Here is a 144,179-nt window from a genome sequence, read left to right as displayed (position 1 = left end):
AGAGGCAGAGCTTCCGTTTTGTTCTGATTGACCTTATACCCTGACAACCTTCCAAATTGTAGTAACAAGGAATGCAAATTCGGGAGGGTGATATGTGGTTGGGACAAGATCAATAGGACATCATCCGCATATTGAGATAGCTTAAACTCCTTATCTCGTACCATTACTCCATGTATATTAGGGTCATTGCGAATAGCAGCAGCCAATGGTTCAATACACATGACAAAGAGAAGGGGGGACAAAGGGCATCCCTGACGAGTGCCGTTGTGTATTTGAAATGGTTGAGATGTGGCATAAGGAAGCTTGACCGAAGCTGAGGGGCATGAATATAGACTTTTCAGGGCAGTAATAAATGGACCTGAAATTCCAAATTGATGCAATGTTTCGAACATGAATGGCCACCCCAGACGGTCAAACGCCTTCTCCGCATCCAAACTAAGAAGGAGTGCTTCACTCTCTGTCTTATTAACAACCTCTACTAAGTCAATGATCTTCCTAGTATTGTCCCCTCCCTGTCTACATGGGACAAAACCCACCTGGTCTTTATGTATTAGGTGAGGAAGTAGAACTGAAAGGCGTAGAGCTAGTAGTTTAGTGAAGATTTTCAAATCAGCATTAACCCCTTCATCCCCGGCCACTAAAACACCCTAATGACCGGGCCATTTTTTGCAATTCTGACCAGTGTCACTTTGACAGGTTATAACTCTGGAACGCTTCAACGGATCCTGGCGATTCTGAGATTGTTTTTTCGTGACATATTGTACTTCATGTCAGTTGTAAATTTAGGCCGATATTTTTTGCGTTTATTTGTGAAAATTTAGGAAATTTGGCGAAAATTTTGAAAATTTCGCAATTTTCAAACTTTGAAAATTTATGCCCATAAATCTGAGAGATATGTCACACAAAATAGTTACTAAATAACATTTCCCACTTGTGTACTTTACATCAGCGCAATTTTCGAAACAAATTTTTTTTCCGTTAGGAAGTTAGAAGGGGTCAAAGGTCATCAGCAAATTCTCATTTTTCCAACAAAATTTACAAAATAATTTTTTTTAGGGACCACATTACATTTGAGGTGACTTTGAGAGGCCTAGGTGACAGAAAATACCCAAAAGTGACCCCATTCTAAAAACTGCACCCCTCACACTGCTCAAAACCACATCCAATAAGTTTATTAACCCTTTAGGTGCTTCACAGGAACCAAAGCAATGTGGAAGGAAAAAATGAAAATTTTACTTTTTAACACAAAAATGTTACTTTAGCCATAAAATTTTCATTTTTACAAGGGAGAAAAGAGAAAGTACACAATACAATGTATTGTGTATGTTCTCCTGAGTACGCTGATACCCCATATGTGGTAAAAATCAATTGTTTGGGCGCACGGCAGAGCTCGGAAGGGAAGGAGCGCCATTTGAATTTTTGAACGCAAAATTAGCTGCACTCATTAGCGGACGCCATGTCGGGTTTGAAGACCCCCTGAGGTGCCTAAACAATGGAGCTCCCCCACAAGTGACCCCATTTTGGAAACTAGAGCCTTCAAATAATTGTTCTAGATGTTTGGTGAGCACTTTGAACACCTGGGGGCTTCACAGAAGTTTATAGCGTTGAGCCGTGAAAAGAAAAAAAATTTTTTTTACCACAAAACGGTTGCTTCAACTAGGTAGCTTTTTTTTTCACAAGGCTATCAGGAAAAAATGCACCATAAAATGTATTGTGCATTTTCTCCTGAGTACGCAGATACCTCATATGTGGTGGAAAGTAATTGTTTGGGCGCATGGCGGGGTTCAGAAGAGAAGGAGCGCCATTTGACAGCAAAATTGGTTGGAATCATTAGCGGACGCCATGTCACGTTTGGAGACCCCCTATGGTGCCTAAACAGTGGAGCTCCCCCACAAGTGACACCATTTTGGAAACTAGAGCCCTCAAATAATTTTTCTAGATGTTTGGTGAGCACTTTGAACACCTGGGGGCTTCACAGAAGTTTATAGCGTTGAGCCGTGAAAAGAATTTTTTTTTTTTTTACCACAAAACGGTTGCTTCAACTAGGTAGCTTTTTTTTCACAAGGGTAACAGGAAAAAATGCACCATAAAACGTATTGTGCAATTTCTCCTGAGTACGCAGATACCTCATATGTGGTGGAAAGTAATTGTTTGAGCACATGGCGGGGCTCAGAAGAGAAGGAGCGCCATTTGACTTTTCAAACGCACAGACGCAGTGCACTGATCGGCCGCTGCAGGACGCACGGTCGGATGCGATAAAAAAAAGCGTCGGGGATACGTAAAAAAAAAAGTCACGCCAAAAATTGACCATGGATGCAGATACGTTATGTGCATCCCTGATCAGCGCTTGGCGGGATGCACGGACGGATGCGATACAAAAAGCGTCGCAAATACGGAAAAAAGTCACGCCAAAAATTGAGCAGGGATGCCGATCAGTTATCTGCATCCCTAATCAGCGCTCGGCGGGACGCACGGACGGATGTGATACAAAAAGCGTCGTGAATACGGAAAAAAGTCACGCCAAAAATTGACCATGGATGCCGATCCGTTATGTGCATCCCTGATCAGCGCTTGGCGGGACGCACGGACGGATGCGATACAAAAAGCGTCGGGGATACGGAAAAAAGTCACGCCAAAAATTGAGCAGGGATGCCGATCCGTTATCTGCATTCCTGATCAGCGCTTGGCGGGACGCACGGACGGATGAGGTGTAAAAATGGACAGGGGATACGGAAAAAAAAAAAAGTTATACTCACAGTACCCAGAGGACTAGCAGGAGGAACACTGACCAGAAGAGCTGCAGAGGAACAGATGGCAGAGAGATGGACAGCTTTACAGGAGCAGCAGGCAGATCAGCAGAATGCCCAGGAAGGACCCAGCGATGGACGTAGATGTGATCAGGCCGGTGAAGACAGGTAAGAGGACGTCGGGGGAGAGCAGAGGGGGACAGGGGGGGGTGAGAGCAGAGGGGGGGCTGAGAGCAGAGGGGGGGCTGAGAGCAGAGGGGGGGCTGAGAGCAGAGGGGGAGACCGGAGAGGGAGCTGCAGAAGCAGAACAGAGATAATGGGGGAGGCAGTCAGAAAGCGGGGGGAGCAGATCGGGATGTCGGGGGCGGGGGGGGGGTTGGGGGGAGCAGATCGCGGGGGGGGCACGGCAGGGGCTATCACGGCAGCGTGCAGGGGCACCACGGGAGCGCGCACGGGCTGCAAAGTGAGCACAGTACTCACGTGCAGCAGCGGCGGCGGCGGCGGCGGCAGCAGCGGCGGTGGCGTGGTACCACAAGTACCAGCCACTGCACGCTGCCGACATGTTGGGGGAGGGCTCGCAGGCCAGCACAGGCCTGGGGAGGGCGGCCACCGGCAGATCAGACCGCCCCACTGCACACTGATTGGAGCGATTGCGCGTCATAGCACGATCGCTCCAATCAGTGCTGCAGGGGCTGGGGGCGGCATGTTTGAGGTCCACCTATGATATGCTGCAGCAGCTGCGGCATGTCATAGCTGGATCTCACAGGATCGCACTAATTCGGGCATTATTTTTGCCGAAATTAGTGCGATCGATGTGGTTGGCGGTTCAGATTTGAACAGCCAATCACATCGATCGTCGATAGGAGGTGGCGATGCCGCCCCCCCTGGGGTCAAGCAAAGGTCCCCTGCTGTAAGAAACAGCAGGGGACATCATTTGAAAGCCGTTGCTATGGCGACGGCAATCAAATGAAGTTTAGGCCGTAAAATTACGTCCCTGGTCGTTAAGTCACGTTAAAATAGGACGTAATTTTACGGCCTGCGGTCGTGAAGGGGTTAAGGAGTGCTATGGGCCTATAGTTGGCACATTCCATAGCATCCTTCCCAGGTTTGGGTATAAGCGTAATATATGAATGTAACATACTTGTGGGTATAGGGGAGCCCGTGAGGAAGCTATTAAATAATTTAACTAAATAGGGGGTAAGTCGATCCGCAAATGCCTTGTAGTAGAAGTATGTCAGGCCGTCTGGACCCGGTGATTTTCCATTAGGAAGTAATTTAAGCACCTCTCCTACCTCTTCACACGTGTTTTCTTTATTCAGTGTGTTTACAGCGTTCTTAGTAAGGGTAGGCAGCTTACACTGCTCAAGAAAGGAGTGGATTAGCTCCCTCTGTTTTCTTGGGTCTGTAGGAAGGGTGCTGGGCAAAGAATACAATCTTGACAAATAATCCTGAAAAATCTTTGCAACTTTAGTGGGGTCATATAACGTATTCCCTCCCGAATCTCTCAAGGCATAAACGGATGAGTTCCCCCTCTCCTCCCTAAGTTGGCGGGCTAAAAGAGAGTGAGATTTATTTCCTTTGTCATAGTATTTATGCCTGCTATAGAGTAGTAATTTTTCTGTTATATTGACCTCTAGGTCCTTCAGTTGGGCACGAGTCTTTACTATACCTCTAAGGGTACGTATTGATGGGTTAAGGGTCATCCTATTTTCTAAGTCTCTGAGACTTTTAAGGAGCTGATCTCTCTGATATAGTCTATCTTTTTTGATGCGGGAGCTTAAAGCTATGCATTGCCCTCTAAAGACGGCCTTATGGGCTTCCCAGATAGTAGAAAAATTGGGCACTGACCCCTCATTGTTCTCAAAGTATTCCATCAATCCTGCTTCCAGTTTGTCTCTGTAGGAAGTTCTCTTGAGGAGGGACTCATTGAGCCTCCAGTGGCAGACTCTTGTTCGTTGGGTTGTCTGATCTAGGGTGAGAGTCATTGGCGCGTGGTCTGACCACGTTATTGCACCAATATCCACTTTGCTCGTCCATCTAAGGGCCTGAATGTTGCCAAAGAAGAAATTGATCCTGGTGTGTGTACCATGAGGGGGAGAGTAGAAAGTAAATGTTCTTTCTGAGGGATGCTTAACTCGCCACAAATCAAATAAGGCAAACCTGCGGATCAGTCTTCGAAAGGCAGCTGTCAATTTACGTTGAGACGGGCTCGACAATTGATTGTTAATGGTCAACCTGTCTAAAGAGTCAGAGAAAATAGTGTTAAAATCTCCACCCACTATCCACACTGAGGGGGGAAGGCGTGTTAATTTGAGGAATACCCAGTTCAAAAAAAGGATCTGGGAGGTGTTAGGGGCATAAATGTTACACAAAAGGATTGGAACTTCCTTATATGTCCCTTGTAGGATAAGGTATCTACCCTGTGGGTCTGCCAGGGAGGTAGTAACTTGAATGGGACATGTCCTTGATATCAAGATCGCCACACCAGCTTTTTTCCTTTCCTGAGAGGCTAAAAAAATCGTAGGGTAAAGGTGTTTGGCGAAATTGCAGTTCCCGTTGAGATTCAAGTGCGTTTCCTGCAAGAAAACCACATCAGCTCGCTGGGTCCGCATCTCACCTAGTGCCATTCGCCTCTTAATGTTTGAGTTTAAACCCTTAACATTTAGTGTTAAAATTTTAACCATATTTTAAGTTATAGTGGTATAAAGCAAAATTAGCATTACATACAAAGGCTAACCGGGTATTGCCCATCTCAAACTTGCCTGACGGCCCATGATGGATGGCTCTCAATGGGGTACAAAAGATTCCCTCACCACAATCAGGGTAAACACATAAGGAATGGTAAAAGACAATGACAAAACACATAACATATAAAGCATAACATTTACATGTCATAAATGTTACCGGTGAGGAGTGAAGCCACAGGCAAAAGCCTTCACCTCCGCTTCCGTCCTCCCCGGTCAGGGTCAAAGAAGAAAAAATTGGCATAATTTAAAAAACTTTACCAATATCTAAACCCTAACCTCCTATACCAACTCTTCCGTAGGAGGAACCAGGGTAACTCTAACCCTTAAAGGGAGTTTGTGGCTATGGACACACTGCTATCACAGTCAGTGTCTAAAGCTAGATTCTAAACATCTAAGAGAGGGGAGCATTCGGTTCCCACCACCCTAGAAGCAAACCAATGCAAATGATATGAGGAATCGTAACCAGATATATCAATATCAGAAAAGAAAAAAGAAAGTGAACAACTAGTTATGAAAGAAAAGACCAACCAAAGTCCTTATAATAAATCGGGGAGGGCATGAAGCCACCCCCCAAGGGGGGGACTACAGCCTGAAACCAGAGACTCAAACTCAAGGCTCCTGTTCCTAGAAGAAAGAAAAAATAAAATTGTCGTCTCAGGTCGGAGCCGGTCGTGCCTTAGGCCGTGATGAGGGAGAACCCCCCTTAGAGTCCACTTGTTGCCAGATCGGACGGGGTGGATTGGATGGCATCTCTAATTCCCAGTCTACCAGGGAGGGCGAAGGGATTCCCAGGTCAGTGCAGAAGGCTGGGAGGTCCTGAGTAGAGCGTAGCACAGCCGTACGACCATCTTTTGAGGCTATGAGGGCAAACGGGAACCCCCAGCAGTATCGGATGCCCTTATCTTTTAGAGATGCAAGTAGTGGCTGCAGATGTCTCCTTTTCTGTAAGGTGATCCAAGATAGATCAGGGAATAACTGGATCCGAGTCCCTTTATATTCAATTCCCTCCGAAGTGCGGGCTTTGGCCATGATAGACTCTTTTAGTTGGAAGTCATGGACACAGCAAATAATGTCACGAGAGTAATTTTGAGGCCCCCTGGGGCGTAATGCTCTATGTGCTCTGTCCAATTTTATCCTTTGAGTTGTAGGGCGCTCCAGTACAGTGTTGAATATGGTTTCAAGTATGGCATGGACGTCTTCATTACCTGTAGCCTCAGGGACGCCTCTCACTCGGATATTATTACGGCGCCCTCTGTTGTCTAGGTCCTCCAGATGTTTGTTAGTTTCACTCAGAGCCCGAGCATAAGAGGTCACGTTCTTTTGTAATTTGATAATGTACTGTCTAGTGGTATCGTGATCCCTTTCCACCGAGTCCACTCTATCTGCTAGCAGCCCAACATCTTGGCGGATTGAGTTAATCTCTGACTTACAGGTTTCTTTTACTTCCGAGATCAGGGATCTGAAGTCTTCCTTGTTAGGAAGGAGATCCAGATACTTTTTTAATTTTCTGTGGTCAAAATGGTGTTCCATATCTCCCGGCTCAGATTCTGATAGGGAGTCGCGTGACCCTCCTCCGTCTTCCTGTTGAGACACCAAAGCAGACAGCGAAGGCGTAGAGTCTAGGTCCATATCCACGGAACCCGACCGCGTAGTTTTATTTTTCGCTTGATTGCTTTTATGGGTTGATTGTTGTTGTGACTTTGGTGGCATGGGATCACTCACAGCACAGTCTCTTTTAGTAAGAAACTTGTCTAGAGGGGTCACAAACGACTGCCCCCCTTTCAATCTATATGACCAGCTTGGACCTCTTCTCCTCCTCACCCCAGCCAGATCGTCACCTGGTCTGTACAATATATTATGTCGCCTTTCAATATTGTTTATAGATGTAAGACCGTTAAAGTTATAGTTGTTCACTTATGTCCTCTATCTGGGCGGTAAGACAAGCCCCCCTCTACTCAGACATTATACAGGGGTGTACATCTCTTTCATGGCTCCGTTCAGTGAAAATCTCTTTGCAGCAAGCTATTATTCCAATGTCCACAAGATGGCAGCAGAGTACAGTGCAGAAAGTGAGGGATTTTTCTATATAGAGAAAAGGCAGGCTCTGAAAAGACAATTCTGCAGCACTGCCCCGAATTTTCTTCCTTCTCCCTTCTTTACTTATATCATGGAGGAGGGAACCGTAGTACCCCTCTCCCTGTACTGCCACAGGATCAGACTTGAGTCAAGGGTTAACTCTTCAGATGTTATAAGGGCACTGGATGTTATCAGATCTCAGGGCTTACTTTCTTCTCTGGAGCTCTTAGCTTTCCCTCTTCTCCCTCCCCTCTAGGGAAACCAGCCTCAGACTCCTCCACACCAGTGTGCAGCCCCTGTGCTTCTTATCAGAGCAATGCGACTCATGCTGCGGGGGTGAGGGTTAATTTACAGCCCTAGTGGGTAATGGTGCTCTAGTGCGTGGCACTGGCTTTAGAGCCAGGGGGTGTATGCGTCCTAGGACCAGCCAGTTACCCGGCTGGTTGTCGCCCCTATGCACAGGGGATTTCCACTCACCAGCCTCCTCTCTCTTGCCGTTCGCCTGTCACTTCACTGCCTGCCTCCAGCCGGCTCTCTCTCAGGCCCGACAGTCACCAGGCGGCTCCCCCTCACTGTGTCCGGCTCGTGCTCCACTCCGCTCCAGCGTCTCTCCCTCCTCCAGGCCGGGTAAGTGTATGCTTCTCCTCCGCTTTGGGACTTCTGGGTATCCCTTCCTCCCTTGTGTTCTTCCCGGATTTTCAAGCCTCTGCTCCCTCTTCACCCGTCGACTCTCCTTCCTCTGGGCGGTTTTCACTGCGCTCCTGGTCTCAGCGTCTGCAGCATGGTCCCAGGCCTCCCTTGAGAATGATGTCTGCTGGGATTCAGGTAGGGTCCTGTCCCACAATACTCGTCTCCTGGGGTCCGCTGGCTCTCAGGGACGGTATATGGAGGCTTCAGATGGATCTAAGTCGGGCAGGGGCTCAGATGTCTCTGGATGTCTCAGAGCTCTGTCAGATACATCCTCCTGCATCGGCGGCCATTTTGGACTCCCCCGCAAATAAGCTTAATAGAGATTCCTCACCATATAATTTTAAGAAAAAAGAGATTCCACAAAATGTTTTATACAAAAAGGTATAACGATAACCTAAACCAACATAAAAATTCAAAAAACCAAGTGCTGTAGACACATCACACTTGTGGGGAAACAGATTCCTGGAATCACAAAATTGATTCCAAGCCAACCAAGCAGCCGAGTATGCCTTCCAAGTCCCTGGTGCAATAGAATTTTTAATGGAAGCTGCTACTAATCCAAAATTGCCTCCCATAGCTGGGACGGGCATGCAGTCAAAAGGGGGTCCATCTTTCCTGAACTCTTCCTGAATTCCTCTAACCGCTGAGAAGAGAGGTAAAAAACGGAAGCATTATTGCACTCAGGAGCAAAACGAGCCTTCAACCAAATATTCCACCTCAAACACAAAAGGACCAATTTTCGCAATATACCACCTAGAAACCTACACTTCACCACGAAGGTGTTTAAAGCAAAAACCAAACCTTGACAATGTGATATGAATATAATCCTCCTATTCGCTAGTTCCTTACCCCAAATATGCACTGAAACAAAAACCGGAAAAAGCTCCAATAACACCTGTTTCTCCAGCAAACCTTCTGACAACCAAGATGAAGGCCATGAAGAAAAGCACCAGTGTGTACGAAAAATCGTACCGAACCCAACTTCCTTAGACACCCCTGTAAACCAAAGTAGATCCTGAGACAACATAAAATCCTGCTGAACGCAGCTAATCCCGTTAAAACTTTCTAAAAATTCATACCAAATTCTTAAATCCTTCCTCATCTCCCACGAAATTCTAATGTGTGAACCTGAACACCTAACACCCTTAGTTGCATCATACAAACGTCTTGAAAACACTCTCCCCATTGGCAAAATTCTTAATGCAAAGTTCAAACCACCCAGCAGAGATTGGAGCTCTCGCAGGGCACACTTTTTCTTCACTAAAAAACTCGCAATACAGCCTTTTAACTTCATAATCTTCTGGCCAGGGAGTCTCAATTCCATTTTTTGTGAATCCAAAACAATCCCTAAAAACTCAAGCTCTGTACAAGGGAAAACTGTTTTATCATGAGCTAACGGAACCCCAAAAAACTTCATCAAACCCAAAAATGTATTTAGTAATTGCAAACAACGTCCTGACCTACCAACAAATAAGAAATCGTCCAAATAATGTAACATACCCCCCTCTGAAAACCCCTCTTGAACTGCCCAATGCAAAAACGTGGAAAATGACTCAAAATAATAACATGATAAAGAAAAACCCATAGGGAGGCACCTGTCAAAATAAAAAGAACCCTGAAAACAAAAACCCAAAGAATTAAAACCCAAGGGGTTAATTGGCAGAAGCCGGAAGGCAGACTTAATATCAGATTTCGCCAGGAAACAATCCGGGCCAAACTTCCGTAACAAATCCACAGCCTCATCAAAGGATGTGTAACTCACCGAAGATGCATTAGGATCAATAGCATCATTCAGTGAGCTACCTGTTGGATAAGACAGGTGATGTATGATCCTAAAAGAATTAACCTCCTTCTTGGGGACAACCCCCAAAGGTGATATCCTAAAATTTGTAAACGGAGGAAATTCAAAAGGACCAGACACCCTGCCTAACAACAGCTCTTTTTCAATATGTGACCTGACTACCTTCTTATGGCTATCGACCGATTGTAAATTCTTAGTTACATTACAACCTATACCTTCAAAAGAAGGTACAGGAAAACCTGCCTGAAACCCACTACGAACCAGAGCTGCCTTCGGCCTGTCTGGAAAACGGTCTAGCCACGGGAGCATTCCTTCCAGGCTCACTGGAGTCTGAGCCTTTGAAAAACTGCTCCCTAACACCAGATGGCTGTACCGTGGACTGACCATGCTTTTTAAAACATTTAAACAAGGGGTGAGCCCCGCCACAAAACGAGCACTCATGGCGAAAGCGACAGGTACCCTGCCACTTGCATGAGGACTCATCGAATGCAAAGCACACCCCCCTTTTTGAATTGACATTCACCTGCTGTCTGTGAGGGATCTGTCACTGAGGCAGCATTAAATTCAGCCATAACCCGACATCTTTAACACCCCACTTGACAGCAGGGTGAACCGCCAATTTCTGTCTGAAAGACTCATCGTAATTCAGCCAGGCTAAGCCACCGAAATTACGATAAGCCTCCAGAATACAATCTTGGTGTTGAAACAAACCACTACATAATTTAGGAAACTTCTCCCCAAGAACTGCAGCATAAATGGAGAAAGCCTGTAACCATGAATAAAATGATTTAAAATTTTTCTTTCGTTCTGACTCAACCTCTTGTTTTCCATCAGGTTTCTCCACTTTATGCTGCAGTTCCCTAGAAACCGGTAAAAGAGAAAAGATATCTACATATTCTTGTCTCCAAATCTTTTCTTTAATGGAAGCACTGAGATGAAAACCCAAAGGGGAAACATCACATGTCAGTGCTTCCTTTAAATGAGACTCTGCCACCCCAGGGAACCTGTCCTGAATAGAAACTTCAGCAACAGGTGCCTAGGGAAGCACTACATGGCCCCCAAGCAACTCGGACAAAGTCCTAATGACCATATCCTTAACACAATTAATATTGCGTGCTCCAGCAAGGGGGCTCTCACCATGTCCTCCGCTCCCGGGTCCATCCAACGCGCTGTACAGGGGTTGACGACCTCCACTTGCTGCGACGTCCTCTTCGGATTCTTCGGTCGAGCTCCAGACCTGCGTCGCCGCCGCCAAAGCCCCAGCCGAGCTCTTTTGCAATGGGGCCGGCGGCGCGTACAGGCCCGTCAGCGACCCAGGATCTCCGCTATAACCGGCCACAACAGCCGGAGTGGAACTCCCGGCGGCGACTTCCGAGATAATCGCCCGCCGGGCATTCTGGGAGTCGCGCCCTGATGACGCGGCCAAATCTCCTCGGCTTCTTGGGCGGTCTCGCGATGCTCCGGACCCTCCTCTCGCCGGAACTCCCGCCTCTCGCGATATCTCCGACGCCTTCCTCTCAGCGCCGCGCCGACCGCGAGCAGATGCCGACCTCTTCCTCCCTCCGCCGGACCGCTGGGAACAGGATGCAGGCGGTGAGTAGACGTCGCTCTTCTTCCTCTTCTTCCGCAGGGATCTCCGGACGTCTTCTCCATCTCCGGGCCGCAGAAGCTCTTCCCTCTGCGCAGGAACACCGGCGGGATCCGGAGCTGGATCCAGGACCACTTCGGCGGCTTCGTTCACCGGCGCCAGACACCTCTTCAGCCACTCTTCGCCGTCCGCTGCGCCGACCCGAGCCATCATCTTCTCCAGGAGGGACTCCATCTGGATTCTTCTTTCTTCACAGCTGGAAAGTGACACAGCTGGCTCACAGCTGGCTCCTTATAAAGGCAAGTCTCCTGCCTATTTACCTCTGTCCACCAATGACAGACTTTATCACACAGCCTGCTCGAGTTACTCACAGGGGGCAGATTAACCCTATAAATTCCCACCATAACTACTTCCATTACAACCACGCAGCAGGCTGACCAATCACAGCAGCCTGCTCGTGTTACCACATGAAGGGTATTAACCCTTCATTCCCCATACTGAATTTGGCACCGCTGAATGCCACAACCTAAACCTGTAACACCTATAAACATAACGTCAAGGGGGGGGCCCATGCCACCATGTAATCACCAGGCTATACGCTGCTGGTGATTATACATTATTGCGGAGTGAGTACGATTGTGCCGTGCGGCACCCCCTGCGCGCTGGCCCCGCGACCCTGCACCTCACCTATCCATCAACAACCAGCTACCTCCATCACCATGTCTTAGCATGACTGTGTGTCAATTTATTCAACACTACATAGTGAATACACCAACATCCCCGGTCCAAGACCAGACGCGAACGCAGCCATCCTGACAAACGTACTAAGTGACATCACTCTGGTGGGAGAAAGCCCAAATCAGGCCTGAAAGCCTTTTTATTCACTTTTTTTCTTGCCTATTGCGAAAAACTAAACTTATTAACAAAACTTTTTTAAATCAAATACGAAAAATAATAATTGATTCAGCGGTGTTGGAATGCCACAAACTTTTTGAGCATCACTCCATGCTGCTTCACGGCTGCTGCAAGTGTGCGCTGTGCTGCCATTATTCTTCTTTGTGAGGCCAAAAGGTCTTCTAATGTTGTGATTTCTATGGAGGGAATGGTACAACTTTACAAAGCAAATTATGTATATACATACAATTTATATGTAAATGGTTGTTATTTCAAACTTACGGTTTTGGTTTTCCTCCTCATCTGGTATTGAGGGGCTGAGGTTCCACCCGAATCCTAGGGTGAGAAAAAAAACACTTTTTAGTACATGCTAGCTCTATCCTTTACAAGTTATAATAAGCCCCTTGTTTTTTCTTAAGAAAATACCGTTGTCAGGGTCTGGAGATGGCTCCTGCTGGGGCTCTGCTTCTGGAGATGGCTCCTGCTGGGGCTCTAGTTCTGGAGATGGCTCCTGCTGGGGCTCTAGTTCTGGAGATGGCTCCTGCTGTGGCTCTGGTTCTGGAGGTGGCTCCTGCTGGGGCTCTAGTTCTGGAGATGGCTACTGCTGTGGCTCTGGTTCTGGAGGTGGCTCCTGCTGGTGCTCCGGCTCTGGATAAAATAAATGTTATAATATTTTGACGCGTAGGTAACTGTGAAGTACTACTGTGACGCCCTGGACAAGCCAGGGGTCACAGAGAACAACACCCCACACCCCCAGTTAGGCACACCAGCCACACACAAACACTTGTTACCTCCCTCCAGGGGCTGATGTTCAGACCAGGTGGGAGGCGGCGCCAGGCGGTTGGCCCCGCCCACCAAGGAGTACACAGTCCTGGAGGCAGGAAACAGTAGTCAGTCTAGTTGGAGAGTTGAAAGTGAACGGAGCTACTGCAGGTGTCCGGGTTGGAGCCCGGGCACGGAGAACAAGGTTGGCAGACGGTGGTAGCCGTCTGCAGGAGTGGTGGACCCAAGTTACAACGGAGGACCGGGGTTGGGCGGTGGCACACCGGTTCCGAACGTGCAGCAGAGGAAAGCCAGCACCATCAAGCAGGGTTACGGACCCCAGCCAGGCTTGGAGTCGCTGTAGAAGGCTAAATCCGTCAGTGACCGGGACCCTAAGGGTTCCCTAACATTAAAAGCCCCGCTATAAAAGGCAACCGTCCAACCGTTCGGGTGGAGAGCTACCGCCAAGAGCTGAAGACCCAAGGGCCAGCGCTTGCGGGCAAACGGGCTCCTCCAGCATCCCAAAAGCTGTGGAGCGGGCTACCGGTGAGAAATCATTAGAGCCATCACAAAACACAGGTGCAGGAAGAGGACCGCTACCCGACTGGGGGAGAAGAACTGTGACCGGCTGCGGGTTACCGTCCACAAAGCCGTTTGGTTTAACATCATTGACTGGTTCATTGGCAGTGAGTACTACCATGCCGTCGGGCACAGCCCCGCGCAGCCCCCGCAGCCCTGCACCTCACCGGCCCTGCCCATCCGTCCACACACCACCGTGCCCCAGGACCACCGACCCCTACCCACGGAGGGGGAAAAACATCCAAGCTGCTCCCTAACACCGTTCCCGGGATCCCCGACATCAGCAGCGGTGGTGCCCAACCTTCACCACACACCGTGGGTGGCGTCACGGACACTATCCCCAACAATCAAATTCCCCCTTTTCACTGTCTGGCGAGGAGCGCCGCTCGAGTCCCCGGATCCGGCCCACCGCTCGAGCCACCGAGCAGCCGCAGCGCCGGACCCGAGCCGCCATATTCAGCTTTTACCGACGAGCCGCTACATACTGTGTTAACCACTGAGCCGCCATATACTGCTTTTACCGACGAGCCGCTACATACTGTGTTAACCACTGAGCCGCCATATACTGCTTTTACCGCAGAGCCGCTACATACTGTGTTAACCACTGAGCCGCCATATACTGCTTTTACCGACGAGCCGCTACATACTGTGTTAACCACTGAGCCGCCATATACTGCTTTTACCGCAGATCCGCTACATACTGTGTTAACCACTGAGCCGCCATATACTGCTTTTACCGCAGAGCCGCTACATACTGTGTTAACCACTGAGCCGCCATATACTGCTTTTACCGCAGAGCCGCTACATACTGTGTTAACCACTGAGCCGCCATATACTGCTTTTACCGACGAGCCGCTACATACTGTGTTAACCACTGAGCCACCATATACTGCTTTTACCGCAGAGCCGCTACATACTGTGTTAACCACTGAGCCGCCATATACTGCTTTTACTGCAGAGCCGCTACATACTGTGTTAACCACTGAGCCGCCATATACTGCTTTTACCGACGAGCCGCTACATACTGTGTTAACCACTGAGCCGCCATATACTGCTTTTACCGCAGAGCCGCTACATACTGTGTTAACCACTGAGCCGCCATATACTGTGTAAAGCAACGTTAACAACACTCACCAGGATGGTGCTGGATCTGTGAGCAGATGCTGGCAATAAGGTTGCTTGACCTGTACCTTAGATCTGCCAGTTTTTTTCTGATTTGGGTACTAGACCGCTGCACCTCAAATTTTCGGCACAGGCCCCGACTGATCCTCCTCAGCACTGCCTGCTTGTGGCGGACTGGATGATCCTGGTGTTCTGCACAGTAATAATCCTGGCTGTCCACCATTCTAATCAAGTATCTCACTTCGGCCTCCCCCCACGATGTTGATCTGCTTCTGGACGCCATAGCAGGACTAGGACGCAGCAACAACATTGAACCCGCCCGCCACAAATGAGACAGCCAATAGAATTGGATCGGTGACGTAAGTGACTTTCGTGACGCAAATGCGACCTGTTACACCTCGTGGCTCTCCTGTGGCAAGGAATGAGACAGTCTCCTTGCCTGCCACGAGCGCTCCTGCTCAGCAGCGCCGAAGGTCTGCCAGACTGCAGGAGAAACCTCCTCAGAGAGGCAGCACGAGAGTGACACCTAGTGGTACTCCTGTTGCAAGAGATGAGGTGGTCTCCCATTCCTTGCCTGCCGCAGCTCCTCCTGCTCAGCAGCCTCGAAGGTCTGTGAGGTTGCGCAATGTGCAGAGGTTTGCTGTTCAGGGAAGCAGTGAGACTCCCGTTATCTCTACACATTATGAGACCGAGGATCCCGCCTCTATTTCCCAGAGGCAGGAGGGTGAGCATGTGCTATGCTTGGTGGATCCTGATTCGCCCACTGACGTCACACGGCTTGATGACAAGGCTGGTGACGTGGTGAATCCTGACTGGCCAGGCTGGGATGTCGTGGATCCTGATTGGGTCAAGTCCGTCATCTCCGCCTCGCGCCCGCCCTTGGCTGGAGCTACACCTCCTTAAAAGCTCCTCCTGCCATCATGGCGGCGCGCAACCGTCCTTCTATGTTTGGATGTCTGGCAGCGTGCTGCCACGCCACTGCTCAGGCATTATCGTCTTCTGTGGGCTTGGCCCTTGCTGCTTAGGCAGCACCTGGTTTGCAGGCCGTGTCCCTGCCTTGCTGCTCCGGCAGTAGCTCCTTTGACAGGCCATGTTCCTGTTCCAGGTGAGCTCCTCGAGTCTCCACCGGACTCACCTGGTTATTGAAAGCACACGTGCGTGGGCACCTCTGTGCTACCCTCGTGCCATATTCTCGTGACTTCCACTGGCACACGTGCGTGGGCACCTCTGTGCTTCCCCGTGCAACAGGTACACCGAGCCGTGTGATCCCTGCCATACAACCCTCACGGGTTAGGGCAGACCGGTGTACATAGATCGTCTGTGACATTCCAGACGATCGCTAGCAGCAACCCGCTCACTCTTCACCCACCATAGCAGCGGTCCCTTACACCGCACAGTGGACCTTGACCGGCGGAAGCTGTCCATTCCCCATCTTGGCACGCTTCCCCGGGTCCCCCTCGTAACATTACGGTCGCGCCAAAGGTCTGGCTATGGCTGAAGAGCAGCAGCAGTTGCTGCGTTATGTGCAGCAGTTGGAATCACGATTGGCAGCAGTGGAGCAGTCTTCCTCCAACAAGACTACTCTGACGACAGTCGCCACCCAGGCGGCTACCCAGGCTGTGATATTGGGCGGAAGGTCTCCTCGCCTTGCGCTTCCAGAGCGCTTTAGCGGGGACAGCTCCGAGTGCCGTGGCTTTATAAACCAGGTCACCACCTACTTAGAGCTGTCCACGACTCTTTACGCTACTGAGAAGGCGAAGGTAGCCTTCGTCCAGTCCCTGCTCACAGGCAGAGCGCTGAAGTGGTCCACGCCGTTGTGGGAGCGCGGAGATCGGGTGGTGAATAACTTAGCAGCCTATCTTGGGGCCATGAGAATGGTGTTCCTCGGGCCTCAAGTCACCCACGACTCCGCGCTGCGCCTCCTACGACTTCGGCAAGGGTCCGCTTCAGTCGGGGACTTTGCCGTACACTTTAGGACACTTGCCGCAGAGCTGGACTGGCCGGATAAGGTCCTTGTCCCTGTGTTCTGGGAGGGCCTGGTGGGGTTCGTCAAAGACGCACTGGCCACGCGTGAGGTGCCTGCTACTTTAGAGTCCTTGATTGTGGTTGCCTCTCGCATAGACATCCGCCAGGCGGAGCGGAGGCTCGAGGTCTCTTCAGTACCCACGTCCTCAAGGCCTAAAAAGTGTCTGGCTTCCGTTTTTCACCAGACAGGTCTCCCAGCCAGCTCTGTAGGCGACTCCGTGGAGTCAATGGAGGTGTCCAAAGCGGTCTCCTCTACCCCAGGTTCTCGGTCTGGTGTCATCTGCTTTTCCTGTGGGCAGAGGGGACACATAGCTACCCGATGTCCCAAACCGTCGGGAAAAGACAGCGTCTAGTTTCTATCAGAGGGGGGACTCTAGACGCTACCTCTCCCTCTAGGTTGACTATCAGCGCCCAGTTGCAGTTCGGCACTACTCTCTTCTCTGCCCTGGCTTGCTTGGACTCAGGCGCTGAAGGCAATTTTATCTCGACCTCCCTGGCAACCCGATACTCAGTTCCCCTGGTTCTGTTGCCCAAGCCACTCAGGGTCCGGGTAGTCGACGGGTCCATACTACTCGATCCTATCACCCAGATCACTATCCCTCTCAGGATGGATGTACCACCGGGACACCATGAGCAGGTGTCCTTCCTGGTGCTTCCAGGGGGGACGGATGAGATCCTACTGGGCCTTCCCTGGTTGAGACAGCATGCTCCTATACTCAACTGGGCAACAGGGGAGATCTCATCCTGGGCAGGATCCTGTAGAGAGCACCTCGTGACTACCGAACCACCCGCTACCATTAGGTCGGTTGGGTCCTCAGAGAATACAGGGGGGCCGGGTTTACCGACACCTTATGAGGCCTATAGGGATGTCTTTTCAAAAAGGGCCGCAGATACTCTTCCTCCCCACCGGCCATATGATTGCCGAATAGACCTGAAGCCAGGCTCCGAGCCCCCTAGGGGCAGAGTGTATCCACTCTCTGCTCCAGAGACGGAGGCTATGTCCAAATATATTCAGGACAGCCTGGCGAAGGGGTTCATTCGCAAGTCTATTTCACCGGCTGGTGCAGGGTTCTTTTTTGTGCAGAAGAAGGAAGGGGATCTGCACCCCTGTATCGATTACAGGGGATTAAATGCAATCACAATCAAGAACAAATACCCTTTGCCCCTCATTACTGAGCTATTTGATCGATTCCGCGGGGCAAAGGTCTTCACAAAGCTGGATCTACGCGGGGCGTATAATCTAGTGCGAGTCCGAAAGGGCGATGAGTGGAAGACCGCCTTTAACACCAGGGACGGTCACTACGAGTATCTAGTAATGCCCTTCGGACTCTGCAATGCCCCCGCCGTATTTCAAGACTTTGTGAATGACATTTTCCGGGATTTGTATCTTTCCGTGGTTGCATACCTGGATGACATTCTTATCTTCTCACCCGATCTTACCACCCATCGGAGGGATGTCATCCGAGTACTTAAGAGGCTCCGCACCCATTCGCTATATGCTAAGCTGGAAAAGTGCGTTTTTGAACGGGAATCCTTGCCGTTCCTGGGGTACATCGTGTCCAGTCAGGGGTTAGCAATGGATCCTGGGAAGTTGGAGACAGTGATGAACTGGCCTGAGCCCCGCTCGCTGAAGGCGATCCAGCGATTCTTGGGGTTTATCAATTATTATCGACAGTTCATTCCCAACTTCTCGACGGTGGCAGCACCCATCATTGCCCTTACCCGCAAGGGCGCTAATCCCAAAGCATGGACACGAGAAACGGTAGAGGCATTTCACACTCTCAAAACTCACTTCTCCAGAGCTCCCATCCTTCATCGTCCAGACATCTCCAAACCCTTCCTACTGGAGGTAGACGCCTCTTCGGTCGGTGCAGGTGCAGTCCTGTACCAGAAAAACGAACGAGGAAGGAAGCATCCTTGTTTCTTTTTCTCCAAGACCTTTTCTCCGGCCGAGAGGAACTACTCCATAGGGGATAGGGAGTTACTGGCGATGAAACTAGCATTCCAGGAATGGCGGCATCTCCTGGAGGGTGCGAAGCATCCATTTGAGGTATATTCTGACCACAAAAACCTCACATACCTCCAGACAGCACAACGCCTGAACCCAAGGCAGGCCCGTTGGTCTTTATTCTTCTCCCGGTTCCGCTTTATTATCCGCCACCTGGCCGGTGAGAAGAACGTACGGGCCGATGCCTTGTCACGTTGTATGGTTGTGTTGGAGGAGGACGAGGAGGAGCCTCGTCTTATACTACCCCCGGACAGCTTGAGGATGGTCACTCCCACTTCTTTGGACCAGGTGCCACCTGGCAAAACCCTCGTTCGCCCTGAACTACGGAACGAGGTGCTATCGTGGGCCCATGCCTCCAAGGTCGGGGGTCACTTTGGGGTCAAAAGGACCAGAGACCTGGTGACCAGGCATTATTGGTGGCCAAGACTACCCCAGGACGTACAGGAGTATGTGGGAGCCTGTATGTCGTGTGCTCGGAATAAGCCGTCCCGGCAGAGACCGGCAGGTCTTCTTCACCCACTGCCAGTGCCGGATCGTCCCTGGGAAGTGGTAGGGATGGACTTCCTGGGAGATCTGCCCAAGTCAGCAGGGCACAAGGTCGTATGGGTCATCACGGACCACTTCTCTAAAATGGTCCACTTGGTGCCTCTCCCACGACTCCCGACGTCACGTGCTCTCGCCACCTTGTTCATTCGGCATGTATTTAGGTTGCATGGCATGCCTGACAAGGTGGTGAGCGACCGGGGTCCCCAGTTCGCGTCTCGCTTCTGGAGAGAGCTCTGTAAGCTCCTGCAGATAGAGCTGAACATCTCCTCCGCATACCATCCCGAGACCAATGGACTAGTGGAGAGGACTAATCAAACCTTGGTAACTTACCTCCGCCATTTTATCTCCGCGCATCACGACAACTGGGCTAACCTCCTTCCTTGGGCCGAATTTGCCATTAACAATTCGGTCCATGAATCCTCTGGCCAGACTCCGTTCCTACTCAATAACGGACCACATCCCAGAATCCCGGTTCCGATGCCCATTACGTCACCCGATACTAGAGTGGAGGATTGGGCGACCAAGGCCCGGGAGATCTGGGATGACACCCAAGAGGCTCTTAAGAGGGCTAAAGACCGGATGGTGACAACGGCTGATGTCCGCCGTCGCCCTGCACCATCCTTCGCCCCTGGTGACCTAGTATGGCTGTCCTCTAAGAATGTTAACCTACGGGTACAGGCAGCCAAATTCGCCCCTAGGTATCTGGGTCCGTTTAAGGTACTACAGCAGGTAAACCCGGTGGCATACCGACTCCAGCTCCCTCCACGCTGGGCTATAGCCAACACCTTTCACGTGTCCCTCCTGAAACCCGTACGACTTAATAAATTCTCGGGGTCCCTGCCGGCTCAAACAGACTCCCCGTCCGACGACCCTGAGGTGGCAAAAATTGTGGAGACAAAAGTCATACAGGGCAAGAGGTACTACCTCGTGGAGTGGGCCGGTCGTGGTCCGGAGCATAGATCCTGGGAGTTGGAGGATCATATCCGCGCCCCGGGGTTGATAGCGGCCTTCGAGCACGGGCAGGGGGGGGGCCTAGACGGGGGGGTAATGTTACACCTCGTGGCTCTCCTGTGGCAAGGAATGAGACAGTCTCCTTGCCTGCCACGAGCGCTCCTGCTCAGCAGCGCCGAAGGTCTGCCAGACTGCAGGAGAAACCTCCTCAGAGAGGCAGCACGAGAGTGACACCTAGAGGTACTCCTGTTGCAAGAGATGAGGCGGTCTCCCATTCCTTGCCTGCCGCAGCTCCTCCTGCTCAGCAGCCTCGAAGGTCTGTGAGGTTGCGCAATGTGCAGAGGTTTGCTGTTCAGGGAAGCAGTGAGACTCCCGTTATCTCTACACATTATGAGACCGAGGATCCCGCCTCTATTTCCCAGAGGCAGGAGGGTGAGCATGTGCTATGCTTGGTGGATCCTGATTCGCCCACTGACGTCACACGGCTTGATGACAAGGCTGGTGACGTGGTGAATCCTGACTGGCCAGGCTGGGATGTCGTGGATCCTGATTGGGTCAAGTCCGTCATCTCCGCCTCGCGCCCGCCCTTGGCTGGAGCTACACCTCCTTAAAAGCTCCTCCTGCCATCATGGCGGCGTGCGACCGTCCTTCTATGTTTGGATGTCTGGCAGCGTGCTGCCACGCCACTGCTCAGGCATTATCGTCTTCTGTGGGCTTGGCCCTTGCTGCTTAGGCAGCACCTGGTTTGCAGGCCGTGTCCCTGCCTTGCTGCTCCGGCAGTAGCTTCTTTGACAGGCCGTGTTCCTGTTCCAGGTGAGCTCCTCGAGTCTCCACCGGACTCACCTGGTTATTGAAAGCACACGTGCGTGGGCACCTCTGTGCTACCCTCGTGCCATATTCTCGTGACTTCCACTGGCACACGTGCGTGGGCACCTCTGTGCTTCCCCGTGTAACAGGTACACCGAGCCGTGTGATCCCTGCCATACAACCCTCACGGGTTAGGGCAGACCGGTGTACATAGATCGTCTGTGACATCCCAGACGATCGCTAGTAGCAACCCGCTCACTCTTCACCCACCATAGCAGCGGTCCCTTACACCGCACAGTGGACCTTGACCGGCGGAAGCTGTCCATTTCCCATCTTGGCACGCTTCCCCGGGTCCCCCTCGTAACAGCGACCCCCCCCCCCCCCAACCGCAGTAGCGGAGACGCATCTGCGTTGCCGTTCTCTGATATGTGGTCACTGATGCGCTGTGAATGAACGACCTGGTCACAACATAAAGGAAACAAAGTAATAATGCTGCCAAAGCTGCATGCAGCTCTGGATTTTTTTCAGCGTCCCCATTAAAGTCACAACTGCGTTCTTTGTTGATCTATACCATGCACATTAATAAGCACACTACATGGCAGCACATTATTTAAAACAATACATGACAGCACACTAGTTTGTACACTACACGGCAGCACATTAGCTAGCACAATCAATGGCTGCACAGTTGTTATCACACTTCATGGCGGCACTTTGCTTTGCACAAGTTGTAGATGCCACCAGCTTATTGCCCCGACTAAAGCCTGCTTCACGCTTCAATACATCTTCCAATCCGTCGTCTGGGTCAAGTTGGAATATGTGACGCACATCCGGCATCGTTAGTGACGTATTTGCGTGTGACACCTACGTGCGATCAAGATTGAATGCAAATACGTTGATCGCATACACGATCCTCTTACGCTAGGTGCATGAGAAAGGGGACTGTCACACTGTCTAGTGCTGCAGCCAGCTGTGGGACGCCCGTTCTACATCTTCTTTGGTTTACCAGAGACTCAGAGTGACTTAATCAGGAGTACCAAAGCACCGCACAACACTGCAGCACGGCGACCACCACCATCTCTCCCCGCAAGTGTGCCCCGGGACACAACGCCCCTAGCCACGGAGGGGTTAACACCAAAGCTGCGCCCCAACCACGCTCCCGTAAGCACGCCACCTTCAACACAGTGGTGGTGCCCACCTTCACCCCACACCGTGGGTGGCGTCACGGACATTATCCCCAACAACTATCCCCTTTTCACTGTCTGTCAAGGAGCGCCGCTCGAGTCCCCGGATCCGGCCCACCTTTCCAGCCAGTGGGGCGGTACATAAAGCGGGCTTTCGTTGGCCTGATAATAACTCTCTGCTGAATTTGTAAAGTCAAGATGCAAGTTTAAATTAATAACAAATTTTATTAACATTCATAAAAATGTATTCTAACAATTATAATAACAATAAAGATTCTAACTTAAAAGGGTCATCTTTAAAACAAGGGGCAGATCATGGCCTGGAGGGAGAATAGAGTTGGGACATAAAAGCTGGAGCATTCATGGGATACTGGGGGGGGGGCGTTTGGTGCTGGAAAGGCATATTGTGGAAAGGTGTAGTCACATGCCTCATCTGAAGTGTACTGTACAGTGCCTGTGGGATTTCCATCCGAGTAGAGACAGCAGATGTATCGTTTAGTTCCCCGGCTGCTGCCTTACTCAGGGCCTCAAAAATCACCCTCTCGCAGTGGACCCTTTGTGCGGCATCCACCTTGCTGAGTCTGTCTGCTGCAAAGGTTGCAAATGTGTCCGTGACAGCGGTCTTTTGCACAGCTAACATTTCCTTTGCCAAAGTCAACAGATCCGCAGATGTTGTTGTGGTTGCCTTTCTTTTAGAAGCTTTACGTTGCCTTGGTTCTGCTGAGTCCTCAATTGCCTCCTCCCTCGCATCAGCAGTAGTGGGTCTGTCCTCACTTGTCGTAAAATCAGGCTGCGGGTGCTGCAGGAACAGAAAATCAATGTTAAAGTTGAAATAATTCATATTATAATATGAAATGTCATAAATGGGGGTAAAATATTATAGGAGTGTACTTATCTGTACTGGAAGGGATCATTTATGTAAACTGCAGAATAAATTTGGTGCAAAAATAGTTAATATTCGTTATTCGACTATGGCATGTACATATAAAGTTGTAATGCTATTTACTGAGAAGCAAACAAGGTACTTACATCTACAACAGGGGAATCACTCCGGTGCTCTGTCTCTGGATCCAGGTTGGGCTGCAATGAGCATTGCGCTTGTCGAGGTAGCTCCTGGTCCCTGGTAAATTCCATTAGTTCAAAGTACCATAGTGACGGCACATAGACATCTTCTGTTCCTGCCCCAGACTTCGTGGACTTCTCCACCTTGTTCAGCTCCTTTCTGTACACAGTCCGGAGCCCCTGGATTTTTTTCTTGACTATGGCCTCTGTAACCACCTGGCCTTCGCTGTGCTGTTGGAAGAAGGCTACTAATTGAGCATAGGCCTCCCTTTTTTTAATTTTGTTGCTGTATTCGGCAGATTTGATTCTCCACAGGCATGGGAGCGAACGATATAAAGCGATCAATTCTCGAATGAATTCCTCGCTATTATAATTCGGCATCTGAAATAAATACAAGCAAAAAGTTAGCATATATGTTAAATATCGTTAAAGTAAAAAATACCGTTTGAACACCAGTAGTGCTTGTTGGACAAAGCAGAAACCATAACATGGCCGCTCGCTCCCATGAAATTGCAGCTCCCATAAAATGGCCACCCGCATGAAATGTTCGCCCACATGAAATGGCCGCCAGTATATAGGACATATAGAAGAACGCCACAATACGTGTTTGCACATGCAAGTATGAGGACAGATAGAAGAAAGGCACTATAAATGATACTATAGGTCTTGGCACATGAAACCCACATAAAATGGCCGCTCCCCTAAAATGGCCGCCCACATGAAATGATCGCCCACATGAAATGACCGCCCACATGACACGCCCGCTTAAAAATCCAAGTTCACCTATTTTATCTGTGGCAGTAGCAGAGATAAAAAATGGCCACTGATGCATGTATGAGGTCATATCATCTTTATACTATCAGAAGAAAGGCACTATTAATGATACTATAGATCTTGGCACATGAAACCCACATAAAATGTCCGCTCCCCTAAAATGTCCGCCCACAGGAAATGTCCGCCCACATGACACCCCCGCTTAAAAGTCCAAGTTCACCTATTTTATCAGTGTCAGTAGCAGAGATACAAAATGGCCACTGATGCATGTATGAGGACATATAGAAGAACGCCACTATAACACATGCAAGTATGAACACGTATAGTATAGCGCCCCTGTTAATGATACTTTAGGTGTCAAAAAAAGGTTGAAATACTGTAATAAAATAATTAAAAATAAATCCTTGCCCTATAAATTAAAATGGGAGTATGTTAGAGACCTCCAAAAGAAGCTTACCGTGTCCAAGGAATACAGCTGCCTGAAGAATAAACTCCGGGTGGAGTCGCTACTGCGATCCCAAAAACACCACGCAACCAAGACCAGACGAACCGGGGACGGATGAATCCGGTGAGATCGCAACTGCGATCCAAAACTCGCCACGGAGAAGAAACGAACCAGGCAGGGACGAAAGAATCCGGGTGGAGTCGCAGCTACGATGCTGAAAGCAAGATGCCAGCAGGAACAAAGGATGACTGAAGTTCTGTTTGTCGCCTTTATTGAATCGGGTGGAGTCACAACTACGATCCGAAAGGTAAACAAACACGTCCAATCGACACGCAGTAGCGGCAACCAATCGCAACAGAGGGGGCGCGGAAAAGGGATGATGAAGTTGTCACCGTTATTGAATCCGGGTGGAGTCTCAACTACGATCCAAATCACAACGCATTACCGGCCCCTAATCTGAACTACAGGGTTTGGAAAAGGTGACGCACAATGCACGCCTACAAAACATGACAGCACATCAGTTAGCACACTACATGGCGGCACATTGCTTTTCAAAAGACATGACAGCACATCAGTTAGCACACTACATGGCGGCACATTGCTTTTCAAAAGACATGACAGCACATCAGTTAGCACACTGTATGGCGGCACACTGCTTTTTAAAAAAACATGGCAGCACATGTTAGCACACTACATGACAGCACATCAGTTAGCACACTACATGGCGGCACATTGCTTTTCAAAAGACATGACACCACATCAGTTTGCACACTACATGACAGCACATCAGTTAGCACACTACATGGCAGCACATTGCTTTTCAAAAGACATGACAGCACATCAGTTTGCACACTACATGAAAGCACATCAGTTAGCACACTACATGGCGGCACATTGCTTTTCAAAAGACATGACAGCACATCAGTTTGCACACTACATGACAGCACAACAGTTAGCACACTGTATGGCGGCACACTGCTTTTTAAAAAAACATGGCAGCACATCAGTTAGCACACTACATGGCGGCACATTGCTTTTTAAAAAAAACATGGCAGCACATCAGTTTGCACACTACATGACAGCACATCAGTTTGCATACTACATGGCGGCACATTGCTTTGCAAAAAACATGGCAGCACATTATTTGGGACACTATATGGCAGCACATTACTTAGCTAAAAACATGGCAGCACATTAGCATAGTACATGGTACCACTTTTTACGTAAGCACAATACATATCACCAATATTGAATCTGGGTGGAGTCACAACTACGATCCGGGTGGAGTCACAACTACGATCCCAACCACAACGCAGTAGCGGCCACCAATTGGAATTGAAGGGTGTGAAAAAGGTGTCTACATCTTGTAACACTACACCCCTATTCAAGGTGTGAATCGTTTAGAATACCTGCCGTGTGACAGGGTCCCAACGACCGCTGGGATCGTTATACAGGTCGCTACTGCGACCTGTATCGTTGGTAAGGTCTGACTGTGACATCTCACCTGCGACCTCCCAGTGACTTACCAGCGATCCTTATCAGGTCGTATCGTTTTCGGGATCGCTGGTAAGTCGTTGTGTGTGACTGGGCCTTTAACATCTGACATGTTGTCTGTTTTAGAAAAGGGTTTGAATTTCTGTATACCTGAAATGGTTGACATGACCGACTTTCAGATTGATTTATTTAAAGGCTGTAGGAAATTACAACTAAAAAAATTCTACAAAAATTAGAAAAAAAGTCAACCTGTTTCTGAAAGAGTAGAATCACAGTGTGAAGTGGGTCCGCTAGGCTTCTTTGGAATTAGTAGCAACTCCGCCCCCTTGAGTAAAGATGCTTCTTTGCTACTAAGTCTGACGGACCCTATTTACACTGAGCCTTGCTCTACAGATACCGCTACCACTCATTTGAATTCTATGTCTAGCTCTTTCTTTAATAAAGGGATAAAATCCACTTTCTGCCCTCCCTTTACTCCTGGGAATAGTATCGACTTGTTCCAAGAATTAGTGATTAAAGATATACAAGCCTTAAAATATCCCCATGCCTACTCAAAATCTTACAGATAGGGAAGCCACGGCGCTTAAATTTCTTCAATCTCAGAAAGACATCATCATCCGAAGGGCGGACAAGGGGGGCGCCACCGTTCTTCAGGGGCATGTCAGTGTTTTACTGAATGCACCCTGACTGCTGTGCCCGGGTAGTAAGGGGTTAAGTCCCCCTCTCATGTCCGATTCTCCCTCCTCCCCTTCCAAGGGGTTTATCCAATGGGAATGTTCCCATAATCCCTTTCTTTCCCCTATAAATATTCCCTCTTTTCCTGGATCCGGTCTCTCCTCACCTTGTGAGATCCGGACGGTGCTGTCAGTAGCCTTCCCGGTGAGAGATGACCGAAATGCTGAACCAGGCTGTCAGGGACAGAATCAGGAGGGAGGGAGACGCGTGGCTTGCTGCTATATTGGGTGAGCAGCGTTCCCCTCCCCCTGAGGCTCAACCGCAGGCTCCGGTCGGCAGGCGGCCTGCTCGCACAATCCGCCCTCCGGAGCGTCTCAGTCCTGCATGTAACTCCCCACTGCGCATGCGCGCGGGGCGCGCGCGCGCCCGGCGAGCACGCGACCCTCGTGCACAACGGGAGCGCGCAAATCGCCCTGTAACGTCCCCACGCCCGCCCCCAACAGTGAACGCGGCGGCTGCAAGCCTATCATGCCCCTCAGGCAAAGCGGCGCCGCTTGATTCATTAAACGACGTCCCTGCGCGCCAAAATCAACGTGCACCACCAGCCCTGCTGCACCAGCTTACCCCTCCTCTCTTCTTAGCGCCCGCACCATATCTAATGGGAGGTAATCAGAGCCGCAGCTCCTCATCGGCTGAGGAGCCTGCTGACAGTCTGCAGCCCCCACCATCTAATATGTTACCTTCCCTGTCACACTGCATTACTTCAGAAGTGTGCAGGGCGGGGGCTGCTGCTCCCTCCAACATTTCCATACCTCCCCAAATGTCTCAACAGTCCATGAACCCGGGGGGGGGAATGGCTTTGCCACCTGCCGCAGCTGCAGTGATGGCCTTACCTCCTGTGGCTGCCGCGGTGATGGCTTTGCCTCCTGCGGCGGCTGTAGTGACGGCTGTGCCTCCTGCAGCCCCTGGAGTGATGGCCTTGCCTTTTGCAGCTCAGGTGGGTATGGCTTGCCTCCTGTGGCTCCGCAGGTGCTGCCGTTCCAAACGGCTGCGCCTCCGGCGATGGCATTGCCAGCCGCAGTACAACCGGCGATGGCTGTGCCCCCTGAGCTGCAGAACCTACCACGGGTCCTCCCTGTTCAGGATGCAGGGGGTGCTGGAAGCACGGCCCACGGTAGGCGACGCCGCGGGCGCGGAAACCGCTCCGCTGCCTCCGACTCCTCCTCACGTTCTCGCAGCCCATATAGGCGCAGGCGATACAGTAGGGACCGCAGTCGCCGCTCAGCTTATTCTGAGCGGCGGTCACGTTCATCGCGGAGAAGCCGTAGGTCTCGCTCATCAAGATGGCGTTCGCCATCAACCACGGCTGAGTCATCCGGCGACTCCATGACGTCCAGCAGGCACTCTCGTCGCACATCACGCCGCCGGAGAGATGCCGAACCCTATTTGGTTCAACCACAGGCTGCCGACTTGGTAGCGGCTCCACACGTATCGGTGAATCCCACAGATGCTCCAGCGGTCGGTGAGTACAACTATTCTGGGGCTTGGGGAGGTGCTGATAATACAGCTATGTCTTTAAAAGCTCTGCTAGCTCATTTAAATACCCCGGGTAATAAAATACTGGTTAACCCCCTATTACTTGGAAATCAGCCCGAGAAGAGATTTCAGCCTCCTCCTCGGGCTGATATACATAAGGACACGTTCTTTTGTGGTATGTCCCCTTTGGGCTCTCACCTTGACCCAGAGACGGTTACCAAAATATGGGCTAATGATTACATAGACATTTGGTCGCTGGTTTCCACTGACCAATTTACGGTTGACAAAGAGAGGCGTTCCGCTGAACGCCCTTTTGACAAAAAACCCAGGGTCGCAAAAACTATCAATAACTGGCTGCAAGCCTTTTTTGTATTGGGAGGTGTTATGGGTCAGAAACACCCCGAACGCTGTTCGGAACTTTTTATATATGTTGATTCCATTTATAACGCATTAACGCATACAAAGCGCACGGCAGATCTGCGTGGTGGCGTTATGATGAGGATTTCAGGCGTCGTTTGGCCCTACAACCTCACTTAGGGTCGGGGGTTAAAGCTACTGATTCCTGGTTGCGTCTCATGATGACTCCTAAAGCCCCCTTTCATGCCGCGGCCCCTGGCAACTCCGCCGGTTCCAGTTCAGTGGCCGTCCGTAGACCCATCACATGTTGGCAATTCAACGAAGGGCACTGCCGATTCTTTGGTCTCTGCAGGTATAAACATGAATGGTCTGCTTGCGGAGGCTCCCACGCAGCGGCAAAATGCCCCCGGCGAAATTGCCAACAAAAGCCGTCAAATCCACCTGAGAATCGGGACGCCGGTGAGCGTAGCCGAGATGGGGCCGTGGCTCGACCGGTACCCCAATAAGGACGCGACGGCGCAGCTGCGCTTCGGATTCTCTTTTGGTTTCTTTATACCTTTTAAACTTAACAGACACCCCCTTTTTGCCCGTAACATAAAGTCTGCGACGGAGCTTCACGAGGTTTTACTTGATAAAATAAAATGTGAGTTAGAAAAAGGCAGATTAAAGGGACCCTTTGATTCGATTCCTTTTTACAACTTACGGGTGTCTGGGGGTCGTTCCGAAGAAGGAGCCTGGGAAATTTCGTTTAATTCATCACCTTTCCCATCCGAAAGGTTTGTCCGTCAATGATGGTATACCCGAATCGGATGCGTCAGTCACGTATGTCTCTTTTGACAAAGCTGTTGCGTTAGTTAGGCAAGCAGGACCTGGGGCTTTGATGGCCAAGTCAGATATTGAGTCGGCTTTCCGCCTCCTTCCGGTCCACCCGGATTGCTACCATCTGTTGGGATGTTTCGTAGATGGTTTTTATTATTACGATACATGCCTTCCCATGGGTTGCTCAATCTCTTGCTCCTATTTTGAGCTATTCAGTTCTTTCTTAGAATGGGTCGTGAAGGTTGAATCTGGTTCCCAATCTATTATTCATTATCTTGATGACTTCCTTTTTGTTGGCCCTCAAGATTCCACCCATTGCCAGCTTCTATTGGATACGTTTTGCAGTTTGATGTCCAGATTTGGTGTTCCTTTGTCGAAGGACAAAACAGTCGGCCCCTCCCAGGTTCTTTCCTTCCTCGGTATTGAGATAGATTCCAATGCGATGCTCTTCCGCCTCCCGGATGACAAGGTAGTAAAGCTGCGCTCGCTGATTATGGGTTTTTGTTCGGTCCGTAGTGTGACCCTTCGTCAGATGCAATCTTTGCTGGGCCTTCTCGTATTCGCCTGTCGTGTCATGCCAATGGGCCGAGTTTTTTCCCGGAGGTTATCACTTGCCACTAAAGGTATTCGCCTCCCTCATCATCGCATCAGGATTACCCCCTGCTTAAAAGCTGATTTGTTTATCTGGAATGATTTTCTATCCAGGTATAATGGTCAAACTTGTTTCCAGGATAACGTTCTTTCCAATGAAGAACTATCACTTTTTTCCGATGCATCGGGATCGTTGGGTTTTGGCGTTATTTTTGGCGAGCAATGGTGTGCTGAGCAATGGCCCCAATCTTGGCACGCCAGAGGTTTCGTGTCCAACCTGACCCTCCTTGAATTGTTTCCCATTGTAACAGCTGTCGTGATCTGGGGCCCAGCCTTCAGAAATAAACGGATTTTATTCTGGACTGATAATATGTCCGTGGTGCACGCGATAAACCATCTGACTTCATCCTCTTTGCCAGTCCTAAAGTTACTTAGATTTTTTGTGCTGCGTTGCCTCGAGCTCAATATGTGGTTCAGGGCTCGCCATGTGCCTGGCAGGTGCAACGCTATCGCTGACTCACTTTCCCGTTTTCAATTTCAGAAATTTCGGCAGCTGTGTCCTCGGACACAACCAGAGGGAATGTCGTGTCCACCCAGCATATGGGACCTGCTGGAATGCAGCTGATGCCTTTGGTGACATCTTCACTGGCCCCGAGGACTTGGCTGGCTTACGGTAAGGCATGGGAGGAATGGCTATTTGTTGCGGCTAATTATCCGGTTTCTACCTCTGATTCTGCCAGACTGGACGTTACCTGCCGGTATCTGTATCATCTGTATAATAAAGGTGCTTCCTGCGCGGTAGCGCGGAACCGATTGTCTGGACTTGCTTTTCATTTCAAGCTTCGAGGTTGGTCGGACGTTACTAAGTTTTTTATAGTTCAGCAAGCAGTTAAGGGGTGGGGTAGGGGGCAGCCCATAAGGGAGTGTAGAAGGCCGGTTTCCTTTAGCCTTCTTTCTCGTATCATCGGACATATCTCCGCTGTTTGTCCTCCTCCTTTTGAGTCTGCCCTTTTCTCCGCCTCTTTTGCTATTGCCTTTTTTGGCGCATTGCGCATTAGCAAGTTGGTTTCTCCTGCCAGAGGCACTCATGGGGGCCTTCGGCACGACGACATCGCATTGTGTAATGGGGGTTTAAGGATTAGAATTCGGAAATCTAAGACCGATTAAACCGGAAATGGCTGCTGGATATCTTTGTTTGCTATTCATGGCCCAGTATGCCCTGTTACATTGACCCTTAACTATATCGCTTTGCGCCATGGTAGTTCTTCCTTCCTAGTCCATGAAGATGGTTCCCCTCTGACGAGATTCCAATTTTTAGCCGTTTTTCGAAAATATTTAAGGTTCCTGGGCTTTCCCGCCGGCGAATTTGGTACTCACTCCTTCCGGATTGGGGCGGCAACTGAGGCCGCTCGGGCGGGATTGCCTAATGAAGTCATTCAACGCATAGGCCGGTGGCGTTCCGCGTGTTTTGCGAGATATATTAGACCAGAATTACTGCTTCTTTAATCCATTTTCTTTTGCACAGGTTTGCCTTCTTGTACATGTGTCACTGACAGTTTTCTTCTTCTAGGAGCTGCCAAGCCTGTCATTTGGTTATTGGGACACTCCTATATTTTCTGGGCAGGACAGCGGGCTGAGAATCGACCTGGAGGACGTGCCCTTGGCTTTCGTGGCTTCGAAGTCAATTGGAGAGGCGTCAGGGGTCTCATATGGCCTCAAGTTATACCGGAGGTTGTGGAAATTGCGAGGTCTGCTTTATCTCCAGTGGTCCTCGTCATTCACGCTGGGGGAAATGACCTCGGTGCCCGCCGTTTGGCGGAGCTTATCACCACAATGAGGTCTGACGTGGACAAGTTTCATGCCTTTTTCCCTGAGCTTGTCCTTGTTTGGTCCGAGGTCGTTTCCCGGCCTGTTTGGCGAGGGGCTCAAGGAGCTGCAGCTCTGGAGCGTTCGAGGCGGACACTGAACTCACGTATTTCGCGTTTTGTCCGCTATAAGGCAGGGATCGTCGTTAGACACTGGCAATTGGAAGGGGACAATTCCTCCCTGATGTTGAACGATGGCGTTCATTTGAATAACATTGGCCTAGACATATTTTTATCAGGCCTGCAAGACGGTATCGAGCAGGCCTTGTTCATTATGGGTGGGGGTCGGAGCACAGTCTAGGGCCTCTGCTCCTCCATGGCGGTTTCAAGGAACACAGTTCAATTACGAAAGCTAAAGTGCGCCGGAAGTCCGGCCTGGCACAAAGTTTCATTTTGAAAGTGGTTATTTATAATGGTTAATTGTGCTGTGACCGACCTCCATCCACAACAAAAGATGAGAGATGTTTACCAATTTTATAAAGCTCTCCTAATAAAGTTTGTATTTTGGTTAACTTGTCTCGGAGTGGTTAATCGGACATGGGAGGGTTTTTGGTTGAGGGTAATCTGGTCTCAGCAGTCTTCTAACAAAAGAGGTATATATACATGAGGCTAATAGGCAGCTTCAGGACAAAAAAAAGTTTATCAAAAATTGTCTAGTGACTCCTATGTTCAGAAACTTAGAAGTCTTTTGCACAAATATGTATGTCTAGGTACCATCTCTAAAAAAACTGCCGAAAAATTGCTTCCTTTATATCCAAAAAAACCTCACTGATATTATTTACCAAAAATCCATAAGAACGGTGCCTCCCCCGCTGGCCGCCCTATCATTGCTGGAATAGGCTCAGTGACAGAACCTCGGTCACACTATCTAGAATGGCTCCTCAAACCACTACTCGTCTTAATCCCCTCATTCTTGAAAGATACAGGGGATTTCATTAATATGCTGGATGATTTTCAGTGGCAGGAAGGCTTTCACCTTGCAGCTCTGGACATTGAGAGTCTGTACACCAGCATCCCCCAGGATTTGGGTGTGCAGACTATCAAGAGAGTACTATTGAACTTCAATCAGGACCCGTCTCTGATAAACTTTATCACAGAAGCCCTCAGCTTTGTTCTGTACCATAATGCGTTTAAGTTCGACGATCAGTGGTACCTGCAGTGCTGGGGTACCGCTATGGGTACCCCCGCAGCATGTATTTTTGCGAACCTTTTTTTGGCTGCATTTGAAGAGGATTATATTTACAGTATTGATAACCCATACCTGAAACACAAAAAAATATGCAAGGTATGTGGACGATGCCTTCTTTGTATGGGACGGATCTGCGCAGGATTTCAGTGACTTTGTAGTTCATCTTAATAATACCAACTCCTACAGTATGTTTTTCACACACACCTTCGGTGGCCAGAAATTAGATTTTCTGGATGTCACACTTTCTGTGACTGATGGCAACATAATTAGACAAATTTACAGGAAACCAATTGCAGTAAATACACTGTTCCATTACAGTAGCGCGCATCCATCCCATACAAAGAGGGCACTTCCTTACAGCCAATTCTTATGCCTGAGGAGAGTGCATAACAATCCTGAGTCCTTTACACAACACGCATTAGATCTTAAAGTACGCCTGTCAGAGAGGGGTTATCCCATGTCTGTTATCAATGCAGCCTATGAAAAAACTTTAAATTACGACCCTAAATATAGGAAAGACACCAAGAGGAGTAGAAATGAAAATAAAAACAAAAGTAGAAATAAAGTTGATAATGCCAATGTAATAGCAAATGAAACCGTAGACAGATGCGTCTTTAATTTCAAGTTTAATTCAATGTATGACGCAATAAAGTCCAGCATTAGAAAACACTGGCATCTATATATATAATTGCCTTATTCTGTCTGTCTGTCTTGCTCCAAAATTCTGTCGTTACCGTGACAAGCGTCTCATTGGCCGCTCGCCTCGGCTCCGCCCCCCTGCACGGATTGGCCTCTCGCCCCGGCCCCCTGCACGCATTGGCAACTCAGCCACGCCCCGCCCCCCTCACGTATTGCACGCTCGCTCTGGCCCTGCCCCCCGCACGCATTCCCCGAACCGACACGGAACCCCGACTCCCAGGTGAGTGCTGTACCCCCGGGAGCCCACACCAGCATACGCCGGCAACCCAGCCGACACATACCCTCGCATTGCTGGGGTTGCCGGCGTACGCTGGTGTGGGCTCCCGTGGGGGCAGGGGGCGGTGTACGCTGGTAACCATGGTACACATCGGGTAATATTGTGTAGCATGGTTACCAGCGTATGGCTCCCTGCCCATTCAGATCTACTCCTCCTATTATACTCCTCACCTCCAGGACTACTCCTCCTATAATACTCCTCTCCCCCAGGACTCCTCCTCTTATTATCCTCCTCTCCCCCCAGGACTACTCCACCTATTATCCTCCCCTCCCCCCAGGACTCCTCCTCTTATTATCCTCCTCTCCCCCCAGGACTACTCCACCTATTATCCTGCTCTCCCCACAGGACTACTCCTCCTATTAGACTCCTCTCCCCTTAGGACAACTCTTCTTATTATACTCCTCACCCCCAGGACTACTCCTCCTATTATCCTCCTCTCCCCCCAGGACTACTCCTCCTATAATCCTCCTCTCCCCCCAGGACTATTCCTCCTATTATCCTGCTCTCCCCCCAGGACTACTCCTCCTATTATACTCCTCTCCCCCCAGGACTACTTCTATTATACTCCTCTCACCCCAGGACTACTCCTTCTATTATCCTCCTTTCTCCCCAGGACTACTCCTCCTATTATCCTGCTCTCCCCACAGGACCACTCCTCCTATTAGACTCCTCTCCCCCCAGGACTACTCCTCTTATTATACTCCTCACCCCCAGGACTACTCCTCCTATTAGACTCCTCTCCCCCCAGGACTACTCATCCTATTATCCTCCTCTCCTCCCAGGACTATTCCTCCTATTATACTCCTCTCCCCCCAGGACTACTCCTCCTATTATCCTCCTCTCCCCCCAGGACTACTCCTCCTATTAGACTCCTCACCCCCAGGACTACTCCTCCTATTATACTCCTCTCCCCCCAGGACTACTCCTCCTATTATCCTCCTCTACCCCCAGGACTACTCCTCCTATTATCCTCCTCTACCCCCAGGACTCCTCCTCCTATTATACTCCTCACCTCCAGGATTACTCCTCCTATTATACTCCTCTCCCCCGGGACTACTCCTCCTATTATACTCCTCACCTCCAGGACTACTCCTCCTATTATACTCCTCACCTCCAGGACTACTCCTCCTATTATACTCCTCACCTCCAGGACTACTCCTCCTATTATCCTCCTCTACCCCCAGGACTACTCCTCCTATTATCCTCCTCTACCCCCAGGACTCCTCCTCCTATTATACTCCTCTCCCCCAGGACTACTCCTCCTATTATCCTCCTCTCACCCCAGGACTCCTCCTCCTATTATACTCCTCACCTCCAGGATTACTCCTCCTATTATACTCCTCTCCCCCAGGACTACTCCTCCTATTATACTCCTCACCTCCAGGACTACTCCTCCTATTATCCTCCTCTACCCCCAGGACTACTCCTCCTATTATACTCCTCACCTCCAGGATTACTCCTCCTATTATACTCCTCTCCCCCCAGGACTACTCCTCCTATTATCCTCCTCTACCCCCAGGACTACTCCTCCTATTATCCTCCTCTACCCCCAGGACTACTCCTCCTATTATACTCCTCACCTCCAGGACTACTCCTCCTATTATCCTCCTCTACCCCCAGGACTACTCCTCCTATTATCCTCCTCTACCCCCAGGACTCCTCCTTCTATTATACTCCTCTCCCCCGGACTACTCCTCCTATTATCCTCCTCTCACCCCAGGACTCCTCCTCCTATTATACTCCTCACCTCCAGGATTACTCCTCCTATTATACTCCTCTCCCCCAGGACTACTCCTCCTATTATACTCCTCACCTCCAGGACTACTCCTCCTATTATCCTCCTCTACCCCCAGGACTACTCCTCCTATTATACTTCTCACCTCCAGGACTACTCCTCCTATTATACTCCTCACCTCCAGGACTACTCCTCCTATTATCCTCCTCTACCCCCAGGACTACTCCTCCTATTATACTCCTCACCTCCAGGACTACTCCTCCTATTATCCTCCTCTACCCCCAGGACTACTCCTCCTATTATACTCCTCACCTCCAGGATTACTCCTCCTATTATACTCCTCTCCCCCAGGACTACTCCTCCTATTATACTCCTCACCTCCAGGACTACTCCTCCTATTATCCTCCTCTACCCCCAGGACTCCTCCTCCTATTATACTCCTCTCCCCCAGGACTACTCCTCCTATTATACTCCTCACCTCCAGGACTACTCCTCCTATTATCCTCCTCTACCCCCAGGACTACTCCTCCTATTATACTCCTCACCTCCAGGATTACTCCTCCTATTATACTCCTCTCCCCCCAGGACTACTCCTCCTATTATCCTCCTCTCCCCCAGGACTACTCCTCCTATTATACTCCTCACCTCCAGGACTACTCCTATTATCCTCCTCTCCCCCCAGGACTATTCCTCCTATTATACTCCTCTCCCCCCAGGACTACTCCTCCTATTAGACTCCTCACCCCCAGGACTACTCCTCCTATTATCCTCCTCTACCCCCAGGACTACTCCTCCTATTATCCTCCTCTCTCCCCAGGACTACTCCTCCTATTAGACTCCTCACCCCCAGGAATACTCCTATTATACTCCTCACCTCCAGGATTACTCCTTCTATTATACTCCTCTCCCCCAGGACTACTCCTCCTATTATACTCCTCTCCCCCCAGGACTACTACTCCTATTATACTCCTCACCTCCAGGACTACTCCTCCTATTATCCTCCTCTCCCCCCAGGACTATTCCTCCTACTATCCTCCTCTCCCCCCGGGACTACTCCTCCTATTAGACTCCTCACCCCCAGGACTACTCCTCCTATTATCCTCCTCTACCCCCAGGACTACTCCTCCTATTATACTCCTCACCTCCAGGATTACTCCTCCCATTATACTCCTCTCCCCAGGACTACTCCTCCTATTATACTCCTCTCCGCCCAGGACTACTCCTCCTATTATACTCCTCATCCCCCAGGACTCCTCCTCCTACTCCTCTCCCCCCAGGACCCCTCCTCCTATTATCCTGCTCTCCCCACAGGACTACTCCTCCTATTATCCTGCTCTCCCCCCAGGACTACTCCTCGTATTATAATCCTCTCCCCCAGGACTACTCCTCCTATTATCTTCCTCTCTCCCTAGGACTACTCCTCCTATTATACTCCTCTCCCCCCAGGACTACTCCTCCTATTATACTCCTCTCCCCCCAGGACTACTCCCCCTATTATACTCCTCTCCCCCCAAGACTACTCCCCCTATTATACTCCTCACCTCCAGGACTATTCCTACTATTATCCTCCTTTCCCCCCAGGACTACTCCTCCTATTATACTCCTCTCCCCCCAGGACTACTCCCCCTATTATACTCCTCTCCCCCCAAGACTACTCCCCCTATTATACTCCTCACCTCCAGGACTACTCCCCCTATTATACTCCTCTCCCCCCAAGACTACTCCCCCTATTATACTCCTCACCTCCAGGACTATTCCTACTATTATACTCCTCTCCCTCCAAGACTACTCCTCCAACACACACACACACACTGCACAAAACATACCTCCCCCCAAAACACACACACACCCACACAAACCGCGCAACACACACAGCACCAAACACACACAACGCTTCAGACACACAGCGATCCACAAACAACACAACACACACAACGCAACACACAGCACCACACACACAACGCTGCAGACACACAGCGCTCTACAAACAACGCAACACACAAACAACACCGCTCTCACACACCCCCACCCAGACAACACCCAGGACATTTACAGCGCACTACACAAATACTTGGCAACTACAGACAACATCTATATATATATATATATATAACAAAAATCATACAGTAACTACACAATAAATTCTAGAATACCCGATGCGTTAGAATCTGGCCACCTTCTAGTTTAATTAATAATGACAAAAATCTTAGTGAGATAGCTACTGAAGGCCAATTGATTTCATACAGGAGATACAAGAACTTAGGGGATATCCTTGTTAACAATCGTTTGGTCACTCAAAAAGAAGGTACATGGCCAGACCGCAATAAAATTAAAGGGAATTTTAAATGCGGCCGATGCCCTTTTTGTGAGTATCATTGTACAGGGAATACTTTGAAATTTGGTAGTATTTTAAAATCAGTGACCTCATTACCTGTAAATCTAATTACTTTGTATATGTAATATTCTGCCCCTGTCAAAGATACTACATAGGCAAAACAATCCGGCCCCTGTACGTTAGATTCAAGGAGCATTTCAAGTCCATAACCTCTGGAGTGGGTTCACCACGCTTAATTACACACATGCAAGAGTGTCATAGTGGTAATCCACGACTCTTGAAGTTTGCTGGTATAATAAAAATTAATCCCTGTCCTACGGGGGGCGATACCCACCGCTCCTTACTTAAAAAGGAATCCAGACTAATTATGGATTTGAATGCTCTTGGCCCTCTCGGCCTGAATGATAGAAACGACCTATCAGTCTTTCTTTAATGCTGGTCTTTTTCTTTATTAATCTAGCTTTTCCTTCTCTATAGCTGTTAAAGGCTTTGTGTATATATTTTTACTTTTCTGTTCTTGCTGGGCTCATGATGTAATAATGATATTTAAGGTAACTTTCTGTATATATATATATATATATATATATATATATATACACAAATTATCGTTCTATGTCTGCTTGATAAATTTACAGCTGGTAAAATTGTTTTTAAATTGTATGTTATTCACGCAGTGACGTTGCACCTGCATCACCTTGTATTTAAGGGCGGATACAACGTTCTTGCATTCACTGGACCCGTAGAAGCAAATTACTTGCAAAACGGCCCAACGTCGTCCGGCGTTGCATGCCCTCACCCTCCCCCACCACCTGTATCCTTGATGTGAACTTGGAATAAAGATTCACCTTTACTGAGATCCTTGTGGAGTGCGACCCTTCATGCCTGCTTCTTGATTTTGTATCGTCTTCACTCTGGGATATGCACCCGGATCTTCCCCTCAGTGGGACTGCGGCTTCCAGCCATACGTGGATTAGCAGTGCCCGGTATTTCTCACCCCAGCACAAATGTGTATTAGGTTGTAGTTGTAGTCAGAAACACACTGTGCCATACTAGCCGGCAAAATTAATATTTTTCTAGCACGCCAAGTCAAAAATTGCAGCCGTCTCCATAGCTGCTCAAAACAGCTAAATCTACTACAGTTGTGCATTCTCTAGCAGAAGAGAATCTAGTGTGGAAGAACACGCTATTAGTTGTACAGCTGGGCCCGGTATCGAAGAAAGTCGTAGTGTTACCAAATCTGTGCCTGAAACTACTAGTAATGATAGAAACTGGAATGAAATAATACATAATAGGGCCTTATCCAGTTTTAACATTAAAAGGAGGGTTTAGGATAGACTCACGTCATGTGGTTGTGAGAGTCACATCCACTACAGAAGAATAAAACGGCTGCAGCAGAGACCCATGTGGAGGACAATCTATGGTGAAGAGAAAAGGGTTCAAAATGTTTGGTATGTGATTAAATATATCGGACAGATATTCTGGAATATGATAATCTTATTAAAAGGGCGGTTGCCTCTAATGTCCTCAGTAAGTCTAAAAATAAATGTCTCACAATCAAAAATCTGGCGATGGCTTTTTTTTTCATTTGCGAAAGATCCACAAGGATCTTCAAAACCCTATAGGATGACCTATAATTTCAGGTGTAGGGTCCCTTACATCTAATTTGGCCGCTTATATAGATAATCTAATGATTCTACATATTGGCAATTTAAGACGTTATTTAAGGCATTCCACTCAACTTCTAGGGTTGGTGAAAGTTATGGGTGAAGGAAGAATGATCCAGCTTCGAGCTTACAATAAAATCCAGCTTTTAAAGAAAAATTTGTAAAACCACAGTTCATATTATCCAAACTTTTGTATAATAACCCAAGGTCTAAGGAAAAAAATATTCACGGTCAAAACCGCACACTAGATGCGTTTCGAGGTGAAAGATATACCCTGGAAAAACTCATTTATTTTTAATTCCTATGGATGTATACTCCTTGTATTCGATAATTCCTCTCGATTTTGGTCTAATATGCTTTGACATTTTTCTTGAAATTTATGTTAGGATCCCATATTTACAAAACTAGTCTAAATTACTGGGTATGTCTCAGGTTACATAATTTTTTTTTTCACTTTTATGGACAAGACATTGCAGGTATTTGGCACTGTGATGGGCTCAAAGGTGGCCTCCACTTATGCAAACCATTGATTGAAATTATTAGTAGGAAAGCTATGAGAAGACCACAAATTGAAGACACTTTTTTTCACTAAGAAATACGCATCATTGTTTAATGAATTTTCTGCTATCGGATCAAGTAAGAGTAGTGTAGCAGCAAAGAGAAAGTACACAACAGTACCAAAGAGGGGACAAATAGCTTCTGCCACTGAAATAACATCTGTGCCTAGTAGTATTGTAGGAGGCTGACCGGTGCCGTGCAAATCCCTAAAGACATCATGGTTAATGCATATACATTTATGTGAAATATTATGTGTGTGTTTTCGGGTGCAATGTTTGGCATCTGTGCCGCCCCCGTGTTAGCAGCCGGGATGCTCGGATCCGGATCCGCGGTGGCTCAAAGGGCGTCCGGACCCAGGGGTCGTGCGGCCCTCCAAATGAAGGGGGTTATTTACAATGGGAGTTGTAGAGTTTGTGACGCCACCCGTGGTGTGTGGTAATGTGCAGTACTACCGCTGCAGTTGGGAGTCCCCGGGGGTGATGGAGTGGGGCAGTCGGATGTTAGAACCCTTCACGGGGAGGGGGGTGCCCTGGAACTTGGTGATGGTGATTGGGGGGTGCCGTGGGGAGCGAAGAGGGACACTTTCGTACTCACATAGTCCATAAAGCTGACACTGACAACTGGGTAAACCAAAGTTCTGGACACCGCTGCCATTGAAGGGAGCTAGTTTGGGTCACATCCCCGATGGTGTTGCCTAATGATCTGTGACCCTCTTCCTGGCACTTAGTTTACTTCTTGGTTGGCCCTGGTAGCATAAAACTAGTCGGTTCCCGCTCCCCAGTGTGGCTAACTGTGGGAGGTTGCTTTTAGGGTTCATGCTTGAGATTTTCTGGACCGTTTTGGTGGAAAGTTCTATCCTTCTCGTTGCGCTTGTACCCCGATTTTTGAGCGAGTGGAGAAAGGATCTTGAAGGCTCCGTTCTCGTCGGGTCAATTGTCCGGTTCCCTGAAGCTACTCCCTGACCTAGGGTCCATGTACCCCCGTCGTGCCCTGGTCCCAGCCTGGTGTTGGTACAAGGCCGACGGCTGTCCTCCTCGACAGTTCCGTGCCTTTTGTCACGATCCCCTGCGACCGGGGGTCCAGCTCCTACTAGGCCCAGACCACCATCTGCCACCTAGTTGCTTCCAAGGAGCCCGACTCCTGACCTCCTCTGTCCTTTACCTCCTACTCTCCACTCTCAAAACTGACTGACACTCCTGACCTCCCGTTAACCAACCCCCCAAGTGGGCGACCCTATTCCACTCAGGTCATCTACTGGTGTCTGTGGTGGGTGTGTTGCAGAGTGTACCTAGGACTTTAATTGGTTGTTGTAGGCAACACCGTGTAGTTGGGGACCTATAACCAGGGAGGAGGTGGATATTGCACAGAAGGGCAGATTGCACAATACCCTGTACCAACCTGATAGTCCAGGGCATTACATTCGCCCTTGGTTAAACGTAGCTCGTCTTCGAGCTACAGGACATCAGAGGTTTATTTTTTTTTTTTTTTACTGTAAAGATAGAAAAAAGAACATTTTTATTTACGATATACTTCCCAAATTAGGGAGGCTGGACACTTGAACCTTATCAAACTTTAGAGTTCATCATTCCAACGATGGAAGCTACCGGTTTCAGTGGTAGCGGAGGCTCAACCTGCTCCGTTGCAGCCTCTTCCTGCGACAGCCCAGTCCCAATGTCCCGGATCACATTAACCCGCCACCCAAACAACCTGACCCCCTGCAAACCTATGGTGGGTCCGTGACCAGGTTAAGGTCCCAGGTGTTGTAATAGACGACAGGTGGGCACAGGAGGTGCAACTATTTACAAGAACACAAGTCTGTGTTGGTTACAACCAGTCCTGCAACAATGGTCCATGTTTACTATATATATATATATTGATGCATAATTAAACGAAGTCCATGCACCAGGGTACACATTATAACAAATCTTCTCGTCAGTCAGATAACTTCTCTCTTTTCATTTAACACTAGAACTACTGAGGTAGTCATTTTGACTACTTTGCACCATGTATTTCTATATAGGTGTCACGAGTCCAGTAGTTCTAGTGTTAAACCTTGTTGATTAAAACTCTTCTTTTTATGACATTACTCTATATGGAAAATAATAAACTTTGAAAAATAACAAACGAAAATACAGATACCTATACTGTAATAACATTTACATCTTACTGGTACCATTAGCATTCTTCCCTGTACCTTCGTAGGGGCTGACCGAAATTAGCCCGGGTCGACCTTCTCAGTTCCTGACCCTCTTCCCCCTCTGGTGACATAACTAAATCGTCTACAGGTTCCTCACCCTCAATACTAGGTGTAGCTGGTAGGACTCTACGTGTGCATGGCAAGGGGACTGTTGCTACTCTAGGTGTTGAAGTGGGTGCAGTGTCAGTAAGCCCTCCCTGTTCTGGTTCTTCCACGGGTTGTGGGATTGTTAACACAGGGACTATGACTGCTCCATTCTGCATAGGACAATCTTCCGGAAAGTCACCCAGCATAATATGGATCATTCTCTTGCCTCCTTCCACCCCTCGAGGTTGGGGTTGAGGCTTATCCGTTACTCGCAAGGAATCTGGACATCTTTTTAAGTAATCTCGGGAAACAGTAACCGTGGTCCTTCCCTGGTCCTTGCTGATGAGGCAGGTCTTCTCGTTGTCAAAGCCGGATGGCTGCACCACATAAGGCTCCTTTTCCCATTGATCATCCAATTTGTGCAGCTTTCTCTTTCTTTTTAGCACAATCTCGCCTGGCGAGAAGGGGGTTGCTTTTACTTGCTTGTTAAAGCTTCTCTCTTCCCGTTCCCTGGTTAGATTCAAACTCTCTTCAACGCACTTCTGAATCTGTTTGTACTGGATCTGGCGACGTAAGTCCCAATCCGCTCCAGGCAAGTAGGTTTCAGGCAGCTCAACCTCCATCTCTAAGTCCACGGGAAGTCTTCCAGGTCTGGCTCTCATCAGGTAAGCCAGGGTACACTTGGTTGTTGTTATAGATGTCCACAAGGTCTGGTAGCTTTTCAGGCCACTGGTTCCGCTCCTCAAGGGGAAGAGTCTTCAGCAGATTGATCGCTAGGTGGTTCATCTTCTCACACATCCCATTCGTCTGCGCATGATAAAGTGTGGTGTGGAGCCATGCGTGTAATATGCGGGGGCGGAGCCGCATGTGGAAGCTGCGGTGACGTTCGAACTGCGCCTGCGCAACTGACAGTGGTGCGGTGTATGCTGGAATAACGTTACAGAAACTGGACAATATGTATGTGCGCACACTGCGGATTTACCCGCGGAGTTGCGGCGGAATTGCTGCAGAAAATGTGTCTAAAATTTCTGCACTCATTCCCTGGCAAATCTGCGGTAAAATCTGTGGTAAATCCGCATGCGGATTTTGCGTGCGGATTTCTGCCGCGGGTGCAGAAATCTTGCAGAGATCATGAATTTTCTTTAAAAAATTCCATTTTCTAGTGCGCACATAGCCTAGAACTGTTTTTATTGCAGGTAGATAGGCTGTTAGATATAATTTTTACAGGCTAGGTTTTATTTTCACATGGTGTGTTTTTGAATACAGATCCCCCGATGTCATGGGAGCCACCAGCTGCTGTGCGCAGGTATGTACATTGCCTACCAGTGCGTGTCTTACATTTGCTAATATGCATAGATTTTTTTAGTCACTTCTGGGTGTCTTTCAATGGGTAAACTACCTTGCCCAATGCAATATGAAGAGTCTCGTGACAGTGATTCTGTATCTACACAACTCTATATGGGTTAGGCTATGTGCGCACTTTGCGTTCTATTCCGCAGCGTGTAAGTCACTGCATGTGCGTCTCAGAACGCAGCAGAAAAGCTGCATTCTGAGACGCAGTTACTGCAAAATTCCTGCAGAATTCATGCGTTTTGGATGCTTGGAAAAGCATCCAGAACGCACACTTTTGACAGTGCGGTCTCACTCGGCTCTGCTGCATCCCCATAGACGTGTAGCAGAACCGAGTGGGACCGCACTGTCAAAAAGAGCATGGCTGGCTGCGAGACAGAGCCGTGCGATCAGAATGAACTCGGATGAACTTCACCCGACTTCATTGTGATCATGCGGCTCTGTCTGTATGCCGCGGCTTGATTTGCGATCACAGGTGAAGGACTCACCGGTGACCGCAAATCTCCTGAGTAACTAAAGTGAGCCACGCGATCAGCGGTGCTGTCACTCAGGATACGCACGGCCAGCTCGAGTCCTCCACCCGAGACCTGTGGCCGCGGGTAGCCTGAGTGACGTCTCCGCTGACAGAGCAACTCATTTCAATTTCTGCGTGGAGCTGACAGGAGCGGCGGTGTTCTACAGCTGCTCCTGACAGCTTCATGTAGCAGAGCTGGATGTGTCGTAGGACCTCATGAGGATTACGCCGGACCTGGAGGGGTGTTTGGGGATTTTAATAAGGTGGTGAAAAAGGGTGTTTTTTTGTCTTTTATTTCAAATAAAAGATTTTTTGGGTGTATGTGTTTATTTAGTTTCACTTACAGGTTCATCATTGGGGGTGTCTCATAGACGCCTGCAATGATTAACGTAGGACTTAGTGGCAGCTATGTGCTCCCATTAACTCCTTATTACCCAGATTGCCACCACACCAGGGCACTTCTGGATGAGCCGGGTAGAGTCCCGGGACTGTCGCATCTAATCGATGCAGTAATTCCGGGCGGCTGCTGGCTGATATTTTTAGGCAGGGGGGCTCCCCATAACGTGGGGCTCCCCATCCTGAGAATACCAGCCTTCAGCTGTGTGGCTTTATCTTGGCTGGTATCAAAATTGAGGGGGACCGCATGCCGTTTTTCAATTATTTATTTATTTTACTGCACTACATAGACCTGTCCACTCTCAACTGTGATTGGTTGCAGTGAGACAGCTCACTCAGCATGGGGGCGCGTCTGAATGCAACCAATCATAGGCACCGGTGGGCGGGGGAAGCAGTGAATACGAGATGGAATAAGGCCCCTTTCACATTGCATTTTTCTCTACGTCCACAGGACCCGTCGGGGCATCCATCCGGACCGCCCCTCCCCCACTCTGCAAAACGTGCTCCGGACGCATGCGCCCGACAGGGCCATTCACTGTTATGGAGCGCACTGCGTTAGCGTGTGATCTGTTTTGTGCAATTTTGTGCATATATACGTTTCTGCAGACGGACACCCAAACGTAGGTGGTCTACGTTCGGGTGTCCGTCTGCAGAAACGTATATGTGCACAAAATTGCACAAAACAGAGCACACGCTAACGCAGTGTGCTCCATAACAGTGAATGGCCCTGTCGGGCGCACGCGTCCGAAGCACGTTTTGCAGAGTGGGGGAGGGGCGGTCCGGACGGATGCCCCGACGGGACCTGTGGACGTAGAGAAAAACGCAATGAGAAAGGGGCCTAATGAGCAGCCGGCATTTTCAAAAGCTGGCGAAGCCGCTGCAATGTGACAGCCGTGCAGCGCCGCGCAGGTGATCGGTCAGTGATCGGTGAGTATGAGACAGGGGCGGAGAGGGATAGACCGACAGAGAGAGAGAGAGACAGACCAACAAGGAGAGAGAGAGACCGACATTGCAACCAAAACGCACTAAAGAAGTGACATGTTGCTTTTTAGAACGCAGCGTCTTGGCAGCAGCCGAAACGCTAAGTTCTAAAACACAATGAGCAGATGGAATTTGCACAATCTTCATAGATTGTGCTGGGGACGCAGGACGCATGCTTTTACGCTGCAGAACAGAACGCAACGTAAAAGCATGATAACACGCAGCGTTTGCACATAGCCTTACATTGTGGTGTGAAGGGTACTATTTTGGCATGTCTGCAACTTTTTGAGCGCTTTATGACTGTATACGCTGTATTCCCTTTGACAATAGTTGCACTGGGCATCACAAGTCTTATACCTGTATACGCTGTATTTTTAAAGATCCAAAGAGGATGCACTTGACCTGCCCAGTCTGCTATATGGTAACTGATCGACTAGACAAACATCTTGAGCGACAGTGCATGAAGCACAATTTTGCCGAGGAGAGGACAGCTACTCTGGCTCATGCAAGGGACACTCTTCGCAACATTGCATCCAAAGGGACAACCATAGAATATGAGGAGATTATGGCACGTAAAACTCTAGAGGACATGATCTCTTTCCTGGAGGATAGAGGGTACCTTATACTCTACAAGCCAACTGTGGCCAGGTAGGCTCCACTTTTGTCTAGCAAAGTTTTTGATATATCACATGATTTTGTAGATGTTTAACTCCTTCACCCCCGGCCGATCTTCTGTTTTTTGTTTTGCTCCCCTTCTTCAGAGAGCCGTAACTATTTTATTTTTCTGTCAATCTTGCCATATGAGGGCATGTTTCTTGCGGGACGAGTTTTACTTTTGAATTAAACATAAGTTTTACAATATAGTGTACTGAAAAACTGCCCAAAAAATTCCCAGTGCGGAAGAATTGCAAAAAAAAGTGCTATTGCATGATTGTTTGAGATTTTATTCACCGTGTTCACTATATGGTAACACTGATGTGTCTCTGTGATGCCTCAAGTCAGTACAAGTTTGTAGACAAACATGTATAGGTTTACTCTTACCTAAGGGGTTAAAAAAATTTGGAAAAAAAAAGTGACGCACATTTTGCGCCATTTTCCGCAACCTGTAGCGTTCTCATCTTTCGGGATCAGTGATTAATAGTTTGCATTTCATGCTGAAGTTTTTTAATGGTACCATTTTTGTGCAGAGGCTACGTTTTGATCGCCTGTTATTGCATTTTGCGCAAAATTTGTGGCGACCAATAAACTTAATTTTGATGTTTGGATTTTCTTGGGACACTACGCCATTTACTGATCAGATTAATTGATGTTCTATTTTTAAAAGATCAGGCATTTCTGAATGCAGCGATACCAAATATGTGTGAAACACTCACCTCTTCTCACTGACAGCAGTCGCCCGGGTGAAAGAGAAAGTGAATAGCTACAGGAGTTATCACATGACCCTGTGCTACCATGACAACCATTGGTTCACAGTGATCATGTTACTGCGATGCTGTTGGAGGCCAGTGAGTGAGTACAGATCTAAATGGCCCTGTCACATTTTCACAGCACTGTTTAAGGGGTTAACAAGCACTGGCGAAACGCAATTCCGTTTGTGCCTCTCAGACACACATGTCAGCTGTACAAATCAGCTGTTATGTGCGCCGATCCCCTCCAGCTGCCGGCAGCAGCTGGCGGGGATTAAAACGATCACTGCTAGGATGTAATATTACTGCCCGCAGAAATTAAGGGGTTAATATTAGAGTTGAACGATCTGATCAACTTGAGGATGGATCCGACGCTTTTGTTTGCAGATAGGGTTTAGGGTTAGGGCCGATCCCTGATTTTCGGTCAGATGGGGGAGGGGTGGGTTGATGCTTCACCCCATCACTATTTGATATGCATGTCCTGTAATCAGGTGAATTTTTATAATTTACAGTACTGTCCAAGATAAGGAGCAGCAGGCTGCATCTGCAGGGGAATGTGAAGAGGAGACTGAAGTTGTCCAAGAAAAGGAGAGGTGAGTGAGTGTGTGTGAGCGAGAGTGTGAGTGTGTGTGTGTGAGTGAGAGAGTGTGAGAGTGTGTGTGTGAGCTAAAGCGTGTCACGCATACAAATAATGCTTTCTCTCCTCACAGTGCTAGTGCCATGCATCCCTGTGTGCATTCAAATGAAACAGCTCCTGATAGAGACGACTCCCAGAGATTGCCTGTAAAGTGAGTTTATGCTTAATCTTTTCATTTTTTTTTTAAACATTAAATTTTTATTAGAACATAAAATCATATTACAACATATATATTTGAACAATGATAATAATAGCGAGTTACTGGAGAAATCTTGAATGTCTGGCCGAAATTACAGCACTGGTAAATGACAGCTGTCTGTCCGAGAAAATAATCTTTTTATTATAATATGCTCGCATGTAACTATAGATTCACAGGTAACATTGGCCTTTTTAGGACTGAGAAAGAGGGTGCATCCACATCCGGGCTGATGCAGCAACAGGACTCAACAGTATGTAAAGTCAACAAATTTGAAAAGGTGATTGTGGGTAGTCCAGTCCTCATGGTTCCGGCGAGAATGGAAGACCAGAGTAATGAAGAGGATAAAGAGTCATCCAGTGAGGAATCCGTTGTCTCCTCCGATGAGCAAGAATCCGCTGTCCCCTCCGTAGTGCAAGAATCTGGTGTCTCCTCCGTACAGCAAGAAACCGCTGTCCCCTCCGTAGATAAACAATCGCTGTCCCCTCCGCAGAGCAAGAATCCGCTGTCCCCTCCGTAGTGCAAGAATCTGCTGTCCCCTCCGTAGAGCAAGAATCCGCTGTCTCCTCTGATGAGCATCTGACCAGGTCAGGAAATATGCACCGTCTTTGTTTTTTTCACAATCTGTAAAATGTAACAAGTCTTAACTGTTCTTTCATCCAACATTATAGAGTTTTAAATACAAAATGGACAGGACTAAAACTGAACATGAAGCAAGCTGGAATGTATAAACGTTTTAAAGAAGGAAATCCAATTCTAACTGGCTTTGGAAATTATTTGAAAAAAACCCTCTCAATAAAGAAGGGAAAGCAAGAGGTTGCAGATGTCTCCAGATTTTTATATTACATGAACAACAAATGCGTGAGTTTGGAGTTCGTGAAGGACATTCAGAAGGCACAGTCCTTCTTTGTAAAGTTGCGTTAAGTCGGGCTCTCAAGCCAGACTGCATGCAACTATTTAAAACAGCTAAAGAGGTTTGTGAGATATCAACTACGAGGCACCAACTTGGCACACGAAAACCCACAGCTCTATAAAGCTTTCAAAATATTCAAAGGCCTGACCAAGGACATCCAGACCATGCTAAAAAAAAGGTGTCTCACAGGAGGTGGTCAGCAACAGGCAAGTTATGAGCTTATATGAATTTGTGTATATTTTGTTACAATCACTCTTTTGTCCCCAAGGTTTTCACATGGCCATATGTAACCATATGTTTTATCCATATTAGATTTGAAGCGTTAACATCCTCACATGTGGCACCGGCACAATACCTGAAAATACTGGATGAAGCCATCCTTTTTGAAATCACTGAACTATATCAAATCTGGCAACAAAAAAATGAACATCAGCTAAATGTCCTTAATTCCCTGGAGACCCTTCTGGTATTAAAACATGGACAACGGCCGGGTGTAATAATGAATTTTACACTAAGTAACCACCTCCTCTGTCATTTCTTAAATGACACCTGTCACTTAACCTTTCTCATCTGTATTCACTCTCATGTGTTAGAGTTGACCAGGAGATTGCCTTACAGGTATCAGGGGCAAGACTTCATTGTCAATGGGGTCAAAGCGCACAAGACCTCTGCCCAACAAGTGGCCTGCTTTGTGCTTACTCAAACAGAGGAAGAAGTAAGATTTCTCAAAGTATCCTTTCCTCATGGAGATGGTCTCTGGGATTTTTCGTCTTACCATGTTTGTATTTGTTTTTGCTTTTACAGTGGTTAAAGGTGTACTTCGAGAAATTACGACCCAATCTGGTCAAGGCAAATACACCAAATACCTTCTTCCTCTCCACCTCAGGGAACGCGATTCACAATGTCTCCAATGACCTTATGTGTTACCATAAAAAGTAAGATTTAGAAAGTCTAAAATCTTTCTAAAAGTCTATGTGCAGAGCTATATGTTTGATTATCTACGTTCTATTCTAGGTTTAGGCTTCCCCTTGTCACCAGCCAAATAATAAGGAACGTAATAAATAGAATCATGGACCATCTCCAAATTGAAGAACCAAGAAAAACACCTCTTTGCCAGATATCTAGGCCATTCCAATGAGACAGCGGAAAGAAACTACAGAGAAAATACTCTGGAAAACATCTGCCATTTCCACTCACTAGTCCTACGGTCATGGAATGAAGAACTGCAGGAAGCAGAAGCCAGCACATCAAGGTATTTAATTGTAAAATACAAAATCAGACCTGCTTTCTAATAAACTTGACAAACACTAATATTTCATTTGTTTTCTAACACTTCTAATGGGCTGCAGAATAGGGTACTAGAGAATCTCTGATTTGACAGTATACCTTTAATTCTATACTATGATGCCAAGCTAATGGGTGCCCTCATTGAGAGCTCTAATACTCATGTTTTTATTTCAGGGCAGGTTTAGGCTTTCCACCTCGCAATACAACACGTTCAAAGGCAGCACAGTTGCTGAAACGGAGCTCCTCACGGTAATTATGGATGCTTATATACATTAAATTTCTGTACTTTCAGGCAACTTGTGTCAATGTGGTAGCCAGGACACGGGTTTCTGAAAACTGTAAAGTATAAAGACACTTTACATCATTTAAGGAAACTATTATTGCACTTTGAGTGAGGGTAAACTTAGACACCACTTATCAGTTGAATCGTCTGGACTGGCAAATTGGCCGATAGTGTGTTGCCACATGTAAACACGGCAAATAGCAGTGTCATCCATACGCAGCACAGTGGTTGTGCAAGTCTGATTCACGTACCTGCAGCATCTGCCCGACAGACTTAGCACTCACTCAGAGCTTGGTCTGTTGGGCCACTCAAACGACCCAACACTGCAGCTACCAACGACAGGTATCGCAGATATCTGCAAACAGTTGCTGCGTGTAAGGGTACGCTTAGTGATGGTATGCTTTACGTTTAAGTATTTTAACATCAGTATTTCTTTTCCTTTACAGCACTAAAGAACCAAGGACCTTTCGTCCTAGGATGGACCCGGTGGTCCTGCTGAGATGTTTACCGAATTTATAAGGACAAGCATTATTAATAATTTTATGTGTGTGTTTTTTTGAGTTTATATTTTCTTTCTGGTAATGTAAATTAAATAAGAATGCTCTGGTATGGCGCTATTGTATTTTCTTTTAAATAATTAAAAATTATAATTATGGCAAATTTTGGACCTAACACGTGTTTATGCCTGCTTGTCCTCTTCCGCTGCTGGATGCACTGGGCATGGCATTTTACTGTACCTTTACACACAAACTTGTGAACAATAACCATTCCTGTAGTTGTTTCTGTGAACGAGGCTAAAGAATTAAAGGGGTTTGATCACTATGACATGGTATCACCTTATCAATGTAAAGAGAGGGCTGTCAGCATCCACCCAGGCGCACAGGAAGGGCTGCCAACAGCCACTCAGGCGCACAGGGAGTGCTGCCAGCAGCCACCCATGCACAGGGAGTGCTTCCAGCAGCCACAGGGAGCGCTACCAGCAGCCACCCAGGCAGAGAGAGAAGGCTGCCAGCAGCCACCCAGGCAGAGAGAGAAGGCTGCCAGCAGCCACCCAGGAAAAGAGGGGAGCGCTGCCAGCAGCCACCCAGGCAGAGTGAGGTTACCAGCAGCCACCAAGGCAGAGAGGGGTGCGCTGCCAGCAGCCACCCAGGAAGAGAGGGGAGCGCTGCCAGCAGCCACCCAGGAAGAGAGGGGAGCGCTGCCAGCAGCCACCCAGGAAGAGAGGGGAGCGCTGCCAGCAGCCACCCAGGAAGAGAGGGGAGCGCTGCCAGCAGCCACCCAGGAAGAGAGGGGAGCGCTGCCACCAGCCACCCAGGAAGAGAGGGGAGCGCTGCCACCAGCCACCCAGGAAGAGAGGGGAGCGCTGACAGCAGCCACCCAGGAAGAGAGGGGAGCGCTGCCAGCAGCCACCGAGGAAGAGAGGGGAGCGCTGCCAGCAGCCACCCAGGAAGAGATGGGAGCGCTACCAGCAGCCACCCAGGAAGAGAGGGGAGCGCTGCCAGCAGCCACCCAGGAAGAGAGGGGAGCGCTGCCACCAGCCACCCAGGAAGAGAGGGGAACGCTGCCACCAGCCACCCAGGAAGAGAGGGGAGCGCTGACAGCAGCCACCCAGGAAGAGAGGGAAGCGCTGCCAGCAGCCACCCAGGAAGAGAGGGGAGCGCTGCCAGCAGCCACCCAGGAAGAGAGGGGAGCGCTGCCACCAGCCACCCAGGAAGAGATGGGAGCACTGCTAGCAGCCACGGGGAGCGCTGTCAGCAGCGACAGGGTCTTTAAGTACCAGGGCACCATGATGGATATATCCGTGAAATGTCGTGAAGGGGTTAAAAGTCACCCTTCCTTCAGGACAGACTGAAGATAAGGTAGGAGATGAAACCAAAAGTAATTTTATTTCAGTGAAGGGCAGAGCACGTGACCAGAGTGCATGTACCACTCATCTTTTTAGATCTATCATCTTTTAATCCCAAAGATGACTTCTAAAAGGCAATTCAGACTTTTTGTAAGGTTTGTGAGACTTTACAGAATAATCTGTTTATGCATCTGCGGAAGTCCTGTATGAAAACATGGACTGAACAGGAAGGCAGTACTGTTTTGGAGCAAGCAAAGAAGAAACAAAGCAACATCATTGAATACTTAACTGCAGTTCTATATGACACCCTGGATTTAAAAAAAAGCAAGTTTGAAGATCCCAATGAATATTTGGCTGATTTTTTGGAGAGACGTGGATGCACGATCTTAAGCCTTCTAACAGGTAAATATATGGCTCCTAGGATTACAAATGCCTGGTTTTTTCAATGATGTAAATCTGAGTCCATGCTGAAGTGAATAAGATGCAGTTTTGCATTCTTCAGCACAGATTCTAAGGAACTAAAAACCATAATTCAGTTTAAAAAAAATGAAGGCAAGTGTTTACGGTATTGAATTTGTTGTTAAGGTACGTTCACATTCTGTTTTCTGGACTCAGAATCTGTGGCAGGGAACATGCAAAAGCTGCATGCTATTTGAATACACATGGATTTGTGTAATGGGGAAAAAAAAATAAAAAAAAAAAAAAAACAAAAGCACCCAAACCAAAAACACAGGTTAAATTTAATTTTTTACTAGTTAGAACTCTGCATCCCCATTCCAGCGAATGTGATGCAGTTCAGCCCAATCTCTTCTGCCCCTGCAATGAGATGCTTAAGGCTACATGTGCACGCTGCGTTTTTTGGTGCAGTTTTGATGTCAGAACTTTCTGACATTTGACTTCCCAGCAAAGTCTATGAGAAGTCAGATTTGCTATGCGCATGTTGCAGTTTTTGTCAGCGTTTTTATTTATTATTTGTCAAATGTTTGTGACAAAAAAAATGCAACATGTTCATTCTTTCTGCGTTTTTGGCAACATTTGTCACAAAAACGCACCTACAATTACAAGCATTTTTTGTGACATTTCCAGGCTCTCTCTAACAAGGGGCAGTTTTGGCTGCAGTTTGTAAACACAAAAAGATGCAGCGTGCGCATGTAGCCTAAAATGGTCCAATCAGAGCGATCGCTGACTTGACACCACTCAAGAGATCCTAGGCCAGATACAGTCATATGAAAAAGCTTGGGCACCCCTATTAATGTTAACCTTTTTTCTTTATAATAATTTGGGTTTTTGCAACAGCTATTTCAGTTTCATATATCTAATAACTGATGGACTGAGTAATATTTCTGGATTGAAATGAGGTTTATTGTACTAACAGAAAATGTGCAATCCGCATTTAAACAAAATTTGATCAGTGTAAAAGTATGGGCACCTCAACAAAAGTGACAATAATATTTTGTAAATCCGCCTTTTGCAAAAATAACAGCCTCTAGTCTCTTCCTGTAGCTTTTAATGAGTACCTGGATCCTGGATGAAGGTATATTTGACCATTCCTGTTTACAAAACAATTCCAGTTCAGTTAAGTTTGATGGTCGCCGAGCATGGACAGCCGCTTCACATCATCCCACAGATTTTCAATGATATTCAGGTCTGGGGACTGGGATGGCCATTCCAGAACATTGTAATTTTTCCTCTGCATGAATGCCTGAGTAGATTTGGAGCGGTGTTTTGGATCATTGTCTTGCTGAAATATCCATCCACTGCGTAACTTCAACTTCGTCACTGATTCTTGCACATTATTGTCAAGAATCTGCTGATACTGAGTTGAATCCATTGCGACCCTCAACTTTAACAAGATTCCTGGTGCCGGCATTGGCCGCACAGCCCCAAAGCATGATGGAACCTCCACCAAATTTTACTGTGGGTAGCAAGTGCTTTTCTTGGAATGCCGTGTTTTTTTGCCTCCATGCATAACGCCTTTTTGTATGACCAAACAACTCAATCTTTGTTTCATCAGTCCACAGGACCGTCTTCCAAAATGTAACTGGCTTTTCCAAATGTGCTTTTGCATACCTCAGGCGACTCTGTTTGTGGCGTGCTTGCAGAAACGGCTTCTTTCGCATCACTCTCCCATACAGCTTCTCCTTGTGCAACGTGCGCTGTATTGTTGACTGATGCACATTGACACCATCTGCAGCAAGATGATGCTGCAGGTCTTTGGAGGTGATCTGTGGATTGTCCTTGACTGTTCTCACCATTCTTCTTCTCTGCCTTTCTAATATTTTTCTTGGCCTGCCACTTCTGGGCTTAACAAGAACTGTACCTGTGTTCTTCCATTTCCTTACTATGTTCCTCACAGTGGAAACTGACAGTTTAAATCTCTGAGACAACTTTTTGTATCCTTCCCCTGAACAACTACTTTGAATAATCTTTGTTTTCAGATCATTTGAGAGTTGTTTTGAGGAGCCCATGATGCCACTCTTCATAGGAGATTCAAATAGGAGAACAACTTGCAAGTGGCCACCTTAAATACCTTTTCTCATGATTGGATACATCTGCCTATGAAGTTCAAAGCTCAATGAGGTTACAAAACCAATTTAGTGCTTTAGTAAGTCAGTAAAAAGTAGTTAGGAGTGTTCAAATCAAGAAATTAATAAGGGTGCCCACACTTTTGCACCGGTCAAATTTTGTTTAAATGCGGATTGCACATATTCTGTTAGTACAATAAACCTAATTTCAATCCAGAAATATTACTTAGTCCATCAGTTATTAGATATATGAAACAGAAATAGCTGTTGCAAAAACCCAAATTGTTATAAAGAAAAAAGGTTAACATTAATAGAGGTGCCCAAACTTTTTCATATGACTGTAGGGGTGATAACTGCTTTCATAAAATCAACTTGTCAAGAGAGAAGCTAATAACTAGGGATGGGTGAATGTATTTGCCACTATTTGGTATCCGACGGCAAATATGGTATTCGCTCCGGTTCTTTCATTTTCATTTCTGGACTTCCTGGCGCCTTTTTCCAGCCAATGAAAACATCTGATGTTGCTTGCCCTCACAGTAACGCTGCACCCATCTTTGTTGTGATGTTACTGTGATTGGCATGGCTGCACAGTGTCATAGGGGCTATATAAGCCAGCTGCCATTTTGATCAGTCGGTCTTTCCTTCTCTCTTTCATACTCACCGATCACGGGCGCTGCACAGCTGTCACACTGTGGCGGCTTCTCCAGATTTTGAAAGTGCTGGCCGCTCATTATTACATCTCGTATTCCCTGCTTCCCCTGCCCACCGGTGCCTATGATTGGGTGCAGTCAGACACGCCCCCATGCTGAGTGACAGCTGTCTCACTGCAACCAATCACAGCCGCCGGTGGGCAGGTCTATATCGTGTAGTGAAATAAATAATTTAAAACAATGACATGCAGTCCCCCCCAAATGGTACCCAGCCGAGGTAAGCACACAGCAGCGGGCCGGTATTCTCAGGCTGGGGTGGCCGAGGGCCATGGTTACGGCCCCCCTCGCAGCCGAGAATATCAGCCTTCTGCTGCCCCAAGAATGTCAAATCCATTAGATGTGATAGTCCCGGCGTGTCACCGGCCCTTCTCGATTGCTGTGATGCGGTGGCAATCGGGGTAATAAGAAGTTAATTGCAGCCCATAGGTGCCACTACGTCCAAGATTAGTAATGGTAGCGTCTATGACACGCGTTCACTAATCTGTAAGTAAAGTAAATAAACACAATACCAAAAAATCCTTTATTTGAAGTAAAACACCAAAAAGCCCCTGTCACCACTTTATTACCCCCCCCCAAATATCCAGGTCCGGCGTAATCCACACTGATCCAGCAACGTCTGTGAGCGATTGCTCAATGCAGCCTCCTTCCGTGAACGATGCTGCGGTGTAACTCCAGGCCATTCCTCACGGTCGGTGATGTCAACACATTACCGCTCGCGAGAACTTCAGTGCTGCTGTAAAGCACAACTCAGAGTGACGTCACTGACTATCCAGCAGCGACCCTGCGAGAACTGAGATCCAAGCTCCTACGGGGTCACTGCTCCATCATACATACTGTTGGGGGGGGGGGGGACACCACATACATCACAAATAAAATCTGTAATATCTATCCATTATCCATCCACCCATTATCCATCCATCTGATAGATGGATAGATAGATACTGGATTTATAGATAGAGGAATAAATAATAGAGGAATAGATAGATAATGGATAGATAGAGGGATAGTTAGGTAAGGGATAGATGGATAGATAAAAAAAGGATAGATAGATAATAGATATATAGACAGATAGATAATGGATAGAGGGATGGATAGAGGGATAGATAGATGAATAGATAGAGGGATAGATAGATAATGGATAGATAGATAAAAAAGGATAGATAGATGGATAATAGATAGATGGATAGAGGCATGGATAGATTAATAGACAGACAGGCAGACCGATGTAAAACACATATATAATGTCCCTCCTTTCTGCATATTCTAAACTGGCACCCTTTAGTGACTTTCATGTGGCACTAAAGGGTGCCTATCCTTGTATTTAGCAAAAAAAAAATAAAAAAAAAAAGCGATGTGGGGTCCCCCTATTTTTGATAGCCAGCTAGGGTAAAGCAGATAGCTGCAGCCTGTAGACCACAGCTTGCAGCTTTACCTTGGTTGGGGATCAAATCTGGAGGGGCCACAGGCTCTTTTTTATAATTAATTATAAATAAATAATTAAAAGAAAGTTGGGTTCCCCCCAAATTGGTTGACCAGCCAAGGTAAAGAAGACAGCTGTGGTCTGGTATTTTCAGGGTGGGAAGGGCCATAGTTATTGGCCCTTCCCAGCCTAAAAATAGCAGGCTGCAGCCGCCCCAGAAGCTTTGCCCCAGCTCATCCCGTTGCCCTGGTGCGGTGGCAAACAGGGTAATAAATGGGGTTGATACCAGATGTGTAATGTCACCTGACATCAAGCCCAGCAGTTTGTGATGTCATGGCATGTAGCAGATACCCGACATCACAAACTGTCAGTAACAAAAGTAGAAAAAAGACAAAAAAAAAATTATTCAAAAAAACACTCCCCAAAACATTCCCTCTTTCACCAATTTATTGTAAAGAAAAAAAAAATCCCCTATAATCCATTTTGGAAGTCCCACAACGTATCCCCCATTTTCTAGGAGTGCAGATCCTCCATGTCAGGAGTGTGGGTGAAAAGAATCTGCACCTACCCTCCTAGGGTCCACAGCTGCAGTGTCCGTGCAGCCAGCACAGCTCCACAGCTCTCACTGAACACAGGAAGCTGAGCTGACAGCCGCTCTCTGCACATGCGCCCAGCGTTTATTGTGAAGGAGGAGGGATCGCGGGGATCAACGCTGCAAACATTTACAGACACTGGTGGAACACCGGGGAACACTGGTGGGGTATGGGGGGTGATTTAGCTGGACCCGGGGAGGAGTTTTCTGTCGCATGTGTCATGGCACGTGCAACAGAAATAAGAGGAAGAGGGTGAATGCGGGTGGCGCGTTGGTGTGCGCCCTGCCATCTTAGATGAATCGGGAGGGGGCATAAATGTAGTCAGGCACCTTCTACAGGCTGTGCCTATACTGTTTCAGCCTTTTCTTATCCACTTCAGCCTTTTCTTCCGTCACCACAGCTCATCGACAGGTCCAACATTAAATTATCCGGGTTTCCCTTAGACTTACATTGCGGATCGAATATTCGCGAATACTCAAATAGCGGCGAGGTATTTGCCGAAAATATTCGGTGAAGCGAATAATAGGGTATTCGATCATCCCTACTAATAACGTAACAGTACTCCATGATGGGTAACCTGTCTTACAGCACTAAGAAGTTAACGTAAAGCTGGGTGGCATATACAGATGTGAGATGCTGGGTGGAAAGCTAAGTGGCAAATATGAGTGTCTTTACAAAGTATTAATGCAGATTTAAATTTATCTTCTTAGGATACCAGACTGTGAGATTTCCAGCAGTAGCGGTGAAACATTTCAGTAAGTTCTATTTTCCATTAGGCCCAAGTACTTTATTTATAACAGATGAAATATTATAAGTAGGTATGTGCAGATATATCTTTGTGTATATCAGTTATTTAATCAGATAACTGGGTACGTGGACACTGTTTGGATCATCTCTGCATCCGGTGGATATATACATGCCTACTCATGATGTATGTTGCATGCATTATTAGGCGATCACAGCCCACCCGCACTAGTCACTGCGAGCAGGTATTCTGGGTTGTCACGGGTGCTGGCCATGTGTCCTCTTCTCATCCTGGTTGAGTCGTGTGACATATACATGCAATGTGTGCTATACATCATGCAGGCGACTCTTCTGGGTCTCCACGCATTGTGTGCATACAGGTTGACTCAACCAGAAAATAAAACTTAAAAATAAAATAAAGGCATGAGGTCGGTCCCTGGGACCTCAAAAACTTGGTGATGTTGCGGGGGTGGTGCGTCCAAACAAGGTGGATGCCTTCATTGGGTGGCAAGTCCTCACCTTGTCACTGGTGATGTGGCAGGCTTGTCCTTGCGTATGGATAGTGTTGTCAAATAGGATCTTGATACAATAGAAATCTATATGGAGAGGGTACTCTATATGGTATCTGACATTAATTATGAGCAAAAAATCCTCTACTATTATTATTATTTAATATTATAGCGCCATCAATTCCATGGCGCTTTACATGTGAAAGGGGTGTACATAATAAGGACAAGTACAATAATCATAAACAATACAAGACACAGACAGGTACAGGAGGATAGAGGTCCCTGCTCACGAGGGCTCACAGTCTACAAGGGATAGGTGAGGATACAGTAAGTTACGGTAGAGCTGATTGTGCGCCGATGTATCAGACTGAGGGTTACAGCAGGTTGTAGGTTTGTCGGAAGTGGGACTTCAGGTTCCTTTTGAAGCATGTCAAGGTAGGCGAGAGTCTGATGTGTTGAGGCAGAGCATTCCAGAGTATGGGGGAGGCATGGGAGAAATCTTGGATGTGATGATGGGAAGAGGAGATGAGAGGGAGTAGAGGAGATCTTGTGAAGATCGAAGGTTATGTGCAGGTAAGTACCGGGAGACTAGGTCAGAGATGTAGGAAGGAGACAGGTTGTGGATGGCTTTGTAGGTCATGGTTGGGGTTTTGAACTGGAGTCGTTTGGCAATGGGAATCCAGTGAAGGGGTTGGCAGAGAGGAGAGGTCGGGGAGTAGCGGTGGGACAGGTGGATTAGCCGGGCAGCATAGTTTAGAATAGATTGTAGGGGTGCGCGACTGTTAGAAGGGAAGCCACAGAGCTGGAGGTTGCAATAATCCAGGCGGGAGATAATAAGGGCATGTACTAGGGTTTTTGCAACTTCTTGGGAAAGGAACGTACGGATCCGGGAAATATTTTTGAGTTGGAGGCGGCAGGAGGTGAAGAGGGCTTGGATGGGTGGCTTGAAAGAGATCAGAGTCTAGGATTACTCCCAGGCAGGGAGCACATGGCACTGGGGAAAGTGAGCAGCCATTGACATTGATGGATATGTCAGGTGGGGGAGTTGAGTGATGAGGAGGAAAGACAATGAATTCTGTTTTGTCCATGTTCAATTTTAAGAATCGAACAGAGAAAAAGGATAAAATAGCAGACAGACTTTGTGGGATTCTGGTTAGTAGGAAGGTGATGTCAGGTCCAGAGAGGTAGATCTGCGTATCATCAGCGTAGAGATGATACTGAAAGCCGTGGGACTCTATGAGCTTCCCAGGCCAAAGGTGTAAATGGAGAACAGCAGGGGTCCAAGAACTGAACCTTGGGGGACACCGACAGAGGGCGAGATGAGGAAGTGGTGTGAGAATGGGAGACGCTGAAAGTTTGGTTGGTTAAGTATTAGGAGATCCAAGATAGCGCCAAGTCTGTGATGCCCAGAGACGAGAGAATTTGTAGTAGAAGGGAGTGGTCTACTGTGTCAAAGGCAAAGGACAGGTCTAGGAGGACATAGTAGTGTCGCTTGGATTTTGCGGTTAGTAGGTCGTTAGTGACTTTGGATATTGCAGTTTTCTTTCCAAGGGGGCAGTTCATGCAGCGTCACAGCGATGTCACACGGCATCCGTCCAATATAAGCGGAGGGGCGGAGATGAGCAGGACGTAATATCCCGCCCACCTCCTTCCTTCTGCATTGCCGGTGGACGCAGGTAAGGAGATGTTTGTCGTTCCTGCGGTGTCACACATAGCGATGTGTGGTGCCGCAGGAATGACGAACAACATCGTACCTGCAGCAGGAACGATATTAAGGAAAGGAGTGACGTGTCGACGATCACCAATTTTGGTCGTTTTTGCAATCGTTGATCGTCGCTCCTTGGTGTAATACGCTGTGATGTCGCTACTGGCGCCGGATATGCGTCACTAAAGACGTGACCCTGACGATATATCGGCAGTGATGTCGCAGCGTGTAAAGCACCCTTTAAGGTTTTGCAGTCCTTGTTGAGCAGGCTTAACTTTGCTTTGAGGATTATGCTCATGGCCAGAGTTTTTTGCAGACGTTTATATGATTTTATTGCTGGGTTATCCTCCCCGTTTAGTCATGTGAAAACTTCTAGTAGTATGAAGGCAGACTTGTCAGTTTGGTTACAATTTTTTCAGTCGTTTAACAGGATTTGTTGTATCCAATCACCGTTTGTGTTGGCAGCGGAATTTGATTTATCGGTGTTGTCGATTTGGAAGGATGGTTTTGTGGTGTCTTTTAGTTCTCAGTGGGTTCTGGGAACCTGGCCAGAAGGAGTATCGTTCATGTTTGATCGGATACTCTAAAGTTTTCACGGTTGTGGTAGCTTTTTCTGTTTGGGGATCTGACTTTCAGAATAGACGGGTGAAGATTCAGTATGATGATAAAGGGGTGGTATTAGCTTTAAATACGTTATCGTCCAAATTGCGGAGTTCGTGGAGGTGGCATTCAGCCATCTAGATTTTCTTTTTCACCAGGATTGGACGGCTCTCAGTGGAATTTCCCTTCATCGATCGGGAAGGCATGCCATGCCCATTGGAGCTATGGGATTTGCTCCGGAATTATTGTCGGATTATATTCGGACGTCGGTGTCTGCAGTTACATGGGCCGGTTATTCGGCCGCGTGGCATGAGTGGCACATGTTTTGTGCTTCATTACAAGTGGATGTATGGTCAGTAGATCCTTCGCTGACATTACAATTTTTACATGGTTTGGTGGATAATAGTTATTCCCAGATGTATATGTCCATAGCGGTCATTTCTTTTTTCTTAAAAATAGCTGGTAAAGCTTCTCTTTTGAGTTTATTTCCGGTGAAGCAATTTCTAAAGGGCTTTAAACGAAAGCACTCCCATCCAGATGGTAGGAGACCTGTTTCGCCTGCACTTTTGTCCCAATTACTGAATGTTTTATAGGATGTTTATTTCAATAAATACAAGTGTTTGTTATTTAGAGCTGGTTTCACATTGGCTTTTTGGGGGGTATTTAGAGTGGGTGAGCTTGTTGCTAAGAATAAGATGGGATTGTCGGGTTTAGGTTTGAGTGATGTCAGCATCTCACAGACGGGGATCTCAATATTTTTACGAAAATCTAAAACAGACCAAGCAGGTTCCGGGAAGTGGGTTAAGTTGCAAACTATTCCTGCATCTGATTTATGTCCAAATAAGCATTTATCGGCATTTTTAAGGGTTAGATCGGGCCTTCATGGTCCATTACTAATGCACGATGATGGTTCTTCCTTGACAGTATAACAATTTTGTGGTGTTTCGGAATTGTTTGGGAAAACTGGGTTTAGGGGGTTACCGTTTTTCATCCCATTCTTTCTGTATAGGGGCTGCTACGGAAGCAGCAAGGCGTGGTTTACCGGAAGAACATATTAATATGATTGGGGGATGGCGTTCGAATAGGGTGAAGTTATATATATGTCCTTATTTTTGAATTTGTTCATTTCTTTTGTTCTCTTTCTTTTTTAGGACCTTTGCATATCTGGATTGTCGGCCATTCTTATGTTTATTGGGCTCGAAAAAAGGGCGGCCGAACGACGCAAATTTTAAAATTTATCTTTAAACAATAGGAGGGTGGTGGTATGGTGGTTTGGAAAAAGAGGTATGCGATGGGAGTCGTTATGTTTTAAGTTAGTACAGCTTTCTTCTCAATTCCCCCACCCTGATTTTATTATTGTTCATTTAGCGGGGAACGATATCGGAAGGCTTAGGACATTAGAGCTTTTATGGAAAATGAGGAATGACCTTAAGGCAATTCTATCGATGTTTCCTTCATGTGTCTTGGTCTTTTCCGAGATTGTTCCCCGCCTGATCTGCGACTGTCCGAATCTTAGAGTCCATAAGAAAGCCTGTAAACAGAGATATGGAAAGTTTTTTGCTGGTGGTAGGAGGTTTTTCAATTCAGCACACAGAGTTGGAAAGGTTTATTCCAGGGTTATATAGAGCGGATGGTGTCCATTTGACTCTGGTAACATTGGATATATAGAATGCTAGTATTGAAAATGCTATGGAAAGATGAATGCAAGGCGTTTTGTGGGGGCCTCTCTTTGAGAGGCCATTTGGGTAAAGGTTACATAGTCTTGGACACTTAGTAGGTAGTTTAGCCAAGTTTTCGGCTAAACTAGATATATATTTATTAGTTATTTTATTTTATGAATAAAGAAATAACATTTTACAGAGTTTATTGGTAAGCCTAAATAAACGCCTCACAGCCAGCTTTTGCCATATGGAGCTTTGTGATTTATTACGTCGGAGTTTAGGTAATTTAAAAATGGGTTCTATAATTCCATGATAGCCATAGAATCAAATAGAGCAGATGGCGGCATTGGATAGTGGACCCTATTATCGATTATTCTAAGAAGTTTGTTAATATTATTGTTTTTTTCTGTTTGACTGTTTAAGTGCATAGTGATCATGAGGTATTCTCATGAGGCGATTCTGGTTTTATCCAGACGTATGGTAACAGAAGCAAAGTAAAGCTGTGATTGGCCTGTCTGTGATACGGGCGACTTGGATTGGCCACAATAGTGCTGGAATTTAGAATATATTTATCTTCACAGTGTCTTTGGACAGCATTTAGCTGGTTAGCTACCAGAGAAGAAGTACCCACCCGCCCAGCCCAGTGTTTTAATCATATCTGGTGTTTATTTTATTATTTTAGGGTGAAGGTTACATAGTCCTGGTCAGTTGGTAGGCAGTTTAGCCAAGTTTTTGGCTAAACTATATATATATATATATATATATATATATATATATATATATATATATATATATATATATATATATATATGTTATTTTATTTTATGAATAAAGAAGTATGGAGGTTTGTGATTTATTACAACGTCGGAGTTTAGGTAATTTAGAAATGGGTTCTACAATCCCATGTAGATTTTATAATTTATTACATTTTAGCCCAAATCCTATCTAAACAATTTCCATATAGTAAGCCTCTGTAATGAGTGAAAATAATGTCAAGGCCTCTAGTTCACCTGATACAGTCAGTACTGGGTGAACTGACATTCCAAGCATATAATCTAATATATAAAGCTGAGTAGTATATGTGTGTATGTCCATTAAAAGAATCTGCACTGTCGCATTTACAATCATTAAATTTTGTACAGACACCTCATGTGACTCAGTAGACATCATAGACTATGTTTTGAGGGGAAATTTTAACCCCACATGTTATTCAACAAACGCTTACTTACAGCTTGGATGTATGATGTAATATATATTGGCTGTTTTGACAGTTATGGTTCGGTTCCACTTGCGATTTTTATGGATTGCACTCGCAGTGTTACCGTATCTTTCGGACTATAAGGCACACATAAAATCCTATGATTTTCTCAAAAAACGAAAGTGCGCCTTATAATCCGATGCGACTTATATATGAATAAATTTTACTTGTGTTTTTACAGTATCGGTCACCCACAAATGGATTGAGCATTACGGCCACCGTAGTCAGGAGTCTCACTGACTGCGGTGATACGTACAGCTCTGTGCGCAGGAGCCCTGCAGAGTATCTGTGCTTCAGCATAAATGTGCGTGCATTCAATATTTTTTTATACCCTCAGCATGCTGTGTTTTGCTGCGTATCTTGCCAATGTAATTCAATGGTTGCGATTTTTATGCGCACGTGATAGCATACGCATGTCACATTTCGGCATACGATTTTAAAGCACAATATGTGTTTAGTAATCAAGTTAAAAACAAAACAGGAAGTTGTCATTGTGACCTGTGTCAGGAAACTGATGTAATTGCAGTCATAAAAGCAAAGAAGCCTCTTTCACACCTCCACGGAGTTTGGCATCATGTCACGCGCTCTTAAAGTGGAGTTGCTGATTGTCCTTGTTCATGAGAGGCCCGAACTTTGGGACACCCGGGACCCATGATATTCAGACAGGGCAAAGAAAGATGCTTCATGGCTCACTGTATGACGGCACCTGAAAGGGGCCCTAAAGCGGATTAGCTTGGGGGAACACATGGTCACATATGCTGGACATATTAAATTTGAAATAAGTGTGAAATATGTTTTATTAAATGGTATTAATGTAATTGGCAAATTAAATATTTACTACTTAGATCTCTTTACTTTTTCTTTCTCCCCCCCTTTTCCTTCTTTAGTATCCCTCTCTTTTAATGTTTGATTCTTCTGGTCCCCCTATTATAATTTATACTTACTGCTGCTGGGCTGATTTTCTGTGGTATGGTGATTTGTCTTCTATTTGAGCGAGAAGACGCTGTTTAATTTGATTGGAAGACAAGGATTATAGCGGCAGGAATCTGCAGATAAAGGTCCTGTTTCAGGCGATTTTCTGCAGTTGAAGAAAAACAGAATAAAGCAGCAGCATGGAAGATCTAATGAGGCAGCTGTTTCTGAGAGCAGAGTCTGCCAGGGGCAAAGAATGGCTGAAGAGGTGCCTGGAAAAATCAGCCACCAGGATGACATCTCCGCCGCTGGCTAAATATGATCAGTGGCAGAAAGAAGAAATGGCCTTGGAGGAGGTGGTATCGGAAGAGGCGATGCAGGGAGTAGACCTAAGCTTTAGAATCATGGTAAAGAGGAGGAGGAGGAGTCGAATAGCCTACTCTCCTCCCCCTCTAAGCACCCACAAGAGGACGTCAGCAAGAGAAACCACATGACAGGTCACAAAAATATCCATGTAAACTGTTACATGACAACAAGCAGAGGGGCGGGACTGCAGCTACAGGAAGAAGATCTGCATCTCCTGAGTCCCTGCAGCAACTCAGAGCATCGGTGGTCCAGTGCCCAGGAATAGGAGCACAACTACAGTAATTCCATCCGATCGGCACCAGTGGCAGTTCTAGGGTGCAGGCTGTCTCTCTGGGTAAACTGCCGCACCAGCACTCCCCTCCTACTGAGGGGGGCAGTGCTGAATACAGAAGCCATGGACCTGGATTATATGGAGCAGCGCCGAGGAGTGAGACATTCTGTGTGCCCCAGTCCTTGTCCATTGCTAATACTCAGCCAGGTGATTCTGATTTGTTCCCTGCATTTTTAGAAAGTGATGTCAGATTTCATGGCTAGAGTAAAACAAAATAATACAGCAGCTGGGATGTGCCTTTATTTAATAGAGGTACTGGTGTAGCTGAAGTTTGTGTTAAGGAAGCCATTACATGTGAATTACACCACTGGGCTTCCATCTGTCACCAGCCATTAAAACCAAAATTTGGAATAACGAATTTTTAGAAATGTTATCCCTTTTGCCTGCTTCAAAGGATTGTAGCCATGGTAATAAAAAAAAGAGGAAAAAAATGAAATGGAGGATAAAAAGCGACTGCCGACTAGGTCATTTAATAACTGGTTGCAGTGTTTTTGTATTTATGCTGCTGTGTTAGTGGAAAAGAATCCTGAAAATGTTCTGGATTATTTCAGCATATAGGTATTGTACTTTAAGCATACTGCAATTTTGGCGGTATGGCTATTACGGGAGGGACTAGGATAAGGTGGTATATTCCCAATCGCCAGTCAGGGTCCACCGTGCTCCCAGATGGAAGAGGAGCTGCTGGCAACCTGAAGGTTAGGCGGAGAATACAGAACCACGAGGTACAGGGGTGTAGGGTATACCACTAACCGTGAGGCACCCCTGTTAACTGCACAGGAGATCTGGGAAACAGTCAGACTGGACGACAACCCAGTTAGAATTTCGATATGCCTGTGGCGCTACACCGACCACGTGTGCAGGGAACATGTCAGGCTGGGTGGTGCCCTGGTAGAGTTGACCGGAAGACCGCCGTGAAGCGCCCTGTCGACCATGTGTGTAGGACACGTCAGACCAAGCGGTCCCCCAATTAGCATTTCTGGACACCGGGGCTCTCAAGTGGCCACGTGTGTACAGGACACCTCAGGCCAGGTGGTCACACCGGTAGCGTTGACTGGGGAGCCGATACAAGGAGGACAGGTGGCGCCGCAGCCCAGTTAACTCCACTGGGCTGCACTAGCACGACTAGACAGTAGGAAGGAAGCGCGGCGCCTGACTCTATTGTGCCCAGCCATAGGTGTCTTGACGAAGCTGGCACCGGACGCCTATACCTACCTTACTGCTTCCAATCTAACAGGCTATAGCCGCAATGGGCTCTATACATGGAGGTGTTCTCACAACAAGCATATGAGAAGACTGCGCCCCTCCATGTTGTGTCCAGCCCTTTTTATAACCTGGATTCGCCTAAACCCAGGGTGGACCACAATGGCACCTCCAGGAGCCAATAGCACAGTGCTATGTCACCAGTGACATCACCAGCAGCCTATCCGAAACCACCACGTCACTGATGACCTCATGGCAGCCTCACCAGTCATCGTCTGACGACCAATGATGAGGTGCCAAGTCATAGGGGCGGGCTTCTGCGAGCCAGTCCGGAGTGGCCACATCATCAGGACATCTGATGCGTACCGGCCTATCAGGGCCTGCCACCTCACAGACATGCCCAGTGAGGTCCTTCCCGGACCTAGCCTCTAATGCACTAAGTGCCTGAGCATGCTCAGTAGGCACAACACAGGACTTAGACACGGCATGATGTCCAAGTACCTGTGCAAAGAGACTTTTCGCACTAAATGTAGGAGCATGCTCAGTGGCCTGAACCGAGAACTTAGCCTCAGAAATGGCACTATCAGGCTAAGCATGTTCACTAGGCGAAACACTGGACTTAGACTTTGGCTGGGGTAAATCAGTGCACGCATGCACACTAGCCGCCTCTCGACACTTGGATGTGGAGGAGCGAGCAGCCAGCTGGACCACCCGAGGCACGGCCAAAATCGGCAGCCGGCGCCTGGGCGCAACTGGAACTGCAGCATGGTTGCTTGCGGCTATGGCGGCACCGATTCGTAACAATGGCTTGGTATAATTAAGATGAAATGTTTAGGTCAAAGCTCTTGGTCCATCCTTCTTTAAAATGGGATGTTAAGGACGTGGGCTTATGGTTAAATTTAATGTTGCCTCAAAGATCATTGTATGCCAGATAGCAGCCCTCATTGCAGAACAACCTGAAGATGGGGCTGTTGTTTTGCATTTAACGAGTCGGCCTGTAAATGGCAAAACAGTTGCCGACAAAGCATGAGTGCTCCATTTGTGGGGGCACTCATCCCTTATTCAAATGCTTCAAATAATCAAATCAGTCCGCTGAACAGCAGCCCGGTATCAGAGATTTTCACAAAGCTCTGACTCTGGTGAAGCTATCAGAAATGCTCCCGTGACTCGCAATTTACTCAAACCAGGAGAAAGCTAATTTCAACATTCAAGAGTATAGGCTGCTTTTGGTTGGATAACTTAAAATCAGTTATAATGTTAAAGATGTGGTTAGGAAAAAATAGAGAAAAGCATTGGAACTTGGAAGGATTCCAGGTCCTCTTGATGATCCTCCTTTTTCCAATTTTTGAATTTCACCTTTGGGCATAATGTCAAAAATAGAGGCTGGTGATTATAGATTCATACAGCACCTTTCTTTTCCGCCAGGAGCGTCCCTGAATGATGAAATTGATAAGTCGTTAGCGTTGGTAGAGTATGCGTTTTTTTATCAGGCTGTAGCGTTATTACGAGTGTTTGGTGAAGGTGCTCGGTTAGCAAAAGCCGATGTAAAAGTAGCTTTTAAACTATGACCTGTTAATCCTTGCAGCTTTAATTCATCAGGTTTTGAGTTTGAAAACAAGTATTATTTTGATAAATGTCTCCCCATGGAGTTTTCTTTATCTTGTTTTTATTTTGAGGCATTTTCTAGTTTTTTACATTGGGTTTTGCAGAAAGAATCCACAGGTGTTGATATGCTTCATTATTTGGATGATTTTTTTAATTGTAGGTTATGCTGATTCAAATATGTGCAGTGATTTGTTGTGTAGATTTGAATACTTAGCGGAATTATTTGGAGTTCCCCTTGCATTGGAAAATATGGTCTCTCCTTGTTGCTGCTTGGAATTTCTTGGCATAATTATTGACTCGGATAAAATGGAATTTAAATTGCTAGAGGAGAAGTTAAAAAACAAAAAGTATGTTAACAGATATGATAGGTAAAAGTAAAACGATACTTAGAGATATGCAGTCATTACTAGGTTCTCTTAATTTTGCGTTAAGAATTATCCCGATGGGTAGAGTTTTTTTCAAAAAGGCTTTATATCTCTATCAGGGGTCTGAAATCACCCCGATCACATATCAGATTGACTAAGGTTTTGAAGGATGATATTTTAACATGGTATGAATTTTTTATCAAATTATAATGGTCGGTCTTGTTGGCAACATGATTTTTAAACGGCAGACTCTTTGCTATTATTTATGGATGCGAATGAGGACTTAGGTTATGGTACTTTTCTTAATGGCAAATGGTCTGCGGAATTGTGGCCAGAATCTTGGGTGAAAAGTAAGGTAACTAATAACAATGTGGCACTGAAATTCTTCTCTGTCTTTGTTGCTTTATTGGTTTGGGGTAATGAGCTTAACCCCTTCACCCCCGGCCACTAAAACACCCTAATGACCGGGACATTTCTTGCAATTCTGACCAGTGTCACTTTGACAGGTTATAACTCTGGAACGCTTCAACGGATCCTGGCAATTCTGACATTGTTTTTCCGTGACATATTGTACTTCATGTCAGTGGTAAATTTAGGCCGATACTTTTTGCGTTTATTTGTGAAAATTTAGGAAATTGTGCGAAAATTTGGAAAATTTCGCAATTTTCAAACTTTGAAAATTTATGCCCATAAATCTGAGAAATATGTCACACAAAATAGTTACTAAATAACATTTCCCACTTGTCTGCTTTACACCAGCGCAATTTTCGAAAGAAATTTTTTTTCGTTAGGAAGTTAGAAGGGGTCAAAGTTCATCAGCAATTTCTAATTTTTCCAACAAAATTTACAAAATATTTTTTTAGGGACCACATCACATTTGAAGTGACTTTGAGAGGGCTAGGTGACAGAAAATACCCAAAAGTGACCCCATTCTAAAAACTGCACCCCTCACACTGCTCAAAACCACATCCAAGAAGTTTATTAACCCTTTAGGTGCGTCACAGGAACCAAAGCAATGTGGAAGGAAAAAATGAAAATTTTACTTTTTAACACAAAAATGTTACTTTAGCCATAAAATTTTCATTTTTACAAGGGAGAAAAGAGAAAGTACACAATACAATTTATTGTGCATTTTCTCCTGAGTACACTGATACCCCATATGGGGTAAAAATCAATTGTTTGGGTGCACAGCAGAGGTCGAAAGGCAAGGAGCGCCATTTGAATTTTTGAACACAAAATTAGCTGCACTCATTAGCGGACGCCATGTCGGGTTTGAAGATCCCCTGAGGTGCCTAAACAATGGAGCTCCCCCACAAGTGACCCCATTTTGGAAACTAGATCCCTCAAATATTTTTTCTAGATGTTTGATGAGCACTTTGAACACCTGGGGGCTTCACAGAAGTTTATAACGTTGAGCCGTGAAAAGAAAAAAATTTTTTTTACCACAAAACTGTTGCTTCAACTAGGTAGCTTTTTTTTTCACAAGGGTATCGGGAAAAAATGCAACATAAAATGTATTGTCCATTTTCTCCTGAGTACGCAGATACCTCATATGTGGTGGAAATCAAATGTTTGGATACACGGCAGTGCTCGGAAGGCAAGGAGCGCCATTTGAATGCAAAATTAGCTGCACTCATTAGCGGACGCCATGTCAGGTTTGAAGACCCCCTGAGGTGCCTAAACAATGGACCTCCCCCACAAGTGACCCCATTTTGGAAACTAGAGCCCTCAAATATTTTTTCTAGATGTTTGATGAGCACTTTGAACACCTGGGGGCTTCACAGAAGTTTATAACGTTGAGCCGGGAAAAGAAAAAATTTTTTTTTTTACCACAAAACTGTTGCTTCAACTAGGTAGCTTTTTTTTTCACAAGGGTATCTGGAAAAAATGCAACATAAAATGTATTGTCCATTTTCTCCTGAGTACGCAGATACCTCATATGTGGTGGAAATCAAATGTTTGGACACACGGCAGTGCTCGGAAGGCAAGGAGCGCCATTTGAATGCAAAATTAGCTGCACTCATTAGCGGACGCCATGTCAGGTTTGAAGACCCCCTGAGGTGCCTAAACAATAGAGCTCCCCCACAAGTGACCCCATTTTGGAAACTAGAGCCCTCAAATATTTTTTCTAGATGTTTGATGAGCACTTTGAACACCTGGGGGCTTCACAGAAGTTTATAACGTTGAGCCGTGAAAAGAAAAATTTTTTTTTTTACCACAAAACGGTTGCTTCAACTAGGTATTTTTTTTTTCACAAGGGTATCGGGAAAAAATGCAACATAAAATGTATTGTCCATTTTCTCCTGACTACGCAGATACCTCACATGTGGTGGAAATCAATTGTTTGGGCGCATGGCGGGGCTCAGAAGACAAGGAACGCCATTTGACTTCTCAAACGCACAGACGCAGTGCACTGATCGGCCGCTGCAGGAGGCACGGTCGGATGAGATACAAAAAGCGCTGGGGATACAGAAAAAAAAAAAAAGTCACGCCAAAAATTGAGCAGGGATGTTGATCCGCGCTCAGCGGGACGCATGGACAGATGCGATACTTTTTTTTCCGTATCCCCGACGCTTTTTGTATCGCATCTGTCCGTGCGTCCCGCCGAGCGCTGATCAGGGATGCACATAATGGATCGGCATCCCTGCTCAATTTTTGGCGTGACTTTTTTTTCCGTATCCCCGATGCTTTTTGTCACGCCAAAAATTGAGCAGGGATGCCGATCCGTTATGTGCATCACTGATCAGCGCTCGGCGGGACGCACGGACAGATGCGATACAAAAAGCGTCGGGAATACGGAAAAAAAAAAGTCCCGCTGAAAACTGACCACGGATGCAGATACGTTATCTGCATCCCTGATCAGCGCTCGGCGGGACGCACGGACGCATGAGGTGTAAAAATAGAAAGGGGATAGAGGAAAAAAAGAAAAAAAAAAAAGTTATACTCACAGTACCCAGAGGATTAGCAGGAGGAACAGCTTTACAGCAGCAGCCAGCAGGCAGGAAGTTGGACAGCTCAGCAGAAGACCCAGGAAGAAGGACCCAGCGATGGAGGCAGATGTGATCGGCCGGTGAAGACAGGTAAGAGGACGTCGGGGGGACAGCAGAGGGGGAGAGCAGAGGGGGAGGGGGAGGGGGAGAGCAGAGGGAAAGAGCAGAGGGGGAGATACCGGAGGAGCTGCAGAATAGAGATCACGGGGGAGGCCGGCAGATTGGGATGTCTGGGGGCAGACCGGGATGTCTGGGGGCAGACCGGGATGTCTGGGGGCAGATCGGGATGTCGGGGGGGGCAGATCGGGATGTCGGAGGGCAGATCGGGATGTCGGGGGGGGCAGATCGGGATGGCGGGGGGCAGATCGCAGGGGGCACGGGCAGGGGCCATTACGGGAGCGCGCAGGAGCAAATCACAAGAGCGCGCAGGGGCTGCAAGAGAGCAGGGGAGGAGGGATACCGGAGGAGCTGCAGAATAGAGATGGCGGGGGGCAGATCGGGATGTCGGGGGGGCAGATCGGGATGTCGGGGGGGCAGATCGGGATGTCGGGGGGGGCAGATCGGGATGTCGGGGGGGGGCAGATCGCAGGGGGCACGAGCAGGGGCCATTACGGAAGCGCTCAGGGGCTGCAAGGTGAGCACAATACTCACCACTCCTGCTCCTGCGACGTGACGTGACAGCAGCGGCAGCAGCAGCGGTGGCGTGGTACCACTAGTACCAGCCAGTGCTGCACGCTGCAGACATGTTGGGGGAGGGTCCCCAGACCAGCACAGGCCTGGGGAGGGCGGCCACCGGCAGATCAGACCGCCCCACTGCACACTGATTGGAGCGATTGCGCGTCATAGCACGATCGCTCCAATCAGTGCTGCAGGGGGGGGCCACGGTGTCTGCTTGCTTCCAGCCAATGATCGAAGCTGCTACAGCTCCGGTCCTAGCTGGATTTTACAAGATCACACTATTTTTGGCATTTTTTATTGCCGAAAACAGCGTGATCAATGTGATTGGCGGTTCCGATTTGAACAGCCAATCACATCGATCGCCTATGGGGGGTGGCGATGCCACCCCCCCTGGGGTCAAGCAAAGGTCCCCTGCTGTAAGAAACAGCAGGGGACATCATTTAAAAGCCGTTGCTATGGCCACGGCAATCAAATGAAGTTTAGGCCGTAAAATTACGTCCCTGGTCGTTAAGTCACGTTAAAATAGAACGTAATTTTACGGCCCGCGGTCGTGAAGGGGTTAAAGATAAGAGAATTTTGCTACTTCGGAGAATAAGGGACTACTTTTCATAATCAATACCTTATCTTCAAAATGTGATATTCCATTAAAACATTTGAGAGCAATTATTTCATGTTGCTTTAAATTTAATATATGGCTGAAGGCCAAGTGTGTTCTGGAGAGGGATAATGGAATAGCAGCTTCTCTTTGTCTCCACCAGTGGATGTTGTTTCGGAAATTGGCGCCAACTGCAGACAAGTATAGATTTCTCTGCCCCGAACATCTTTGGAATGTGATCTGGGATTAATTACTAGTAATATAAAAGCTTCTATTACTCCGAGAAGATGGGCTGATTATTCCGCCGCATGGAAGGAGTGCTGTAATTTTTATCATTTGTTTAATGCTGATTGCTTGATATGTGATATTTCATTAATGTTGTCCTTTATTTGTAGTCTGTTTAGGAAGAATTTGGCGTATACTTCAGTTTGTAAAATTTTGGCTGAAATATCATTTTTTCTAAAATTACAGTCAAATCAATCTATTTCAAATGTATTTCCAGTAAGGCCTCTTTCCCACATCGTTTTTTTACCATCAGTCGCAATCCGTCATTTTGTGAAAAAACGGATCCAGTGCTGGATCCGTTTTTTCCTCATTGAGTTGTATTAGCAACGGATGGCCTTGCGTTTCATCCGTCGAAAAGTGTTTGGCCTGCCGACGTCCACATGAACGTTTTTTGTGTCTCTCTCTCTTTCTTTCTCGGGATCGCTTCACATACATTTTCCATACCAAATGACCTTTCATACAGAAAAAAAAATACGACGGATAGTTTTTTTTTATACTAGATTTGTTGGATCAGTTTTACAACAATCTGCAATGCATCCGTCCCATCAGTAACAAAACGGATTGTGACTGATGCAAAAAAATGGAAGTGTGAAAGCAGCCTAAGACAGATGTTGAAGGGTTATAGGACAAAATTTAAGTGTATGGATACACAAAGACCCATTTCTGTAGATATTTTAATAAAATTGTGGTTGGTGTTGCCCAGAGTTTGTTCAAGGAGATTCGTATCTTGCTTATTTCAGACAGCTTTCGTATAAATGTTTTTTGCAGCACTACGCATTGGAGAATTAGTAGCTATGTGTAGGTTAGTTAGTTCCGGTTTGGATGTCAAGAACTATGTAGTAGAACAATCATCGGTTTTAATTTTTACAACCCCTGGCAAAAATTATAGAATCAGCTGGCTCTGAGGATGTTCATTCAGTTGTTTACTTTTGTTTAAAAAAAGCAAATCACAGACATGGCACAAAACTAAAGTCATTTCAAATGGCAACTTAATGGTTTTAAGAAACACCAAAAAAAATCATGAAAACAATGTGCTAGGTAGTAATGGTTACTCTTCAAGACCAAACAGGGGAAAAAATTATGAAATCACTCAATTATGAGGAAAAAATTATGGAATCCCTCTGTAAATTTTTATTCCCATAACTAACACCTGCATCAAATCAGATCTGCTCGTTAGTCTGTATCTAAAAAGGAGTGATCACATCTTGGAGAGCTGTTGTACCAAGAGGACTGACATGAATCATGGCTCCAACATGAGAAATGTCAATTAAAACAAAGGAGAGGATTATCAAACTCTTATAAGAGGGTAAATCATCACGCAATGTTAAAAAAGATGTTGGTTCTTCACAGTCAGCTGTGTCTAAAATCTGGACCAAATACAAACAACATGGGAAGGTTGTTAAAGGCAAACATACTGGTAGACCAAGGAAGACATCAAAGCATCAACACAGGAAACTTAAGCAATATGTCTCTAAAACAGGATATGCAGAACAAAACAAATGAGGATGGAATGGGAAAAAACTGGAGTCAATGTCTGTGACCGAGCTGCAAGAAACTGTCTAAAGAAAATGGGATTTACACACAGAAAAGCTGACAAATAAAAAGATGACTGCCTGAAGAGAACATGTAAATTTCCACAGTCATTGATGATATGGGGCTGCATGTCAGGTAAAGGCACTGGGGAGATGGCTGTCATTACATCTTCAATAAATGCCCAAATTTACATTGAAATTTTGGAAACTTTTCTTATCCCATCAATTGAAAGGATGTTTGGGGATGATGAAATCATTTATCAAGATGATAAGGCATCCTGCCATAGAGCAAAAACTGTGAAAACATTCCTTGAAAGAAGACACACAAGGTCAATGACATGGCCTGCAAATAGTCCGGATCTCAATACAATTGAAAATCTTTGGAGGAAGTTGAAGAAAATGGTCCATGACAAGGCTCCAACCTGCAAAGCTAATCTGGCAACAGCAATCAGAGAAAGCTGGACCCAGATTGATGAAGAGTGCTGTTTGTTACTCATTAAGTCCATGCCTCAGAGACTGCAAGCTGTTATAAAAGCCAGAGGTGATGCAACAAGATACTAGTGATATATTGGAGTGTTCTTTTGTTTGATTGTTTTTCATTATTCCATAATTTTTTCCTCATAATTGAGTGATTCCATAACTTTTTCCCCCTGTTTGGTCTTGAAAAGTAACCGTTACTGGCTAGCACATTGTGTTTTCATGATTTTTTTTTAGTGTTTCTTAAAGCCAGAAAGTTGCCATTTGAAATTACTTTAGTTTTGTGCCATGTCTGTGATCTGCTTTTTTTAAACAAACGTAAACAACTGAATGAATATCCTCAGAGCCAGGTGATTGCATAATTTTTGCCAGGGGTTGCATAAGGAGTTCAAAAGCAGATCAATTGGGTCACGGCTTCTCAGATTAAATTAATTTTCAAATTCATCGGTTTGTCCTGTGACCAATGTTATAAAATGGTTTTAAGTTTTAGATCAATTGCACCAGGAGCGTTTTTTTCTAAATGAGGATTTATCACCTTTGAAAAGCTATCAGTTTAATTCTATCCTGAAGAAATGTTTATTTCAATTAGGTTTAGCTGATCAAAAAATTTCATCTCATTCTTTCCGAATCAGTGCCGCAACAGAAGCGGCCAGATTGGGCTTGAATGAGGCAGTCATAAAAAGAGTAGGTAGATGGGATTCGGACCCTTTCAAGTTATACATAAGACCAGAATTTTTAATAGATCTATAATTTTATTTTTTCACAAGACTCCTGAAAGCCAGGGAAGGAGTCTTGCGAGGATAATTTGCATATTCCCAGTGCCTTCTGGGATAAGTGAAGAGTCACCGCGAGCTCAAGGAGAACCGGGTTTTGGCCGTTACAGCCGGAAGGAAGACTTCTGAAAACCGCGCGCCGAGCGGCGCGCAAATTTTAGCCTGTCTTCTTCATTGTGAGCGTGAGTGAGCAAAGTGTGAGCAAAAGTAAGTGTGAGTAGAATTGTTTGTATTCAGTTGTTTAATTACTTAACATTTGTTTAGTGCTATCCCCATTAGAAAATGTGCTCCACTATTGCTAATGCGATCCAGTGTACATCTTGTCTCATGTATGCAGTCCTTGAACAGCCGTTCGAGGGTGCATACTGTTGTTCGAGATGTGCGCAAGTTGCACATTTGGAAGCCCAGATACTGGATCTAAATGAGCAGCTGGCAACTCTGAGATGCATTAGCAATATGGAAAGGAGTTTGCTGCTCACTGAGCAGCAGCTTGCTGGGTCAGATGTGGGGGAGGATCGTAGTAGGGAGCGGCAGGACGGGGAGGTAGGTAGCTGGGTGACAGTTAGAAAGGGGGGTAAAGGGAAAAGTGCTAGGAAGGCTAGTCCTGAACTGACACACCCCAATAGGTTTGTAAACTTGGCAGATGAGGGGGATGTCATTACAGGGGTAGCATTGCTGCAGCAAGGCATGACCTCTGAACGCAAGAGGAGTGTCGGCTCCAGTAAGGGGGGGAATAGGAGTGCAAGGCAGGCAAGACAGGTACTGGTAGTGGGGGACTCAATTATTAGGGCGACAGATAGGGCAATCTGTCACAAAGACAGGGATCGCCGAACAGTGTGTTGTCTTCCTGGCGCTCGAGTTCGGCACATCGCTGATCGGGTTGACAGATTACTGGGAGGGGCTGGGGAGGACCCAGCGGTCATTGTACACATTGGCACAAATGACAAAGTTAGAGGTAGGTGGAAGGTCCTTAAAGATGATTTCAGGGAATTAGGTTGTAAGCTTAAAGCACGGACCTCAAAGGTGGTATTTTCGGAAATACTACCTGTGCCACGAGCCACACCAGAGAGGCAAAGAGAGATCAGGGAGGTTAACAGGTGGCTCAGGAATTGGTGTAGGAAAGAGGGTTTTGGGTTCCTGGAGAATTGGGCCGACTTTTCAGTTGGCTACAGATTCTATGCTAGGGATGGGCTGCATCTTAATGGGGAGGGTGCAGCTCTGCTGGGGCAGAAAATGGCTAGAAGGTTGGAGGAGTGTTTAAACTAGGAATGGGGGGCGAGGGTATTCACTTTATAGAAGGGGAATGTAGTGCAGATAGTGACCAGGGCACAAGTAATGAAATTGGGGGTGGTACGGGGGGAAGGGTTAGAACAGTTAATACAGTAAGCAGGAATACAGGTACAGTCATACGTAACGTGCATGTACACTAATGCCCGAAGCCTCACAAATAAGGTGGAGGAATTAGAATTAATATTGTTGGAAGAAAATTATGATATAGTGGGGATATCAGAGACATGGCTGGATGAGAGCTATGACTGGGCTGTTAATTTACAGGGTTAAATTAAATTAAATTCCTATTCAGGAATGACCGTACAAATAAGCGAGGGGGAGGTGTGTGTCTATATGTAAAATCATCCTTAAAACCCATCCTGCGTGACAACATATGTGAGGGTACTGAGAATGTAGAGTCCCTATGGGTGGAGATAAGGGGGGGGGAATGAATAATAAAATACTGATAGGGGTGTGTTATAAGACGCCGAATATTATGGAAGAGGTAGAGAATCTCCTCATAAAGCAAATTAATAAAGCAGCGAGTCTCGGAGAGGTAATTATTATGGGGGACTTAACTATCCTGATATAAATTGGGGAACAGAAACTTGCAGTTCCAGCAAAGGAAATAGATTTTTGATAACAATGAAAGATAATTACCTTTCACAAATGGTACAGGACCCCACAAGAGGGGGAGCACTACTAGACCTTGTACTAACCAATAGGCCAGACCGCATATCAAATATACAAGTTGGGGGTTACTTGGGGAATAGTGATCACAAAATAATAAGATTTCATGTATTCTTTAGTAAGATGTCTAGTAGAGGGGCTACAAGGACACTAAATTTCAGGAAAGCAAATTTTAAACGGTTGAGAGATGATCTTAGTGCAATAAACTGGGATGATGTACTAAGTAATAAAAGTACACAAAGCAAATGGGAGACTTTTATGAGCATCCTGAATAGGGCTTGTGCAGAAAATATACCCTATGGGAACAAACATGCTAGAAATAGGAGGAAACCCCTATGGCTAAATAGAGCTGTAAGGGAAGCAATAAAAGAAAAACAGAAAGCCTTAAAAGAATTAAAGAGGGTAGGTAGTGATGAGGCATTATATAATTATAGAAAATTAAATAAAATATGTAAAAAGCAAATTAAGTTAGCTAAGTTTGAGACAGAGAGACTCATTGCGAGAGAAAGTAAAAATAATCCTAAAATATTCTTTAACTACATAAACAGTAAAAAACTGAAAAGCGATAGTGTTGGCCCCCTTAAAAATAGTCTTGGTGAAATGGTGGAAGGGGATGAGGGTAAAGCCAACCTGCTGAATGACTTTTTTTCTACGGTTTTTATACAAGAAAATGCCATGGCAGATGACATGACCAGTGATACCATAAATTCACCCTTGAATATTACCTGCTTAACCCAGCAGGAAGTACGCCGCCGCCTCGAAATCACTAAGGTTAACAAATCTCCGGGCCCGGATGGCATACACCCCAGAGTACTACAGGAATTGAGTTCTGTGATAGATAGACCATTATTTTTAATCTTCTCAGATTCCTTAATAACAGGGTCGGTACCGCAGGACTGGCGCATAGCAAATGTGGTGCCAATATTTAAAAAGGGGACAAAAACTGAGCCGGGAAATTATAGGCCGGTAAGTTTAACCTCTACGGTTGGTAAAATCCTTGAGGGTTTCTTGAGAGATGCTATACTGGAGTATCTCAAGAAAAATAACCTTATGACAGAGTATCAACATGGGTTTATGAGGGATCGATCCTGTCAAACTAATTTGATCAGCTTCTATGAAGAGGTAAGTTCAAGCCTGGACCAGGGAAATGCAGTGGATGTTGTGTATATGGACTTTTCAAAAGCTTTTGATACGGTGCCACACAAAAGGTTGGTACATAAAATGAGAATAATGGGGATAGGGGAAAATATGTGTAACTGGGTTAAAAACTGGCTCAGTGATAGGAAACAAAGGGTGGTTATTAATGGTACGTACTCAGACTGGGTCTCAGTTCATAGTGGGGTACCACAGGGGTCAGTATTGGGCCCGCTTCTTTTCAACATATTTATAAATGACCTTGTTGGGGGCATGCGGAGTAGAATTTCAATATTTGCAGATGATACTAAACTCTGCAGGGTAATCAATACAGAGGAGGATAATTTTATATTACAGGGAGATTTATGTAAATTGGAGGATTGGGCTGAGAAGTGGCAATTGAAGTTTAATGTAGATAAATGTAAGGTCATGCACTTGGGTAGAGGAAATAACATTTATGATTATGTACTTAATTGTAGAACACTGGGTAAAACAGACACAGAAAAAAACTTGGGTGTATGGGTGGATGGTAAACTTCACTTTAGTGGACAGTGTCAGGCAGCTGCTGCCAGGGCTAATAAAATAATGGGATGTATTAAAAGAGGTATAAGTGTTCATGAAAAAAATATAGTTCTACCTCTGTACAAGTCACTAGTGCGACCGCACTTAGAATACTGTGTACAATTCTGGTCACCGATATATAAGAAGGACATAGCTGAACTGGAGAGGGTGCAGAGAAGAGCAACCAAGATTATTAGAGGAATGGGTGGGCTGCAATACCAAGACAGGTTATTAAACTTGGGGTTATTTAGTTTGGAAAAACGAAGGCTTAGGGGGGATCTAATCATAATGTATAAATATATGAGGGGACAGTACAGAGACCTTTCCAAAGATCTTTTTACACCTAGGCCTGCGACTGGAACACGGGGGCATCCGCTACGTCTTGAGGAAAGAAGGTTTAATCATAATCACAGACGAGGATTCTTTACTGTACGAGCAGTGACTATGGAACTCTCTGCCGCATGATGTTGTAATGAGTGATTCACTACTAACATTTAAGCAGAGCCTGGATGCCTTTCTTGAAAAATTTAATATTACCAGTTATGTATATTATATTTTATGACAGGGTATTGATCCAGGGAACTAGTCTGATTGCCGGATGTGGAGTCAGGAAGGACATTTTTTCCCCATTGGAACTTGTTTGCCACATTGGGGTTTTTTTGCCTTCCTCTGGATCAACATGTTAGGCTACGGGTTGAACTAGATGGACTTAGAGTCTCCCTTCAACCTTAAAAACTATGATATTATGATACAGGTCGTCAATTAGTAATCTGGATAGTAGGACACTTGTTTATATCTTGGGCACAGAAGAGAGCAGCAAGAAGAATATATTCTGAAAATTTGTCATTTAGTACTGATTTCCTTAATATTTTTTTGGTGGGGAGGTAGAGGTTTACAATGGAAGAGTGTTATTAGTAATTTAATGAGGTTGAGCAAGGTATGGCCTACTCCAAATGTTTTAATTGTCCATGCAGGTGGCTTTGATCTTGGCAAAGTCAAGACATTGGATTTAATATACGAGATTAAAAGAGATCTTACACTTTTTAAATCTATGTTTCCGGATGTTTCCATAATTTTTTCAGAAATAGTTCTAAAATTGGTTTGGTCTGATAAGGGAATACATTTTTTGGAAAAAAACCTGAAAGAGAATTAATTGAGCAATTTCAAAATTTTAACCAAACTTAAGGGGTTTTACTTATCGTCATATAGATTTGGAAAGTTTCACAGAAGGTTTTTACAGAACAGATGCAGTGCATTTATCTGACATAGGTATGGATATCTTTAACTTAAGTTTTCAAAATGCTTTGTAGGAATGGCTGCGTTGTTTCTTGGTGGGCGATGACTCTTGAGTCATGGCTTATGAGCATAGTCCCCCTGCTAATGCAAGGTGGACATGGTCAATTATTAATCTAAAAACTAGATTTTATGATTACATTATTTATTATATTTATGGTCTTAATATTTGTTTGAATTGGGTAAACGTTAATAAACATCGCGGCCTATTTATCCAAAATGTTGGTGTGTCTTGTGTCATTTTATTTTAAATAATTAGTATTGTTAATTGTTTATAACAGTCAGCATTGTGCTACCATGTACCCAACATATGAAAGAAGCAGCACAGAGCTCCAAAAGGCTCTTCGTAAGTGATGCCTCTTTTTCCAACCTGATTTATGTAATTTTGATCAGTCAAGAGTAATAACCTATTTTGGACACTGGTTCTTCACACACCTGCTAAACCAAGATATTTATATAATTTCAAAAACCCACCAAGTTAATATAGACACATGACATCTCCTGAATGTTTGTTCCACAGGCACATGTCACATTTCTCCCTGTCTCACATCTATTTTGTGTTGGTAGCCCTCCATATGTGTATGTATGTTTTGTATGTAACTGTCACAAATGACACAATATACCACATATATTGACCACATGAGGCCAATTTGCAAATTTATTTTTTTTGTAAAATCTTTGCTGAGACATATTTGCATGATTTTCAACATGCTATATCATCAGTGTTATGTTAAAATGTGTCCTATTTTTTGCTTTATTGTTTTTTTTTAATTTAATGTCATTAAATGTAATTGCTGTGAATGATGTGACCCAACGATGGAGGAGCTGTCGGGATCAATATACGTATGAGCGACAGCAAAATGAGGGTAGTAGTGCTTCAGCTAGCAAAAAAAAGGCCTTACATATATTTCAACAGACTTAATTTCCTGGCCCCTATTGTTGAGCTCTGCCCATAAGTTTATTTGGTGTTGGGTGATGATTAACATATCTTATTATTATACATGTTTGGTTGCTGTCATTAACAAAAAATTTATGTTGCAGGACGAGTGACATCAAGGATTGAGAGATCCCCTCCGAATCCGAGGCAGGAGAAGGCCAGGAGGATGAAGCGGCACCACCTTCTGACCAAGGCACATAACAACAAGAGGGAGACCAGGGAAAAAGCAGCAGTTCCACTCTGCCTTTGGACTCCTCACCCCAGGCATTATCCCTTACCCAAAAAGCCCGACAAAGGAGGGAGGCCCTCAGCCATCTCATAAGGCGCAAGGTTGACAGTCGAGTAATTGACTACCTTGCTTGCACCATCAATGACGAGAGATAATGAAGAACAAGAGAAAAAGGATATACCAACATGGGATCACCACAACAGAATATGGAAAATCAGTATTTTATTAGTGCAAGCAGAAAAAAACAGGAAAACACATATTTCCGCACTTAGAGTGTGGACACACAATATCACGGTTAAAAACACTTAAAAAGCCAAAGGCATGGAAACCATACACGCCAGGAATCAATTTCATGTGATAAATATAATAATCATACAGTGCAAATAAAGCGAAGGTTCTCTACAATATATTGCACAAAGCCCGGTCCCAAAACTGGTCTGTCTGTAATGGTGCCAAGTATATATGAGATGCAAGATATAAAAGACCGCTGTACAGATATAGTCAGATTACATCACCCCTACTATGTAGAATATATGAGCACATGGGTGAGTCATAGATTGTGCAGTATGTTGCCCCCATGTGCAGAAAACACAAAAGATAATAAGTCATAACAATGGAGGACCTAATAATGCACATATGCAGTATATATCATACTGAATGATTGTAGATAGAATATACGCAAAACACTATAGGTGCATATAGAAGTCTGAGTGAATCTGCACACTAGTATAATACAACACAGGTGTAACAATAGAAGGCAGCACAATGAATATCTGTATTGGGCCAGTAAATACCTCATACAGCCAGTATCTCCAGAATATAAAGGATGTCTATCATACCTATAACCCCTGTAATATGGCCAAAGGCCTCCAGGACCATGCAGACAGGCCGATGCACAAATCAGGCTAAGGGTAGCTCAGGAGCGGGACCGTACTTACTACCCCCAAAATTAGAAGGCAGCCATGCATATGGAGTAGATAGAGAGAGTAACCAACAGGGTTCCTGGCGTGGAAACCCCACGCGTATCGCCACGTGTTCAGCGGCTTCCTCAGGGGAAAGAGAAAGGCAATGTGTAGTGGTATCGTGTGTCCCATTAAAGGAACCATCATCAACACTCACCAGTGTTGCAGCTGGGAGATCCTGGACGCTAGGAGTGGAGCTCCGATGGCGGTCGCCATCTTGCCAGGTCACATGACGTGACGAACCTCCTCCCCGTCCCACACTGCGCATGCGCGAGGCAACCGACACTTCAAACCTTATCGAGATACCATTTTATACGGCACATAGATTCACTATAAGGTGGCGAAACGGCCCACAAAAACTGGTATGATCATAATTAAATATAAATCGTATTTTAATAAAGGAGCCGATCAAAGCTATGCGCATGCGTCGAACCACAAGGAGGAAAGGGCTATATTAACCCTATCATGGATGGAAAATTTAGATAGTAGAGGTTAGAGGAAATTACCGATATATAAATAATCACATATACAGTAGGGAAACAAAAAGACCCCCATATATCTGCGTCTGAAACAGATCCAGACGTACCATCAGATCAGATATTGCAAAAGTATATTATTCATAGATGCAGATTTCTCTATCACTCAGGCGTGAGACACATATATATGCTGACTGTGTCCAAATTGACCATTTTACCAATATGTTTTAACTTATATGGTCCTAAATGACACAGAATTTGTTACAGGGTGGCGAAAATGGCCCACAAGGACTGGTATTGTAGTCATGATTAAATACAGATCGTATTTTGGTAAAAGAACCAATCGGAGCTATGCGCATGCGTCAAACCACAGGGAAAGAAAGACTATATTAACCCTATCATAGATAGAGTGCTGAAATAATGAAAGTACTTTTATGTGGAGATTAGGGGAATTTGCAGGCATGTACATAATCACATATACAATAGGGAAACAAAGAGTCCCTCATATATCTGCGTCCGAAATAAATCCAGACATACCGTAAATGCAAATTTCGCTATTACTCAGACGTGAGACACATACATATGCTGACTATGTCCAAATACCCCACTATATTGTCTTATATGGTCCTAAATGACACACGGTGCGCCGCGAAATACATGTATTGGACAGAATGGCCAAGGACAAAATAGAAGTTAGACTTATCACCTATTGGTATAATACCAAATCACAGACTATGGGTGAATATACCCAAGGTCACCAACAAGGAACGAACAGTATGAGCATCAAATGGTCAATAGACCAGAATGGTCGGCAAAGAGGAGGGGATATCAAGGACGCTGAGAAAACCGTATCAAGGGGCCAAATACCATTAAGAACCCCTTCTGTAGCCATCTACCAGTGCTGATGTCACCATATAAGCGGAACAGTACAATTGATAATTTTGAAAAAGATATCATTAGGGGGAAAAAAAGTAAATTTCAAAGGGACAAAACTGACTACGCTGAGAATAAGGCTTATAGGTGGTCCCACAAGGGCAATAGGCGTAGACCGGCCAACAGGGAACCAGATATCACTCCAGTAGCCTCCGAACCCTCCTCGAGTGATTTTTTTGTCCACCGATACCAGCGACCAGGAAAGCGCACCAGGAGGGGTCGCCGGAAAACAAGGCACCAGGAGAAGAGCCAGGGGGGCTCACCCATGGCAGTCGCCTCCTCAAAGGGAAATGAGGAGCCGGAGACGGAAGTGGTGAAGGGTAAGGATTATGATCTGCAAATTGTGAACTTGTCCCAATATCAGCTATCCGATGCAGAAAGCAGATTACTGGCCAAAGGGCTTTCCTTTGCGCCCATGAATAAAATGGATAAGTTTACTATCACTAAAGATGTATACCTTTTTTGCAGACAGCTTACTTTTAAATATCTCTACAGTCGCCCTGAACTTATCGACACGCTCCCACCTGAGGACTGCCAAGTATTTAATGACCTCCTGGATTTATTGGAAGAAAGCGAGAGAGACACTGGTAAGAAAATACCATTTACAGGGCGGCTTTTGTCACAGACTACACCCTCCCTCAGCCTCTGCCCTGCGGTAGAAATATTTTTTAACAGGGTCTGCAAAGATATTGGAAAACTCAAACCCGATAATAATAGGGGTAATAACCTTACAGTAGGTGAAAGACAGATCTTGTCCAAACTTAATAACAACCAAGAATTTCTTATCAAGGAGGCTGACAAAGGGGGGAATGTAGTCCTATGGCCAGTGGAGATGTATGTAAGAGAGGCTAGGAGACAACTCTCCAACAGGGAATGCTATGCGATACTGCCCTCAGATCCCACTAGCACCTTTAAACAAAATCTGGATGGCTTCTTGTACACGGCCCACGAATATGGCATCATTTCCCTGAAAGAAAAGAATTTTTTAACAACAAAATACCCAGTTATACCAACTTTTTATATGCTTCCTAAAATTCACAAGGGCCGCCCGGAACCTCCGGGTAGACCTATAGTGTCAGGGATTGGTGGCCTCTTCAAAAGGCCGTGTATCTATGTGGATTTTTATCTTCAGCCCCTAGCGCAATCTTCACCGTCATATGTGAGGGATTCCACCCATCTAATCGAGCAGATGACTGAACTCAAAGTCCCGCCCAACACCCTATTGGTGACACTAGATGTGGAGGCGCTATATACTTCCATTAACCATGAGACAGGATTACGGGCAGTATCGCACTATTTGGACCACAGAACCACGGGCAATAGAAGGCATGATTCCTTCATCCTGGACCTTCTGCATCTGGTATTAGACAAGAACTACTTTGTCTTTGACAGAGTATATTACCGGCAGACATCTGGGACCGCTATGGGGGCATGCTGTGCGCCACCCTATGCCAACATCTTTTTGGGGTGGTGGGAAGAAACGCAGGTATATACCCTAGAGCACTACAAAGCCCATGTGATTCGGTGGTTCAGGTATATAGATGATATACTGTTCTTCTGGTCCGGGTCCCTGGAGGACTGTGAGGACTTTATCGCTATCCTCAACGACAACACCTTTAACATCAGGCTAACCTCCAGTATAGCCACGGAGAGGGTAGATTTCCTGGACCTCCAAGTCTCCAGGATGGGCGATAACATCATTACCACTTTGTACCGTAAACCAACGGCCACCAATAGCCTTCTGCATTACAACAGCTTCCACCCCACCCATGTTAAGAACGGTATACCCAAGGGTCAGTTCATGAGGTTCAAAAGGAATTGCAGCGAAAACTCTGACTTTGAAATCTATGCCTGTTACGAACCGGCGCCGCCATAGCCGCAAGCAGCCTGCTGCGGTTCCTGTTGCACCCAGGCGCCGGCTGCCATTCTTGGCCGTGCCTCGGGTCGTCCAGTTGGCTGTTCCTTCCACCACGTCTAAGTGTAGAGAGGCGGCTAGTGCGCATGCGTGTGCCGATTTACCCCAGCCAGAGTTTAAGCCCGGTGTTTTGCCTAGTGAGCATGCTCAGCCTGATTGTGTTATGTCTGAGACTAAGTCCTCAGTTCAGGCTACTGAGCATGCTCCCACAATTAACCCTAACAGCCTCTTTGCACAGGTACTTGGACTTCGTGCTGTGTCTAAGTTCTGGGATGTGCCTACTGAGCATGCTCAAACTGATAGTCTGCTTTCTGAGCCTGTTGCTCAGGCTACTGGGCATGCTCAGGCACTTAGTGCACCAGAGGCTAGGTCCGGTAAGGACCTCACTGAGCATGTCTATGAGGTGGCAGGCCCTGATAGGGCAGAGGGTGTCAGGTGTCCTGATGACGTGGCAACTCCGGACTGGTTCGCAGAGGCCCGCCCCTATGATCTGGCACCTCAGTATTGGTCGTCAGACGATGACTGGTGAAGTGTTTGGGGCGTGGCTGCCATGAGGTCATCAATGACGTGGCGGTTCCGGATAGGTCGCATGTGACGTCACTGATGACATGGCACTCTGCTATTGGACCTTGGTGGTTCCACCCTGGGTTTGGGGCGGACCCAGGTTATAAAAGGGACTGGAGACAACATGGAGGTGCGCAGTCTTCACTTTTGCTCAGTCAGAGCACACCTCCATGTTAGAGCCTCATTGCGGCATAAGCCTATGTGGGAAGTGGTAGGTAAGGTTAGGCGAACGGTGCCTGTCACGCCAATATTCGTGGCTCAGCACATCAGGGTCAGGCGCTGTGCTTCCCTCCTGCCGTTCCAGTCTTGCTATAGCAGCCCAGTGGCGTTAACTGGGCTGCGGCTGCTGTGCTTCCTGTCCGATTGTGCCCCCTACGCACACGGACAACGCACCTGCTGCGCCACCTGTCTGATTGTGCCCCCTACGCACACGGACAACGCACCTGCTGCGCCACCTCTCCGATTGTGTCCCCTACGCACACGGACAACGCACCTGCTGCGCCACCTGTCCGGTTGTGCCCCCTACGCGCACGGACAGCATACCCTAGGACCCCTGTGGAGTTAACAGGGTGTTCCTTATCCTCCTCGGCTTCCCGGTCAACGCTACTGGTGTACCCATCTGGCCTGACGTGTCCTACACACACGTGGCCAGTCGAAAGGTGGCCAGAAACGCCAATCGGAGGACCGCTCGGCCTGACGTGTCCTACACACGTGGCCGACAGGGCGCTTTCGTGGCGGTCTTCCGGTCAACGCTACCTGGTTACCACCCGGCCTGACGTGTTTCCTGCACACGTGGTTGGTGTAGCGCTAGGTGCACCAAAACGCTAATCGGGTTGTCGTCCGGTCTGACGTGTCCCAACACACGTGACCGGTTCCCAGAGTTCCTGGGTTATCTCAGAGCCATCCAGCTCTATAGTTTCCACCTAACCCTCAGGTGCCAGCAGCTCCTTTGTCATCTGGAGCACGGTGGGCCCCGACTGGCGATTAGGATATATACCCCCTGGTCCTAATCTGCCGGCCCCCCATAACAATGCCTCTGATCTAACCAACAGATTCCGTAAGAGAGGATATCCAAAGCAAGTGGTTTCCGGGGCTTTGCAGGCTTGCAGAACCATGACACGACAAACCCTGCTACAACTGAAAATACGGAACAAGCGTACTACAGTGAGTATCATTACTCCTTTTCACAATCAATGGCAAGATCTATACAGATTCCTCCAGGCAAATTGGGATATTCTATTGAGTGATAAAAAACTGATCCCTTTCATCAGTGAGAAACCCAATCTGGTAGCAAGAAGGGCTCAGAACCTCAGGGGTATCCTCGCTAAGAGCCACTTTCAGAGACCAACGCAGAGCTTGGGAACTGGTGTAAAACTTAAAGGCACATTCCCATGCGGGGCATGTACAATTTGTCCTTATATGCTGGCCAGTGATCACCTCTCTTTGCCAATTTTCCCTAGGCGAATCACCTGTGGATCTTACTACAATTGTCGCACAAGAAATGCCATCTATATCCTTGTTTGTGATTGTCCTAAAATCTACATTGGCGAAACCACTCAAGAGGTGAGGAGGAGGGTGCAGCAACATTTTTCAAACATAAACACAGCAGGAACGGATCTGAAGAAGGGTAAAGCCCTTACTCAGTGGCCTCCCACTTCCTTACATACCATGGAGGTCGGTACTCCACGATTAAGGTGCTTATTGTGGATTCAATCAAGCCGAGCATTAGGGGTGGAAATGCCACTAAGGAGCTGTTAAAAAAGGAATCCAGATGGATTTACACGCTTAGGAGTTTAGCCCCACATGGTCTCAATGAAGAATTGCTCTATACCGGGTTCTATAATGTCATCTGATGGATTCTGTCTCTATCCTCTAAGTTCATCCTTTCTCTCCCATCTAGATATCTTGTCCACTTAAAACGGGAGGAAGGAGAAAATTCGAAGAGGAGACGAAGAGGATATGAATGGGAAATCATAGGCCTTCTTCTAAAAATGCGTCATCTTTGAATATCAAGGGCATCACTTTGAACTCCCCATTACAACAACTATATGAAGGATCTGTGGACCCACTGCTAGAAAGGGAGCTGTTACTCTATCCCAAAGTGTGACAGTGGGATACGTTGGAGAGACTGCAATTGGACTTCCGTTAATTGTATACGGTCACCATTGACATTATCTAAGAGTTCCAACGGACAGGTGCAAATTGGTACATGGGAGTTAACAATCTCCCCTTGATGTATTATATTTTATCATGCCGATTATACACGCAAGTTGTGATGGGTATAATGTCTTTAAATATAATTAACCAACTGCAACTCCACTTGCCTGCATCACCTATCTTGACTTTTCTGGCATTGTGCCTTTACAGTCCCGGTCAGCAAATCGCTTTTGGGTATTATTATGTCTTGCACTATGGGCCCTGTATGAGCACAGTGTCTCTCAAGTATGCTTCTGCTAACCTCACTGTATCTATAAGGGGATGTTAGTTTCAGCATCTATTTATGGATATCTAATGGGCCTACCTGTCATTGCTACTTTTAGTCCCTTTGATTTGATATCTGTCTATTTATGGATATCTAATGGGCCTACCTGTCATTGCTACTTTTAGTCCCTTTGATTTGCTATCTGTACCATGAGCGCACTGTTCCGTCTACACAGTGACAGCAATACTGGCAGATGGCCATATAAGGAGCCTTCAGTGATACCTGGCTCTTCTCTTTATGACACGGACCAGGTTTGCTCCCACTGACCTCTATACTACTGTATGTTTAGGGAGATGACAGTCTCAGTGACTATATATGGATGTTTAATGGGTCTATCCTCTACAACTACCCCCGGTCCTCTTGATTTGGCATTCGTACTATGATTGTACTGTCCCGCCTATATGGCGATATTAATACTGGTAGATGGCCATATAAGGAGCCCTCAGTGATACCTGGGCCCCCCTTTTGTGATACGGGCCGGGTCTGTTTTTGCTAACCCCTCTACTACTGGATATATAAAGGGACGACAATTTCAGTATCTGCATATGTATGTCTAATAGGTCCACCTTTTACAACTATTCTTGGTCCTCTTGATTTAGTATTCATACTATGTTTGTACTGTTCCACTTATATGGTGACATCAGCACTGGTAGATGGCTACAGAAGGGGTTCTTATTGGTATTTGGCCCCTTGATACGGTTTTCTCAGCGTCCTTGATATCCCCTCCTCTTTGCCGACCATTCTGGTCTATTGACCATGGATGCTCATACTGTTCGTTCCTTGTTGGTGACCTTGGGTATATTCACCCATAGTCTGTGATTTGGTATTATACCAATAGGTGATAAGTCTAACTTCTATTTTGTCCTTGGCCATTCTGTCCAATACATGTATTTCGCGGCGCACCATGTGTCATTTAGGACCATATAAGACAATATAGTGGGGTATTTGGACATAGTCAGCATATGTATGTGTCTCACGTCTGAGTAATAGGGAAATTTGCATTTACGGTATGTCTGGATTTATTTCGGACGCAGATATATGAGGGACTTTTTGTTTCCCTATTGTATATGTGATTATGTACATGCCTGCAAATTCCCCTAATCTCCACATAAAAGTACTTTCATTATTTCAGCACTCTATATATGATAGGGTTAATATAGTCTTTCTTTCCCTGTGGTTTGACGCATGCGCATAGCTCCGATTGGTTCTTTTACCAAAATACGATCTGTATTTAATCATGACTACAATACTAGCCCTTGTGGGCCATTTTCGCCACCCTATAACAAATTCTGTGTCATTTAGGACCATATAAGTTAAAACATATTGGTAAAATGGTCAATTTGGACACAGTCAGCATATATATGTGTCTCACGCCTGAGTGATAGGGAAATCTGCATCTATGAATAATATACTTTTGCAATATCTGATCTGATGGTACGTCTGGATCTGTTTCAGACGCAGATATATGGGGGTCTTTTTGTTTCCCTACTGTATATGTGATTATTTATATATCGGTAATTTCCTCTAACCTCTACTATCTAAATTTTCCATCCATGATAGGGTTAATATAGCCCTTTCCTCCTTGTGGTTCGACGCATGCGCATAGCTTTGATCGGCTCCTTTATTAAAATACGATTTATATTTAATTATGATCATACCAGTTTTTGTGGGCCGTTTCGCCACCTTATAGTGAATCTATGTGCCATATATAATGGTATCTCAATAAGGATTGAAGTGCCGGCTGCCTCGCGCATGCGCAGTGTGGGACAGGGGAGGAGGTTCGTCACGTCATGTGACCTAGCAAGATGGCGACCGCCATCGGAGCTCCACTCCTAGCGTCCAGGATCTCCCAGCTGCAACACTGGTGAGTGTTGATGATGGTTCCTTTAATGGGACACACGATACCACTACACATTGCCTTTCTCTTTCCCCTGAGGAAACAGCTGAACACGTGGCGATACGCGTGGGGTTTCCACGCCAGGAACCCTGTTGGTTACTCTCTCTATCTACTCCATATGCATGGCTGCCTTCTAATTTTGGGGGTAGTAAGTACGGTCCCGCTCCTGAGCTACCCTTAGCCTGATTTGTGCCTCGGCCTCTCTGCATGGTCCTGGAGGCCTTTGGCCATATTACAGGGGTTATAGGTATGATAGACATCCTTTATATTCTGGAGATACTGGCTGTATGAGGTATTTACTGGCCCAATACAGATATTCATTGTGCTGCCTTCTATTGTTACACCTGTGTTGTATTATACTAGTGTGCAGATTCACTCAGACTTCTATATGCACCTATAGTGTTTTGCGTATATTCTATCTACAATCATTCAGTATGATATATACTGCATATGTGCATTATTAGGTCCTCCATTGTTATGACTTATTATCTTTTGTGTTTTCTGCACATGGGGGCAACATACTGCACAATCTATGACTCGCCCATGTGCTCATATATTCTACATAGTAGGGGTGATGTAATCTGACTATATCTGTATAGCGGTCTTTTATATCTTGCATCTCATATATACTTGGCACCATTACAGACAGACCAGTTTTGGGACCGGGCTTTGTGCAATATATTGTAGAGAACCTTCGCTTTATTTGCACTGTATGATTATTATATTTATCACATGAAATTAATTCCTGGCGTGTATGGTTTCCATGCCTTTGGCTTTTTAAGTGTTTTTAACCGTGATATTGTGTGTCCACACTCTAAGTGCGGAAATATGTGTTTTCCTGTTTTTTTCTGCTTGCACTAATAAAATACTGATTTTCCATATTCTGTTGTGGTGATCCCATGTTGGTATATCCTTTTTCTCTTGTTCTTCATTATCTATTGTTTGATATACCAGGAGATCCCACCAGGTGGTGCCCTTCCCTTTTGCTTGTTAATCAATGACGAGAGAGATGAGGGATTTGGCCATAGTTTAGCCCAGCATTTGAGGGTAATCCCAAAAAACTTGAAACTATGGGTGAAGGCGGCAATAATTAATGTGCTTGATTTGGTCACTCCCCCAAACAATCTGGACGGCGTCCTAAATTCCATACATGACATTAGCTGACGCCAACCAAGTATGCCTCCACCACCTTCACCTGCTGCATGGGCACCACATCCACCAGCCCAACCTCCTCCTGCAACAACAAGACAAGAGCCTTCTCCAAACATACACACCTGTATGCCCTACAGGCCAACTGTAGAGACCTGGCAACTTGATCCATACAATCCTGGTCCGGTTCCTGGAAACATGGGTCCAAACCAGTCACAACAATAGCCATCTCATCCTGACAAAGCATATGGCTCAAGTGACCAATATAGAGTAGAGCCGGGTTTACTCTATATTGGTCTGTGATTTTTTTGCCTGTGCCCCTGTGTTCACAATAGTATATTTTTCCCATGTCTTTCACGACTTTCTCGTACAAAGACGAGGATATATCAAATATCCTAGCAAAAGTACCAAACACTAATCCTTTTCTTTCTATCTCCACTGAGGAAATCCAAACAAGGGATTATGAAAAGGAGCTTAAGAGACAAGTAGCCCTAGACCTACATCATATAACGTTGGCCGAATATCACAAGTCCCAAAGAATACCAAGGGGTCTCAGAGTTTCCTTACGGTCTACGCTATTCTCTGATGATACGACATACTGTACAAAATTCGAAAGCATACTCAATAAATGCTCAATGGACATTATTCTATTGACAATTGAATTTCTACAGAAAGAACTGTATGTGATTAATGAGAAAATCCATAGTATTAAATCGCAACTTTCTAATACCCTATCTGACACGGATGAGAAAGGAGTGAAAACACGGGCACAGGCGAACATATTGGAGTTCAAGAAAAACCTTCAAGATCGCAAAAGATCGGAATTTCTGAGGGATCAGGACGACTATAAAGGAGAGAGTTTAGAGATGGCGCTTTTCAGCGTTGGACAGACGACCTTGACGTTATTCAGAAGAAGTGAAGTCCAGCGGATCACAGGCAAGATAGATTAAAACCTTTTCTTTATTTTCATCTCATTAAAAATGGACAGACAGTATCCACAAGATACAGTTAACCAACGCGTTTCGACTTAACGTAGTGTCGTTAGTTCTTAATCATGTTCTTCATCCATGAATATGAACTAATGACACTGCGTTCTGTCGAAACGCGTTGGGTAACTATCTTTTGGATGCTGTCTGTCCATTTTTAATGAGATGAAAATAAAGAAAAGGTTTTAATCTATCTTGCCTGTGATCCGCTGGACTTCACTTCTTCTGAATTTGTACTTGGTTCCCTGTGCCTGGGATTTCCGTGCAGGATCAGGTGGTCTACTCCTCAGACTTACACATCATAGCGGTGAGCTGGAAAACGTTTCTTTTGGACCTTGACGTTATGGCCCGTCTTTCTCATCCATAAGTTCAGACAATGGACAAAGCCCACAATGTCCTGCTCCTTCTTTTTTAGGCAGACGCCAACCACGGCAAAAATGAGGAGGGGGAGGAGGAGAAAATCCCAATACGTCACACCAAATCCAGACACGATCACAGGTAGGCCACAGAACCTCGTATATAATATCTCCTCGTACAATTTATCCCCCTCAGAAACCCTGGTGCTCCAGAAAGGGCTCTCATTTTGCCCAACCCCCTCTTTTAACTCCTTTCAACTAGACCAAGAACTGAGAAGGTTCTTTAGGAACCTCAGACTCAAGGCCCATTTTCACACTATTCCAGACACCCGATCAGCTGACACGACCTCTCAAACAGATACATTTAACCTCAAGACATTAGGATTGAAGATTCCAAGTACCTTTAATCCCCCTAAGAATCAACATCCAGTTGAATCCTTTATATCTTTAGTCTCTAGAGACATTTCAGAAATCACCAGGGACATTTAGAGAGGAAACTTGCACTTTAAGCACAACCTGACACCTGAGGAGAGTCGAGCTATCCAGACCCTTAAACAAAACAAAAACCTCAAAATAAAACCAGCCGACAAAGGCGGAGCCATTGTGATTATGGATAGACAGTATTAACTATCAGAAATCTACAGCCAGCTGACTGACAATACAACATACAACATATACACCTATTTCAAGAGATCATACACCAGAAATCAGAACACTAATCAGGAATACCATTGATCATCATTTTCACTCAGGCACTATTGACAACAAGTTAGAAATACCTATACAAAACACATCCATTTACCCCTGTTTTCTATACCCTACCAAAAATTCATAAAAACCTACGGAAACCTTTTGGTCGCCTCTACTGAATCCATAACATCACCACTTTCCATCACACTTGAGAGAATCCTTACCCCCCTCATTCCCACTATTTCATCATACATCAAGGACACCTCAGACTTCCTTTCCCATCTGCATAATCTAACATCCATCCCAGCAGGTTGACGTCTAGTCACACCAGACGTTACTAGCTTATACACCAGTATCCAACATACACTGGGCATTAATGCAAAACAATGTTTTTTGGACAATTTCAGCAATTTCACTTCCCAGAAATCGTTTTGCGTAGATCTATTGAAAATTGAACTTGAGAGGAACTTCTTTTATTCGACGATCAATTTTATGCACAGTGCCGGGGCACACCGATGGGATCGAATGTAGCGCCCCCGTATGCGAATATATTTATGGCACAATTCGAGACCACTCGTGTCTACACACACCCATTATATATTCAGCATGTTCATACGTGGAGGCGCTACATTAATGACATATTCATCATTTGGAAGGGGGACCTTAAAACACTACTAGAATTTTTTGGAGACCTCAATACATACGTACCTGACCTTACCTTCACCCTTCATCATGATTCTAAACAGATTAATTTTCTTGATACATTAGTCCAGTTCTCCCCAGAAGGGAACATCACGACAGATTTGTATACCAAAGACATAGACAAAAATAGTCTTCTGCACTTCAGCAGCTCTCATCCGAAACACACCAAAAGAGCACTCCCATTATCACAGTATATGAGGGTCGAACACATAGTGTCCGACTCCTCTCAACATTCCATAAGGCACAAACAAATGGAAGATAAATTCACAGCTCGGGGCTATCCCGTAGACATTGCTACATTTGCACCTACTACCAGACAAGATAGGACACAAATGGGCCCCAGAATGGCTTTTGTTAATACTTATCACCCCTTCTCACAAAAGATTAGAGCTGTTATCCTAAAACATTGGGGAACATTGGGAACCTCATATCCCAAAATGCCCGAATTTAATTCTCCTCCTCTATTCTGTAACAAAAGATCAAACAATCTAAGGGACACTCTAATCAGAGCAGATGTCGGATCCCCCAAGAAGTTGCTAAAACAAGTCAGACTGTCCACCACACGAAAGGGCAATTAACCTTGCCTACACTGTATGCAGTGCTCGAACCTGACAAAAGGGGACACTTTTACCCATCCTCGCACAGGAAAAACTTTTAAGATCCATGAATTTTTCACGTGTGAATCCTCATTTGTCATATACTTAATTAAGTGTCTATACGATCTCGAATATATTGGCGAAACCGCACAACATATCCGAGACTGCATAAGTAAGCATAAGTCAACCATAAGTTGCAAGCAGACTCTTCTCCCCATACCAGCTCACTTTATTACCCAAAAACTTACAATTTCTCAATTGCACTTCCAAGTGCTTATACATGTTCCACCCAACAGGAGGGATGGCGATACAGTCCGTAGGCTCAGGGAGCGCGAATCATACTGGATTCACACCCTCCAGACTCTTGAGCCTCACGGTCTCAACCGTGAGTATGAAACATTCTATTGATGAATTTTCCCCTGTAGAATCATTCAGTCACAGAATAACTATACGCATTTTTTTCTACAAGTACTTGGGTTTTCTCCCATGATCACTTTCCGGATCGCCTCCCGAAATTAGTAATAATGTTCATATGTGTGTACACATCTCCACTCACAAGGTTAATAAATATTGGTATGTTCATTTATATACGTATGTATATATCTACCTACACATGTGTACATTTCACATTATGAACATGTGCAGTATATACATTATGTGAGAGTCATTTTCTTCTTCCCCCCCTTCTTTTCACATCTATATTACTGATGCATACAGCAATAACTCCTGTATACATGTCTGTATGCACGGACATACAAGCACTGGTGCAGTCACAAACATATAGTGCCCCATGTGCAACAAACCATTTTTTCTCTTTTACTCATACTTGCGATCATATCATCACATGTGCAAATCACAAATATACATGCCCATATGTCACTTACCACATCACATCCAATAACGTCATAAGTATATAATCGATAATGTCAATTTTTATTAAAGTCTCTTCCCAAGGCACGCTAAAGATATCTCCCAGGAATGCCCCACACCACTCACTCCAGTTCCAGCACCTCCCCCACACACTGGTCACTCCTTCCCCCCTGCTCCACACTTTTAGCGATCACCCACAACCTTCTTACTTCCTGGTCAGTGAATCTTCACTGCGCACGCTCCAGCGTGCGTTCCACAGCTCCATGTGCTCCACCAACCAGGAAGCATACTATTCACAGCCACTGTGTGAAATAGTAGAAAAATGAAGAGCACTCACAGATGGTTGCTGTGCAAATAGGTGGAAGTTTATTCACAAGTGCGGCATTACATGTGATGGCAGGCGGGGAGGGAGCAGGACGGGGCGGCACGTCAGACGACGGCCGTTTCACACTCTATACTGGTGCTTCGACGGGTCTGACCCGTCGAAGCACCAGTATAGAGTCTCCCTGATGAAGCGTGGTACACATTCCCTGTGAAACGTACGTTGGAGTCTTTTTGTGGGTCAACCCCCTCCTCATCTAAACTTTCCTGCCTGCCGATTTGTTCCCTACGTGACATCAGTGCTTTATGGTATGTAAACAACCTCCACTCAAAAATATTATGTATTGCAAAGTGTGCACAGTACCAACATTCCAAGCTGTACTATTGAAAAAATGAGATTTTTGGCAAAAAATTGCAATTTTTCGAGCCACCCCGCCAACGTCACGGTTTTGGCGGTTGGTGGCTGTTCACACTTGCCATCCAACCCCGTCCACTGGCTATTTATTCTAAGCAGCATGTGCTCGGGCCTGTCCCGCCCACAACCATGAATCAGTCATGGAGACGGTGACTGAAAAGCACAAGGTACGTGCTGTGCAGTCCTAATTTTGCATATGTGAGGCCACATGGCACACTTTAAATAAAAATATTTTAGTGTTAGGACTGCCCCAGGAGATTTGCCGTGACGTTGGCGGGGTGGCTCGAAAAATTGCAATTTTTTGCCAAAAATCTCATTTTTTCAATAGTACAGCTTGGAATGTTGGTACTGTGCACACTTTGCAATACATAATATTTTTGAGTGGAGGTTGTTTTTATGCTGTTTTTTCTTGTTATATAGGGTCCCAGTTGGTTCTCATCTTGCAGTGCACCTCATGTTTATTTTTCCATCTGTCCTGATTTTTGGCGGTTGGTGGCTGTTCACACTTGCCATCCAACTCCGTCCACTGGCTATTTATTCTAAGCAGCATGTGCTCGGGCCTGTCCCGCCCACAACCATGAATCAGTCATGGAGACGGTGACTGAAAAGCACAAGGTACGTGCTGTGCAGTCCTAATTTTGCATATGTGAGGCCACATGGCACACTTTAAATAAAAATATTTTAGTGTTAGGACTGCCCCAGGAGATTTGCCGTGACGTTGGCGGGGTGGCTCGAAAAATTGCAATTTTTTGCCAAAAATCTCATTTTTTCAATAGTACAGCTTGGAATGTTGGTACTGTGCACACTTTGCAATACATAATATTTTTGAGTGGAGGTTGTTTTTATGCTGTTTTTTCTTGTTATATAGGGTCCCAGTTGGTTCTCATCTTGCAGTGCACCTCATGTTTATTTTTCCATCTGTCCTGATTTTTGGCGGTTGGTGGCTGTTCACACTTGCCATCCAACCCCGTCCACTGGCTATTTATTCTAAGCAGCATGTGCTCGGGCCTGTCCCGCCCACAACCATGAATCAGTCATGGAGACGGTGACTGAAAAGCACAAGGTACGTGCTGTGCAGTCCTAATTTTGCATATGTGAGGCCACATGGCACACTTTAAATAAAAATATTTTAGTGTTAGGACTGCCCCAGGAGATTTGCCGTGACGTTGGCGGGGTGGCTCGAAAAATTGCAATTTTTTGCCAAAAATCTCATTTTTTCAATAGTACAGCTTGGAATGTTGGTACTGTGCACACTTTGCAATACATAATATTTTTGAGTGGAGGTTGTTTTTATGCTGTTTTTTCTTGTTATATAGGGTCCCAGTTGGTTCTCATCTTGCAGTGCACCTCATGTTTATTTTTCCATCTGTCCTGATTTTTGGCGGTTGGTGGCTGTTCACACTTGCCATCCAACCCCGTCCACTGGCTATTTATTCTAAGCAGCATGTGCTCGGGCCTGTCCCGCCCACAACCATGAATCAGTCATGGAGACGGTGACTGAAAAGCACAAGGTACGTGCAGTGCAGTCCTAATTTTGCATATGTGAGGCCACATAGCACACTTTAAATAAAAATATTTTAGTGTTAGGACTGCCCCAGGAGATTTGCCGTGACGTTGGCGGGGTGGCTCGAAAAATTGCAATTTTTTGCCAAAAATCTCATTTTTTCAATAGTACAGCTTGGAATGTTGGTACTGTGCACACTTTGCAATACATAATATTTTTGAGTGGAGGTTGTTTTTATGCTGTTTTTTCTTGTTATATAGGGTCCCAGTTGGTTCTCATCTTGCAGTGCACCTCATGTTTATTTTTCCATCTGTCCTGATTTTTGGCGGTTGGTGGCTGTTCACACTTGCCATCCAACCCCGTCCACTGGCTATTTATTCTAAGCAGCATGTGCTCGGGCCTGTCCCGCCCACAACCATGAATCAGTCATGGAGACGGTGACTGAAAAGCACAAGGTACGTGCTGTGCAGTCCTAATTTTGCATATGTGAGGCCACATGGCACACTTTAAATAAAAATATTTTAGTGTTAGGACTGCCCCAGGAGATTTGCCGTGACGTTGGCGGGGTGGCTCGAAAAATTGCAATTTTTTGCCAAAAATCTCATTTTTTCAATAGTACAGCTTGGAATGTTGGTACTGTGCACACTTTGCAATACATAATATTTTTGAGTGGAGGTTGTTTTTATGCTGTTTTTTCTTGTTATATAGGGTCCCAGTTGGTTCTCATCTTGCAGTGCACCTCATGTTTATTTTTCCATCTGTCCTGATTTTTGGCGGTTGGTGGCTGTTCACACTTGCCATCCAACCCCGTCCACTGGCTATTTATTCTAAGCAGCATGTGCTCGGGCCTGTCCCGCCCACAACCATGAATCAGTCATGGAGACGGTGACTGAAAAGCACAAGGTACGTGCTGTGCAGTCCTAATTTTGCATATGTGAGGCCACATGGCACACTTTAAATAAAAATATTTTAGTGTTAGGACTGCCCCAGGAGATTTGCCGTGACGTTGGCGGGGTGGCTCGAAAAATTGCAATTTTTTGCCAAAAATCTCATTTTTTCAATAGTACAGCTTGGAATGTTGGTACTGTGCACACTTTGCAATACATAATATTTTTGAGTGGAGGTTGTTTTTATGCTGTTTTTTCTTGTTATATAGGGTCCCTTTATGGTATGTAGTTGGTCCTCCACTTGCATGTACTTATTTGCTGCTGTGATGGAATCTTAGGCACATCATTGTTATAGCATACTGACGCTTGGATAGTTAGAGTGTGTGGTGACCATCCTCGCAGCATTTTTGTACTATGCAGGTGGGACCTCTGCATGACTGTCCTCATTAATTGATTATTCCAGCACTGGGATCCTTTAAATGAGGTGTGCGGATGCTCCTTTTGGGATACATGCTCACACTGCTGAATTGAGGCTGGGTGATTGCTCTGTATGCCCCCTTATAACTAATATGGCCAATAGTGTGTTGCAACTTTTGACTGGAGCACCATGCGCAATCCTCTTCTGACGCAATTTATATGCGTCTATCTCTGCATATATTGATAACCCCTGCTGGTGTAATCCTAGGTTCTGACATAGAACTTCATTATTGGGTCTCTCCTAGCGAGGTGTGCGTGGGCTCCTTTACGGCATATGCTAACACTACTCCACTGATCGACCTTTTTGTTAGACATTAGGTTACATATGGACTAGGACATTCTTAGTATGATTGATCAATGTGGGTGGCAGTGGGTGCAATGTGCTTGCTGAGCTCTCTGTACAATCCTCATTGGGGGAAATTGTTATCTTACCCTTTTTGATGTGGCGTAACAACTTCTTCACGTGGGAACGTGTGGATATTTTCATGTGAAACAATTTTATATGTATATTTGACTATGTCATTGATAAGCACCATGTATTTTGGGTTTGGCAGGATCAATTTGTGCCTTTTTTAACTAATCCCCTCTCGGCCATCCAATTGCTGTAATTATCTATTTATACATTGATATATGTGTTTTTGTATCTAACGTAAAAATATCACTAAAAATAAGTATATGAAATATAATGAATAATAAAAAATAAAAAATACATATATTTTTGAAGCAAGTTACTCGTTTCCTCCTGTTTTGTATGTAATGCATCTAGTATATGGATATCCTTATCATATTTTCCTTCTCTTTTAGAGCCTCTCTTTCATTCACCACAAAACATTTTTCAGTGTTTTTCTCTTCTTCGTTATTGTCTTTGCTAGGTAGCAATGTAAACGAAAATAATACCTGCTGTCATTATGTACACCTTTATATTGTGATTTTTTACTTTATTTGTTACAATGTACCCATGTTTTCACTTTAAACTATATAATTGTGAAAATTCTTTTACACAGATCCCTATCACCCTGATAAAGGCTACTCGCCGAAACGTTGGTGGTATAAGGGACGTTTTTCTGTTACCCCTTTTTTCACAAAATAAAGACATTAAATTTAAGCAAATTTTCCTCTATTTTTTCACGTGTGCCGAAGTTTCTTTATTCTATATGGCTCAAGTGAGGCTGGTGGCTTTGGGCCAACAGAAAATAGTCCTTTCAGCCACAGTACAAACCCTGGTACATCTGCATCTCATATGGTCAATTCTTACTCACGAGGCCTACAAAATACCACATTCAGCTCCCCTTTCCCATCCACATCCCCTGGTACATATTTCACTTTGTAGTTTATTTTCTTTCATGTAGCCTTGTTGCTTTTTTGACACTAAAACAAAAGTTGAAAAATTGGCCGGTGGTGCCTCTTGGAGTTGACTTAGTCAACTTTTTTTTTCTATATTTTGTTTGAATATTATTATATGTTCAATAAAGCAAAAAATAAAACAGTTCAATATGTGTTTTTTATTGTCTGCACACATGCTTTTTTTGTAAATTAAGTAGAATAACCAAGAAAACATAACAACCTGGAAACATGCTTCAGCTGATAGTATTACAAAATTAAATAACATAACTTGTTAACCCACGTAATACTCCCTCTAGGGAAACAAAATAGTTTTCAAATAAGGCCTCTAAGGTACTCTAATGCCTGAGGGTTCCCGGTGTCTCACATCCTGTGTCTGGGCATGCACATTTGGCATGTGTACCCCATCAGCAGGATTCCACAACAGTGGTGTATCATGTATTCTGCTGAAATTATGTAGAATCACACATGCCTGCGTTACATAATTAATAACATTTTCAGGATTTAATTGAATGGCTGAGTGTAAAACCCTCCATTTAGCTGTTAGAATCCCAAAGGTACACTCAACCACCCTTCTGACCCTGTTGAGTCTGTAATTAAATGCTCTACGCTGGTGATTGAGAGCTCAGTGGGGGAAAGGCCTCATGACTTATGTCGTTAGCAGGAATGCCTCATCACCAACCATTACATATGGAACATGTTGACCAATGGTTCCTGGCAAACTCCGTGGGGGTGGGATGGCAAGTTGGTTGTCCATAAGCCGCCGACCCATTAAGGAACAATTGAAGATCTTAGAATCTTAGAATCTTCAGTTCTTCCAAAGGCCCTAATGTCTACAATTCGAAACAAATAGTTACTATCTGCAATGGCAAAAAGAGCTAATGAAAAGTACTGTTTGAAATTGGAGAATTGGGACCCTGAGTTCGGCAGCTTCTTCACACGAATGTGTTTACCATCCACACCTCCTTTGGAAAACCAGTGATCTCATATATTCGTTGGGCTATTTCAATCCAATCATTGGCTAGGGGCACGGGCATCACCTTCAGCTGTAATTGCTCCCATATTTCTAAACGTGTGTTTCACAAGCCTTGAGATGGTTGCTTTGCCCAAAAGGAATTCCAGATGCAAAGCTGCATTTGATAATCCTATTGTCAGGAATCTGAAAAGAAGAATGTTCCTAATCAAAGTTAGAAAAATGTCCAGACCAAAGTTACAAAATTCATTATACCATAAATGCATCCATTAATCATATTTCAAGGTATTTTGTGTGACCAGGCATCTCTCATCAAGAGTGTATTTCTTTAACGGTACCAAGGTAAAGGGATGAAAGGAATTGCTTGAATACAGACAAGGGCAATCCATAGTCTAGGGCTGTGTATTTGACTAGTGCCAGGAGTACGTGTTAAAAATAAAGAAACAACAAAACCAGCTGAGCCGGATGTGGCTCATCCTTGAATGTTGGCAACTCTTGCCCATGAATGTGGCTTATTAACAGTGGCCTGTGGCTTTTGGAAACAGATTCATATATAATGGACTAGAAAGCAGCTTAAGGGTCGTTTCACACTACGGTTTTTCGCCGAATTGCTGGATTCAGAGCACTCCAGTACAGTGTGATACAGTAAAATGGCAGCGCGAAAGATCCAGTCACATGCTGTCATGTGACCGGAGCATGTGACCCGGAAATTGTCGCGCTTCCATTGTACTGTATCACACTGTACTGGAGTGCGCTGAATCCGGTGAAAAGCCAGATGTGTGAAACGGCTATAAAGCATCCATAGTCTGCACAATACAGCTATTACACAATTGTGTACACGCATACTGGCAACATGAGGATACATGTTCATAGCATTTATTTTGCAACATAAAGGGATACGCAACTTCCTAGTCCGCTTGTGTCAAATTTTGCTTTTAAAAGGGCTTAATAAAGATGACCATAAACAGCTAGTCAAGTCACGTTCCCGTCCTGATTCCTGTACCTGTATGTTCTTCCTTCATTGCTGGGAAACACACTATTTAAAATCATAGGAACCGTGTGAAAGTATGCCAACATATGCTGTCTATGCTACTTTCCTATGGATTTTTAGGATACATCTTCCCAGATGTGACCGTCTCAAACTACAAATATACCACACATTAGCAAAGATCAAAACATTTATAGTATATGTAAATGAACTGATTTGCAAAAGGGTGTTCTGCAAAGCAATACTTTTCTAACACTCAAGACAGGGTTACCAGGAGCCGCTCCTCCGCAGAGATGCTTTTTCAGAAACGGGAATTTTGGAAGGTGATCCCCGAACGCAGCTCCTCCAAAAACAAATCAAACGTGGCAATGGTCATTCTTGTGTAGTTATGGAACTTTTCTAGGTGCCTCCTTGGTTCCCCATACATCCATGAAAAGGGTCCTCTGGGTTGGCGCTTGCCTAGTAATGGGTGGACCCAAAATCGGTGACGCCTCCTCGGACTTTGTTCGTAAATTTCACCATACTGTCGTGATATTGCCCAATAATATAGAAACAAAAAAGTCCAGCTCACCCCAATATAAATGATGTAATCCTGAGACGGTGCACGGATGGAAGGCAAATCCACAGCATGTAGGTAAGTAATGAAAATCCAGCAACTGCGTCCAGTAAAATAAAAAACTTCGACTTTTATTTCAACAAGGTTAAAAGCGATAAAACCAATTCACATGAATGGAAAGGAAGACGCGTTTCGGACAGTGTATGTCCTTAGTCATCTAACATCATGAGTGAATACACAAATGTTTTATAGCCAAAAAGAAACATGTGACAACCAATCACCTGGACAGCTGATTACATTGGCTGAACATGCACCAAGCACAACACATATGTGGAATAAAGACTGATTGATCACTATGCAATATAAACAGAAAACTGGAAGGTCTGGGAAAAAAAAAAAAAAAAAAAACTATAGCGAACCACAAATGATCAATTTTGATAAATGTTATTCAGTTCGTTTCTCAAATTTAAACCAAAGGGCATCCTAGTGTCTAAGTCAAAGATCCATTTTGCCTCTTTTAAATGCAATATAGACACAGGATTTCCTCCTCTCTTAGGTAAAAAAATCTGTTCAATAGCATTGACTCTGAAGGAGTCCACATTGCCACTGTGCACATTGATAAAGTGCTGAGAGGCACCTGATGGGCTTCTGCTACTAATGTTTTTTATATCATAGAGATGTTCAGAAATCCTGCGTCTTAATGTGCGATTTGTACTACCTACATATTGTACATCACAGGAGGTGCAGGTAATCAAATAAATTACCCCACTGGATCCACAATTGATAAAAGTTTTAATATTAAATTCCTTTTTTGATGTACAAGAAAAATTTTTTTTTGTATTGTACATATGTTTGCACAAACCGCATAATTTGTGTCCACACTTGTAGGACCCAGTAGTGGAAAGCCACGTTCTTGCATTGTTTTTATTCTGGGAAATTTTGTTCAGGTGGTCACTGGGAGACAAAATCGAGCCTATGGTGCGGTTTCTTTTGGAAACAAACTTTACACCATCCCCTAGAATGTTTTTTAAGGTATTATCGATAGTCAAAATGGGCAAGAATTTTTTTACAATATTAACTATAGAAAAATAATCTTTGCTAAATTTAGTAGAAAAGACTACCGAATTGGAGGATGTTTTTTCAGAAAAGGTTTTTTTCATCAAATACTGATCTCTGTTTTTTTCATTGGTTTTGTCCATGGCTTTTTTTATAATTGAACTAGAGTAACCTCTATTTTTGAATCTGCTGGCAATTCGATCACATTCAGCCCCAAAAGCAGCCTCAGATGTACAACAACGTTTAGCTCTAATAAATTCCCCAGTGGGTATATTATTGACAACGTGTTTGGGGTGGCAGCTCCGGGCATGAAGGAGTGAATTGCCAGCAGACAATTTTCTGTAAACCGTACAATCGATTTTTTGAGTAGCAGTATTAGATGAGAAAAACACATCCAAAAAAGAAATTTTATTTGAGTCATGTGCATACGTAAACCTGAGATTATAATGGTTATTTCTGATATAGAACATGAAATTGTCCAAGCAAGGAGTGTCTCCATCCCAGATGATGATGACATCATCTATGTATCTCAAAAAAATAATGATGTTTTTAATAAAGGGATTATTGACAGAAAAAATATATTCTTCTTCCCACCAGGAAAGAAAAATATTTGCAAGTGATGGAGAAAAACGAGCACCCATTGCACAGCCTTGTAGCTGGATATAGAATTCACCCAAAAATACAAAAAAATTATTTTCCAGCAAAAACCTAGTGACCTCCAGTATAAAATACTGAAGGTCATCAGAATAGTTGCTGTATTTGTGTAAAGAATGTTTTAGGGCAAGAATAGCAAGATCATGTGGAATGGAAGTGTACAGGCTCTGAATATCACAGGTCACCCAGCTATATTGCCCAATAATATAGTACACGTTCTGTCTGACTCAAACGTGACATTTGGATATGTTCACCAGACATTTTGAAACAAACTTAGAAGGCTTGTTAGTTTTATGTGATGTTGAGAGATGGCGAAAGCCAAGAAAATAGGTATGTACACACAGCAGAAAAGGATTTATATAGGGTATCCTATCAAAAATTAGCAGTGGACAATCAAAACTCAAATATGTAGAATCTGTTCAAAAACGCATCGCACACGCAGAACACATGCAAGTCAATTGCATTAAAAACGCACACGCATTACAGTTGACTGACACTCGCATGACAAACGCATTTAAGGTTGAGAAAAAAAACTCAAAACAGTATACACAAGGCATGCAAGGAAAAAAACGCATAGCACAAACTAAGCCTATGCAGGGTGGCTGAAGGAAACCTCAAAGACACACGCAAAACAATCGCAGAACACTCGCATGACATACGGATGTTAAGCGAGGAAAAAAAACGCACACTCGCATGACATATGCAAGACCATTCGCATGACACTCGTGCCACTTTTCGGGACGAGTATTGGAGTGATATTTTGTACGCAAGTGGAACCGAACTTTTAGCAAGGATATTTATCAGGTAGCCTACAGCAGCCAATCACCTCTCTGCTTCTATTTTGCTTTCTATTTTGCTACAGGTCATTAATAGGAGCTGTGATTGGTTGCTATAGTCAACGAAGGACATTCTTAGTATAAGAAGCTTATGTATCAGTTAGTATAGCTTTTGTGGTGAGAGGGAGAATGGAAAAGAAGGAAAGTGGGAGAAAGAGGGAGAGGGAGAGACTTAGTTACTATCCCGGGGAACTACAGGTACTACAGTTAGTGTTATATATTTTCTAAACATTAAAGTGGTTCCTTACTATATGGTAAAGGTAATCTCTCATATAATTCATGCTGCTCAAACCACAATCAGCATGAATTACATTCTGGCTTGATGATGGCCTCCAGATGTCCCCGTCGGGCCTTTTCTTGCTCCACTACAGGTGATCGGTCTTTCGCTAAGCACTCACCTCACAGAGACCTGTCAATCACATGGAGCGTCACTGAAGGAGCCAGCCGGGGGCAACACTAGACCGGTCTCCTTATGTGCTCTCCGACTGACTCTTCAAACTATATTTTATCTCAAACACGATATCCTTTCATAATAAAATATACCTATCTGCAGCTAGGCTCTGTGTTACGGTTGCTGCGAGCACTGGAGACTATGTCCAGATTTCTTGCTACTGCACATGTGCGAGCGCTGGAGACTAAGTCCAGATTTCTTGCTACTGCACATGTGCGAGCGCCAGAGACTAAGTCCTATCTTGGAGCCATTGCACATGTGCGGGTGACATCATCGCTGACACGAGGTCACATGTCTCTGACACCTTCTATGCCGATTGGTCGCTGGTCATGTGCTTGTGATGCCTTGCTCAGTGATAGGCCAGCATGACGTCACTCCTGTCGTTCTGGCAGCGGATTGGCTCTGGTGTCCTCCATCTTGGATGAGGCACAGAGTCTATATAAGACCCTGACACACGCCGCATGGCGCTCAGTCCTTTTGGTTCATGCATAAGAGTAGACGCTCTGTGCGCGTTCCTCTAGGCATTCCTCTGTCTATGCTAGGTGAGCGCTACCGGCAGGGTAGCGTTCTTATACCTTACAGCTTCGGCTGCTGTCCGTATCCTTACCTCTTAGGGGAGCGGACATAGGCAGGTGCCTGAGGCACATGGTCTGGCTGGGCCTTGTGGTTCGACTCGTAGGTGGAAGTTGCCGCTAGGGTAACGTTCCTTATACTGCGTCTGGCAGTTGTTCGTATCCTCGCACACTAGGGGAGCGAACAGAGGTAGGAGCTTTGTGCGGCTTACGCTGCTGTTCGTCTCTTTTGCACCACTAGAAGAGCGGACCTAGGCAGGTGCCATATCTAGTGGTTCGTGTCCTCGCACACTAGTGGAGCGAACGCAGGTAGGAGCTTTGTGCGGCTTACGCTGCTGTTCGTCTCTTTTGCACCACTAGAAGAGCGGACCTAGGTAGGTGCCATTTCGCACACATTGCCTTTGTCTCTGTGATTATTAACAGAGATCATTCCACACACCCTCCAAGTAAGGGAGGAATTGCTTTACTTACTTATTATATCCTTCTGTGAGTTAACAGAGGTATTGCACTCTGCCATAGTCTGCAGCAGAGTCTTTGCACGGTGGACCCTGACTGTCTGATACTCCTTTAAGTTATTATCAGACAGCCCCCCGTAACACTCTGCTTCATGCTGGTCGTGTTCTTTTCACTATTACTGATGAAAATTAAAAAATATTTAGTAAAAATTTGTTTATTAACACATTTAAAATATTCAATACTGTAGAAATATAAACTAGTTTTCACTTAAAGGGGTTGTGATACGATACAATGTTATTGTTACAGACATCTTGTAATAAATATTTTTGTAATTTAAATGTATTAAAACTGATGCACAAGCGATCAGACAGTGGATCCATAAAGTCCCATAGGGGGACTAGTGAAATAAAAAGTTTTAAAAATATGAAAAAATAAAAAAACCTTTAAAAGTTCAAGTTACCCCAATTTCTTGCCCGTGTCGCACAATGCTGTAACCCCCCGTCACACGTACTTCCCTTCTGAGCGATCTTGCTGTGGGCGGCGAACATCCACTTCCTGAAGGGGAAGGGACGTTCGGCGTCACAGTGAAGTCACACAGCCGCCGGCCAATAGAAGCGGAGGGACGGAGATGAGCGGGACGTAAACATCCCGCCTACCTCCTTCATTCAGCATTGCCGGCAGCCGCAGGTAAGCTGTGTTCATCGTTCCCGGGGGGTCACACGGAGCGATGTGTGCTGCCCCGGGTACGATGAACAACAGGGCGTTTAACTTTTAGAAAATGAGCGACGTGTCAGCGATGAACGAGAAGGTGAGTATTTCTGCTCGTTCAGAGCTGTCATACGCTACGATATCACTAACGATGCCTGATGTGCGTCACTTACGTCGTGACCCCGCCGACATCTCGTTAGCTATATCGTAGCGTGTAAAGCCCGCTTTAGTCTGCAGATAGGTGACAGAATGAAAAAGCAAAAGGCTAAATCCTATATCTAACTAGACTGAAAAGATCTACATTCGGACCGGGTGAGTGAGATTGTTCCTTTTTTAGTTTGCTCTATTTATTTGTTTCACAATGTTGTTATATATGGGGACTGCTTTAAGCAGACTTGTAAGACCGCTGTGAGGCACTGCTGGTAACTGTTCCTATACACATACAGTGGAACCTCGGTTAACGAGTAACTTGGTGTGCGAGTATTTCGCTATACGAACAAAGCTTGCTGTAAATCTGTAACTCAGTTTATGAGCAATCTTTGCTGTACGAGCAAATACTGACTGCACACACTTCCGATTCTGTACTTTCACCGCGCTTTGACCCGCTCTTGCAGTCTGCACAAACACGCACGCACACACATTATGCTCACCATACCTTCCGTTCCATCGGCGGCCTACTGGTTCTTGTTGTCTGCAGGTACAAGATGTGTATCTGGTACTAACTCCCCCTCCCACTCTCTGACCACAGCCTTCTTTCATTCTTGGTCAAGAGCTGTCAACCCACTCAGGACACCCCTACTTACCTCCTATAGAGGAATATACATGCCATTAAGACTCAGATATTTCTGAAGAGGTTGCAGTCATCACTGGTCCTAATATCCTCCCTCTCATGTCCTGACTCTGCTGTAAAACATTATAATGAAACCCTACAGAGCACCATAGATGAAGCTGCTCCTGCTATACGTAGAGCAACTCGGCGCAGACGGTGCAGCCCTGGCACACATTGCAAACACGCTTTCTCCAGCGGTGTTCCAGGTGCGCTGAACGTCTGTGGAAAAAATCCAATCTAGCCGAAGATTTTATCCATTATAAGTTTATGCTCAAAACATACAATGCTGCTCTTCACCTCTCCAAACAAGCGTACTTTAACACCCTCATCACCTCTCTATCCAACAATCTTAAACGACTCTTTGATCATTTCCATTCCCTCCTCGGACCAAGAGTTCTGGCCCCAACCACCAACCTCAGCGCAGACAACCTGGCCAATTTTTTTAAAGAAAAAATTGACCGTATGCGCCAGGAGATTTCCTCACAGCCTCATAACACCACACATTGACTGCCCTCCTACACTTCATCTAGCTCACTTTCACTCTTTGATCCAGTCACAGAAGTTACTAGGCTCCTTGCATCTTCTCGTCCTACTACCTGCACCAGTGACTCTATTCCCTCACATTTCCTTAAATCTGTCACCCCAGCTGTCACCACTCACCTAACTAAAATATTCAATATCTCTCTCCTCTGGTGTCTTTCCCTCCTCCATCAAACATGCCAGCATACACCCGTTTGATCCGCTGTCAGAGAACTCTCTCCTCGACCCTCTACAATCCGGTTTCCGCTCCTTAAATTCTACTGAAACTGCTCTTATAAAGTCTCCAATGATCTACTAACAGCCAAATCTAATGGTCACTACTCCCTGCTGATCTTCCTGGATCTCTCGGCTGCATTCGATACTGTGGATCATCAGCTCCTCCTCACTATGCTCCGCTCTATTGGGCTCAAGGACACCGTTCTTTCTTGGTTCTCCTCTTACCTCTCTGACCGCTCATTCACTGTATCTTTTGCGCCTCCTCTTCCCCTTACGGTCGGAGTTCCTCAGGGTTTCGTCTTAGGCCCCCTCCTTTTCTCTCTATACACTGCCCCTATTGGACAAATGATCAGCAAATTTGGTTTCCATTACCATCTCTATGCTGATGACACCCAACTGTACACATTTTCTCCTGACATCACCCCTGCATTATTACAAAATACTACCGATTGTCTGTCTGCTGTCTCCAACATCATGTCCTCCCTCTATCTAAAACTGAACCAGTCAAAAACTGAACTTCTCCTGTTTCCTCCCTCTCCTAACCTTCCGAAACCCAATATTACCATTTCTGTTTGTGGCTCTACCATTACACCCCAAGCAGCACGCCCGCTGTCATGGGGTTATATTTGACTCCAATCTCTCCTTCACTCGCCATATTAGTTCACTCGCTCATTCATGTCAATTACACCTCAAAATTATCTCTAGAATTCGTTGACTCTGCAAAAACTCTTACTGTCGCTCTAATTCATTCTTGCCTGGATTATTGTAATTCTTTACTTATTGGTCTCCCTGTTACTAAACTCTCCCCTCTCCAATCCATTCTTAATGCAGCAGCCAGGATAATTTTCCTCTCCAACCATTTCACTGATGCCTCTGCTCTGTGCCAGTCATTACACTGGTTGCCTATCCACTACAGAAGCCAACATAAACTTATGACTCTCACTCACAAAGCTCTCCACGATTCTGCACCGCCCTACATCACTTCCGTCATCTCTGTCTATCACCCCACCCGTGCCCTCCGTTCTGCTAATGACCTAAGACTGACATCTTCTACAATTCGAACCTCCCACTCCCGTCTTCAAGATTTCTCACGAGCTTGGCCTATGCTCTGGAACACACAACCAAGAGCAATCCGATTAATTCCTAACATCCACACCTTTAAGCGGGCCTTAAAAATGCATTTCTTTAGACTAGCCTAATGTTACGGTTGCTGTGGCTCTGGAGACTATGTCCGGATTTCTTGCTACTGCACATGTGCAAGCGCTGGAGACTAAATCCTATCTTGGAGCCATTGCACATGTGCGGGTGACATCATTGCTGACACGAGGTCACATGTCTCTGACACCTTCTAAGCTGATTGGACGCTGGTCATGTGCTGGTGACACGTGGTCACATGTCTCTGACACCTTCTATGCCGATCGGTCGCTGGTCATGTGCTTGTGACGCTTTGCTCGGTGATAGGCCAGCGTGACGTCATTGCTGTCATTCTGGCAGCGGATTGGCTCTGGTGTCCTCCATCTTGGGCACAGAGTCTATATAAGATCCTGACGCACGCCGCCCGGCGCTCAGTCCTCTTGGTTCATGCATGAGAGTAGACGTTCTGTGCACGTTCCTCTAGGCATCTCTCTGTCTATGTTAGGTGAGCGCTACCGGCAGGGTAGCGTTCTTATACCTTACAGCTTCGGCTGCAGTCCGTATCCTTACCTCTTAGGGGAGCGGACATAGGCAGGTGCCTGAGGCACATGGTCTGGCTGGGCCTTGTGATTCTACTCGTAGGTGGACGTTGCCGCTAGGGTAACGTTCCTTTTACTGCGTCTGGCAGTTGTTCGTATCCTCGCACACTAGGGGAGCGAACAGAGGTAGGAGCTTTGTGCGGCTTATGCTGTTGTCCGTCTCTTTTGCACCACTAGAAGAGCGGACCTAGGCAGGTGCCATATCTAGTGGTTCGTGTCCTCGCACACTAGTGAAGCGAACGCAGGTAGGAGCTTTGTGCGGCTTACGCTGCTGTCCGTCTCCTGGCACCACTAGAGGAACGGACCTAGGTAGGTGCCATTTCCCACTCACTGCTTTTGTCTCTGTGATCATTAACAGAGATCATTCTACACACCCTCCAACTAAGGGAGGAATTGCTTTATTTTTCTAATTATATTCCTCTGTGGGTTTAACAGAGGTATTGCACTCTGCACTTGTGCTATTATTATTTACAGTGGCACACTTATATACCCCTTATCCTCTGCCATAGTCTGCAGCAGAGTCTTTGCACGGTGGACCCTGACTGTCTGATATTCCTTTAGGTTTTATTATCAGACAGCCCCCCGTAACATTAGGACTGAGCCAAGGGTCTGGCAGTTATGGCAGAATATCAGCAGTTACACCGTTACATACAAGTGCTTGAGTCGCGGCTCAAGAGTATAGAGGATAAACCTCAGACCATGGTGACATCTGCACATGATCCTCGACTTGCTCTGCCAAACAGATATTCTGGCGATGCCAGATCATGTCGTGGTTTCATTAGTCAGTGTCAGATACACCTAGAGATCAACTCTTCTCGCTTCTCTACGGAGATCATCTCATTATTTCAGGAAAAAGCATTAGAATGGGCGACTCCCTTATGGGAGCGCTGTGATGTGGTTACTCTGAGACATCAAGACTTTCTTGATGCTCTTAAAGCGGTATTCATGGGTCCGCAGGTTACCCATGATGCGGCCCTGAGACTCTTAGATCTATCTCAGGGTTCGTCATCCACTAGTTCTTATGCCATTGCTTTTAGAACTCTGGTGGCAGAACTAGATTGGCCAGAGAAGGTGTTGATTCCTATCTTCTGGAGAGGGTTGGCAGGCTATGTCAAGGATGCCCTTGCTACTCGTGAGGTCCCTGCTTCTCTGGAGGACTTGATCACAGTAGCAACGAGGATCGACGTACGCCATAGGGAACGTAGACTCGAGGTCTCTTCCTCACGCCCTAAGCATCGGGCTATTCCAGTTGTTGAGGGGCAACTACCATCTTCCTCAGCATCTGAAACATCTCCCACTCCTATGGAGTTAGGTCATACGTCCTCCAAGCTATGCAAGTCTGGTCCTCCTATATGTTACGTATGTCGTCAGGCTGGGCACTATGCCAACAAGTGTTCTAGTCGTCAGGGAAACTCCCAGGCCTAGTAACCATTAGAGGGGGGTTACTAGAGAAGTCTTCTGCACCCTCTAAGTGTAGTATCCCAGGTCAGCTCTCATTCTCTGAGAATACATGGCCTATTATGGCTTTTGTGGATTCTGGAGCTGACGGGACTTTTGTGTCCTCAGGATTTGTAAAGAGACACAATATTCCCTCTATCATGTTAGAGGCGCCTATTCCTGTCCGTGTTATTAATGGGACTATGTTGTCTGACTCCATTACATTGAGGACAGTTCCCTTGCGCCTTTCCCTGTCTCAGGGTCACATAGAGGAGATTTCTTTTCTTGTTTTGCCTGAGGGTATAGACGACGTCCTTCTGGGTCTCCCATGGCTTCGGACTCATGCTCCTCACATTGACTGGGAGTCCGACAGCATTATTAGTTGGGGTTCGAAATGTCAGTCCCGATGTCTTCCCTTATCACCTAAGGTCGTTGCGGTTGCATCAACTGATCTCTCTCCCATACCTACACCCTATTTGGATTTCGCTGACGTGTTCTCCAAACAGGGTGCTGAGGTTCTTCCACCCCATAGGCCGTATGACTGTGCCATAGACCTTATCCCTGGTTCGGTTCCACCTAAGGGCAGGGTTTACCCCCCGTCGATACCTGAGTCGGAGGCCATGTCGACCTATATAAGAGAGAGTTTAGAGAAGGGGTTCATTCGTAAGTCTGTCTCTCCCGCGGGAGCTGGGTTTTTCTTTGTTCGGAAGAAAGAGGGTGATTTGCGTCCCTGCATAGATTACACGGGTCTCAACGCAATCACAATAAAGAACAAATACCCGTTACCTTTAATTTCGGAGCTCTTTGACAGACTGAGGGGAGCTCAGGTTTTTACGAAGTTGGATCTGCGTGGTGCGTATAACTTGGTACGAATTCGAGAGGGTGACGAATGGAAGACCGCTTTTAACACCCGAGACGGTCACTATGAATACCTCGTCATGCCTTTTGGTTTATGTAATGCACCCGCAGTATTTCAGGACTTCGTAAACGATGTGTTCATGGATTTACTGTTATCCTCCGTCGTGGTGTATCTGGACGACATCCTGATTTTTTCTCCTGATCTGGAGACTCATCGTCAGGATGTCGTTCGTGTCCTTTCCCGTTTAAGGGAGCACTCATTGTTTGCTAAACTCGAAAAATGTGTATTCGAGCAGTCATCCTTGCCTTTTTTGGGCTACATTATCTGGCTATGGATCCTGCGAAGCTCTCTGCTATCCTGGAATGGTTCGAACCTCATTCCTTGAAGGCGGTGCAACGCTTCTTAGGATTCATAAATTATTACAGGCAGTTCATACCCCATTTCTCTACTTTGGTGGCCCCTTTGGTGGCCTTGACTAAGAAAGGTGCTAATCCAAAAGTCTGGTCTACTGAGACATCTCAGGCTTTTGAGGCAGTAAAAGACACTTTTCAACTGCTCCCGTTCTTCAAAGACCCGACACCTTCTATGCCAATTGGTCGCTGGTCAAGTGCTTCTGACGCTTTGCTCGGTGATAGGCCAGCGTGACGTCATTGCTGTCATTCTGGCAGCGGATTGGCTCTGGTGTCCTCCAACACCAGGGCACAGAGTCTATATAAGATCCTGACGCACGCCGCCCGGCGCTCAGTCCTCTTGGTTCATGCATGAGAGTAGACGCTCTGTGCACGTTCCTCTAGGCATCTCTCTGTCTATGTTAGGTGAGCGCTACCGGCAGGGTAGCGTTCTTATACCTTACAGCTTCGGCTGCAGTCCGTATCCTTACCTCTTAGGGGAGCGGACATAGGCAGGTGCCTGAGGCACATGGTCCGGCTGGGCCTTGTGATTCTACTCGTAGGTGGACGTTGCCGCTAGGGTAACGTTCTTTTTACTGCGTCTGGCAGTTGTTCGTATCCTCGCACACTAGGGGAGCAAACAGAGGTAGGAGCTTTGTGCGGCTTATGCTGCTGTCCGTCTCTTTTGCACCACTAGAAGAGCGGACCTAGGCAGGTGCCACATCTAGCGGTTCGTGTCCTCGCACACTAGTGGAGCGAACGCAGGTAGGAGCTTTGTGCGGCTTATGCTGCTGTCCGTCTCCTGGCACCACTAGAGGAACGGACCTAGGTAGGTGCCATTTCCCACTCACTGCTTTTGTCTCTGTGATCATTAACAGAGATCATTCTACACACCCTCCAAGTAAGGGAAGAATTGCTTTATTTTTCTAATTATATTCCTCTGTGGGTTTAACAGAGGTATTGCACTCTGCACTTGTGCTATTATTATTTACAGTGGCACACTTATATATACCCCTTATCCTCTGCCATAGTCTGCAGCAGAGTCTTTGCACGGTGGATCCTGACTGTCTGATATTCCTTTAGGTTTTATTATCAGACAGCCCCCCGTAACACCTATCACCTCACCGCCCTGATCTAATCTAGTTCCTTTCTGCCCTTCATAGAATTTACTTCTAAGGCTGCTTTCACACATCCGGTTTCTGCAATGCGGCACAATCCGGCACTTTGCAGGAAAATCGCAACCGGTTTTTTATGCTGCCGGTTGCGTTTTTTCTGCATAGACTTTAATTAGTGCCGCAAGGCCTTGCGTTCCATTCGTTTTTTGCCGCATGCGGCAGATTTAGCCGATGCGGCGGCCGGATGGAACGTTGCCTGGCACGTTTTTTCGTGCGGCAAAAAAAACCGCATCGCGCCGCATTCGGCCGATGCGGCGCATTTTTCAATGCATGCCTATGGCGGCCGGATGCGGCGCGATGCGGCAATAACCGCATCCGGCCGCCGAATGCGGTTTTTGCCACTGCGCATGCTCAGTAGCATGCCGCAAGCGGCAAAAACCGGATGGGCCGCATGGGAAAAACTTATGCAAAGAATGCAGTGTTTTCACCGCATCCGTTGCATAGGTTTCACAGCCGGATTGAGCCGCAGAGCTTAAGCCGGATGTGTGAAAGCAGCCTAATTCTTGCCCCCTGTATCTTCTGGTTCCTTCATCTGCATGTACTTTTTTACACTCTGTACCTGTATAAATTCTGGCTGGCAACTGGCTCACGCAGCTGGTTTTGAATCCCCTATATAATAGACCATATGTGACAAGCTTTTCTCTACCATTCACCTTTTGTGCCTCCCCTATTCCCTCATAGACTGTAAGCTTACAAGCAGGGCCCTCACTCCTCTTGGTATCTTAATTTTGTTATTTTGTATTGTCTCATATGTCTGTACATGTCCCCTCTGAATTGTAAAGCGCTGCGGAATATATTGGCGCTATTGAAATAAAATGTATTATTTTTTATTATTATTATTATCATTATCATTATTATTATCGCGATGATGGAGGAACTTCCGCTGTCAGCCGCTTCTCAAAGGTAGCGCACTGACCAATCAGAGCTCCTGCCTTTGATGTCAGCGCTCTGGCAGCGGAAGCTTCGGCATCGGTTGTGATGGTTACCCAATACACATCCTGTATCGGCGGACTACAAGAACCAGGAGTCCAGAGATGGAACGGAAGGTAAGGTGAGCATAAAATGTGTGTGTGCGTGCGTGTTTGCACGTGTGTGGAATGGCACAATAGGGGACAAGGATGGGACATTGAACAAGTTGTGAAACGAATTGTCTGAGCTTGCATTATTTCCTATGGGATATTTTGCTTTGCTAGACGAGTAACTTGGTTTACAACTACACTCCCAGAACGGATTGTTCTCGTAAACTAAGGTTCCACTGTATACAGGTTATTTAAACAGTAACTTGGCCGGTTTTTACTTCTGATGTCCAAGACGATATATTAGTAAATCACCTCAAAACCCCAGGACCCCTGTCAGGGGCAACACTATGCATGTATATTTGTACCTATTTCTAGCAGAATCCTGGATACGGTAAGGGGAATTCTGTATTGACTAAACTCCAGGCTTTGATGCTCAATCTAACTAATTGGAGTTGATATTGATGTTACCAAGTAGGATCGACTGATCGGTTTGAGCCTATCCTATTTTTATCAGCACTTGCACGTTTTATAAGTTGAATTCTTAAAAGTTACATTTTATTCTATTTTATTTTTCACCATGCTATTTACACACAGACTTCAGGAGTCCTTAAGTTTAAGCTGTAAAACTTGCACCTCAACCAACATGCTCTGGGTCTAAATCAGTGGTTCCCAAATTCCAGTCCTCACGATCCCCAACAGGTCATGTTTTCAGGATTTCCTTAATATAGCACAGGTGATGCCTTGATAACGATTTCATCGCCTGTTCAATAGTAAGGAAATCCTGAGAACATGACGTGTTGGGGAGCATGAGGACTGGAGTTTGGGAAACACTAGTCTAAATGATTTTAATGAGAGACATACCTAATCATTGCGTTTGCTTCTAAAAAGAGTGAAGTAGAAGCAAAAAATCTGGAAGAAAGAAGCCAAGGCTTGATGATTATGATATATTACCTGCTCCAGACTCTTCTCATACCACTATTTCTCAAAATTTGAGGAAGATAACACAAATGAGCATGATTGATTCATTCTCTAACGATTTTTGGAGGAATAAATTATTCAGAATACATTCAACAGCCAAAAAAAGGCAATGAACGTTGACTTGATTTGTGAACCATGAAATGTGGAACCTAAAAAAGATGACCTTATTCTAAATGAGAATCTGAAGGAGGACCTAAAAGAAAATATGGAACCATTTGCCTGGCTCTGTGGAGAAGATGATGAGGAAGCCATTATGAACTTTATTTTTACATTGAAAAAATCTTGTTGTATACAGTTTACATTTATCTGAATATCGTCTGAGGGTGCAGTAGTGAATTCTACAATTTCCTAGCATAGAACCACGCCATTAATAAGGATATTTTGCTAGTTCCATTTAATACAGAATTATATGGGCCTGGTCAGCCCTGGTGCTTAGGAGAGATTCTATTTAAAACAAAGGAAATTGTGATCACCTTAACAGCAATTACTTGCAAAGTCAATATTGGCTAAGAAAATGAACTTTAACCCCCAAAACACATTTCAACATCATTGCATTCCTGCCCTAAAAGGAGCAGCTAACATTGTTTTAGTGATAGTTCCATTAACACAGGTGTGGGTGTTGATGAGGACAGGGCTGGCGATCAATCAGTCATGATTAAGTAAGAATGACACCACTGAACACTTTAAAAGGAGGCTGGTGCTTGGTATCATTGTTTCTCTTCAGTTAACCATGGTTATCTCTAAAGAAACACGTGCAGACATCATTGCTCTGCACAAAAATGGCCTAACAGGGAAGAGTATCGCAGCTACAAAGATTGCACCTCAGTTAACAATCTATCGCATCATCAAGAACTTCAAGGAGAGAGCTTCCATTGTTGCCAAAAAGGCTCCAGGGCGCCCAAGAAGGACCAGAAAACGCCAGGACCGTATCTTAAAACTGTTTCAGCTGTGGGATCGGACTACCAGCAGTGCCGAGCCAGCTCAGCAATGGCAGCAGGATGGTGTGAGTGCTTTTGCTCGCACTGTGAGGCGGAGACTCTTTGAGCAAGGCCTGGTTTCAAGGAGGGCAGCAAAGAAGCCATTTCTCTCCAGAAAAAACATCAGGGACAGACTGATATTCTGCAAAAGGTACAGGGAGTGGACTGCTGAGGACTGGGGTAAAGTCATTTTCTCAGATGAATCCCCTTTTCGATTGTTTGGGACATCTGGAAAACAGCTTATTAGGAGAAGAAGAGGTGAGCGCTACCACCAGTCTTGTCTCATACCAACTGTTAAGCATCTTGAAACCATTCATGTGTGGAGTTGCTTCTCAGCCAAGGGAATCGGCTCACTCACAGTCTTGCCTAAAAACACAGCCATGAATAAAGAATGGTACCAGAATGTCCTCCAAGAGCAACTTCTCCCAACTGTCCAAGAGCAGTTTGGCGCCCAAAAATGCCTTTTCCAGCATGATGGAGCACCTTGCCATAAAGCAAAGGTGATCACTAAATGGCTCATGGAACAAAACATAGAGATTTTGGGTCCATGGCCTGGAAACTCCCCAGATCTTAATCCCATTGAGAACTTGTGGGCAATCATCAAGAGACGAATGGACAAACAAAAACCAACAAATTCTGGCAAAATGCAAGCATTGCTTATGCAAGAATGGACAGCTGTCAGTCAGGATTTGGTCCAGAATTTGATTGAGAGCATGCCAGGGAGAATTGCAGAGGTCCTGAAGAAGAAGGGTCAACACTGCAAATATTGACTTGCTGCATTAACTCATTCTGTCAAGTATAATGATAGGGAGTTTTCTAAATGGGAGAAAGAGATTCTCAATACAAAGAACAAAAAATATCAGCGAGATGTTATGAATTACAAGAATGGCCAGGTGTTTCGCTGGCGGGGTATTCCTCATCCTAAGAAAAAACATCATATTTCATCTATGTCGATTTCGGCTTCATCCATTTCTTCATTGGATGAGGACCCCACACCTGACAACACTAGGAATTTGAGACCCACTACTAGGGCCACTAATGCTCGGAATAAACAAACCATGGCCTCTGGTGGTGGAGGGGCGGCTCCTCTTCCAGTTCCGAGGAAAGGGGGAGAATCACATCTGGAGGTAATTCATTTATCTAAGCATATGCTTACCCCCGCGCAGATTGAGGTCCTTAAGCTGGGATTGTCCTTTGTGCCCCAGACTAATTTTAATCTTTTTTCAGTAATTAAGGACCTCCACCTGTTTCTGCGGAAGCTAGTACTGCATAAGTTGCACTCCAAGCAAGCTACAGGAGAACTCAGTACTTCCATCCGTGAACAGGAAGCCATAGCTACACTCGAGGAACTGGAGGAAGAGTCTGCTTACCATGCACCAGGTAATTTCCCACGCCATACAATGCCAAAATCCACCACGTTCCCGCCTTTGTCATTATGTCCCCCGATCCAAATTTTTGGAGAACTGGTGACAAGAGACATTCAGCAACTCCCACAGAGGGGGGGGGAATAATCTCACCAGGCAGCAACAGGTGGCATTGAGGGAGGTTCAGTCTCTTGAGGGGGTTGTGATCAAACCCGCCGACAAGGGCGGGAATGTGGTGGTATGGCCGGTGGAATTGTATGAAAGGGAGGCATGGCGCCAACTGAGGGACCGAGAGGCCTATGAGCCTCTCCATCATAATCCAGTGCGTAGCTTCACTAATGACCTGGAGATGATACTACTGAGGGCTTTTGAGGCAGGGATTATCCCCAAAAAAATCTATGAGGGCCTCCTAGTAAAAACACCAGTGGTTCCAACGTTTTACCTCCTCCCCAAGATCCACAAAAACCCTAGGACACCCCGGGACGTCCTATTGTCTCTGGCATGGGAGGGCTATGTGACGTCACATGCAAATTTATTGAACATTACTTGCATCCCTTGGTGGAGACGTTGCCCTCCCATGTCAGAGACACTTCCGACGTCCTTAGGAGACTAGAGGGTCTTACCTTGGAGGAGGAGGCTATGCTGGTAACCATGGATGTTGAGGCCCTCTATTCTAGTATTGGTCACCGCGATGGTCTTGCTGCCACACAGTTCTATCTAGATGCGAGCAATCTCGATGGGTCCTTGTCCGGTCTGATTATGGAGTTGTTGGAGTCTGTGTTGACGCACAACTTCTTCGTGTTTCGGGACTGGTTCTTCCTCCAGCGGCGCGGCACTGCGATGGGGGCGGCTTGCGCGCCGTCTTATGCAAACCTCTTTCTTGGCTGGGGGCGTGGCTATGTAGCCAAGCAGAACGGTCGCAGGCTAGAGGGGCTCCCGTGATCTGGACTTAAAATCCTGCAATATACCTGGCAATCAGTCCCTAATCGACAGCCAGCTCTTCCTCCTGCAAGAAGAACCTCACCTACAGCCCAGCAACTCGACTGGAACTTTCCCCAGGCTTCTGGCAGTGGTGGTGAAGATCTGTGAGTCTGTAGAGGGAGACACAGTGGCCATTTTGCCTGCATGCTGCCAGTTCTGCAGAGTGTGTGCAGCGTCCTGCAGATCTGACAATTGGAGACCTACTCCCCGCAGAGATAAAAAAGGATCCAACTGGAGCAATCAGCTGTGCTCAGGAGAGCAGTGGGTGGCCTTGAAACCGGAGACACAGTGAGTGCTGGAGGATATTTACATTACAGGCCGCAGGCTGGCAGTCAGCATGAGGCAGCTTTACACAGCCTAGCAGCGGTGAAGGGACTTTAACCCCATACGTGCTGGAGGATCTGTGGTGTGTGCCCTGAAAAAAGGGACCCACGGTTCTTCCCCAGACACACAGTACACCTCTAAGAATTCCTCTCCCCCCCTCCCATCCCCCACAGTATAACCCAGCTACAAACTGCTAGCCACATATAATACAGGGGCTTGGATTGGGGACCCTCATCGCTGATACCTAACTCCATAGTTGTCATCCAGCTACTGGGAGGTGGGCAGGAGACCACAAACACTCTCTCCCTGATTACTTATATACCTGGAGAGGCATCATGAGCCCCCCCAAGAACTCAGGAGCCGCTGACAAGCTCAAGGAATTTGCTAGAGGGAACCCCTCAGACACTCCCAGACCTATGAGGGCTACTTCTCACAAGGGTTCAGAGAACCATGGTGATCAGAAACCAACAGCAGAGGATAAAGGAGGCCAAGATGATCTGACCCTAAGACATGTATATGAACAATTGTTACAGGCGATATCCACGTGTAAAACCTCTATTTCGGGGAAGATTGAGGAGGTACGCACGGAGATGGGCCTCTTACGTCAGGATTTGCAGACCCTGAAAACACGTCCTACTGAAGTCGAGACAAGGGTATCTGAGCTAAAGGATAAAATTACACCACTGGCCACTAAACTGACAAAGGTGGCTGGGTCCATGAATTCGTGGCGCCAGAAAGCGGATGACTTGGAAAATCGTATGCGCCGCAATAACATCAGAATAATTGGGCTGCCTGAGAAATCTGAGGGTCAACAACCGGAACACTTCCTGGAGGAGTGACTCAAATCTGCTCTTGGGGATGAGTTTTCATCCACCTTCGCGGTTGAGAGAGCACATAGGGTCCCGACCAGGCCCTTACCTCCGGGTGTGCCACCGCGGCCATTCTTAGCACGACTTCTCAATTGTAAGGACAGGGATACAACTCTTCGTTTGGCTAGACTGAAGGGCCCACTCAAATACAACAACACCGCTCTTTCAATCTTACCGGACTTCTCTGTGGACCTCCAGAAACAAAGAGCTCATTTCCTGGAGGTGAAAAAGAAGCTCAGGGACAGACACATTGCATATTCCATGCTATACCCTGCACGGCTCTGCATAGTACATGAAGGATCCTCATTATTTTTCTCCACTCCCTCGGAAGCAGAGGACTGGCTCCGGCTCCACCCGGGGTCGGGGAACAAAGGGCGTTGAGATTGTGCTCAAATGGCGAAGGTTTTTTCCTTTGGGGCTCCCTCCTTACTGTGACTCCCTCTCTCTACTGTCGTTTCTCTTAAGCTATTCTGGACTTTTTTGTGTCTCGGGGCTGGAGAAATGCGTTGGGGTCTGGATGCTGGCAGAATGGGAGCCCTGAATCTTGCGCTCCCACACCACCTATACTAGGACACTGTGTTCAGTGACGGTATCCCCATTGGTAATTGGGATGCTTAATAGGACTCCGAGAAGAGGTTCCGGAGCTTGTTGCTGTTTTTTTTGGTTAACAGTTATATGGTTATTAACCCCGCTTTTTTACAGGGATATCCATAATGCTGCTGGTGTGCTAAATATATTTTATTGTAGGATAAGATGTGGCCGAGAGAAATCTGAAAAAGAGGCTGAATGCTGGGGGAGGAGTCCTTTCTGCGGCATACAAGATCTACATACTTGTATCTGTGATCCTGGTCATATAGAGGCAAGACGTATAACATGGGGCCAGAATTAGTTTCTACAACATGTAACGTCCGTGGCCTTGGGTCACCCAAAAAGCGGGTTAAGATCTTTTCCCAAATCAGGCGTTGTGGGGCTCAGCTGGTGACGTTGTTCGAAACCCACCTCACAAGGGACACAGCTAAGGTGGTGAAGAAACCATGGGTACAATGGGTGGCACATACATTTCACACCAGCTATTCTAGGGGAGTTTCCCTTTTGGTACATAGATCTGTTCGGTGGGACGCCAAGGTGGTTAGAAGAGACCCAGAAGAGAGGTGTTACGGTTGCTGCGAGCACTGGAGACTATGGCCAGATTTCTTGCTACTGCACATGTGCGAGCGCCAGAGACTAAGTCCTATCTTGGAGCCATTGCACATGTGCGGGTGACATCATCGCTGACACGAGGTCACATGTCTCTGACACCTTCTATGCCGATTGGTCGCTGGTCATGTGCTTGTGATGCCTTGCTCAGTGATAGGCCAGCATGACGTCACTCCTGTCGTTCTGGCAGCGGATTGGCTCTGGTGTCCTCCATCTTGGATGAGGCACAGAGTCTATATAAGACCCTGACACACGCCGCATGGCGCTCAGTCCTCTTGGTTCATGCATAAGAGTAGACGCTCTGTGCGCGTTCCTCTAGGCATTCCTCTGTCTATGCTAGGTGAGCGCTACCGGCAGGGTAGCGATCTTATACCTTACAGCTTCGGCTGCTGTCCGTATCCTTACCTCTTAGGGGAGCGGACATAGGCAGGTGCCTGAGGCACATGGTCTGGCTGGGCCTTGTGGTTCGACTCGTAGGTGGACGTTGCCGCTAGGGTAACGTTCCTTATACTGCGTCTGGCAGTTGTTCGTATCCTCGCACACTAGGGGAGCGAACAGAGGTAGGAGCTTTGTGCGGCTTACGCTGCTGTTCGTCTCTTTTGCACCACTAGAAGAGCGGACCTAGGCAGGTGCCATATCTAGTGGTTCGTGTCCTCGCACACTAGTGGAGCGAACGCAGGTAGGAGCTTTGTGCGGCTTACGCTGCTGTTTGTCTCTTTTGCACCACTAGAAGAGCGGACCTAGGTAGGTGCCATTTCGCACACATTGCCTTTGTCTCTGTGATTATTAACAGAGATCATTCCACACACCCTCCAAGTAAGGGAGGAATTGCTTTATTTACTTATTATATCCTTCTGTGAGTTAACAGAGGTATTGCACTCTGCCATAGTCTGCAGCAGAGTCTTTGCACGGTGGACCCTGACTGTCTGATACTCCTTTAGGTTCTTATCAGACAGCCCCCCGTAACATTAGGACTGAGCCAAGGGTCTGGCAGTTATGGCAGAATATCAGCAGTTACACCGTTACATACAAGTACTTGAGTCACGGCTCAAGAGTATAGAGGATAAACCTCAGACCATGGTGACATCTGCACATGATCCTCGACTTGCTCTGCCAAACAGATATTCTGGCGATGCCAGATCATGTCGTGGTTTCATTAGTCAGTGTCAGATACACCTAGAGGTCAACTCTTCTCGCTTCTCTACGGAGAGGTCCAGAGTAGGCTTTATCATCTCCTTACTTCAGGACAAAGCCTTAGAATGGGCGACTCCCCTATGGGAGCGCTCTGATGTGGTTACTCTGAGACATCAAGACTTTCTTGATGCTCTTAAGGCGGTATTCATGGGTCCGCAGGTTACCCATGATGCGGCCCTGAGACTGTTAGATCTATCTCAGGGTTCGGTATCCACTAGTTCTTATGCCATTGCTTTTAGAACTCTGGTGGCAGAACTAGATTGGCCAGAGAAGGTGTTGATTCCTATCTTCTGGAGAGGGTTGGCAGGCTATGTCAAGGATGCTCTTGCTACTCGTGAGGTCCCTGCTTCTCTGGAGGACTTGATCACAGTAGCAACTAGGATCGATGTACGCCATAAGGAACGTAGACTCGAGGTCTCTTCCTTACGCCCTAAGCATCGGGCTATTCCAGTTGTTGAGGGTCCACTACCATCTTCCTCAGCACCTGAAACATCTCCCACTCCTATGGAGTTAGGTCATACGTCTTCCAGATTACGCAGGTCTGGTCTTCCTATATGTTACGTATGTCGTCAGGCTGGGCACTATGCCAACAAGTGTCCTAGTCGTCAGGGAAACTCCCTGGCCTAGTAACCATTAGAGGGGGGTTACTAGAGACGTCTTCTGCACCCTCTAAGTGTTGTATCCCAGGTCAGCTCTCGTTATCTGAGAATACATGGCCTATTATGGCTTTTGTGGATTCTGGAGCTGACGGGACTTTTGTGTCCTCAGGATTTGTAAAGGGACACAATATTCCCTCTATCATGTTAGAGGCACCTATTCCTGTCCGTGTTGTTAATGGAACTATGTTGTCTGACTCCATTACATTGAGGACAGTTCCCTTGCGCCTTTCCCTGTCTCAGGGTCACATAGAGGAGATTTCTTTTCTTGTTTTGCCTGAGGGTATAGACGACGTCCTTCTGGGTCTCCCATGGCTTCGGACTCATGCTCCTCACATTGACTGGGAGTCTGACAGCATTATTAGTTGGGGTTCGAAATGTCAGTCCCGATGTCTTCCCTTACCACCTAAGGTCATTGCGGTTGCATCTACTGATCTCTCTCCCATACCTACACCCTATTTGGATTTCGCTGACGTGTTCTCCAAACAGGGTGCTGAGGTTCTTCCACCCCATAGGCCGTATGACTGTGCCATAGACCTTATCCCAGGTTCGGTTCCACCTAAAGGCAGGGTTTACCCCCTGTCGATACCTGAGTCGGAGGCCATGTCGACCGATATAAGAGAGAGTTTAGAGAAGGGGTTCATTCGTAAGTCTGTCTCTCCCGCAGGAGCTGGGTTTTTCTTTGTTCGGAAGAAAGAGGGTGATTTGCGTCCCTGCATAGATTACAGGGGTCTCAACGCAATCACAATAAAGAACAAATACCCATTACCTTTAATTTCGGAGCTCTTTGACAGACTGAGAGGAGCTCAAGTTTTTACGAAGTTGGATCTGCGGGGTGCGTATAACTTGCTACGAATTCGAAAGGGTGACGAATGGAAGACCGCTTTTAACACCCGAGACGGTCACTATGAATACCTCGTCATGCCTTTTGGGTTATGTAATGCACCCGCAGTATTTCAGGACTTCGTAAACGATGTGTTCAGGGATTTACTGTTATCCTCAGTAGTGGTGTATCTGGACGACATCCTGATTTTTTCTCCTGATCTGGAGACTCATCGCCAGGATGTCGTTCGTGTCCTTTCCCGTTTAAGGGAGCACTCATTGTTTGCTAAACTCGAGAAATGTGTATTCGAGCAGTCCTCATTGCCTTTTTTGGGTTACATTATCTCACAAGAGGGCCTGGCTATGGATCCTGCAAAGCTCTCTGCGGTCCTGCAATGGTCCGAACCTCATTCCTTGAAGGCGGTGCAACGCTTCTTAGGATTCATAAATTATTACAGGCAGTTCATACCCCATTTTTCTACTTTGGTGGCCCCTTTGGTGGCCTTGACTAAGAAAGGTGCTAATCCCAAAGCCTGGTCTACTGAGACATCTCAGGCTTTTGAGGCAGTAAAAAGACACTTTTCAACTGCTCCCGTTCTTCAAAGACCCGATGAGAGTAAGCCCTTCCTCTTAGAGGTTGATGCCTCTTCAGTGGGTGCTGGTGCGGTCTTGTATCAAAAGAACGGTGCAGGTAGAAAAAGGCCGTGTTTCTTCTTTGCGAAAACCTTTTCACCGGCAGAGAGAAACTATACCATTGGGGATAGGGAACTGCTCGCCTTGAGATTAGCCTTGGAGGAGTGGCGTCACTTGCTGGAAGGAGCGAAACATCCTTTCCAGGTCTATACAGACCATAAGAATCTGACGTACTTACAAACCGCTCAGCGTCTGAATCCTCGCCAAGCCCGCTGGTCCTTGTTTTTCTCCCGCTTTCACTTCTCCATCAACTATCTGTCTGGGAGTAAGAATAACAAGGCAGACGCCCTGTCTCGCTCTATGCTTTCTACCCAGGAAGAGATTGACGAACCTCGTCTTATCCTACCCTCCAGGGTTTTTCATACGCTCTCCCCTGTGACGTTAGACCAAATCCTACCGGGCAAGACCTTTGTTCCGCCTGATCGACAGAATGATATACTGTCATGGGCCCACACCTCAAAGGTGGGTGGGCATTTTGGTATTAGGCGGACACGAGAGTTACTGGAGAGGTGGTATTGGTGGCCACACTTAGCCAGCCACGTCAAGAGATATGTTGGTTCCTGCTACTCGTGTGCTCGCAACCGTCCATTACGGCAGAGATCGGCTGGGCTCTTGCATCCTTTACCAGTGCCGATAGACCATGGGAGGTGGTAGGCATGGACTTTGTGGGTGATCTTCCATGTTCACAGGGACATAGATTTGTGTGGGTCATTACGGATCATTTCTCCCGGATGGTTCATCTCGTACCGTTATCGAGAATCCCATCTTCCAGGGTACTAGCCAAACTATTCCTCAAGCATGTCTTTAGGCTTCACGGGATGCCAGATCGTATCATTTGTGATAGAGGCCCTCAATTTACTTCCCGTTTCTGGCGAGATCTTTGTAGCCTTCTGCAAATTGAGTTGAATCTCTCTTCGGCGTACCATCCGGAGACCAATGGTTTGGTTGAGCGTACCAATCAATCTATGATTATATACCTTCGACACTTTGTTGCTGAGAACCACGATAACTGGTCCTCCCTCCTACCCTGGGCAGAGTTTGCCCTTAACAATTCGCTGGCTGAGGCCACTGGGCAGACACCGTTCGTACTCAATAATGGGCAACACCCTAGGGTACCGGTACCGTTTCCTGCTGCTGCACCTCCTCCTCTTGTGGCCGACTGGGCAACTAATGCCAGAGAGGTTTGGGATCGGACTCAAGAGTCGATCCAAGCAGCTAAGGACCGTATGAAGACGGTGTCCGATCGGTTTCGTCGCCCGGCTCCTGTCTTTTCTCCAGGGGACTTTGTGTGGCTCTCTGCAAAACACGTGAAACTTAGAGTGAGCTCTGTCAAATTTGCTCCTCGCTTCCTGGGTCCTTATGAGGTTCTTCGACAGGTAAATCCTGTAGTCTACCAATTGAAGTTACCCGTCCATCTTAGGATTCATGACAAATTCCATGTCTCATTGCTAAAGCCGGCTATTTTACCTCACGCTCGTGAAGTGCACTCTCCTGCCTCTGATTCCTCTCGCTCTAGCTATGAGGTACGAGCCATAGTTGGTTCTAAGATGGTTAGAGGGCGCAGGTTCTTCTTGATAGATTGGGAGGGTTACGGCCCAGAACATCGCTCTTGGGAGCCTGAGGAGGCTGTCCATGCTCCCGACTTAGTTGCCGATTACCTGCGTCGCCGGGAGGGGGGCCCTTGAGGGGGAGGTACTGTTACGGTTGCTGCGAGCACTGGAGACTATGGCCAGATTTCTTCCTACTGCACATGTGCGAGCGCTGGAGACTAAGTCCAGATTTCTTGCTACTGCACATGTGCGAGCGCTGGAGACTAAGTCCAGATTTCTTGCTACTGCACATGTGCGAGCGCCAGAGACTAAGTCCTATCTTGGAGCCATTGCACATGTGCGGGTGACATCATCGCTGACACGAGGTCACATGTCTCTGACACCTTCTATGCCGATTGGTCGCTGGTCATGTGCTTGTGATGCCTTGCTCAGTGATAGGCCAGCATGACGTCACTCCTGTCGTTCTGGCAGCGGATTGGCTCTGGTGTCCTCCATCTTGGATGAGGCACAGAGTCTATATAAGACCCTGACACACGCCGCATGGCGCTCAGTCCTCTTGGTTCATGCATAAGAGTAGACGCTCTGTGCGCGTTCCTCTAGGCATTCCTCTGTCTATGCTAGGTGAGCGCTACCGGCAGGGTAGCGTTCTTATACCTTACAGCTTCGGCTGCTGTCCGTATCCTTACCTCTTAGGGGAGCGGACATAGGCAGGTGCCTGAGGCACATGGTCTGGCTGGGCCTTGTGGTTCGACTCGTAGGTGGACGTTGCCGCTAGGGTAACGTTCCTTATACTGCGTCTGGCAGTTGTTCGTATCCTCGCACACTAGGGGAGCGAACAGAGGTAGGAGCTTTGTGCGGCTTACGCTGCTGTTCGTCTCTTTTGCACCACTAGAAGAGCGGACCTAGGCAGGTGCCATATCTAGTGGTTCGTGTCCTCGCACACTAGTGGAGCGAACGCAGGTAGGAGCTTTGTGCGGCTTACGCTGCTGTTCGTCTCTTTTGCACCACTAGAAGAGCGGACCTAGGTAGGTGCCATTTCGCACACATTGCCTTTGTCTCTGTGATTATTAACAGAGATCATTCCACACACCCTCCAAGTAAGGGAGGAATTGCTTTATTTACTTATTATATCCTTCTGTGAGTTAACAGAGGTATTGCACTCTGCCATAGTCTGCAGCAGAGTCTTTGCACGGTGGACACTGACTGTCTGATACTCCTTTAGGTTCTTATCAGACAGCCCCCCGTAACAGGAGGTTTGTATTTGTATTTGCATCTATAGATTCCAGGGACTATGTTCTATTATGTATTTATAATCCCCCACCTGCCCGTACTTCAGTTCTCAAACAAGCGCTAAGCTTCGCCCTTAATTATCCGGATGCGTATATCCTATGTATGGGGGACTTTAACTTAGTGGGTGACGAGGACGTGGATAGGTTTAGGCTAGATGGGGTAGCGCGGCCCGCGACCTCGACTTTGACTGACCTAAGACAGTGCATAGAGGGAGGAGGGTGGGTGGACCTCTGGAGGCTGCGACATCCTAATACACGGGCGTTCACCTGCCATTCTTCCACGAGACGCACGTTGTCCCGTCTAGACTATATTTTTGGGTCGACTAACGTAGCAACCTGGGTGGATAATGTGGTCCATGGGGTAAGGGGTATTTCAGACCATTGTCCAGTGACCCTGACTCTTAAATTTGACCAGACTATTAATAGACCTTCCTGGCGGCGAAATCCCTTTTGGCTCAAATTAATTGATCAAAGTGACAGAACCCCGCTTCAACTAGAGGAATTCTTGACAGCCCACCCTAAACCCCGAAATAAGTTGGTGTGGGATACCCTCAAAGCTTATCTTCGTGGGTGTCTGTCCTCAACTATTACATATATAAAACGGTTGACTAAATAAGAAGACGAAGAAATTGAGGGGTGACTTAGGACCCTAGAGTCAAGGTATATATCAAACCCGACAGAGGGGAATAGGACGGAATGGTTACATTTATATAGATCGTATGTGCAACACTCAGAGACCAAGTCTAAGCGTAAACTGTTTTTTACTCGGCAGTCATATTTTGAGTTGGGGAACCAGTCAAGTAAATTGTTGGCATATATGGTTAGACAGCAAAACGCTTCTAATACAGTACTGGGTATACGAGAAGCTGATGGTACAATTGTCACATCCCCAGCAGACATTTTACAAAGTTTCTGCACCTTTTATAAAATACTTTATAGCTCCAGAAGCGTTCATGGAACCCAGGACTGCTTAGACTATCTTGCAGATTTAGAGTTCCCCACTTTGAGTCAGGCACAGTGCGAGCTCCTAGATGCAGATATTACAATAGAACAGATAACTACGGCCATATCTGAGATGGCAAGGGGGAAGGCCCCGGACCCAGATGGCTTTCCTATAGAATTCTATGTCAAGTATTCTGAGACCCTGGCCCCGGTTCTTCTGGAAGTTTTCTCGCATTTCTCTGATGGTCGCTTGTTGCCTGCTTCCTTCTATGAGACACATATTATTGTTTTGAAGAAAGAGGGAAAGGACCCTTTGGAGTGTGGATCCTATCGACCTATATCATTAGTTAATGTTGATTATAAGATCTTCACCAAAATATTGGCATCCCGGCTCAACTCTGTCATACTGGACATAGTGCATCCGGATCAGACCGGCTTTATGCCAGGGAAAAATACCTCTATAAATATTAGACGGGTCCAGTCTATAGTGCAGTACAGTACATTGGTTCCAGATAACGAGTGGGCCTTGGCTTCGCTGGATGCGGCTAAGGCATTTGACTCGGTGGAATGGCCTTTTTTATCAGCTTGTCTCCAGAGGTTTGCTTTTAGCCCAAAGTTCAGTAACTGGATTCACATGTTATAAAGATCCCCTACAGCTAGACTCATAGTCAATAATGTATCATCTGCACCGTTTTCTTTGGGACGAGGTACACGTCAGGGGTGCCCTTTGTCTCCTGCCCTATTTGCCTTAGTTATCGAGGCCTTGGCAATTCGGATCCGTACTCATCCATCTATCACGGGAATTACCACAGCAGATCGCACAGACACTATTGGCCTATACGCAGATGATATGGTTGTCTTCATGGATAGGGCACGTGCCACTTTGCCAGTCGTCATTGAAGCTATAAATAGATTTGGAGAATTCTCCAGCCTTTATATTAACTGGGACAAGTCAGCCCTAATGCCATTAACACATGGGTCAGAGGTCCCGATGGATGATATGTCACCCTTGCCTGTTGTATCTAGCTTCAAATATTTAGGTATACATATTCAGAAAGACCACACAATGGATCTTAAGATGAATATATTACCACTTTTAGATCATGTCAAACTTAAGTATAACTTATGAGGAAAATTGCCACTCTCAGTGGTTGGAAGGATAAATTTAATTAAAATGATTTTGCTTCCTATGCTCTGCAACATAGTGCAGTGCTGGTGCCCAGGTCCTTCTTCTCCACACTTAACTCACTCACCTCATCCTTTATTTGGGGGAAGGCTCGGCCTAAACTCCGGATGTCCATCCTACAGAGATCTAAGTCATTGGGAGGGATGGCCTTACCAGAATTTTTCCTATACTATTTAGCAGGACAACTCAAGATGCTGGGTACATGGATGCTGGACTGTCAGCTGCCTAACTCAGAGGATCATTTGGCACGTGCGGTAGGGGCAGACTGTCTGTTGGGCTTTCTGGAGTCGGACAAGGCGAATGTCCCGAGGCTGTTGCCTATTTTAAGGTTGGCACGATCAGTGTGGCGACAAGCCAAAAAAGTAACGCGCTTTGGGGGGGCAGTGGCAGAGCTTCCGTTATGGGGCAATGGTTATTTTCCTATCCTAAAGGACCACCCGTCGGCACAGTTTTGGATAGCTCATACAGTCCTCGAGTTGGGAAATCTTTATGTATCAGGAACTGCTGTTTTTAAATCTTTTGGGCAGATACAAACCGATTATAATGTTCCACGCTCACAATTCTTTAGGTATCTGCAGCTCCGTACAGCGATTCAATCTCACCTGCGGAGGACAGGGTCAGGGGCATTGATATCGTCGTTCCCAATGATAGGCATACTGAAGTCACAGGGGCCCCGGGGTATGATTTCAGCTATCTATACACACCTGTTATCGGTTGGAGTGGAATCGGTGCCGTTGCCGGTACAGGATAAATGGAAGCTCCTAATTCCCTGTCTACAGGGAGAGGAGTGGGATGAGGTACTGGAGTCTCCAACTATGGTATCTCCGTCCATCAACAATAGATTGATACAATGCTATTTTATACATCAGGCATACTTAACTCCCACTCGCTTATTTACTATGGGCCAGCGCCGATCGTCGGAATGCCCACGATGCCATGGACCAGACGCAAACTTTCTGCACATGGTGTGGAATTGCTCGATCATATACACGTATTGGCAGGAAGTGACTTCCCAGTTATCCTCAATGGTGTTGATGCCTGTTCCATGCAACCCTCTGTTGTGCCTATTTGGAGAAATGGAGGACGGGATGGGAGATCACTACATAAGAATACTTCTTAGAGAGACATTGTTCCTGGCCAGGAAATTAATTGCCTTAAGGTGGATGGGGGGTTCAAATCCAACTGTGCAAGCCTGGATTAACTGGTTAACTCGATAATTCCATATGAGCGGGTGGTATACTTTAATAGAGGACATCCGGAAAAATTCAGGAAAATTTGGGATATGTGGAACTCCTCCCCCGGCACACTCGAAGAAGCCTCAGGTTGATTACTGTTACAATAATAGATTCATACTCAGTATTGGATAATGAAGCGCATTCCAGTGGCATAGCTAGGCGGTATAGAATAGGAATAGTTATTGTTACTAATTTTCGTTTTCTTTAGGTTTAGAGACTACAGATTACATTGATTAAAATTGACTACATGCTATATATATATATCAGTATGTACTGGCAGCATCAGTGTTGTAGCATGCAGTTGACAAGGTCGACAGAGGTGCAGATAGTGCTATGAAAATCTTATTACCTTATCCGTTAATGTTACTATTTGTTCATGCTATTGACAGACATTCCTGGAAAGTACTTGAGTAATGCTATGTGTGATTTATTCTGTACCACATGTTTTTGGAATTAATAAAACGAAGTTAAAAAAACCTCTTTCTCGGCTATTGGGAGAGGGAGGTTTTCGGGGACGGCGTGCCTGCGAGCTCCCATGCGCAGTACTGGCTCCGCTACATTGACGACATTTTTGTCGTCTGGGGTGGAACCGGTTCTGAACTAGAGGACTTTGTGCATCGACTGAACTCCAATGACCTTAACATCTTTTTGACCCATCAGATCGGACCTAGGACCATCGACTTCCTCGACATCCGGATTTTCATTGAACCTAGTGGCCTAGTATCTACTACTATTTTTCGCAAGACCACCGCGGTTAATTCCCTCCTCCATGCTACCTCAGGGCATCCCAGGTTAACAGTGAATGCAATCCCGACGGGCCAGTTTTTGTGATTACGCAGACTGTGCTCTTCGGATGGTACCTTTGAATCCGAATCGGGAGATATGAGGGAGAGGTTCATCAATAGGGGCTACAGTGGGAGGTCCATTAAAAAGGGCTACCAACGTGGCAAATATTCCCGACGGGATCAGCTACTGTCTGGGAATGACACTCCGATAACATCATCCAGCCCAGTGGTGAGGTTCATCTCTACTTACTGTCGCCAGTGGGAACAAATTAGAGGTGTGTTGAGTAAGCACTGGGCCATTCTTCAAACTGAACCCTCTCTTGAGGGGTAATTGCCTGAACGTCCATTGATGACAGCAAAGAGGGGTAGGAGTCTCAGAGACATACTGGTACATAGCCATTATGTTGTTAAGAGAACCCCCCTCTTTGGATGCAGCCCCCAACGAGTTGGTTGCTACCCATGCGGCAGCTGCCGGGGATGCCAAAATATCATTAGAGCTACCAACTTTTGCTCTGCAGATGGAAGGAGAGAATTTTCCATCCGTGAATATATCTCCTGCAGCACATCTGGCGTAATTTACTACGCCACATGTGGCTGTGGTAAGATATATATTGGTCTGACTTCCTGGGAGCTCCGTATCCGTACGAGGGAGAATGTGCGGGACATCCTAGCAGCCAAGGAGACCACCAACCGTGAATCCCTAAAAATGATACCCCGTCATTTCAGAGAGGTTCATAACTGTGACCCAGTATCTCTGCGGGTCCGGGGTATCGATAGGGTACATCTAGGGATCTGGGGGGGTGATCTCAAAAAACGCTTGGCACAGGTGGAGTGCCGCTGGATTTTTACTCTGGGTACTCGGGCACCATATGGGCTCAACGAACGACTTTCCTTTGCCCCGTTCCTCTAGCTATCCAGTTTCCCTGTCTTAATGGGTCTTTGACGCTATTATGACCCCCATTCTGGAATTCCCTCAGGATGGACATTTTAATGAATTTCTATGATGCATATGTCTGCGCTGTGGGTTGTACATGTTGTACTTGTGGCAGTCCTATTATGACTCAATTTTAACAGTGTGTTCTTATATTTGTTTAGATAAAATGGATCCATTGCTAATGTTTCGCCACTTCACTCCCATTCCAGGCCTTCTTGAGGAATGAATGGAAATTTTATGGCAATCATGCCTTGTAAATGAGCCTTATACGTCTGGATTTATGAAGGAATCATGCAGCAACTGCATATTTTTGTATTTGTATCGCTATGTGATTATCCCTGTTTACTCCTTTGACTACTATGTGCTTTTTGCAGACGTCTGCTTCCTCTATCTTCCTAATATCTTATTTTCTACTAATCTTTATCTGCTCACGCTTCCCTTTCACAATCCGGCAATGAAGGTATTCACCTTCTGCTTCTGTAGTCTGTAGGCGCTTACGGCATAAATACATTCCGATTGCACTATATTTACCTCACTGATTGAGATGACCCCTTCTTTCCTTGGATGGGAGGTACGAGTGACGCGTCATGGGTGTAGTATCCGCCTTCTTGGGCGCGTCTGTGGTGGCGTCCTTAGCAGCGAAGGACCGGAAGTACTAGTGACGTCACCGGAAGTTTTCTTCCATCCGGCCTTCGCTGCCGACGCTGAACCACAGCGCGGCCCGTAGAATAACACTATGACGCGCCGCTCAATGGGTGGTTTAGTGGCAATTAGGGTCCCTTTATAACCCTCCTACTGTACACTTATTTTACCTGTCCCCCGACGAAGCACACCACGCGAAACACGGGTTGGGACGCCGGTCCCCACGTGTATATCTGGGTTAAAGTTTGGTGATCTGCCAGCTGGGTAAGCCATCCTGCCTTGTTAGGCTATGCATTGAGACTTTTTCTATCTCCTCGCTAGCAACTTTTGCACTTGCATTTGGGCATGTAGCTGCCTATTTTAGGCACTTGTGCAGATCACTGGTGAGATCTGGTATTCTTTCCTGGGTCACGTGGGGTTTCTTCCCCTTCATCACTTCTCATACTCTGTTTTTTTCATGATTATTTTCTATGTCATACCCTATGAAATTATTGAAAATAAAAATGTTTATACATTTCAATTATGTTTGTTTCTTGGGTGTTTTTACACTTGGTAAATTTAAAGACTCTTCAATCTAAGATTTCATAACCTTTTAGTACTCATAATATGATTGCAATTATATTTCTGTATGTGATATAAACATCAGACAAACACAATTAAAAACCAGAGGGCAACAGATCATGTGAAAATATAATTTTGGTGTCATTCTCAAAACTTTTGGCCATGACAGTACAGCCGGGCCCCCACATTAGAATTGGAAGCCACCTGCTGCCTTCCAATTCTAATGTGGGGGCCCGGCTGTATATGCCGGGGAGCCCCTGACTGGCCAGCCCGTTTGTGGCTTATTATGCCCTCTTTCTCCTGGCGCATTATAAAGGGTTAGTCCTCCATTGCATGTCCCCTCCCCTTGTGTTTGTTTCTTACCTGTTTTCTAGGTTTCCCGGATCCGAATGTGCTTCAGTCCTCCTTCCCCCCCTCCTGTGGGGGTATATATTCAGTGCCCGAGGTCCTTCCAGCCTCTTTGATCTGCGATCGAGAGCTGGACCCCCCATTGCCCTGTGCAGGTTAGGATGCCAGCAGCCCTGGAAGCAGCTGTCAGGGAGAGGGTAAGCAGGGAGGGAGCTGAATGGCTTGCAGCGCTTTTGCCGGTGCCTGCTCCTGTCCCAGCGCCTCTGCCGGTAATTTCAGCTGGCCGGCTGTCGGGGTATAAGACACACCCCCCGAAGCATTTGAGCCTGCTTACTTTTTGGGCGCAATAGTCGCACGGCGCCCCCATGCAGCACCATGGCAGAGTTCCTCTCAGCATGCAGCAGCCTGGGAGGGACTCTTCCCTTGTCAGTGATTTCTCATCATCCCCTTTCGTCCCGATTTTGAACACTCCCGCCCTGTGTTCATCCACTTCACATAGGTGGGAGGGGATACAGCAGCCAGCGTGTGCAGCCTCGTGTCACAGACCAGCAGCGTCTGCCTTATACAGCCCCAGGCTTGTTTTGCAGAGGAACACTGTGGTAATGGGGGTTCTCACAGTGCCAGCTCATCCTTAGTGGATGAAGCTGGGCATTGTGTGGGCCACAGGCAGCCTCAGCTGCCAGTGGGTCATCCTAGGGATAATATTCTGGTTGCTCCTACAGCAGTTGGGAGCCAGCCATTATTAGTGTACCCACAGTTCGTTCCCAGCCCTTCACTAGATTTGCCCCTACTGCAAATTGCTGTCCATCAGCCCCTTCCCAGCGATCAACTGCTGGGGGCTAGCAACCAACCCCCCCCTCATTCCGATTACCTCACCTCAGCCCCACCCCCCCCACTTCCTCAGCTACAGGTAATAAGACAGCTGCCTGCTGGAGGTTATAACACCTCTCAGGCTGCTAACACTTTCCTGGATTCCTCTACTGCCCCTTTGCAGCTGGGTGTTGTTACTGCTGAAGCTGGTGCTATTTCCACAACTGCAGGTAACCCTATGTCATTGGGGTTATCAAAGCAGCAAGGAATGATGCCTACCGCTTCTGCTGTTTCTGTCCCACCTGTTACAGCCCCCAATGAGGCATCGTCAGGCCTGATCCGAACGAGTCAGGGGAGGAGCAGACATCTCAGGTCGTCTTCTTCCTCATATGAATCGGATAGAGGATCTTTTAGACGCCGTAGCCGATGTAGTCACCGTAGGAGACGGCGTTCTGTTTCTGGTAGTCGTTGGTCGCGGTATTCGAGATACCGTTCCTCTTCATATCCTGGATCACGTGGAGCCGTACATCAAGACGGCATTCACCTTGCCGTTCCTGGGACAAGCAGCCAGGAAAGGCCATGCGATCAGGTTCCACGCCATCGGTGATCCCTGTGCCTGATGCGCCATTTGGTGAGTACAATTATGCGGGTGCTTGGGGGTGAGGGGGTGACAAGTATGTGACAGTAAACACGCTTAGGAGCATTTTAAGTGGGGATAAAGTGGTTTTGAACCCTAAGCTGTTATCTCAAGGTGCGCCCTCTGCGCCTATTCCTCCCGCTCACGCAGATATTCACAGGGACGCTTTTTATTGCGGCGTTGCCCCTTTGGGTTCTCATCTGGACAAGGAGACCTTAAATAAGATCTGGGCCAATGATTATATAGAGATTTGGTCTCTTTTGTCTCCTGAACAAAGTTCGGTTGATCGTGAAAAGCGGCCTGTGGACAGGCCGTATGAGTGCCGCCCTAAGGTTGCAAAGACTATAACTGGCTTCAAGCGTTTTTTTTATAGGCTATGTAATGGGTAGAAAACATCCTGAGCGTTGCTCGGAACTTTTTCTATACATGGACACAATTTATAATTCCTATAAAACGCATGGCGGCTCCGGTTGGTGGAGATATGATGAGGATTTTTGTCGTCGACTTGCTCTTAAGGTGGCTTTACATGCTACGATATTGCTAGCAATTTCTAGCGATATCGAGCGTGTAAGTACCCGCCCCCGTCGCCCATGTGATATTGTGTGATCGCTGCCGCTGCGAACATTATCGATACGGCAACGTCACACGCACTTACATGGTCGGCGGCGTCGCTGTGACTGCCGAACAATCCCTCCCTCAAGGGGGAGGGACGTTCGGCGTCACCGCGACGTCACTAAGCGGCCGGCCAATCAAAGCGGAGGGGCAGAGATGAGTGGGACGTAACATCCCGCCCACCTTCTTCCTTCCGCATTGCGGCCGGTGGCAGGTAAGGAGACGTTCCTCGCTCCTGCGGTGTCCCACATAGCGATGTGTGCTGCCGCATGAGCGATGAACAACATGGATAACCAACCCTTACCGATTTTTGAGTTTGGGACGACCTCTCCATGGTGAATGATTTTCACCATTTTTGAGGTCGCTTAAGGTCGCTGGTAAGTGTCACACGCTGCGATATCGTTTATGACGCCGGATGTGCGTCTCTAACAACGTGACCCCGACGATAAAACATTACCGATATCGTAGCGTGTAAAGCCACCTTTAATCCACAGCTTGGTTGGGGTGTGAAAGCCACAGACTCATGGCTGCGCCTTATGATGTCCCAGAGATACAGTCAGCCCTTTCAATCTGGGGCCCCGGGCCAGCAGACTGGGTCGGGGCCAGCTTCCGCCTGTAGGCCCGATACCTGCTGGGTGTTTAATGACGGCCACTGCAGGTACTTCGGATTATGTAAGTACAAGCTGAATTCTCGTCATGTGGCGGACCATATGCACTTGTCAAATGCTCTCGCCCTGCCCAAAAAAACACTTCCAGTAGGCCACCTCCGCAGGAAGAAACTAAGGACCCCGGTGAGCGTCTCCGCGATGGAGCCGTGGCTAAGCAAGTACCATAATACAGTGGCAGCTGCTGGTTGGTTTCACGTTTGGATTTTTCATGCCTTTTAGATATTCAGGGAACCTGTCTTTTTATTCTAACCTAAAATCGGGCCGGGAGCTCCCGGAAGTGGTGTTTAAAAAAATAGCGAAGGAGGTTTCCCTTGGCTGTATGGAAGGGCCTTTCATCTCCCCGCCCTTTTTCAACCTTAAGGTATCCCCTTTATGGGTTGTTCCTAAGAAGGAGCCTGGGGAATACAGGTTAATCCACCACTTATCCCACCCCCGGGGCACGTCCGTAAATGATGGTATTAGCGAGGAAGAGTATTGGGTGGTTTACGCCTCCTTTGATCATGCGGTATTGATGGTCCGTCAAGCTGGGCGCGGGGCGCTAATGGCTAAGTCGGACATTGAGTCTGCTTTTCGCCTTTTGCCTGTTCACCCGGATTGTCATCACCTTTTGGGTGGTTTCCTCGACGGGGCTATTATTACGACACTTGTCTGCCCATGGGATGCGCTATTTCATACAGGCATTTTGAGCTTTTCAGCAGTTTTCTGGAATGGGTCGTTAAGAATGATACAGGTTCTAAGTTGGTCACCCACTATCTGGACGATTTTCTGTTTGTGGGTCCGGCTGGCTCGGACATTTGCAACAAAGTTTTGACGGGGTTTAAGGAGTTAATGATAGTTTTTGGTGTCCCATTATCAGTGGAAAAAACTGTGAATCCGCTTACACGCCTTTCTTTTTTGGGCATCGAAATCGACACTGTGGACATGGTGTTTTTGGTTATAAACCAAAAACCAGAGTTCTGCAGAGCACAATTGTTTACAATGATGCATCAGACACATGTGTGTTTTTAGAAAAATTCATCATATTTTATTACAGCAAAAATTCATTACAATTTCATAAAGTGCTGAGCCTCACAAATATTAAAAATTAAAAACTCCCTACTCCATAAAACCATACAAAACTAGACTGGTGCATTGTGGAACAAACATGATCAAGATTAAATGTAAGTACAATCATATAGAGACATCTGGGTGCCGATAGTACATAATGAAACTCAATAGCCTATCACAGTAACCCTATAAAGTGCAAGTGCATACAGACAGGTATATAGGCCACCTTGGACACTATCCTTGACCTATAACCATAATGGTGAAAAGGAGAGGCATGGATAACAACAATCAAAAAGAGTTAAATCACTTTACATGATATAAGGCAACATTATATTATCCAGGCACCAATGTAAGACCTCAAGAAATGATGATGCATATACACATAAGGCCAGGATGAGCCAAGGGACCTTTCGTATAGGCTGGAGGGTGTCAGAGAAGGGGACCCAGATTGTCGGACCACAACGCCCAGCACCTCGACGCGCGTTTCGCCTCTCGCTTCGTCAGGAGGTGCTGGGGTAGCTGCAGTGACCCTCTTAAGTACTGAAAAGCCCACCTGAAGTTTATAACGGCGCGCCCCGCGTGGCGGAAGTCGCATCATCCACCTCCGTCGGCGTACCGGAAGGAGCCCTGCGCAAGCGCAGGAACCCTCCCTCAATTGGGCGCCGACAGAGGAGGAGAGGCAGACTCCGACACGCCTGGCGCGCTCTGACATCTGAACGGCAAGTAGCCATATTGAAAATGGGCAAAAGTAATGGCAGTGTGATCGTAAACATTGCAATCTGTATTTCCTTTTTTGGTTTAATATTTTGTTTTCTCTTTTGAAATTAGATCCGATAATGGATTACAAAAGCCGTGATGGCTGCTGGGCCTCGCAGATTGGTGAGATCTTTGGTGGCAGTACTGGTCAGAATCATGCTCAGTCCTTACTACCGAACCATGAGTTACAATTGAGAATTAAGGATCTTTTAAAAAAGCGGATGAGGGCATGGTGGAATAAAGCCTCCCTAGAACAGTATTTATCAAAAGGGATTACCCCTAGAGGCCTTAGGATTCAGGTCTTCCCCTCGTTTGAGGTTTCGGATGATAATTTTAAGAAAAGATGGGAGGAAGCCTGCAGTCTTTGTACCCGCACTATGCTTGAACTCCTTATTGGATTGGATAAGAAAAAAATAGAGTCTCTTGAGGCTGAGATTGAACAAATTAACACTGAGATTAGGTCCAAAATGTCCAAGGAAGCCATCGACATTCTTGATAAGGATATACAGAAAGAAAGTACAGAATGGGAAAGGGAAATCAAGCAATTCAAACTAAAAAAATTCCAACTGGATATTACTGATCATGAAACCTATAATGTATTTAGGTGGCATCAGGCCAGGCATTTTGGTTCAAGATCAAGATCAAGATCTCAACAGAGAAATAACTCTTTCTCATCTGATGACCGCTCAAGGAGCCCTCATCCCAATTTGGATCATCCATCATCAAGTGATTCTCTTGAAAGGCCTATGATGCGTGGAATTGTGACGCGCAACTCCTCCAAGAAAAGGGCGAATTACCAAATGGGTGGAACGAAGAACTCAGGCTCTAAGGACTAAGGACAACCTCAAGGTAATCAATCTGTCAGACAAAATACTTACTCGGGAACAATTGGAGGTGTTGCAGTTAGGGCTAGCCTTTTCGCCAGTAGCGAAATTTGATAGATTTACAGCGATTAAGGATGTTCAACTCTTTGGCCGCAAGCTTCTATATAAAAATTATTTTTCGAGACGAGGAGATGGGAACGATCTGAATGGCCTGTCTGAACAGGACAGGGAGATCATTAGCCTCCTAGAATCCATGTTGGCTGAACAGGAGGAACCAGCCATGACTAAATTCCCACAGTTTATTAAGAAAAAATCCACGGCCTTTCCTCTTTTGTTGTCCTGTCCCACGATAGAACTGTTCACTAAGCTGGTTACTCAGGAATTGCGAAAATTACCTGAAATTAGGTCGCATGATAATTTAAATCAGAACCAGCGTAGAGCAATTATCAACTTTCTAGAATGAGGGACATTGTGGTGAAACAGGCCGACAAGGGGGGCAATGTCGTGGTCTGGCCCATTGCCAAATACGAGCGTGAGGCATTTAGACAATTAAATAATCGCACCTGCTATCGTAAATTGGGAAGCAACCCTACTACATTGTTCCTAAGTGAACTTGAGGTAATTTTCAAAAAAGCCTTGGACAGCAACATCATCCCACAGTCGGTGTTTGAGGGTTTAATTAATAAGTTCCCTACGACACCAACCATATATTTTTTGCCAAAGGTCCATTGAAAATCCTCCCGGTAGACCAATTGTCTCCGGTATTAATGGTCTATGTGAACCAGCTTGTAATTTTTTGGACTATTATTTGAAGCTTCTTATGTTTGACCTTCCCTCTTACATAAGGGACTCTACTGATTATTTTGTTCGTTTGCAGGATTTGCATTTGGATGGGGACACCATAATGCTGACTGCAGACGTAGAGTCCCTTTATACGTCCATTGCACATACTGATGGACTTAGAGAAGTGGAATTCTTCTTAAGTACTACAACTTTGGATAGGCAATTGATTGATCCCCTGCTCACCCTGCTTCGATTTATTCTCACCCACAACTATTTCCTCTTCTGGGGGCGCTACTATCTCCAGGAGAGGGGCACTGCTATGGGGGCATCTTGGGCGACCTCGTATGCGTGCCTCTTCCTCTTCCTGGGGTATTGGGAGCGCCTGATACAGTTCCCTGAGGAGGATTGTGGCACAGTCATCATGTGAGTGAGATATATAGATGACGTGTTTGCCATCTGGCAGGGTGAGCGGGAAAAACTTGACATGTTTATGTTAGCACTAAATAACAACACTCTCAATATTAACCTGACTTATCATTTCAGTACGGATTCCATTGATTTTCTGGATGTAAGAGTGGTGAAGAGTGAGGACGAACTCATCAGGACGGATATTTATAGAAAGGATACAGCCGTGAATTCCCTCTTAAGTGCTAAATCGTCTCATCCTCCACAAGTTATAAATTCGATCCCAACAGGTCAGTTCCTAAGGGCCCGGCGTATTTGCTCAGATTTCAGTCTCTTTGAGGGACAAGCTCAGGAGTTAAAAATACGATTCAAAAATAGACACTACAACAATGGAGCAATTCAACGTGGGTATGATAGGGCCAGTGTGACATCTAGGGATGACCTTTTAAGACCTGCGGCTAAAAAATCAGACAACCAAGTGAGATTGATCACTTTGTA

The sequence above is a fragment of the Anomaloglossus baeobatrachus genome, chromosome 2 (assembly GCF_048569485.1).
Source record: "Anomaloglossus baeobatrachus isolate aAnoBae1 chromosome 2, aAnoBae1.hap1, whole genome shotgun sequence".
Lineage (NCBI taxonomy): Eukaryota > Metazoa > Chordata > Amphibia > Anura > Aromobatidae > Anomaloglossus > Anomaloglossus baeobatrachus.
Note: the sequence above shows the minus strand (reverse complement) of the source record.